Consider the following 140,599-nt stretch of genomic DNA (forward strand, 5'->3'; position numbering starts at 1 on the left):
CTCACAGTGTCTCCCAAGAAATATTTATTTAATTTATAATAAAATTGCTGTTAAAGATGGAGGGTCTTGTCTCTAAGTTCCTCTGTAAAACATTAGGAACAGCTCTAAAAAAAAAAGACGTGAGGACAGTTTTGCCATCCTGTGATACAAAGTCTCAGACTCAAATGTTTAGGGTTCCTTCTGACCAGATAAACGTCACAGGCGTTTTTCAGCCTGAGGCGCCGGGCTCGCACCTTCTCAGGCACTCAGTGATTTTGCTCCATCTGTGAGAAGATGGCTAGCAGCTTGCTTTGAGCAGCTCATCTAGGTACACAGTAGTAAGACTTTACATAATTTACCTGTGTATATAAAAACAAAACAGGCTGGTTACCATGCAAGCCTGACGACCTGAATTCCTGGGACACAAACTAATAATAATAAATTTGTAAATTTTAATTTTTTTAGAAAAGAAACAACGTCTTTTTTTATTTATTTTAAAAATGACAGAATTATCTAAAAGTTATTTTATTCTGGAACAAATAATACGAAGTGGTTGTTTCTGTCCCAAGTGACCTCATGCGGTTTCCATGGTGACAGGTCTATTTCTGTGGAAACAGTTTTTGCCTGGATCTCTGGCAGCCCAAGTTCAATGCCACTTCTATACTTGGTGCCCTGTTTGAATTGTCAGAAATGAGTGATGAGGAGTTTGGAGCAACCATGAAGTATAGTCTGCCAAGGAAAATAGCTCAGAAGCCATCACGTTGGGTAAGGCATTTGCCTTCTGGAAGTTTCCAGACCTCATCTCTAATAGATCAAGAACAACTCTAGAAATAGCTTCAGTTCTGACACACAGGATCCAGCTCTGGCCCAGTCGCCCATTCTGGTCTGCAGAAGCTTGTGCGGCCTCTTCACAGAGCTTGGCTACCCCAGGAGGGAACGAAAAGATGACTTCAGCCCCAACGCCCCCCTCAGGCCCTGGCTCTTCTCCCTCTCCCCAGGTGTCTCCAATGGAAACCTGTTTCATCCTCAAATCGCCTTCCTTCCTTCTCTGTTGTCCCCCTTCTCTGTGACCCCCTACCTCTACCCCTCCCCTTTGCTGGCTGTAGGACAGTCTTGATGATCTCATCTTTGCACTCCTGAAGAAACAAAGTCTCAACTCCAGATCCTTCCGCATACTGCGTGAGTTCAAATCCCAGCTTAGCCACTTAGTGGCCATGGGATCCAGGGGAAGTCCCTTCTTTTTCTGTGTTTGGGACCCAGCTCCACAGAATTGCCACAGGGACCACAACTGCTAAGCCCCCAGGCTACACACACTTGACCCTGCTCCAGACTAGGAGGAAGAGTCGCGATGGGCTGAATGCGCATGCGTGGACAGTTAGCGTGCGTTCTCAGACCTCACCAAGACCCTCAATAAGAACTTCCCAATGATGGTGCAGATAGCATCCTATACCTCCTTGCTCCAGGACCTCACTCCTCTCTCTGATTGCCTTGTCACTCCATCTAAACCACAAAGATGACATCGAAAACACAGAGCATCCCAACCACTCCCTCAAGGACACATTAAATAAAATAGCCATCAATTAGGCAGATGCTGGCACCTGGGATCGGCACCTGGATTTAGGTGCTTTGAGCTGTAAAATCATTTACTTAGCTAACGAATAATCGCAACTATGTAAAAAAAAAAATAATCCAATCAGTGCACATGCAAATGAAGCCACTAGGGAAATACTACCTGGAATTAGTTTGAAAGGATTAAATAAATGCCAGGATTTTCTCCCCATGAACATAGGCAGACTGGCTCCTAAGCTCCTTATGATTTTTTTCCATTGCTCTGCCATGATCAGAAGGCTGGCTGCACAACTCCAAGCAGAGGTTTGAATGTTTTTTTCCATTCTGGGCCTCTCCCTGCCAAGTGGGGAAAGGAATGAATATCCAGCGTCTGTTCCCCTGCCTGCTGGCAGAGTCCCCCGAGGCCGCAGCGTCCTGTCTGGGAAGAGCAGGGACAGCTGCTCACCCTCTACTCTCAGAAGAGGCATCTCTCTCTGCCTTTTCCTTTCTTCTGCAAAGAGACAGGCTTATGGCTTCAAGTCTGCTCTGAAGCTGGACCCCCTCCCCAGGCCTCCCTGTCCCCCAGGAGCAGGCTCCAACTAGCTCTGGCTTTCTAGCCCATCCTCCTCCTTAACCTCTCCTCACCTCAGGACATACCAGAGACGTAGCTGCTGCAGCTCCATACCTATGGATGATTCCAGTCAATGACGGGGTTTTTAGGGATGTGCTCTGCAGGATTTAAAGCAGCTCACCCAGGTGTGAGCCACCATGGCCCACCCAGCCTGCCGCCCGCCACCTCTAACACTAAAACACAAGTGTGACTGACTGCCACCCGCAGCTGTCTGGGATGTCTGTGCTAGGTGCTGGGACAGTGTGGGGAGTAGAAGTGTCCACCCATGGTCCCCACTTGTCCTCCTGCTCTCTAGCTAGTGAGCTGAGTCTCCACTTATCCCTGGGTAGTATTTTAGGGAGCCTCAAAGCTCCTCTTCAGCAGAGAGCAAATGACAGAATGGACTGGGGCCACCCACTCTGTTCAGACCCTTAGGTGAAGAATAATACAATGGTCTAACATTGGACAAAACAGCTGGGGAGGTCTGGGGGGAAATGGGATATCTGTCTTTAAATCACATCTTACCATATTATATCAGCAGTAGCAGGTGAAAGTACTGAGCAAGAGCCACGGAGTCATTCACTCTAAGCCAGGCAGCCACCAGGTGCCCATGCCACTGAGATGCAGGGAAGACCACCTATTCCAGACCCTTCCTGTCTCCTTGCAAACTTCCGCACCTCAGGGACCTGTTCAGTGACAGTGAAAGGTCTCTTGCCATTCAAGCCATCTCACAGCTGCTCCAGAGGACGCTGAGCACCCTCCACAGACAGCAAGCCAGCTTTCCTTTACCTCAGAATTTGATGGCAAATCCTGGGAGACGAGATGCCACCCTCATGGTTGTGTACACCTCATTTAAAAAATAGATAACTTCTAACTCTGACTGACAACTGCAGGACAAACCAGGAAACCATTAGGCACTGAGGAAGGCTTTGTGGACAAAGCGGTCCCTGGACCTAACTTTAGGGGACAATAATATAAGAGGGAAGAACATTTGCAGAGGGGCAGCTTGAAAAAACCCCAATGATGTCGGGGAGCCGGGCAGGGCAGCAGATGTGGAAGGGACAAGAGGGACAAACACTGTGTGGATACTACCCTTGGGCACTGGCCGATGACGGAGATGGATCCTGGGATAGCTCTGTTGTCTAGGGAGCAAGTAGAAAGCAGGCACCGTGATGCTGTGATCAGCTGCAGCCAGGCCTGGCCACGTGCAGCTCAGTCATGTGGCCTAGATGACCCAGGTCACTTTCCCTCCGAGAGAGAGAGAGAGAGAGAGAGAGAGAGAGAGAGAGAGAGAGAGAGAGAGGTGAAAAGACAGGAAAGGACACTGACCTTGGGGAAACCCTGCATCTGGCTGGCAGTTGCTAGCCCCACCCACATCTGTTCCCACCATTTCTGTTCAACATTTTTTCCCAACACTTTTTGGGCTTTGAAAAACACAGTTTACCAAGATAAACCAGTCTCCTAAATCACAGTGAAGAGAGGGAAATAAAGTGTTGAGTGTGGTTGTGAAATCGGGGGCCTCTGGGTATGTTGTTCTGAGGATGCTCACAGTGGCTGGTTCCTGTCGCGCCTCGGTTTTCTGTCGGTCTCTCTAACTTTTTGTCATCTCTCTGGCCGTGCGCCATTCACTATCATCTCTCTGGTTCTCCTGACCATCGTCTGTCCCACTTCCTATCCCCACTGGGGACTCTGAATTACACTCAGCAGGCGGAATCCCCTGTGCTTGGACACTTACAAGTTAAACTCCTTGTTAGCTGTCATGAGAGTTGGGACCTGGACCATAAAGACACCTCCACTCCACTCACAGAGGTGATGGAGGCTTTGAACTCAAACTTACAGGAGTTAAGGCAGGGACTGCTGTCTGCTTAGAAGACAGAGCTATACACAAGCAGGTGTTCCCGAATTACAGAGTAGAGCTAGAACAGTTAGCTAACAAATCTCATGAACTTATATTAGAACCTGTTGGAGGTTCGCAGAAGCCCATGGGCAAGACAGATACTTGAATATACATACTTGACGACCACCTTCATCTCCCAACTATTATGTGAGCACACAACTGCAAAGCACACTTGTTCCACACTAGCCGTTGTCATTTCTGGTAAAGCTAGAACATCCTCTCCCTGTGCTGATGATGAATAAAACATTTTTAATGCGAAGGGTCACATCAACAGAGCCTCTTAGTCGCTTATCCAATCCCAAGTGGTCAGCCCTGAAATTATGTATATACAGGCAATAGTAAATGGATTCGGGAAGTTGTATTTGTGTGTGTGTGTGTGTGTGTGTGTGTGTGTGTGTGTGTGTGTATGTGTGTGTGTGTGTAACAACTGTAACAGTAATAGTAAAAAAAAAAAGGCCATCAATTTGAAAGAGAGAGTAAGAGGGGAATGGGTGATACAGGAATAGAACATGGGAGAGATTGATTGAGGAAAGAGAAGGAAAAAAGGGATAAAATTATATTTTAATTAAAATAAAATATAGAGGGCCTGGAGCTCACTTTTCTTCATGTGGGCTATCTAAATTACAACCCTCCCCTTGGCGTTCCTGACAGCTCTCATTTCGTCCTGACAGCTCTCACCTCCCTTTTGAGGTGATCATCATTGGGCTTACAAATCAAGACAAACTAGGGCTCTCATGCTGCACCTGCTGTCGGGACAGTGCAAGCCCTGCCCCTCCCTCACCTCCCCCACATTCCCCCCCCCCCCAGCTCCTGAGCAAACACTTTTAAGACAGAGGCTCAGAGACAGTTCATGATCAGGGCATGAGTCCAGGAGACTGAGAGAGGCAAGGTTCTCAGAGAGATCAGAGGTGTGAAAAGCCACAAATCACCTCCCTTAGACAGTGACAAAAAACACAGCCTGATTTGGCACTGTTGGGTAGTTAGGGTCTGGGACGTAACCACTGCGGTGAGGTTATTATCATCAAAAGGGGCCTAGGAGCAGCTTGGCTGTGACACTGAGTTGAAGAATACTGTGAGTTAGAAGCATAGCAGATGTTGCCTGTGTATCCCTGTTTGGTTTCAACCAGGAGACACTAGGACATATGGTACTGATAGATGGAATGGAAGAAAGATGCTGAGGATACAGAGAAAGAGATGCTTGCAAGGCCAGTCCTTTCAACGGAGGGAAACAGATACTCTGAGTATGGTAGTGGGAGGATGCTCTGAAGTTGCTGGTAATGGTACCCTAAGACCATATGAAAGGCAAGTCAAAAGGGGTACAAGACAGCGGTCAGGATCTGGGAGGGGACTGAGTCACAAGCAGCACCACGAAATGGTGTCTCATCAGTTTTGGGGTCTGAAGGAGGCCAGCCATCCCACACATCCTTATTCTGAGAGAAGAGCATCATACACTTTTGTCCCACACACTACAGCTCCGACAGGCACCTCCTCGGACCTCCTCTGCGCGGCATGTGGCATGGACGTGGCAGGATCCTAGCGAGGCAGCTCGACAGACGTTGGAACAGAGGAAGGTTGAGCCCGTCCACCCTGACCCACCCCGTTGCAGAAGGAAAGTAAGAATGTGAGCCAGAACTAACTAGCTGGAATTTTTAAAGGACGGCTGTAAATCTCTGCACTGCAGTTTAACAGGACCAAGAAGTTCTGGGCTTATTTGGAATGAGACGAACCTTGACAAGTCGTACTGTGCATGTGGGAGCTGACAGCCGTCAGCCAGTACACTGAGGGAAGCCATTAGGGACTATCCTCCCCCGTGTCTTGCTCACTCCCTAGTGACTCATCCTTAAAGGAAATGTCTTCAACAGCTCCCAGGACACACCATGGGAACTAGCCATCGTCTGTATCTGCAGGGACTTCTGCCCTCACTCACACCGAGTACAGAATGAAAGCCCAGTCCCAGAAGGCCAGCTGGCCCACAGTGGCTAGAAGAGGTCGCCCTGACATCCCTGACTTGGAGGAACATCCTCTGGACATGACACACCCTGTGCACTTGAACGCAGAGATTTCCTCCAGCTCAGCAACATCCTTTTTATCTCAATGCCTTTAAACCCAACAGCAGATACAGGCTCACTAAACACTCGGAGCTGCGTCCCTAAAGCCAGGTGTGGCAGAGCACACCTGACATCCTGCCTGAAGGGTGTGTGGGGGACTTTGTGTTTCTCCTTCCCTGTAGAATGGGCTCGATAAATAACTGCCGTTGTCAACTTCCCTAGATTATCAGGAGGAGGTGACACACTGCATCTGGCTTCGTAGACACAAAATTCTCAGAAAGTCTATGTGGGTCCTAACCATGTCTGCATAACACCTCAGTGGATAGAGTAGTGAATACAGTAGGGTGGAGTTGTGTGTGTGTGTGTGTATGAGTGTGAGTTATGTGAGGGAGATGTATAAGTGTGTGTGTGAGTGTGTGTGAATGTGTGTAAATGAATCTGGGTATGTGTGAGGGTGTATGAGTGTGTGTGAGTGTGTATGTGGGTGAGTGAATATGAGTGTGCGAGTGAATGTGTGCATGAGTATGACTGTATGTGAGTGTATGTGAGTGTGTGAGTGTGTGAGTGAATATGGGTCTGTGTGAGTAACTGTGTCTATGAGTGTGTATACGAGTGAGTGTGGGTGTATGTGAGTGAATGTGTGAGTGTGTGCATGAGTGTGTGTGTGTATGTGTGAGTGAATGTATATGTGAGCGTGCCTGTGTGTAAGTGAGTGTGTTAGTGAGTGAGTGTGAGGTAGCCTCACCCCTATCTGAAGAGCCATTGGCAATTGACAGCTGAGGGAGGGAATTTCCTTCTGGAAGGTGGCCTGATAGGCTACCCACGCTTCAGTGGACGGCCCTACAGCCATGAACATACACTAAGCAAACTATGTGGGCTTAAAAAAAAAACCACCTTGTTTTTGAGACTCATCTCTCACTGGGACCCAGAGTTCAGTAGCCAGAAAGTGCTGGGAATCCTTCCCAGGGCTGGGAAGATTATAAGCATGCTCCACCACACATGCTTTTTTATGTGTCCTGGGGATCAGGTCTTCAGGCTTGCACAGTAAGCAGCTTATCACTGGCCTTTCCCTCCAACCCCACAGCCTCTAATTGTGCCTGTATTAAACAATTTGCCAGGGTGGTTGCTCACTACCAGTCTTTGCAGACACCAGCAAGGGGAATTACGCCAACCCCTTGGTCTGAGAGGAGCTGCAGACACATAGGAGCTGAGGGTTGTCGTAGATGGCTGCAGTGGGCTCATTACTGCGTTCATGTTCCTTCTAATCGGTTTCAATCCAGACACGAGCTACGTGGAGACAGCAGCCTCTCCATTGTGCTCTCGTCTGGGACCTCAGGGCCTCACACAGCATCTTATAGTAATGGTGTAAGTGAAAAATGTTCGCTATGTGAGAAAATCCCTGCTTCTATTGTTTTAAAAGTTTCCTCCCAAATGGAGAACAGTTTTGTGTTTAGATCCCCAAATTATCACTGACTGAAAAAGAAATGGAATTTTACCATCTCCACACAAGAATAATTATTTCAAGTGGAAAAAAAATCAGAATATTCAGAGAATGACCATTGCTGTCTCTACTTAAAATCTAAACAGAAAGTGAATTAGGGACAGTCTGGAGGCAGAGAGCCCCCAACATGCGGCCCATGGTAGCTCAGGCTAGATTCGGGTGTTCAAGAATCCCTGCTTTCGCCTAAGTTAGTTAAATTTCCTTTGCTTAATAAGGGTTCAGTGTACAATGCAACATCATTTCACTTCCCAGAGGAACTGACTCACTGTGAGTCTGAGCAATGGTGGACCAATAAGGCTTTGGCACACGAGAGAGAGAGAGAGAGAGAGAGAGAGAGAGAGAGAGAGAGAGAGAGAGAGAGAGAGAACTGGCAAGAGAGAGCTGCTGGGAGCCCATGACCACAGCCCGGGGCAGAAACACAACCACTTCTGGATGGTAGGGTTTCTCAAAGGCAGGCTGGTTTGGGGGCGAGCCCAAGAAATGCGTTCCAGAGGACTCTGACTTCAGTTTGAAAGTCACTCAGTTAAGACAAAGGAGCCCACCCAAGGGGAAGCAGATCACAAGCTTTAGAAAATCCAGCCACAGCTTAAATGCCACAGGACTTGCTAGCTCTGCAGTTTCCGTCTACTCAGGGGTAGGGGGAGGCTATGGTGACCTTCCCAAAGGCAAGAGTCATTACAGTGTCCTCACTTAATAAGGAAATGACCTTCAGAAGAGCCATTCTTTCCTAAAATAAAACACGGGGCTCTCAGTAACGTACCCTGTACCCCGTTTTTGGCTATCACCCTACATTCTTCTTGTTAACCTACAGCTTTGCATGTAAATCCACACGCACTCCTTGCCTAAAACAGGCTCCATTCAAAACATTTCCTCCTCCCCTCATGTCTCAGCCTGCAAGACGCATGCTCCCTGTTCTCCTCTCAGCTGCTTGGCAACGTCTTATCTCCCTCTCAGGCTCCACTCCCCCTAACCTTCCACCCAAAGTCCCTGCAGACTGTGGAAGCCTGCTATCTCCGTGGTGCTGACCCTCTGCTGTGCAGAGGCATCCGAATGTTCTGGAATGTCTGTTTCTCACTCCACCTCCATCTGAGCTCCAGATGCACGCAATCCCACCACCACCACCACCGGCTCCATGTGGCCCTCTAAGTGGCACCTCAGGCTCAGTCTGCTTGACACACAGTCCATCACCCACCCCACCCTCCGTCCTCACAGCCCCGAGAAGGCCTGCTTCTGCCCTGCAGTGCCATGTTAGCGAAGGCAGCAGTTAGGCAGCTGTCTCTGCTTCCAGACCAAACTCTGAGAATATCTACAGCTGCCTTATTCCCACATGTTGTCACCTTCATTACCTCTCTCTCTCTCTCTCTCTCTCTCTCTCTCTCTCTCTCTCTCTCTCTGTCTCTCTGTATCTCTCTGTGTCTCTCTGTGTCTCTGTCTCTGTCTCTGTCTCTGTCTGTCTTTCTCTGTCTCTCTCTCCTCTCTCTTCCATAGCCACGGCTGTCTCTGCTATGCTCTCTGGCCGTGGAGAGATGAGGATGCAGTCATCCTTGTCCCTGTATCAGTCCATTCTATCCATTACGTCTACCATCCTCAAAAATGAGTATCACATCGTGTCACCCTCCACACGGAGTTCTTTTGTGATGATTGAGTAAATAATCAGAATGAGCTAATAGCGACAAAGCTATAATATATAAACGCAGGTTTTTTGGAGGCAGCTCGGGAGTAGGGAGGGGGAAGGAAGGAGAGAGGGCAGGGAGGTGGGAAAAGGGCAAAGGCGGGGGTGGGGAGGGGCAGTAGAACCCAAATGTCTGGCTTATAAAGTGAGTCTCTGGGAGTGGGGAAGCTCCGCCCCCAGGTAGAGTTCAGGGCATGCCAGCCACGCCCTGCAGCACGACCTAACAAGTGGGTCTCAACCTCACAAGAGACCACAATCTTTAATATGTACATAAAATTCTGTCCCTAATATTGCTTCTCTCAAACAGCTTGAAGTAACCTCAGTTATAAGCATTCTGGGTAACATTTAGAGAGAGAGAGAGAGAGAGAGAGAGAGAGAGAGAGAGAGAGAGAGAGAGAGAGAGAGAGAGAGAGAGAGAGAGAGAGAGAGAGAGAGAGAGAGAGAGAGAGCTGCCCACAGCCATGATAAAACGATTTCTATCCAGTCTTACTTCTTAATACAGAAAAAAAAAAATGCCAGGCAAATATATCAAGGATCTTCATGGCAACAATGGAGAAAACCCATCCCTATCACAACTAGAATTGTTTCTGTGGCCGAGAAAACTTGGTTTTCTTAGATTTATCTATTTATAGGCATCTCGAAAGCAGTATCATAGTGGCTATTACAAATATTTAGCATGTGTACATGCTCTGATAAAAATCCTATTTCAAGAGGCCTTCCCATGCAAGCACAAGCATCTGGATATTATTATGCATTCAAATATGTCTAGATTTCTTTCCATACAGATGAGACCGATCTTAATGTGAGTGTCTACTAAAAGAATTCTGGTTAAGTTCACCACTCGGTACCTACGCTACACACATACACTAAAAAAAAAAAAAACTATTTAGAAATTGTGCATATATTTTGTCACTTGTGTAAAATGCAATTATTACAAATGGAAAACAGTCTAACACAAATTGAATTACATCTGAGAAAGTGACAAGGTGATCTAAAGGACTATTGGAATAAATCATAAGCAAGATGACATCAAAACAATGAAAGACATTAGATGACAGATCCAAGAACCCCAAGATTCCCTGGGAACATCGACGAGGAGAAAAGAGTGACCTCCCTGCCCTTCACATTGCAACTCTTGACAAACTAAGTCCAAGAAGAAAGTTTTGAAGGCACCAGCATGGTACCCCCAGGAAAACAAAGGTAAAGGTTGGCCAGTTTTAGTAAAAGCTGCACACACTGAGTTTAGAGAGAGAGAGGTAGAATGCCGGTCCTTGCAGTTAGCTATTGCCCTCCCTGTTTGACAGAGCTCTGCCTGTGGACAGAGCCTATGGACAAGGGATATGTCCACCCCTACTGAGCCTTCTCTGAAACCCCATGCAGGTCCTCTGTTGCGGACACACTGGACATGCATAGCCTTCTGTGATGAGACGTCTCCAAGCGCTCTGACACACGTTGGGAAGAGCGTGTGCATACTGACCATGATTTCATTTCCGAGTGGAGTCAAGATCCCTTTGTATTGTCTGCTGACCTGGGCTTCAAGGAACAAGCAATAATAACAAGTCTGCAGTACAGAGAGAGTCCACAAAACAGAGTGGCTATTTCAGATTCTTTGGAAAATAACTTCTAGAACCATATAATGTGATAACTTGACCCAGAGGGTTTTCTTGCAGGCTTTTAGGGGAAGTGGGGAGAAATATAAAATAAACATGATATTTTATAATATAAATGTATATGATATAACAATATAAGACATATGTGATATTTTCAATCCCATTTGTGTCCCTACTTAGTTATATCTGAGCAATTGGCTTTGGGACTTTCTTCATTTGAGAAATGACAAAGTTGAAGGTTAAGAATTGGATCTCAGACCACGGTTCCACCTTTCCGTGGTTCCCTGGCCCTGGAGGTGGTACCTTCCTTTTGAGTCTATTCCTTCACTCTCAGGGTGGCAGCTAAAAGTGGTAATACACAGTAAATGCTCAGCACAGTGCCTGACACTTAGCATAATATTATCCTTGTGTTCACACTCACCGCAGCCCTGCTTATCTGATGGCTGCCTCTCCTTGTATGCTTTGTTCTAAGGAACTCTTCAAAGTGCAAGAAACATCACTCTCCCTGACTTTTCATGGTCCATGGGTCATGCTCCTGAAAGGTCTAACAGATGAGTACCAGCTCTGAGCTGGGGACCAGCCCTCCAACGCCATCCAGACCAGAATACCACGGGCTTTCCTGTAGTGGAGTCAGGCTGCTCCTTAGGTGCCTCACTTCTCAGGTGGCCCGCAGGGGCTCAACGGTTAGTGAGCAGGACCCTATGTCCTTCTGGTGTATTTCAAGCAACTGTCCCCTCAAAGAAGCCATTATCCTGCTGACCCACTATGGCCATGTGCACTTCACTTGTAATGGTGTCATAGACTAGATAGAGAATGAGCAGACTTCCTGACAAATGGTCAGGCTAAGCTCATGTGAGACTTTGAGTGACGTGTAATTGTGAACTTGATAAAAACAAGCTGTGGACAGAAATTAATCTCCTGGCCACCGTTTGCCAGCCCCGGTGCCATGTTTTCATTCCTTTTCTATCAGTTTATCAGCGAGGACAAACAAACTCTAGAATGAGTTCAGCTTTGTTAGAGTTACATTAAAACCTAGTCCTGTTTTCAGTCTTCAGGAAGCTGGACCTTCGCAGAGACTTGATCGAAAGAAGAGAGACATTTTACTACAATATGTTTTGAAATGTGTTGTGTTGTATACATAGGCACTTGTGTATGCACACACATACATGTCACACATACACACACCACATACATACACACAACACATATACACACCACACACACACACATATGTATAGGCACAGTCCTCACAAACGCACCCCTCAGACATGTTCACACACACACACAGGCACTCATACACACACTCTTAAACACACCTACATTCATGCTCATTTATACATATTTGTGCATACACACACACACACACACACACACACACACACACACTCACTCACACTCACCCTCACACATTCTCACACATACACTTGTAATCCAGGCGGTCCAGTCAAGGAAAATGTCTGAACCCGTCCCAACTGGTTTCCATAGGAACCTGTGAGAACAACGCCCACGTCCCACACAAGCACTGGGTCTGGCTGAGAGCTTCCTGATTAGGGGACTCTGACTCCCATCAGCCTCTTCTCTCTCCTGTCCCCACCCCCTCCTTGCTCTCTCTGTGGATCCCCAGAGCTCTCAGGCTCCTGAAGATTCCTGGCTGCTCTTCACCCTGATCCCACTTGCATCTTCACCCGAAGGCCTCGGGGATGAAGGTCAGACATCTGTTTTCCATCTTCCCCCACTGTTTAGCTGAAGCCAGGCGGCCCAGATTTCCCACTCATAAATCATTGCTGCTCTGGACTGCGCTGGGCCAAGCAGGGCTGTTTACTCAGCGAATCTCCTTTTATAGAAGAATGGTCCCTCCCTCCTCCTCTTTTCACCCAGGACTGCCATTTTCTAGACCGATCATTTTCTCAACTAACTTTAGGAAAATGAAGAAGAGAATTCATTTAGAGCCGGCCTTTACTTCGACAATTCCAAAGTTATTACACTATAATAAAAGCCAAGGGAACTCAGGTAGTGTTGTGTTCTAGCATGTTCTAGGATACCTGATATTTTAAATCCATTTTTCAGAAGGAGAGTGAGTGAATAGTAAGAACTTCTGGGCGCCAGCTAATGCGAGGTGTGTCTGTCCCCTTCATTCTCACGACAACCCTAACAACTAGGTGCTGTTAGCCTTATTTTACAGATAAGAAAACTGAGATGGGAAAGGCTAAGGAACTTACCTAGCCAGCTAGGCTATGATACTCCTGTAGCAAGAACCTAGCCTGATGTTAGAGTCTGTGCTTTGAAGCCCTGACTCAACTGCCTCGTGGTATCTTCAGCTGTAAAATGTGTTCCATTCCCCAGTTAGTGAAAGAAAAGCAGCGCGCAGCTGCAAGAGATGCTGCGATGATCATTTCCCGTCTCCTCTACACTCCTTATCCCGGCATGTAATCTGTGCTGCCGTGTGATTTACAGCCCACGTCCACGATGCTTTCTACCTCCTCTTATATGGCTCAGAAAAGCCTCCAAGAAGAGCGGGAAAACCAGTTGGAACTCAAACCCAGCTTCTCTACCACCAGCTCTTGCCACCTGCCTGACATGTGCAGGGCGGGGCCTCCCCATCCAAACAGACATCAGCCATACAGCTTTGAAGTCATCTCCCTGAAGGAGGCCTCTCAGGAACTTTGTCCCCAAAGCTGTCTCCACCTCCAGCTGCTGGCCAGAAGCCCCAGTCTGTGACCTGTCCTCCTGACCCACCAGCCACCATCCTCAAACTCAATAAAATTACTAAATGACTCCCAGCGTGTCCAGGGTTTACTAATTTGGCACAGAGGGAGGTGAAGGGGAGGGACGTAAGAGAAATCCTCACATATGGCCTGTCTTGAGGAGGCAGCCACGAGCCAGGTAGTGTGTATGGAAACCACTATATGCCACACATCACAAAACTACCTTCATTTCCCTCACACTTTGTTGATCCATGCAGAGGGTTTGTGTTTATCTTAACAGCCTTACCTTATGGGAGAAATAATATGGCTGTCAAATACGCTGTTACTAAACACTGACCTGTCGCCCAGATGTTTTTGCTATAGTCATCGTGTCAAAGGAAGCCAACTGAAAATGGAAATAAATGAAGGCCAAAGGCACGGGTCTTGCTCTAGTTATTAAACCATATTATTGTTCTCACACTGTTATTGATAGTTAATTAATATGGGAATACACAATGGACATTTTTCATATTTATTCAGAACTAAGTATTGCGTGTTGGGAAGAAAGGATGCCTTAACAAACCTGACTCTGTAGTGGCAGACACCAAGGCGGGAATAAAGTTCTTATCAGTTGTCGGCTGTTGTAGAGAGATAGACTGTTGGGGGCTGGAATGGCACAGCGCAGTGGTTTGAGTTGGTGTTCATGCAAATGCAGGTGGGCGTGGCAGCCTGCCTGTGAGTCCAGCCTCAAAAGATGGAATGGCTGGAAGAAGCTGGCTAGTTAAAATAGTGGTATCAGCGAGCTCTGGGTGTGATTGAGAGATGTTGTCCTAAAAAATGAGGTAGAGGAGAGATCAAGGATGAGTCTCAACACCAACCTTAGACTTCCACGTGCACACATCCCCATGTACCCACACATGTGCAAACATTCATATTCACAGACGCACACCGTACATGCACACATAAAAACAGGCAGCAAAAAAGACTCTTGGGGCACATGAGGGACCAATGTTCTCACCAGATCACATTCCAAAACCATGGGCAGGAGAGGTGGAAGTCTGAAGAAGCCAGCAACTCCAATATCCCAGGGGCTCATTACAAACATGGAGTCTTAAATTTTACACTACAATGAAGATGCAAGCTTTGTTCTCACCCGTCCCAGCAGGCTAGCAGGCCTCCGCTCTGCAAGTTGACTTTGCACCTAGTGTGTTTGGTAGCAAGACCAACAAAAACACGGAATCTTCACATTCACCACAGAGAGACTATTTAAAGTAGAGCACTGGCTTCTCATCTCCCTAGGAAATATCACCCCATTTACTGCCCTAGAGCCCCGTGTCTGTCAGGGCACCCATAAGAAGGAACTTAGCGAATCACACCAAAGTAAGTCAGTTAAGATAAATCCCTGCCCTTTGCATGCATCCACAAAACACAGAAAAATGGCAGTAGTCTTGTGAGGCTGTGATATATACTTCTCTGGTTCCCATCTACACTACTTGGCACATCGCTTCCTCTCCAAGACAAGTCATAAGTGACAATTTCTCTTCTGTCTCAGAAGTGGCCATAATGGAATTATCTGACTTACTACTTTCTGATCATAGAAGCTACTTAGCAAAAAGAAAAGGTCAAACCCACCTCCTACCATCCGCCCCCCACCAATTCTTAGAGCTGAGATAGAAGGTGACAACAGCAGCTCCATGGTATGACCCCTGGGTATGATGAATGGTGTGTGTGTGTATGTGTGTGTGTGTGTGTATAAGTATGTATGTATACATGTATGTATGTATGTAGAGAGCTAGGCAAGTTGGCTCTATACTAGACCATAAAGTTTGCTTCACACCTCTTACCTAGAAATTGCTCTTTGCTATTATACACGCACGCGCGTACACACACACACACACACACACACACACACACACACACACACACACAGAATTTACCTTATTAAACTGAAAGGTATTTAGCCAAACTAGGTGGCAGGGCCAATAAGTTCATCACCTCCCTTTCTTTGGGGTGCTGTGAGAAAACATAAACTCACTCTGGTTAGGGCACCAACCCCAAACCAAAGAACCAGTTCCACCAAGGAGGAGACTGGGGAGCCAATGAGTTGAAACTGGGTTTACTTACAAGAGCACAAGCAATGGGTTGCCAGAGGACAAGCAACTTACAAATGGCTACGTCGTGAAGGAGAAAGAAAGTTCTACCTTTTTCTGCCTAGTAATCATTTATTGCCTCCTTCCTTATCGTCATGGAGGGGCAGGGGGATTTCATAAGCCTTTTCACGAGGTACCTTCTGAGTGCTCTCCCAATCTTGTCATAGTTCTGTGTGGGTATCAGAGCTGCTCCGATTCTGAGAAAGAAATGGCCTGGAGGACAGTGTTTCCCCAGTACAGATTTCCTACAGAAATCACAATAAGGTAGCAGGCATATATGGTCCTGTAGCCTAGTGCAAGGTTTCCTTGCACAAGTAAGGCGAGGGGTGCATTAGGAGGTCCTACAAGGAGGACAGGGAGGATATGCCTTCCTGTAATGAGTAAATGGTACTAGGGAAACTCCCTCATGCAAGTCTCTTTGTTGTTAGCAACTGTCTCTGTTGTGTGACTTGCACCAGATAGGGAACTGATACTTTACGTTCAGTATTTCTAGAAAGCAGACCACAGTATTTCTGTTGAGCATGCACCATAAACTGACTCAGGCAGCTCAAAATATCTAAACTGAGTTAGATTATTTGTTTGCTCGTTTTTAACTAAAAACGAGCAAACATAAAACAAAACAACCCCTCCCCCTCCAAAAAACTAGGTTGGCTTAACAAATAACTTGGTCAGCTAAAATCACCCTGTTTATCACTTTTCAGGTTTGTGAAGCAAGACTCTAAAATGAGCCTGAGTGGATGAAGGTTAAAGTGCTGCCAGGAACTTTCTAGAAGACAGTCTGCCCCTCTGTTTTCTCTTCTCATGGGAACTGCCACGCTCCTGGTTCATAGCCCCAGGCCCAGGTTCAAAGCCAGAAGCGGGGCAGCTCTGACTGCTCTGGTGTCACATCTGCCTTTCTGACTCTGGTCTCTGCCCTCCATCTTCCACTTTAAAAGAAAATGTGTCGAGTGCGTGTGTATCCACCTATGTGTGCACAGACGCGTGTGACCGTGCATGTGCCTGTGTTAGTTAGAAGTCAACTTTGGGTGTCTTCCTCAATTGTTCTCCATCTTCAGTCTGTCACTGAAACTGGAGCTGGCAAACTGGCTAAAATGGCTGGCCCAGAGAACTCCCAGGACCCTCCCAAGCCCACCTCAGTAGGCATGCACCACCAAGGCCAGCTTTTCCACTTGGGCTCTGGGAATCAAATTCATGTCATCACTCTTGCTCGGGAAGCATTTGTCCAGCTAAGCAATCTCCAGACCCCTGCTCATTCACTTTGAAGGACCTTTGTTATTACATTGTGCCCGCTGGATAATTCAAGATAAATTCAACTCCGTTTTCAACCTCATGTCCCTATGCTATGTAACATGACATGTTTGCAGGTCTCTGCCGTCTGAGATACGGCCATCCTTCTGTCTAAAGCACTGAGATCACAAGGCTGACAGGTGCCAGAGTGTAACCAAACAAAGCTAACTTCGGGAGCCACCTACCCCTCCACTCTCCTATCTCTGTCTGGTCACTCAGCATGCTGCTCTTTTGCCCTGTGACTTCTGGGAGATCTCCAGCATCCCTCAGCCCAGGCCTCTGTGTTCTTCAAAGCTCAGTGTGGCTTTCATCTCTGCCTTGGAGTGTTTCCTGAGAAAACTTGGCTGCTGAGCATGAAAGCCATGTGATGGAAACCCCATCTGGAGCCTCCCCTGCCTCATGGTGACAGTCGGGACTAGAATGCGTCTGGCCTGGGGCACACAAGCAAACGCTGGGCCGCCCAGCCCAGTCCCTACCAGTGCGCCATGCACTTTCAACCCTTATGCCTAAAGTGAACAAGGAAGTTCTTTCTCCCCCTGGAAAGTATTGCAAATAGACAGAGGAAATGAGGCACAGGCTTCTTCCTGCATCTTTTCTTTGTCACATGGAACAGCTATGGCTCCTTCATCATACTCCCAGGACACATTCTGGCAGACGCCATACACCTGGCCATAGTGTCTTCAACACGCTTCTGAGCTCGTAAGGCCGTATAGAGTGGCAGCCATATAGGCATGTTCTAATCAGCCTTCTTCCTGGATATCTCACACTCCTGACCAGAGTCAAACCTGCCTGGCTCATTGTAGAGTAAATTAAATCTGAACTGAGTTAGCATCGCAGCCTGCTATTCCCATCCTTTCTCTAATACTGGGAGGTAGATCAGTTGTTTGTATTTATTTATTTATTTATTTATTTATTATTTATTTATTGAGACAGGGTGTTTAATTGGGTTTCTATTGTTCTGATGAAACACCATGAGTGACCAAGAGCAGCTTGGGTAGAAAAGTAGTTGCCTTGTATTTCCAAGTCAGGGCAGGAACTCAAACAGGGCAGGAACATGGAGGCAGGAACTGTGGAGGAACACTATTTACTGGCTTTCTCTCTATGGTTTGCTCAACCTGCTTTCTTATAGCACTCAAAGCCATCAGCGCAGGAGTGGCATAGTCCACAGTGGGCTGGGCCTCCCACATCAATCGCTAAGAAAATGCCTAGGCCCACAGCCAAATCTTATGGAGCCATTTTCTTAATTGAGGTTCCCTCCTCTCAGATGACTCCAGCTTGTTTCAATTTGACATACAATGAGACCAGCATACAAGGTCTCATTTATGTAGCCCTGGCTAACCTGGAACTCCTTATGTAGACCAGACTGGCCTCAACCTCACAGAGATCTCCCTGCCTTGAGCGCTGAGATGGAAGGCATGCACCACCATTCCCAATCATTCATAAGTCAGGGTCCCTTCTATCCCAACTGCTTCACTTTCCTCTTAGCTTTACGGCATCATTAAATGTTGAAAATTCTCACTTCCATGCTTCTGTCCACAGCACTGACCAAAAACACTGACCAGACTAGAGTCAGGAGCAGACTCGAGTCTGCAACCCACAACCAGAACCCCGGCTTAGTGAGTGAGTCAGGGATCCCTATGGTCTCCACTAAGCAGTAAATGATACACGACCTCCACACACAGCTCTCCACTTGGCTGCATCTCACCGTCAAGAACTGTCAGATGCCCTGATGGAGAACAGATGGTGCAAAGAGCAACCACATTCCCAGGGGCATGGCTGCCAAAGGAGGAAGTGAATTCTGTGGGCAGCAGCTCCCAGGCGGGTGAGGCAGGGAGGAGATTTTTCCCGAGATCATCGACTAAGCACAGTGAAGATAGAGATGGCTTCAAAGTAGCCCTGAATTCAAAACAACACCTAGCTCCCTTGCTGCTCCACATACAGAATTGGAAGAGCAGAGTTCTATGATCAGCTCTGTTGTGTATGCCTTCAGGCAGACAGGATCTGACTCAGTTTCCTGTAAGTGTCATGAGTCCCACATCTGTCCTATGTGTCTCTAGCATCAACTGGCCTGCGCTAAAGAGCATGCTCGGTGCTGTGTGTGCAGCAACCATGACACTACCCCAGACGCCTTCCATGACCCCAGCTCCCCTGGCTCAGACACAGCACACACCTGGGAGAAAAGCTTGGGGCAGTTCTAATCAAAATAACTTCCTCAGGTCCAGGGGGAGGCAGAGGGTCGCAGTGTGGGTGGAAACAATCAAAATACGCTGTATACCTGCATAGAAATTTCAATGGATAAAATGTTTTTCATTTTTATCAGTAAATTAACAATGATTTATTTCTTTTTTTGTTTTGTTTTTTTTTTATTAATTTATTTATTCACTTTACATCCTGGTTGTAGCCCCCTCCCTCCTCTCCTCCCAGTCCCACCCTCCCCTCCCCCTCCCTCCTTCCCTATTCCTCAGAAAAGGGGAGCCCCCCTACCCACCCTCCCCAGCTCATCAAATCTCATTGTTCTCTTCCCCTGTGGCCTGCCGAGGCAGTCCTGTCAGGGGGAAGTGATCGAAAAGCAATCAACAGAGTCCATGTCAGAGACAGCCCTTGCTCTCCTTACTACTGGACCCATATGAAGCCTGAGCTGCCCACCGGCCACATCTATTTAGAGGACCTAAGCTCATGGATTGGAAGACTAACATAGTAAAAATGGCCATCTTACCAAAAGCAATCTATAGATTCAATGCAATCACCATCAACACATTTTTTTTTACTGACCTTGAAAGAACAATTCTAAACTTCATATGAAAACAAAACAAAACCCCCAGAATAGCTAAAAATCCAATACAATAATAGCACTTTTGGATATATAGCCATCCCAGACTTCAAGCTACATTATAGAGCAATAGTAATACAAACTGCATGGTACTAGTGTAGAAAGAGAGTGGTTGATCAATGGAAGTTAATCAAAGGCCCAGAAATAAACCCACACACCTATGGACACTTGATTTTTGACAAAGGAGCCAAAACCATACAATGGAAAAACCACAGCTAGTCTAACTGGATGTCTATATGTAGAAAAATGCAAATAGATCCATATTTATCACCCCACATAACACTCAAGTCCAAGTGGATCAAAGACCTCACCATAAAACCAAAACACACTAAATCTATTAGAAGAAAAAGTGAGAAAGAGCCTTAAACTCATTGGCACAGAAGACAACTTCCTGAACAGAACACCAACAGCTCAGGCACTAAGATCAACAATTAATAAGTGGGACCTCATGTAACTGAAAAGCTTCTGTAAGGTAAAGGACATTATCAATAAAATGAAAAGGCAATCTACAGATTAGGAAAAGATCTTCACCAATCCTACATCTGACAAAAAAATTTTTTTAAATGCACCTATCATACACGGTTAGTTTTGAGGTTACTGACAATGCAAATGGGTTACAAATTGTATGTGGCTGATCTTGAGAGAGCACCAGTCCTGTTTTGTTTTAATAGAATAAGTTTCATAATTCACAGCTCAAATTATTTTTAGGAAAGTGCTAAGATTATGGTTCTAGCATTGTGGGGGTTGGAGGGAGGGTTGCAAAGGAAAAAGTTGTCCAGTGATGTTGATAGGATGCCCAGGCCTGAACTCAAAGCTGTGGGATGAGCTGGGGCAGAGTCCCTGGTCTCAAGCACATCTAATGGGGGGACTCTCACACTTGGTCAGTCACACCTGCTAGTCGATGGGGCTCAATGACCACATAGAGAAACAGCACATCGTGCAGTTGTGTTCCATCAGCTTCCTCTGACCACACAGATTGGCTGTTGCATGCGCTCAAAACGTGGTGAAGTGTAAATTCTCCTCTCTGTGTCTTTCTCTCTCTCTCTCTCTCTCTCTCTCTCTCTCTCTCTGTCTGTGTGTGTGTGTGTGTGTGTGTGTGTGTGTGTGTGTGTGTCTGTGTATGTGTGTGTGTGTGTGTGTGTATCTCCATCTGACTGTCTCTCTGTCTCTGTCCCTCCCTCCCTCCCTCCTTCCTTCCCTCCATTTCACGCCTCTCTCTGCATGGATAGCCTTGACAAAGGCAGTCCAAGTCTCTCAGGACTTGGTTCCTCCATCCATGAAGTGGCCTTACCATGCAGCACCCCCACCTCTTTAACAGAGTCTGCACAGTCTTCCCTTTGCGTCCTTTTGATGGCCTGCTAGGAAGTAAAAGGAAATAATGTATGTGAAATTGCCGACCCAATTGCCAAGGGTAGACAACAGGGTTTCCATGTCAAACGCAGCGACAGATACTTTCCTGTAGATGAATCATGACGAGTTTGTGCAAAGCAAGTTCCCACAATGGCTGTGGGATGCTTATGATCTCAGGCTTAGTATTTGTTATGCTTGGGATGCTCTCTCAGTCATAAAGTCCTACGGTTAAAACCTTGTTTAATACATGATTGCTTGGGACTAATAAGTGGAAGCTGTCCAGGGTTCCAGAAATAAAATTCTCAAAATTAAAATATACGATTTAAAGGCAGAGAGCAGCAGAATGGCTCAGCGAGTCAGATGTAATGATCTGAGTTTAATCACCAGGACCTGAGAGGTGGAATGAAAGAATTGATATCTGCAAATTGTCCGGACTTCTAGGCACATGCTGTGGCATGTGCACCCCATCAAACACATCTGTGCTTGGGTACACGTGCACACACACACACACACACACACACACACACACACACACACACACACACACACACAGGGGAGGGAGATGTGGTGAAAACACTTTAAGTACATATGAGTGTTTGCCTGCATATATGTATGTGTACCACACATATGCAGTGTCCAAAGAGGCCAAAGGAGCATATTGGATCCCCTGAAGCTGGTGTTACAGTTATGTGCTGCTATGTGGGTGTCAGGAACAAATCCTGGGTCCTCTGCAAAAGCAGGGGTACTCTTAACCACTGAGCCATCTCTGCAGCTCTAAGCGAGACCACTCACTCTCTTCCTGCTTGATTGTTAAATTCTTGATATGTTAGGCTTATGTCTTTGCCTACACGTATGTCTGTGTACCACTTGCATACCTGGCATCTGTGGAGGGCTGGAGGAAAGCATTGCATCCCCTGGAGCTATAGTTAGAAACAACTGTGAGTCACCCTATGGGTGCGTGAAGTCAAACATGAGCTTCCTGGAAGAGCAGTTAGTGCTCTTAAATACTGAGCCATATCTCTAGCCCTGAGTCACTGGGTCTTAAACTGAAGACATTAAGTAAATGATGTGCACAGCAGTTTCCAGCCCCACTGCCAATGTTTCTAGAACTTTCCATAATAATGCTAAGTGTTGGGTGGTGTGGTGGGGATGTATTTGACTCAGGCAAAAGAGACCCATTCGAACCCACTGAGAGACATCAGAAGGACCAATCCTCTCTGAGGTTGTGTGACAAATGGGGAAGTCATTAATAATAGAAAGTCATTAATAATAGCAAAACTCACCAGAAAAAGTCAAATGGGCTGGGCGGTGGTGGCGCACGCCTGTAATCCCAGCACTCAGGAGGCAGAGGCAGGTGGATCACTGTGAGTTCGAGGCCAGCCTGGTCTACAATTCGACTCCAGGACAGCCAAGGCTACACAGAGAAACCCTGTCTCCAAAACAATAACAAACAAGTCAAATGGATATCAATATTTGTTATTAGCATTTCTTAAAGGTTTTCCTTAAGTGATAAGAACTGTCAAATGAGAGGAGCTTAGTGGCTTGATCAACAGCTTGCAGGCCCCTCCCAGTGGCAGGCCATAGCAGCAGTTCTGGGGAAACAAAACCACAGGATTGACTGCAGTGTGTAGGCACAGAACCAGACCCACTGTGGCTGCTGTTGTCTCCACAGCTCTGAGCTAGTGCCCCTGATGTTTCAGGGGAAGAGGTGTGTCAACTGGGACCCCAGGACCAGTTTTCACTGGAGCCACAGGGAGCAGTCAATCAAGCAACCACTGGCCCTCTAGATGTCATGTGGACAGTTGAGGATGGCTCTTCCTCAGCCCTACTCCAGATTCAACCTCCCTGCAATGAAAAACATCCTGAGTTCACTCGCCTTTACCGCTGTCATTGCCAAATGCTGTTTAAGAGTAAGGTCCATAGGGTTTCACCTCTCCGGGATGGCTTCACAGTGCCTGGCTAGCTAGGGACATTTTAATGAGGTGCTCCCCCACCATCCAAGCTCTTACTACACTGTGTTGTGGTCACTGATTACACGCATTTCCTCACTAGACAAGAGAGACAAAGACCAACAGGCTCCATCTTTCTGTCCACATACTTCTACAGGGCAACAGCTTGTGATGCCTGGCCAGCCTGCTGACCATGTCACCCAGGTAACATCATGTGTCTTAGAAACGCATGTACTTTATGATGACAAGATTTGATGGTTACCAAAAAGGTCACATCCCCATAGCCAGCTGGAGAAGGGTGACCTGGCCTGTAGTTTTACTTCTAGAAGTTTCTTTGTGCTTTTGGTTTATGAAAACTCTTCAGCTTTTGGCTCATATCACAGAACAGTCTTCTGTCTTTTGTGGCTCTGAGTCTAGTGGTGTGCCTAGGATGCCCACTTGTAGCAGGTAAGGTACTGCACATATTCTTCCTTGCTTAACCCACTGGACCTACAAGCAACTTGAAAATCCTCATGATCAATTTACAACACTCCCTGGGCTCTGTCACATATACAGTCTTTATGCAATGATCACATTCAGTGAACTGTCCCCAAGCCACAGTTGCAAAGTTTCCTACCTTCATATACAGCAGACCACGGCTAGAAGCCGTCCTTAGAAATCAATTTTAAGTCAGTGCTTCTAAAACCAGAGTTTGTGAACCAGTGTCCCGAGCCTCATATCTGCCCAGAAGAAATTTCTTTGGCTGTAGTGTGTTAAAATCTTTAAATCTAACTGCCCTACTAGACCTACCCTACTAGACTCAAAAACAGAAGTCCCAATTGTCCCAACCTTCCCCTGATGTTTCTCTTCTGTGAACCTGCTTGGCTATCTACAGCATTGAAGCCTATGGGCCTACCTAATCCAAGCATCCTTGGTGAGTATCACTAGGACCCCAAAGGGCTGAGGGAGGGTGGTCATGGTAACCAGAGGAGCAGGCCTGGCTTCTGAGACTGGTATTTGACTGGTCCATTTTTATTTCACTCTTCCAATGTTGGCATAATCTGGCAGAAGGTGATATCTCCTGGCTCTGGAGTTGAAGGAGACCAGAGCATCGTGTTTGAGGAATTCCAGGAGGAAGACTGAGAGATTCTATGCCCTTGCCTTTTCTCACAACACCAGCAGTTGGCTCTGCCTGGGGGGTGAGTAATAGCGTCTGCCAAACACGGGCATTAGCTGCGCCCCGTTGAGACATCCCTATATCCAGACGATGAAAACCGGCTGCTGCTGAAGTCCACTCTGCTATTTTTAGCCATCCTTACTGCCACGCTGGCAGAAGCTGCTGTTCAATGGCAGGCAAAGGGCTCTCACACGTGCAGGCGGCTGGAATGCAGAAAAACCCCTGGGGTGGGGACAGTGCCTGCTTCCTTAAAAGGCATGAGAAAGGCTGTAGACTGACTTTGAGTTAAGAATATGGACTCCAAATTGTTTAAAAAAAAAAAAACATGGACCCCAGATGCAGATGTGTTTCCTCTCAAGAGTTCCTTAGAACAACAAATTCCTCAGAACCTCCTTATGAACATGTTTATGAGGAAAACAGGATTTTGCTTTAAAATTTCAAGAGGGGCGACAATTAGAAGCCAAAGCTGTAGCTGGGCATGGTGGCGCACATCTGTAATCCCAACACTTGGGGAGGCAGAGGGCTGTGAGTTCGAGGCCAGCCCGGTGAGTCCAGGACTGCCAAGGCTACACAAAGAAACCCTGTCTCAAAAGCCATAGCTGTGATGCATTCTGGCCAAAGGCAGGGCCCCTGGATAAATTTCCTCCAGGCATTTTTTTTTCGAGTCAAAGCGGTGCACACACAAGTACTCACACCAGTGTGCTCATGGACACCCTCAGCCTAATTCTCTTTTCAGAGCCCTGCTAATTCCCAGAGTTTTCCTGGGATTCAGGCTTGATTGACCCAAGAAAATTACAAATCATGGGTTTTTTTGACTTATTAATTTCATTTTGTGTGTTTTGGGGTTTGCCCGCATGTATGTCTGTGCAACATATACATGCCTTGTACCCACCTGAGGCCAGAAGAGGAGGTTGGGTCCTCTGGAACTGGAGTTACAGATGGCTGGGAGCTACCATGTGCTGGGAGCTGAACTCAGGTCCTCTGCAAGAGCAGCAGGTGCTTGGAGCCATCTCTCAAGCCCACCTCTCCCCTGGTCATTTTTTTTCTAATGCCTACCTTACGAAAGACCATGAGACCCTTCTCGGGTATCAGAATGCCAGTTCCTGGCTCCAGCTTTCTCATGACTTTCCATCACATTGGGTTGGAATCTGTCAGTTCCTCCGCATGATTGAAAACTATGTGAAAACTACAACACTGGGCGTGCTCGAAAGCCAGGTTCAGTTCCCAAACTGGATGGGAAACGAGGACCTAGGACCGCAGGACCCAGAACCAAAGCCTGGGGTTACATCACAGATAGGTTCTGGGCTCAGTTGCTCCATCTGACATGAATGTGGTCCCTTCTTTACCAGAAGGCTTTACCGATCCCAAGGGAGAAGGTGTCAGGCACACAGCAGGCTTTGGTGTTTTCTCAGAATGTTTACACCACCAGGGGACCCCTCTCTTTCTTCTAGAGGATAGACAATATACTCTCTCTTCATGTTGACTCTGTCCCTGCTGCCATTTCTATAAGTCCATCCCCATTGTGACTGATCTATGTCATTTGAGCCTCCCTCCTCGGCCCACCTCTGCATTCCCCTGTGTCTGTGGTGAATGTCTCCAGCTATACTGTCTACCTCAGTGCTCTGCATCCCATGCCTCTCCACCCGAGCCCTTTCCTTTACAATGTCGCGCATGTCCTCCGACAAATGGAGAGAGTTAGCATCACCAGGTTAACCACCAACCAAAGAACTGAGAGTAAACCTGCAAACACTTAGCTTCCTGGTCCTCACCACACTGTCCCCGGCTCCCCAGTGGCTCAGTGTGACTGACTCCCAGCTGCTTGCAATGCACCTGTGCTGACCTTCTCATACTGCAGTCTTGCTTCTGACAGTCTGTTTTGTGTGTGTGTGTTTTGTTTTGTTTTGTTCACCCCATATAGTTTGCTGAACAGCTATCTGTGGCCAAATCGGATGAGGGTCTGCTTCAGGTAACCTCTTTTACACAAGGCCTCTCAACTCACTGGACTAACCACAGTAGCTATCAGACACATGGGCTCTAACTTTAGCCTCCAAAAGCAGAAATGCTTTTACTCAGCTATATAGTCACCACCAACTTCCTTTTTGCTGTGCTATTTCTGTTTCCAAGATCTCTGGAAAAAAAATTTTTTTCCAGATACTGGAAATCCATCATCCTCTTAAAAATCAACCATGTGTGGCTAGTTCTCTCTGCAGATGCCCAGATATCTTCCATCAGATGACTGCAGTGGCCATGTGAAGCCTTTCCCAGGCTCCCCTGATTTGAGGCAAGAGCACAAGGTCTGTGGTCCAGGCTGGCGATGACTTCCCAGGTGTCCTTGTCATGGGGCATCCCCTTCTCTGCTCAGCACTCACTATCCATTGCTACAACTGGATTGTACAAGACCTCCTCTCTGGTGCTCTGCTCCATAACAGACGAGTGCCCACAAATAGTTCAGGGAATTAGCAATATGTGAACTGGGGACATGGGGGACCTCGGGAGCTCATGACAGTTCAACCCTTGCACAAAGTTCCAAGCAAATACCACAGATGCCCTAGGAATGCACTGGACCTTAGAGCAGCTACCAGCTCCTGGAAGCAAGAGGGGATGGGCCCGTGGGCAGCACAGAAACTCAAACCAGGAAGGAAACAGAGAAGGAGCAGAAAGAAGAGTGCCCCCCCACCGCTCATTCATCCCCACTCTATCATCCCTGTACCATGTTGTGCCAGCCTTATACCATACACATCCTGCCTGCCCAGCCCACAGCTCACAGCCCAGCACCATGGCCCACCACTCCAGCACTGAGACCCCATGGCTCCTTGGCATAGTCAGACATAGCATCTCTCAGGTTCCTCAGAAAAGCCACTCCCAGCTAAGCGGAATCCTGAAAGTCGGCCTTCCAGGGAGCTGCAGGGGCCAGCTGGTAAAGCTAACCAGGTAAATCTGACATGAAACTACGAAACGACTCTTCCAAACAAGTCACCCTGAGGAATAAATTCCAAATGAATCTCTAGGGTACTAGGATAGTACCTTCCTACAAAAAGGCTTGCATGAGTTAAGACTCCCTTTTAACTGTGTACAGAACTGTAGAGATGAATTGCAAAATAGAAAAGCCTAGAGAGATGTTGAAGGAAAGGCTGAAAGGCATGCTCCGTGCTCAGAGTGGGGTCAGTGCAAACAGTGGAGGGCGACATGTGGGGCTGCAAGAGGTCCTCAGTCCAGGCCACTTTCCCACAAGCCAGGAACACATTTCAGAACAGCCTGCTTCTCCACAGCCTTCTGAAGGAAGCCAGAGAAACGTAGATACCAAATGCCGCAGTGGAAGGGCAGGGAAGGGTAGTGATGCCTTGTCCAAGCATGGAAGGTCCAAGCAGAGCTGGTAAAGTGGGGTGAACTTGGCTCTGGTAGAAGGTCCAGGAGTCTCTGACCTCCACAAGACAGCTGAGGTTGCAGAAGCACAACAGTTGGGATCACTCAGGGACCAGATTCACTAGAACTCTGGGAGAGCTGAAGGGTTGTGATGACTTTGCATGTTATAGCACAGCCGGATGAGCTGGGCTACTCTGACACATTCTGAATAATCATCCGGGCAGCTAAACGAAAGACTTCCACTGCAGAGCATCACCTGTGACGCTGTGTGAGAAGCACCGATGGTCATCCCGGACTCCAGGGCTGCAGATGAAGGCAGCCTGTGTGTGCTGAGGTCACACCTGCTACGAGGACAAGGCCATGGTCTCAGGGCCTTAGCCAACTAGACATCCATTTCTTTACAAAAAGAAAAAGAAAAAAAAAAAGAAAAAGAAAGAAAGAAAAAGAAAAAGAAAGAAATCAATATAGGAGGTGCTTTTTATTGCCAGACGATGATCCAAAGAGACTGAGGGGACACTGGTGTCATGAACATGTCAGCCACAAAGCTCATGTGGTCTAGTAAAGAACAGTCCTTGAGGGCGGAGACCAGCAAGAGGCCAAGGATCAGGAGGAGCCTTGCAGCCCAAATCACACTCTCCCCAGCCCTAGCCAATAGAAACTCCACAAATGTCTTGGTTCTATTTGCTATGTGGGGACTTAGGTCACTCTGCATCTGTTGGGTCAAAATGACCCGAGAAGCCACCATGGGGGTGTTTCATGAAGCGCTTTCCTGAATTTCTGCACAATTACAGCTGTCAATGAGTGTGCAGTCCTGGCATCTTGTGCACCCCTACATGGCTGCCTGGGAATCCTTCGGTGTCCACAGATCCCACCTCAGTTAGCAAAGCCAGCCTTCTTGAACTGCAACAATGAAGCCTCCCCACCCCTTCCATCCCCTGGTTGCCCAGAGCACTCCCAAACCTATCCAGTCTTCTTACTCCTTTGGGGTGCTCAGTCTTGAGTTTCATGGTATCACAAAGTCTAATCATACATTTACTTCTTGTCTGTCCCCCCTTTAATGCCAGTATTTAATACCTTCAGTAATTAATCAAAGCCACCTCCATGAGGCCTACAGTGATGCCCCACAGAGATCTGATGACTCAGTGGTGACGTCACAGCCTAGTGCTGCCACACCCTTTCCCTTTCCATGCAGAGTCCCCACAGTTATCCCTCATCATCCCCACAGCAGCCTGTCACTGTTCATCCTCATGCATATCCGTGGAGGGATCCAGGGCTCAAGCGTTCACTCATTTTATCCTCCAAGCCCAGAACAGCACACAGGGTCAGCACTGTGTCTCTTGAATATACTGCAGCACCTGTCAACTGTCTTTATTGGGCCAAACAACTATTTGGGTTGGGAAGTTCCATACAAACTTCAAAGTCTGGGATGGACAGCCCGCCCCTGACTCTACTTCAGAATGAGCACTAGATGCAAAGCAAGCCTGCCATAGGTACACAAAAGGAGTCAGCTGCTAACCGAGGGAGGCTACTTCCAGGGCTCATGGAGTGTTTTGTGACTAAGTGATTCTCCTAGCAGCCCGCAGCTCTGAGCATCCTTGGGTATAGAAAGAAGATCTACAGTGGTAGTCAGGGTTTCCATCCCATGAGACAACCAGCTCCTAACTGTATAAGAAGAGAAGATGAACAGGATCCTGGAGGCAGAGGCTGATGCAGAGGCCATGGAAGGATGCTGCTTACTTGCTTGCTCGCTACGGCTAGCTCAGCCTGCTTTCTTATAGAACCCAGGACCAACCAACCCACAATGGAGTTGGCCCTCCCCCATCAGCCACTAATTAAGAAAATGCCTTACAGGCTTGCCCACAACCTGATCTTACGGAGGAATTTTTTTTTTAATTGAGGTTTCCCTCTTCTCAGATGACATAGACTTTCCATTCCACTGACTGTGAGGGCTCTTGAAGTGTGCCCCAGAGTTTTGCAATTCCCCTGAAGCCACCCTGATAAGCAGTTGCCGCTTAGACTCAAGATAGAGGTAAACTCAAATCCCCAGCATCTTGGACCATGAAGCCCTTAGTCCTTCCCAACACCATCATTAGTTTCCAGTAGAACTCGCCTTCACCGAAGGCATCCTTCATGTCTACACATGACATCAGCACAGAGCTTAGCTCTTGCCCTTGTTTCTAAAATATCTGCCAGCTCTAAGAACATGGAAATTCCCCTTAAGTATCTGGCAAGTGTTTCAAGAATGGCCCTGGAGGCTAGTGTCTCCCCTACCTTCCCAGGTTCTGTCCACTCCATTGCCCCTCTCCGCTCCATCCTCCCTACAGATCCACTACCAGATCTACCCTCAGTTCAGTCTTATATTAACCATTCTGTTCATGCCAAAGGCTCTATCTGAGTCATCCCATCAGCACCTGGCGGAGTAGAGGCATTCTGTCAAAAACAACAACAACCCACAGCGTCTTCCCCAGTGGAATTCTTGTGTGTGTGTGTGTGTGTGTGTGTGTGTGTGTGTGTGTGTGTCCCCAGAGGCCAGAAGAAAGTGTTAGACTCCACCCCCCCCCCAGACCTAGAGTGACAGTTGTGATCGTCCATGTGCTCTTAACCACTGAGCCATCTCTCTAGACCCAAGAAAGAGATTTCTGAAGGGGGGGGCAGGTGGTAATGGGACAGCAACAGTGAAATATATTTTGTCTCAGATCTTCCAGGGAAGTGATGGGTCAAACAGAACCATCCCATCTCAACTAGTGTTGGGTAGGAACAATATAGTCCCTAGGCAAAAATAAATAAATAAATAAATAAATAAATAAATAAATAAATAAATAAATAAAATCACCATAAAGAGGTCAGAAACTGAGGTTCTGAGGTTAACCCAAAATTAGAGGACATGTGAACATTCTCTTTTGAGCCTCAAAGAGTCGGACGCTCCTCAGCAAGAGTACGATGAGCTTGTTGGGGGGGGGGGGCTGGATCGTCCACAAAATGGCCAACTCCACTGACTTCCTGGAAAACTGCCTCATAGCATTTTCTGTCCTCTCCAGTAAAACCAGAAGCTGGGCCTGAGCCAAAAATCCTTTGCCTTGAGGAAATCCTGACAGTGGGTGCTACAGACACAAAAGGCCAAGAACACCAAACCCATGACACATTCAATATACTTTATTAAAAAGTTTCTTTGTATAAATTTCCTAAAAATTTAAACTTTAAATCCCACCTCCAAGCTCCAAGACAACAACAGTAAAAAATAAAACAAAAACAAAAACAACCCACATTAGAAGAATGCCAAAAAATATTCTCTATTACAACTTTTCTTTGAATTCTTTAATGGAGGCATTTATCCCAACAGTGCGCACAGAGGAAGGGGGTCTGATTCCTTCGAATTATGTCATTTGTCAGAGGATTTAGAAGGAGAAAATTGCTTGATCCAGGGAGTTGGGGCCATGAAAAGGTTAGACTCTTGTTTCTTCATCTAAGCCATGCAACTAGAGGGGACTGGACCAAGCAGAAATGTACAGAGTAGCTGCGACACCGAGACTATGTTCTAGACATCGCGTCTGCCTGGCACAGGCGTAGCGTGAAACTCCAGCGGGAATTTGAATTTATAGGAACGTTCACATAAACACCAGCAGTGGCCAGCTAGTACGCAACAGTCCAAGTATACGGTAGAACTGCCTGGAGACGGAGAGCAGGGTCCACAGACACGTTTAGCACCATATCGACAGGTCATGGGCAGAGGGTTTCCTCCCGAGGTTGAGTGTCAATCAAAGCATAAAAAGGCACCGTGGAGCTTCTATAAACATGAGTTGGAAGTAATTGCCTCCTTTTTCTCCCAGAGGTACGTGTTGCCCGAAGGCCAGGCTTAGGTTCCCGTCAGGCTGTTAACTCTGGTGTGGAAAACATTGAGTGTGGAGAGAGAGAGAGAGAGAGAGAGAGAGAGAGAGAGAGAGAGAGAGAGAGAGAGAGAGAGAGAGAGAGAACGAGGTAAGAGATGGAGAAATTAAGAAAAGAAGAGAGGTCACTAGACATAAAAGACACTGCATTTACCATAACTTGACTCACAGCCTCCAGTCTCTACCCATTCCCACACTGGTTCCGGGGATCTTTGTGGCTTCAAGTTTGAGCTGCCTGAAATTTGAGCTCACCCTGACAGAAGCCCAGGCTTGCCCTCAGGCCTCTGTGCAATGAACCTCTTTCCACTCTGACACTGGGCCCTGTGCCATTACCAATTAAACTGACCAGTCTGATGGAGAGACTAGATAGCCCCAGTGTCAACATTGTTATTTATAGGAAGTAAAAGTATTTCAAATAAGCACCTGAGTGTTTATAATTAGCTTTCTGTTATTGACCATTATTCTGTTTTAATAACCAGGTATGGTGTGACGCTTTTAAAGAGACAAGGATGTGGTAATGTTTCTGGTGTGCTTGGCTCTGTGTTTCCTAACTGCCAAAGATACACGTATACCTTCAGGAGACAAACCAGCCATTCCAATAACTTATTTCATGTGGCTCTTTTTTTTTTTTTTTTGTATTTCTGTAAAATTACAAATTTTATCTCTTTTTTGTGTTTCATTGGCATCTCTTATCTGAAGATATCTTTTGACTTTTGTCAGGTTTCCCACAGTCCACTGTAACTCAAATATCTCTCGGTGGCAAGGCTATTAGCCCAGATCTCTTCTCTTTGATGTGATAGAAAAAAATAAATAAAACACAAGGGAATGCCTACTTACCAGGACTGCACATCTTTTCACATTCTTCCTGTGCCAGGAATCTGTTCTCGTTACCCCCACAACCTCCATACCAGAATCTCTTGCAACCTTTCTCTTCTAGGTCGTAGTACCATAGTAACTTATACTCTTTACAAGTTCCGGAATCACTGGGCATCTTACAAATATCTGTGAGATCAAGAGGAGAAAGGGATGTCATGGGACTAAGCCAACGCCTCAGCCTCCAAAGCCCAGACTAGAGCCTGTGCTCAGAGCTCAGTGCTACGGGAGAGAAGTTCCTGATGGGAAGCTGTCAGCCTGTCCAGGCCTCAGTTTCCTCACTCCTCTAATGACAGTAGTCACTCTCAGCTTTGAGAAGAACAAATAAAACCACACTGAGGATCTCAAATACTAGCCAATAAAATGACTAACTTTTCCCCCATTTCACTCTCCAAGTCATGTGCGCTACGGTATCCAGAAAAGAAAGTGAATTTTCCAGGCCATGGACTTTTCTACTCTTTGGTAAAGTAGCAGGAAATTGTGTTAAAATGTACTCCAAAAGAAAGGCTGTTCATTTCACAAAGAAAGTAGATTGAAATTTTAGGTAGAATGTAAGTGGGCATGTGTGTGTGTGTGTGTGTGTGTGTGTGTGTGTGTGTGTGTGTAATTTTATTATTTATACATGTGCTACATCACTCCTGGAGCTGGAGTCATGGACAGCCTCACACGGGAAATGAGAACTGAACCCTGGACCTCTGCAAGAGCAGCAACCACTTTTAACCTCCAGGCCCTCTCTCCAGGATCCTCAACAGATTTTCCTTATTATAAGTGTGTGTTCACACCTACATGTGTAGCCAAGTATCTCCCTGGCTTCTCACGTAAAACTAGCACAGAGACTACAAATTCCTTACAAGAGCAGGAATGCCCCAAGGCAAGTCTGTGGGAGCAGGAAATTTGTTTTCCTCCAGTTAAAGGAGTCCGTGTTCTGAACGCACACTTCTGCCACAGCCCCTCTGTAAAATAAGGCTAGGTCCCCTAGATGCCGAGAGAGGCAAACTTACAGTTAGAGAACAGCAAGGCTTCTGTTTATAGAACTTTCCGGCAAACACTGGAGCTTGCTGGGAACGCATGTAAAATGTCTTACTCTAAAAGTCTGAAAGTCTAAGCCTTCTTTCAACAAAGGCCCTGGAGCAGATAATCTTCATGTTTGGGGGAGTAGCTACCAGCCTGACACGCAGCTCTCGCTCACAGAGGGCCACTTCCATGTAACGCTGTGCAAACCAGAAAGTGATCGTGTAGTGTTCCCTGGAGCAAAAGCAAGGGGGCTGGGTCAGCAGTGGCCATACTGCAGCTGGAAACATGTTCCTCTGCAGCTCTGCGGCTTTCCAAACACTAATTTGATCACTTTGGGTCCCACGCAGTTGGTGTGCGGATACAAGATCCTGCCAAGCCTACAATGCAGGTGTGACTGCCTGAAGCCAGAACCCCATGACTACAATTGGGGCTTATTTTATTCCCAAAGGATGAAAGGTTTGGAGGTCGAGTTTTTACTTTAGTGTTCAGAGTGATTTTAACTAAGTTTTGGAGCCTTCCTTTCAGTGTTTGTAAGTCAAACACTGGAACTGGTTATCACAAGAGATCAACAGCCTTGAAGACAGCTCATGAGAGTAAGCATTTGTAACTTTTTATCTCAACTTGCAGAGGCTAGCTCTTTGAATTGTTATTGACATAAATTTCCCCTGTTACATCACTTTGTGCCAATCAGTGATAGAAGACAAATGGTAAACAGACAGACAGATACATAGGTAGATAGATAGATAGATAGATACATAGATAGATGGATGGATAGATAGATAGATAGATAGATAGATAGATAGGTAGATGACTGATAATAGAGAAATAGATAATATATTAGATAGAGAGAAAAAGAGAGATGGTACATACATACATATATACATACATGCATGCATATATATATGCATAGACAGTCTATCTATGGTCTTCATGTGGGTCCCCTAACAACGGGAGCAGAGGCCCTCTCTGCCTCTGTTGCCTGCCTTTGGATCAGTTCCCCCTAGCTGGGCTGCCTTGTCTGGCCTCAGTGGGAGAGGATGCACTTAGTCCTGCTGGGACTTGATGTGCCAGGGTGAGTTTGGTACCCATGGTGAGAGCTTCCCTTTCTCTGAGGCTAAGGGGAAGTGAGGAAGGGGGAGGAAGTATGAGGGTGGGACTGAGGGGAGAGGAGGGAGGGGGCTTTGATCGAGCTGTAAAGTTGATTAAATAAGTAATTTAATGGGGAAAAAAAAAACAAAGTCTAGACTCTTGGAATTCAAGTTATGGATAATGTTGTAGGTCTGCCAGCAGAATCAGCCTTCATCTTGAGGCAAGGTCTTAGGGAGGCACAGTCTCCTACCAAAGGGACAGACTTTAGATGGAGGGCAAGGAGTCAGACGCCACTCTCCTTGTGAGGCTCTGTCAAGCAGAAGTAGACATTCACCTGCATGCTTAGGTTCAACGTTTCACGCCCATCAGTGTGAAGGAGACCGACTTTAGACTCGCCTGTAACCAAATGCTCTGTAACCTAGATAGGAACGTGGGTTCCAGTTAAAAAACCCAAACCCAAACCAAAGCCACTCCTCTTTGTCAAACGGTGTTACATGCTTGGGTAGAAAAATCCATCCCTAATTCTGGGAGCAGCAACTCCACGTTTAAAAACATGAACAGCCTGACCCAGATTTGTGTTTAAAGATTATGCTGTTTACACTAACTCAACACTGTTTATACAATCTCATCCTTCTGAGCCACACATAAAGAAACAAAACTATCCCTGAATCTTGCTATCTAGGAGTTCCTCCAAGCCATTGTCTCTCAGTGAAACAAGAATTTGCTGGAAAGTTTGCATTTCCCTTTTGCGTTTTCCATACTCATAGAGGCAAAAGCTAATAAGAGGGATTCGAATGGAGCACACAGCTTTCTGTACCTTGGAATGGAATGAATTCTGGGCCTCTTTCCAAATTGTATCTGGAGTGTGTGTGTGTATGTGCGTGTGTGTGTGTGTGTGTGTGTGCATGTGTGTGTGTGTGTGTGTGTGTGAGTGATAGGAGAGAGGGTTGTGCCACGGTGTGAGTATGTAGGTCAAAGGAAAACATTGTGGAGTTGATTCTCTCCTTCCACGTAGGTTCTAGAGGTCAAGTTCTCAGGCTTACTCCCCAAGTGCTTTTTCCACTGAGCCGTCTCACTGGCCCAGTGACAGGATCTGAAAGGAAAACCCAGCCGCAGAGATGTGGCTTCCTTTCGAGGTCAGTCCTTGTGTTGGGGCATCCTGACCATGTTAGCTTCAGAATATACCAGAATAGACTGTGAGCTGCAAGGTAGAACTGGGCCAAAGGCAAAAGAAACTGATGGCCAGCAGAATCAAGAGGATGGAAACTTAGATGCTCTCCTCCCCCTCCTCCCCTTCCTCCCCCTCCTCCTCCTCCTCCTCCTCCTCCCCCTCCTCCCCCCCTCCTCTTCTGTGTCCTCCTCCTCTCATTCCTCCTCCTCCCTTTCCGCCTCCCCCTCCTCCCTCTCCTCCTTCTCCCACTCCTCCTCCTCCCCTTCCTCCTCCCACTCCTCCTCCTCCCGCTCCTCCTCCTCCCGCTCCTCCTCCCCCCTCCCCCTTCCTCATTGCACCCACCTACTTCAGTTCCCCACTTGGAGTCTACATCCTAGCATTACGTTTCTTCTAAGCTTTGTATACGATCTCTCAGCGGTAGCAATTTCGTCATCACCACCTATATGGATTCCTGCCTCCCTCATTTCCCTAAGTTTCTGCTGAGAAAATTCCCTGGATTTCTGCCAGTCTTTTCACCGGAAAGGCTGGAGGCATTGGAAACCATGTAGTCATTTCCATATTAAATGACCCGTGGTAGCTCTTCCATCCAGCACAGTGACAAAGACAGCTACAAATGCTTCTTATGGATGATGAAGCGCAGAAAGAAGGCATTGTGGGCAAAGAAACACTACCATACCTAAATTATCACCAGCTATGGATATTGAGTTCTCATGTGAGTGATGGCACCATTGGCTGACCAGTCCTAAGTTAAGTACATTGAGCACTGCGGTAGTCGCTTCCTCAAAACTAATGAGCCAGGCCTCCATTCTGCTAAATGAGAGGTGATTTGAGTGAGAATGGCCCCATTGGCTCATCTGTGTGAACATTTGGTCCCTATGCTGCCTAGTTTTGTGACAACTTGATACAAGCTAAATTCATCGGAGATGAGCGAATCTCAATTAAGAAAATGTCTCCATAAGATCAGGCTGTAGGCAAGCCTATAGAGAATTGTTCTTAATTAGTGATTTATGGGGAGGGCCCAGCCCATTATGGGTTCTATGAAAAAACAGGCAGAGCAAGCCATGGGGAGCAAGCCAGTAAGCGGCACTCCTCCACGGCCTCTGCATCTGCTCCTGCCTCCAGGTCCTGTGATGATCAACAGCTATCTAGAAGTGTAAGCCAAATAAAGCCCTTCCCCCCCCCCCAGTTGCTTTGGTCATGGTGTTTCATCACAGCAATAGTGACCCTACCTAAGCCAGTCCCCAGTTGGTAGAACTGTTTGAGAAAGATTCAGAGGTGTGGCCTTGTTGGAGGAGGTGTGTCTCCTGTAGGCTTTGAGATTCTAAAAGCCTCCCGCTATCCCCCAATGAGTTTTCAGTCTCCTGCTTGTGGACCAAGATATGTACTCTCTACTACACCAGCTGCCTGCAGCCTGCTACCTCACTTTACCATCACAGGCCATATTTCCCTGGAACTGTGAGCCCCAGTTAAACTCCTGCTTCTATAAGTTGCCTTGGTCATGGTGTCATATCACAGCGACAGAAAAGTAACTAAAACATAGGGGGAGGGGGGCTACAGGGTCTCAGACTTGTATTGCAAGAACGTAAGTCTTGCCTGTCACTAACAGACACACTCTATGCTCCGGTGGCCAGGAGAGCTGTATACAAGACCAAGCCAGAGTGCGGTACTTCGGTAACTAAGAAAACATCCGAACCCATGTGTTCCGCGAGGTCCGATCTGGTTGTCTCGTCTTTCCTACGCAGCTTCTTAGAGATAATCCAATGCGTGAATGAAACCCTGTTCTTTGCAGCACCACAGACCACAAGTCAAGCCTAGTCTCAACATAAGACATAGAGGAAGTGACTAATGGAGGCATGCATGCCACCCATGGGCTCAGGAGCAGCTCCATTCAGCTTCCTTTGATGGCGGGATGCCAAGCGTGGTTCCTCTGTGTTTAAAACCATGAATATGCATAACGAGATGAAACCCAGAGGCTGAGGGCCCCTTTGGAAGGCTCTCCCATGAAAGTCATGTGACTTAGACAGAAGCAGGTGACCTCAATTTCAAAAGAGTTTGCTGCAATTCTTTTTTGTTTGTTTGTTTGGTTTTTTTGAGACAAGGTTTCTCTGTGTAGCCTTGGCTGTCCTGGATTCATTTTGTAGACCAGGCTGACCTCGAACTCACAGCGATCTGCCTGCCTCTACCTCCCGAGTGCTGGGATTAAAGTCATGTGCCACCATGCCCGGCCAGGTTTGCAATTCTTGAGAGAACACTTTCTGAGGTCCATTAGTGGGTCTACTGTTGACACGACTCACCTGCCTTAGTAAGAAACAATGGTTCTGTGTTCACCATTAGATTGATGGCTGAACTGGACACTGACCGTGCTGACTGAAGAGGTGGAGGCTGAGTTGTCTCTGTAAGGAAAAAAAAAATGCAGGCAACTAATAGTTGACTGAGAAAGTATGAGGGCTGGGGAATGCTAAGCCAGATGCACGCTTGCTTTTCTGGATTGCTCTCTTAGGTAATGGGGTGCTGTTGAAACAGTGGAGATGTCTGCACTCGCTACATATGCTGCAACAAATAGGTTATATCCACCTTTTACAAGTAGATGGAGGGAGTACCCGATCTGGGAGAATGGTGCCGTGGAGTTGGATGGGGCTCTAGACTCCCAAACCTGGGGCTACAGTTAGGAATTCCTTTCTTCAAAAACAGTTCCACCATCTGAACTGTGCTGAGCTAAGGAGATGCTCCACCCACACTCTTGAGCAAAGGGTCAAAGATAAAGGGATGAGGACCCAAAATGACTCAGAACAGAGAGAGAGACACAGTCATAAATAGCTCAGAAGGGGGCGTGGCTATAGTCTCAGCCACTAAGAAGTAAAGTGGGAAGATCATTTGAACCCAAGGGTTCCAGGACATCCTAAGCAGCATAGAGACCCATCTCTTAAAAAAAAGTAATTGGATAAATTAAAGAGAAAAGAAAGGAAACAGCTGGAAGGCCTAAGCAAAGTGCATGAGCCAGCCAAGTACAAGCAGGTAGGGCCAGGGAGGGTCTGGCAGCCTATCGCCCATAGCTTCAGACATCTCATGACTGCTCAGGAAGACTTCTCAAACTCCCCTGGCTCCCTGAGAAGTCACTTCCACTCACTGAGCTTGGAAACATGGACCCCACCATCTTCATCACCAGGATTCAGGCTCCAGTTTCCCCAGGTGCCACCCTGGATGTGATGGGCTAAAGCACAGCAAATCTGCCCACCCTCCCTTAAAGGATCCTAGGAGTCAAGGATGAGGGAACCTTATCTCCCATGCCATTGCTATGTTTTCTATTTCCAGGGTACAACCTAGGTACCCAGGATGCATGGGTTCGACTTCAAAATAGTCTCAGTGTATCATTTTTCTACATCCGGTTTGGTGTGCCATGTAGAAATCAAGAACCAAGTGCTCTCAGGTCAGCTGAATACTCACTTGTACTGAAACTTCCTTGGTAGACGGCTCTGACCTGAGACTGCAGGTAGGAGACCACTACCACGCGGTACATCTGTCCAGCCAGCAAGCCACTGATGACACGGTCAGTGACGGTGAGGTTTTGTCTCAGAACCAAGGACTGGTCATGAGCTGAGGTCACAGTGAGGTCATAAAAATAGGAACTAGAGGGCTCAGGTCGCTCCCAGTGGAGTCTGGCACTGTTCTCGGTGACTTCAGAGACCTGGATTTCTCGAGACATTCTCGCTGAAAAAATCAGAGCAGGATGCAGAGTTTAAAAAAAAAAAAAAAAAAAAAAAGTAAAACTCCTCACAACTGGAGCACACTCTGGAGCCTCAGAGGAGATCTGAAGACATCAGCGGGTGGCTGGCCTGAAGCTTGTCGAGAAAGGGGACGAGTGTCTCATTTACATAAGTCCTATCCTCTAGCCGCACAGTAACAAAAAGCAAGCAAAAACAAACAAACAAACAAACAAACAAAAACTAACAGCTTTCACTTTTCTATCAATAATCACTTGCTAAGAAGATACTTTGAAACGTCAGTTCCAGCATGCCAACAAGAAATGAGGTGTGCAGCACAAAACCAGCCCTAGGCTTTCAAAGGAGGAAAGGCACGCTACCGCAGGCTATGACAAGAACTCAACGCACTGTCAGGAGGTCTCTGCTCTCCCTCTGCTCATAAGGTGAAGATAGTTTCCACTTTTTCACGAGCACATACCTTCTAGGCTCATCTTCTTTTATAGCCTATGACATTCTGTAGAACCTTCCTACATCTTCTTTTAATAAAAGGTAACAGTAATATCCTCCCGGGTCCCATTAACTCACCCACCTCTCACTAATAAAGCCAGGAATGTGCTTTTCTTGGCTCACAATGAGCGTGCTGGTCAGCGTCTGAGGAACGATTGTGTTTCTGAGGTGTAATTTCTCACTTTACTAAACTAACCCCTGATACTGCCACAGGACTCAGTGTGGGGACCCCTTTCTGTGACCACGTCCCTTTGGGAAGGAATGGCATGACTCCCACAGCTCAAGCTTAGATCTTTTCAAGTTTGGTTCCAGAAAAAAAAGAAGAAAAAAGGAAGGAAGGAAGGAAGGAAGGAAGGGAGGGAGGGAGGGAGGGAGGGAGGGAAGGAGAAAGGAAGGGAGGAGAGAAGGCTTAGGGAGGGTGAGAAAAAAAGCACTCTGCTGCCTAAGCCAGACAGAAGCAGCAGCAGGCTTCTCCTCTGTCTCCCACTGCAAGTCAGGAGAACCCAACTCACGGCTCACGTCCCACACACGTCCGAGGGTAGCTGTGGATATGGCCCAACACAAAATCAGAAACTGACATAAATTGTTTCACAACGTGTCTTGTGTAACTCTATTACATGGTTCTCAGGCTTAAACTCTGTAGATGACAATCGTCATGTGGCAATGTCAAAAAAAGTTGGACAGACACCTAACCAACTACCCACGGGTGATGAAGCCGTGGGTCCCAGGGAAGACCCTCCTGCTATGTGGCGGGGCAATTTCTAACTGTGTTCCAAATGCTCATCTTCATACCCACAGATAGTATGGCTTTCATCTCTCATCAAAGATGCCCCTTTCTGCAGTAGAGACAATTACATTGCTCAAAACACAGAGAACACCTGACCACAGGATGCCCAGCCCTAATCGATACATCTAAAATATAACCTCTGCACCTAAGGCTCAAGGAACATCATGGAAGATGGGGAGGAAATGTTATAAGAGCAGAGAACCAGGACAGGGTTCCACGGCAAGGATGCCACACCCAGGGAAGCAGGGCTGGAGTACAGGAAGGAGTCGCCTTCCTCAGGACTCCAGCAGCCTTGGAAGGTTGTAAGAGGGAAAGCTGCTTTGAGATACAGAGAAAAGCCAAGGACAATATGTGCAGTAAACTTCCAACCCCTACCCAGATCTAGCCAAGGGACAGGACGTTCTTCACAGTTGAGTGGAGAGTGGAGTCTGACTTTCACACGAACTCTGGTGCCCCATATTTGACCACGTGCCCTGGATGGGGAGGCCTGGTGGCACTCAGAGGAAGGATAGCAGGCTACCAAGAAAAGACTTGATACCCTATGCGCATATACAGAGGGAGGAGGTCCCTCTCAGTCGTAGTCATAGGGGAAGGGAGTAAGGGGGAAATGGGAGGGAGGAAGGGAGTAAGGGGAAAATGGGAGGGAGGGAGGGGGGGAGGAATGGGAGGATACAAGGGATGGGATAACAATTGAGAGGTAATATGAATAAATTAATAAAATATGTATTTTTTAAAAGATACAGAGAAAAGCAAAAGTGGCATGTGGACAATCCCATGCTGTGGCTAGCATCTTCTAAAATCTATCATCTTGCTATGCCAACCTTGGAGCAGCAGCCTACCCTGCAAACAGGCTTCCAGGGCTATATCCTTAGAGTGGTAAATGTGGGCAGGAAGGATGGGTTCTAAGCAGGATTTCTTACCCATGGGCTTAGTCGTGGCTGGCTTGGTGGCAGTTGATTTGGCCTGGGGCCTGGGGGCCTCTGCCTTGGTAGCAACTGGCCTCGCAGCTGCAGCAAGGGGTCTCGCTGCTGCAGGCTTCGCCGCTGCTGGCTTCGCTGCTGCTGCAGGTCTGACTGTGGCTGTGTTCGCGGCCACAGATTTTGCTGCCACAGGCTTGTTGGCAGAGGTTAGCTTCACAGCAGCTGATTTAGCAAGGACTGGCTGAGCTGGGGCTGACTGAGCATGCATTGGTTGAGCAGGGGTTGAGTGAGCAGCAGCTGCTGGCTTAGCAGCGGCTGGTTGAGCATGGACTGGCTTACCAGGGGCTGGTTTAGCATGAGCTGGCTTAATAGGGTCTGACTTAGCAGGGGCTGGTTTAGCATGAGCTGGCTTAATAGGGTCTGACTTAGCAGGGGCTGGCTGAACATGGACTGGCTGAGCATGGACTGGCTTAGCAGAGCCTGGCTGAGCAGGGGCTAGGTTAGCAGGTGGCAGATTTACAATTGCTGTTGGTTTGGTTGTTGTCGCTGGCTTCATTGTGGTCACAACTTTGGTTGTAAGACTTGAATTAACAATATATGGAGTGTTTCTGTTAAAAAGAAATCAAACATTACCTGTACCCATATTTTTTACATGCTATATGAAATAGAGTCATAACCCTATGATATACAGGAAATTTGCTGTATTAGCAACATGAAGATACTGGTTTCTGTAGACTTTATATATTACATATACAACATTTATTACTTTTAGAATCTACTACTAAGAAAATATTGAACAACATATTAAAGTAGAATTATTAAAAATGATTACATTAATTATAAATAAATCTGATATCCTATTATCAATTGAAAAGAAATTATGGAAAGTTAAGGGAGAATAAATGTTTAACAGTGTTCTCATTTAAACAACTAACTGACTCGTGCACATCAAAATCAAATAAAATCAATATTATTTGCTTGTACCATTATGTAAGGTGGCTCACGCTTGTAATCTTAGTACATGAGAAATATTTGCCATGAGTTTGAGACAAGCCTGAGCTAAAAAGTAAATTCTAGGCCAGTGTGGACTATACAGTAAGACCATGTCTCAAAAAGTCAAAAAGAAAAAAGAGGGAGGGTAGTAGAGGAAGAAGGGGAAAAGGAATGCATAAGGCAACATAGCAGGTCCTCACCTCAGTCCACACTTGCCACACTTAAAATCTAGGCTTTGGGCATATTTGACCCATAAAATGTGATTTAAAGTAACAATGTGCTAGGTTTGGTTCAAGAGAACTTATATTTAATCCTTTTCTCATGAAAATCGTCCTGATAAACTTGTGTACAAGCCCAGGTTAGGCCAGTGGAAAATGAGAAATCATGTGGAGCAGAGATGAATCTTCCCATCTAAGACCAGGCTAGACCAGCCTGTCCATAGCTGAGAAACATATTGTCATGAACATAAAAGAGGATAAGAAAGCCAGGCATGGTGGTGCGCACGCCTTTCGTTAATCCCAGCACTTGGGAAACAGAGGCAGGTGGATCTCTGTGAGTTCAAGGCCAGCCTGGTCTACAAAGTGAGTCCAGGACAGTCAAGGCTATACAGAGGGGAAAAAAGGCCAAGCAAAGGAAAGAAAGAAGGAAAGAAAGACCACCCAGCTGAGCCCAGACAGAAATTTCTAACCCATATGATTTCAGATTATTCTTCTTTTAAGCCTCTAAATTTTGGGTATTACATTATGCAGCAGAAGATAACCAACACACAAAAAAATGTTTATGAACTCACATTATTTTAGGGAAGTCATTTTTCTATATCTCAACAACTCCATCCATGAAGCTAGGGACTGGTTCAAGAGCCTCGACAGCCATTCTAATTACTTACATCTGTTTGTGACCAAACTTCACACCATTCTTCACTGGTTGGTCCCCTTGGAACCAATCACACTGTTTCCTTATATCTGGAGGCAGATAGAATGCATTTTCACCTAGACGGGGGGAAAAATCAACTTCATGTGAATCATATGGAAATTAAAATTAGTGTTGATGAGTTACTTACATAAGTACTTGGGTGATCCAGCTAAATATCACACGCCCTCAGTGTGAGAGAGCAGGCCAAAATAGGTGAAACTCTAAGTATGACAAGTTCCATCAAACTATAACCCAGTTATTTTCAGTCTTCTCTGAATGCTTTGTTGGGCACACTCTTGCTTACTCCTCCAATGACAGAAGCATGGATCCCTGGGTAGAACTGAGGCTCACCTTTACTCCCCATCTTTCCCATAATGCTTTGTAGGATACTCCTTCATAACGTGAATGGTCCTCAGCTTTCTCTTGAGTGATGACTATTCAGCATGGACATGCTTTCTTATATTCCATAGACCTCCCTTGTTTGTTTGATATGTGCCCTGTGCTTATTCACCTTGAGCGGTGCCAGGCCTGAACTGTCCCTAGGGAGCACGCAGTCTCCAGAGATCACAGATACAGAAACAAATGACCCATAAGCCACGTAACTGATGCCCTGAGTCTAGTGTCCGAAGGTAGAACTGTTGAAAATCGGTTTTTAAGACACATGCAGAGCAGCTGCTGAAATAACGGAGGAGGAAATGAGAGGGAAGATACGTTCCACCCAGAGGAGAGCAAATCCCAAATCAATGCAACCCCTTTTAGAAGCTTCCTTCAACACTCCTGACAGGATAGGCTTCTTCATGGCACACCAGCATGCTAGGCCATGCATAGTCAGTATGTGTTTGGCCCATTTGCAACCCTAGTTGTGAACTTTTTGGAACACCACCAGTGCCTTATGGATAGAAAGTACTGGTCAAATGGGCAGAATAGGTAACTGAAGAAGGACAAGGGATGTTGTCTAATGTGTGCCCTGTTGACTCCAGCTCCTAACTCAAGGCACAGGGTAGGCATATGTATATAATATGTACGTGTGTGTGTGTGTGTGTGTGTGTGTGTGTGTGTGTGTGTGTGTGTGTATTTGTTGAATCGATGAACAAGGTCACATCAGCACATAGATGTATTTTTTTCGTGACTCATGATCTGAGAGTATGGGACAGAATAAAGCCACAGCCAGAACACATCACGTGCAGCACAGAACTTACTGCTGAGGAAGGAGGGGAGCAGCCTCCCAAAGCGCAGCAGCGGCTCCTCGTTGAGCTCAGTTGACTTGTCCACAAATTTGAAGAAGACATCACTGGGCTCACTGGCAAAGCTGTACACCTCCTTGACATTCACCTTCCTGCCGATGCCCAGAACCACAAAGAAGTAACCCTTGCACTTGGCCTGCAGGATAGCTCTCTGGGCCTCCTCCAGCTGCTGCCTCTGCATCTCACCGGTCAACATCAGCACCACAATTTTGAGGTCCCGTGGGTTTGGTGCACTTTCAAAGACGTTCTCTATGGTGTATTCAATGGCATTACCCAGGCCCATGGTTCCCTGCAGCTGGGTCATCCTCCTGCTAAGGAAGTCTAACAGCTTTTCCTTAGCACCATAGTCCGTCAGTGAGAATTCCACCTTCACAGGTGGCACACTGGCATTGTCCACAGACTCGTAGGTTGCCTGCTGCACCACAGCCACTCTGGCAAAGTGCTGGGAGGCCTTGGGGTCTGGGCTCAGGTCCAGCTGTCTGACCACGTAGCCTATATACCTCTTCATCTCGTTGAACTGGAACAGAGTGGTAGCCTCTGAGCTGTCCAAGATGAAAGCCAGGTCTATGTCCACATCGCTGCCCGCTGCCCTCCGGTCCCTGAAGGAAGGCCTCCAGTTGCCAAATCCACAGGATGGGTCAATATTGCAAATGTCTAGGGGAAAAAAAGCACAGCAACCCATTACTTTGTGGTCCCTACAACATCCCAACCTTCTGGGAGTCAGGCAGCTGCAATCATCGCAGGAGATGGAACTTCTCTGGGAAGAATAATACACACCTAGAATCTAGGCACTTGGGAGGCTGAGACAGAAGAATTTCCAGCTTGAGGCAGCCTGTTATGCATAGTTAGACTATGCCTCACTGCCATCATTGTGGCCAAATGTCAGCTTTTGTCCCCTCGTTTCACTAGATGAAGCTTGCCAGTGACTTAACGTCTTTGTAGTGCTCCGTGAAACTAAAACACTCTTGTCATTCGCTACTCCTTAAAGAAATATGTTCTAAAAATACTTCTAAGCCAAACATTAAGGCTCTGGATTCCAAGCGAGAACGTCCTTGAGTGGCCTTTACACTAGTAACTATAGAGAGCCTTGAGTCTCAAGTCAACTCAAGCTCTTTAGATGCATCATTGCTCTTCATTAAAATGCCCCCCCCCCATAGTCATACTTCAGTGGCTGTGAGTTCACAGATCCCCATGCCCAGGTGAACAGCTTACCCAAGCAAACATGGCAGGTAAGGACATTCTTCAGGAAGTCTGTGAGATCCCTCCTTGCAGGCAGAACCAGGGCATGCCCCACTGCTGTGTTATTGATCTGGTTTAGGCAAAGGGAGATGTTGGGATGGACACATGCAAGGAGGAGCAAACACACAGTCACAACAGGACAAACTCAATGAGATAAACTTCCCCACAGCACGGCACCTTATTGTTTGGACTCTGGTTGCTTAGATGATTAACTAGATGCTAAGCAAAGTGTCCGGGTCCATCCCTGACAAGCAGTGGGGGGGGAGGGGGGACATCATGGTGGTGGTTTTAGCAACGGCGGCAGCAGCTAACAAAGACTGATCTGTTCCTTCCTTGCTCTCTCCAGTTTAGACAGTGACAAGGCAAACAAGAATATGTGAAAAGGTCCTGCCCATCACAGTAATGGGCATGCAGCATCCATGGAATGAGTAGCTGCTGTGACCACAGCAGAGAATTCCTTTCTGATTTCTGGAACTGCATGTGCTTCTGGGTCACTCAGCTCACAGCAAGTAAGACGAACAAAAAATGTTCCCTCACAGGAACTCGTGGCCAGAAGCCCAGATGTAATGCTGAACTCCAAACCCAGTGTTTGACTCCCAAACAGGCTGCAGTATTTATGGCAAAATAAAGACAGAGGGACAGTGGCACTGATTGAACCATAGCTTTGCTGACAGAAAGTGGTGAGCCCAACTGGCAAGACTCAGAGTCTAGATCACCCATCCTTACCTCACAGGAGAGAAACATAAGACACAGACAGGGATCGCATGCCATAGCTGTAAGGCAGGGGGCAATGGGGACTAAGGACAGCTAATTCTGGCCAAGGGCTCCTGTCTTTTGTATCTATTGTCCATGTGTCTTGGCTGATGTCATTTAAAATGGCCCTGGGTAAACATTACTGGGCAGTCACAACGAAACGCACAAGTGAGATCAGTATGCGTCCTCTCTGGGTAGGCTGTCTTGGGGCCCTAGCTAAGGAAAAGGATGCATAGGGATGGGGCTCCTGAGGCCAGGCATATTTTGAAGACCTCACTGAGAGGCCGTGGGTGCCCATGACCAGCTCTGGGAGAGTCTACTCCAGAACAGAGTCAGGTGAGCTGTATCCAGTACATGGGCCTCAGAGTCTAGTGTCCCAGCATGCCCCTCCATACTTGAGGCCTCACTAACCATAAGATCCTCTTACCCATAAGGTGGCAATGGAAGTAAAACAGTTAGCAATGTGTTATAGGAATGCCCAGGACTGGGTCATATGAAACTCAAATCAAGTCACTTGGTGAGGAGCTAGAACTCTCCCACTCCACTGAGACACAGAATCCACCCACACCAATAGCCTCTACTTGACCAAGAAGAACACAGAGCCTTGCTACCTGACCAGAACTACCAGCATGTATGGCCGAACTTGGAGGAATAAGTGAGAGACACTAGCATGTTGGCCCAGATGCTGAGACAATAGGCTGCCCTACACCAGAGGTCTCAATCGTCTCAGCCCCACGAGAGCCTTTCAGAAGCCAAAAGACACAGAATCTTCATGGAGACAACATGGCATTCCCTAGAGCTTTCTCAAATAAGAGAGGAAGGAGGGTACCAAGGCACAAAGCACAGACCTGCAAGGCATTGATGAGCTGTCGGTCCTCTTGGCTTGTAAGAAACAAAGGCGTGATCCCTGCATCCGAAAGCTTGAGCACAGCCTCTCGGAGCTGCGGGGATGCTCTTGTGGGCTTGTTGCTGAAGAAAATGGCCACTTTCCTCACCAGGAACCCATTCCTCACACGTTTAAATGTATTCCTGGCCACGAATGACATTGCGGTCTCCAGGCTCTGCTGCTTAGATGTCAAGGCCACTTGGAGATTGTGAATACTGTCCAAGAGGGCAGACTTCTTCTTGGCATCAGCGAACCGGATCTCTGTGGTCACCTCATTGTTATAGGTGACCACAGCCACTCGGGCACCCCTCGGACAGTTACTCTCAGCGATGGTCAGATCACCCACAATGCTCAGGATCACATCTCGCATCCGGTTGAAGGTGTCCTGAGTGACTCCTTCAGAGGTGTCCAGAGCAAAGGCAAGTTCTGTTGGGAAGACAGGGCACTCCAGGGGCCCTGTGGAAAATGGGGTTTCAGAGATAAGCTCTACTCACCGCCCATGAGCCTTCTCTCCTCCGGAGAATACGAAATCGCCATTACTCACCATAGCAACAAGCTATAAAGGAAACAGAGAAGAAGAGATGAAAGCCGGGTCTGTCTAGTAAGAATGGCGAGTATAAAAACATGATGCACCACAGGCGACAGAAGGGTGACTACTTACGGCATTTGTCTTTGATGCTTTGGATGAGGGCGCATTGCTGTGAAGGGAAACCGAAGTGTTAGGAAGAGCAGGTAACAGGCACATAGGACAACAGTTCTCTCTGAGGGTACTACTTACATCAACGGAGTCGCCTCGGTTGCCCTTGTGACCCTGTAAAACCAAGCAAGGAAAAGTCTGAGAGAGGAAGCAGATGTGTGTGGTGTGGCCTTGGAAGAGAAAGCGGTTGAGGGAAGAGAGGGTGGGCACAATCAAATCATGATACGTATACGTGTGGAAATGTCAGAGTGAACCCCAATAGCCTCTACCATGAATGTGGGTTAAGAAGCGTAATAAAGAGAAAAATAAAAACAGAAGGCTATTCTTGAGCCATAGGATCATGATGAGACATGATAGACACCACATGGCCTTGAGCCTCCACTGCCCCTCCATCTAGATTTGATCCCACCGCTTAACAGAAGACACTTTTGAAGACAGAATGTTCTCCCTAGGAAGTGAGATGGCTTTGAAGAAGCGCCATTCCGCATGCCTAGAAGCTTGTTTGTCTATATAACTCATGAATTTAACCACAATCCTTTGGGCCCCTCTCGACTGCTCTTGGCAATAAGCACAGCTTCTCCTGAGAACACAACTTCTTGTAGAAAGCTTGTTATGGACAGCCTGGCCCCTGAGGAAGCCAAGATAAGGAATCACACTGTCCCCTCCATGTCAAAATACCTTGTCTCAGCAGGATTCTGTCCCTGTTGGCTCCAGTAACAGACTCCTGCCTCCTGACCTTTGTGTTTTGATTTGTTATCCTGATGGTCAGGCTTTGTGGGCTACCTGGCTATCTCTCCCTGAAGTTTCTCTAGGCTACTAACCTGAAATAACTGTTGCAGCACACCCCATTAATTGTCCCACTCCTCCATTTTGCTCCCATCACCTCCACAGCCCAGCCTTCTTCCCTTGCCTTTAAGCAACCCAACCCCTCAAATTTTCCTTCTAGGGGTAGTTGGCCAACTCCTGAATTATCCTGTCCATTCTTTCTCGAACCTCATGCACTTCAGTAGAGGGGCAAACCAAATAAGGAAACAGTGGTGTCCGTTCCAAAGATCCTTTCTAGGCCCCGGGGAAAGCGTGACCAATGGGTTTTGAACAATGAGTCAGTGGCTCCCTTGGGAATTTTATAATCAAAGGAAGGGCTCCCCAAACCCAGATTTGGTCTAGTTGTGCAACTTCTACAAGAAACAAGTAAATGTACTACAACTTGCTCTCTTTCTTTCTCAATAAACCTATAGTAATCAATTATAAATGTAAATATTATATTTCATGGGTCACATATAAATATGGCCTATAAAACATTTATAGCTCAGTAGTAGAGGGCTTGCCTGATATGAATGGGGTCTTAGGTTCAATTCCTAGTACCATAAAAAAAACCATGCTATTTGTTTTCTTGGTTATGGTTCTAGGGACAAAATCTAGGATCTTGCTTATGGCAGGCACACGCTCTGCGCTGACCTACATTCCCAGTGCCCAGAAAACATTTTTCAAAGTATATTATTTCAAATCTCAAGTGTGCTTTTCTCCATTGCAATATCAGAAGGATGGTTACTAAGAGGCAGTTTAATAAACAGATAGTGCAGATGCAGGAGACATGTTTGAGGCAAAAAGATGATTGAAGTTTTCAGAGGTCAGAGGTACATCACCCATTGCAGTTCCCTCCACCAGGTGAAGTGTTAGCAACCGGATGGATACTTACAGATGGCCCGGGGTAGCCAGGGTCTCCCTTCTGTCCAACAATCCCCGGAAGTCCTGAATTTCCCTAGAGGGGGTAGAAGATGGGACATTCTTAGCTCCTATAGGTGGAATGGTAGGAGGAAGAATCCATCCCAACCTTCTCCATAACCATGAGAAGTCTCTGACTACAATAGGGCTCGACTGTCTCCAAAATTCAGGGGTAATGATAAATGACCCCCAAAGACCTTCTTTGAGTTTCCACCCTGCACGCTCTGGCAGGCTCAGGCAAGGCAGATGATTGTCCCAAACCATCACTAAAATTCCTCTGAGTGTCCGAGGGAACTCGCAGTTGCCAATCAGTTAGACTGGCTCATGGGCACCACGAGCCCACTGTTTGAACATGATCTAGATTGATTGTCTTTACCGATGAAATTAACAGGGTAATTATTGTTACTAACTACACTTTGGGCTAAAAACAACTATCAGTCACATATATCACAGTTAGAGTAAGAGGGTTCTCATTAACTGGAGAACGAGGAACTCATAGCCCAGCCATGGCTCGCCTGGGATGCTATAGGCTCCTATGCCACCTGTATCCCCTCATTAGGCCCTGCTCCCTCACATCTGGATAGATGTGGCAAGGAGCAACTACAAAGACTGACACCATCCAGCCTGGGACCTAAGGCTCCCTGGCACCAGGAAGGGGTAACACGTGGGCTTGTGGCTTTTGCGGCATGCTGAGGAAAGGACTGTCAGGCCCTCCCCGCTGAAGGAGGCCAGTGCAGAACAGAGCTACAACCGTCTGGGAGGACACTGGTTTGAAACTTGAAATCACCTTCTACTATGTGGGCTGTCGCTGCCAATCAAGTGGAGAAAGAAGAGGATGGTTTTGAAAAGGCTCAACATCCCATCACTTTGCCATGAGTCTGCTCATTGCCAGCTGCAACAAGGAGTAGGCAAACTTACCCTTCGGCCTCTGATGCCTTTGGGTCCTGGTGGTCCATCTGCCCCTGGCTCACCAGGGGTACCCTGGGAAGAGAGCCAAGAAGTGACACATCAAGGTCTACAACAGAAGGTCCTGCTGGGAGGGGGCCTGAGACAGGACCCCAGCAAAGCATCAGGACCACACTTCCCAAATAGTTAAGAGGTTCACATCTACAAGTGACTCCAGTACATAGTGCCATTTGCAAAGAGCCTGGGTTTACTTCTTCACTGGCATTACTGCCAAGTGGGTTATGGCATCTACAGGTCCCAGATTCTTCCACTGTCCACATAACCTCAAGCACTATGGGCAATAAGCACTGCCAACTCCATCCATACAGGAGGGAGCATCTTAGGCTTTGCCAGTGTGGCCCTGTCATAAGTGGCTGACCTAAGAGTAAAGCTGAGATGTTCTGACTTCAGCTCATGGCAAGGCCTGGGCTTATCTCCAAGCCATGCTAATGCTCCATCACTTGGGGCACTCACCTTTGGTCCTGGGTACCCAGGGAAGCCTCTTTCTCCCTGTAAAAGACAATAAACACTTCAGTATAGGGTACCAACTTAAAGCCATCTAAAATCGACTTTAATACAAGACGGCAGAAGCTGTCCTTGGTAACTCTCAACCATGAGGACTTCTCGAAACCTTGACAGATACGTACTTTTTTGCCTATACGTCCTTCACTGCCAATCCCATCTCTCCCATCATCTCCCTAAGAGGAACAGAGAGAGTGTTACTGTGAGCCATCGCATCAGGCATCTCGCAGCCATCGCACCACACTATCCCAAGTGCACGAGTGTAGAGATGCTCAGGTCCATGTGAGTCTCCCTCAGAACAGGAATGGAGACCTTGACCTCTCAGACATCCTGGGTCTTCTGTGTGCGCTTAGGTCTTACTCTCCAGTCCCCAAGCCCTAATCTGCCACCCATTCCAGACAGCCCTCCTCCAAACACTGGGGCTCTGTGTCCCCAAGCCCCTGCCCACCATTATGTGGGGCATACAGAGTGAACACTTTGAACTGTTCCATGACAAAAGGAACGTGTTGGAAAGACATATCAGTATTTTAAAGTGGAGATCACAATCTGGTGTCACAGAGTCTTCAGGAAGAATGATTACCTTCAGGAAAACTCAAGCAGGGAGCTGCAAGCCTCTTTAGGTCCCTGCTTTCTGCCCCTGTCATCACAGTCAGTGAGCCCCAGGGAAGTACTGGGTGGCCTTACCGTCTCACCACGGGGTCCACGGTTCCCAATGCCTCCCTTCGGCCCTGGCTCTCCTGGCTCACCCTATACAGGGGAAACAACGATGACACACTGAGTGGAGGCCAGCTCATGGGGACCTAAGCCCCACAACTGCTGTGCTGATGTTGGAGGGAGTGATGTCCAAGGTGGCACGGGGGAGGGTTGTGGTCTCATACTTCACCTTTTAGGGTTTCCATGAGATCAGGTTTTAATTGTAATAAGCCCAGCAGAGAAGATAAGACAAGTGCCACATGCTGTCTCATACATGAAGTGTAAAGGTTGATGTCATGATAGAGTGGCGACCCATGATCAGTAGGGGATAGATGGGTGGGGAGGCAGAGCATAAATGCATAACAGGTACCAGCATGCAGTTTAGGCAAGGGGAGAATGTTCTAGTGGGCACTATGAGATGACTGTAGCTTACACCAACTTGTTAAATATTTCAACCAGAAGAGAGAGTTTCAAGGACCCCCGAGACAAAAGAAACGCCCATTTCTCTGACCTTATTATTATATGTATGTATGAAAGTTTCACGTTATGCCTTATTAAAAAGGTACTGTTACATACGTATTTTTAAAATGCTAAATGCAAGGACTGGTGAAATGGCTCAAGAAGTAAAGATGCCCAAGCCTGAGTTCAAGCCCTGAATCCTGTGTGGTGGAACAAGAGAACCAAATCCCACCAAATTATCCAATGACTTTTCCAAACCCAGTGTGGCATGTACACAACACACACAGAATAGGTAGGTAGGTAGGTAGGTAGGTAGGTAGGTAGGTAGATAGATAGATAGATAAGTAGATAGATAGATAGATAGATAGATAGATAGATAGATAGATATGCATATATACATATATAGATTTTTTTAACTTTTTAAAATTTCATATATATATATATATATATATCATGGTCTCCCTGTGTAGACTAGGCTAGCCTCAAATTTACAGTAATTCTCCTGCTCCAGGTTCCTACCAATTTCTGAGATTACAGGCATGAGTTACCTCAAGAGACTGTGCATCTACCTCTATTTAGTTCTGGCTGTCCTGGAACTCACAGTGCAGACCATGCTTGTCTCAAATTTGTAGAGATTCGCCTGCCTCTGCCTCCTGAATGCTAGAATTAAAGGCTTGCCCTGCCACTAATTGTAATATTCATGTGTGGACAGTGGAGAAAATCAGGGTGGGTGTTGTGTTTGTGACATCGACACACAGGAGAAGAGGCAGCGGAAGGGGCAGGCTGCAGGGAGGTGGCAGCATCTGGTTCGGCAAAGCTCTATGTTCTCCAAACAAACCTTCCTCCCTAGTGGACCGGTTCTGCCACGTTCTCCAGGAGCCCCAGCAGTACCCCCGCTGCCCTGTAAGGCAAGGAGAAGGGCACAAATGAAGCATCAACTGTCCAGACCAAGAGTCCTGACTGTCCCCCATCAGGGGTCACGGGTGACCTGTCTCACCCACAAGTTTCAAGCACTCAATAACACTTAGTGCTACCCACTCAAGCCCACAGGGTCACAGAGGGACCCCTGCAGACGCCACACTGTCAGCCACTCCTGCACCAGCTCCATCAGCCCCCACACACACTCAGATGCCTACCCGAGGTCCAGGAATTCCTTGTTCCCCAATCAGGCCTGGTGGACCAATGGGACCAGGTGGGCCCTGTGGAGTAAAAGGCCATGTCACAGGTGAATGCTGTTGAGCTGGGCCTATGAAATCCATTTTCAGGAACCAAAGAGTTACTAAGAACTCAAATGCCAAGCAACCAATGAATGGAAAAACTATTCTCCATCCATGTGCTGTAATATTACTCAGCCACTGAAAGGAATAAAACTATGGCATGTGCTATAACGTGTCTGGAGTTCAGAAAAACTACACTAAGTGAAAAAAGCCAAACATTAAGATCCACCCATCGAGTGATTCCATTTATATGAAATGTTCAGAATAGGTGAATCCATGAAAACAGGAATTCCAGTGTTGGCCAGAGGCGGAGGGTATCAGGGTTGGGGTGTTCCAGGGGTGGGGGTCAGTAAAGGTGATGGGCAACAGGGATTAGCGGCAACTGGGGTGGGGGAATAGGACGTGGAGGTCAATAAGGGTTGAAGGTGACAGGAGTTAGGGTGACAGGTGTGGGGATCTATGAGGGTAAGGGGACATGGGTGAGAAATAACAAAGTTAGAGGGCAACAAGTGGGGGTTGATGGGGTGGGGGCCACAAAGGTAGAGAGCCATTGAGGGTGACCACAATGCCTCCCTTGGAGTTAATAAAATGTGTTCAAATTACTACACAATAGGGTGAGTGCTCTAAACTGTAGGGTTGTCACCAAGGACAGGACCTGTGTTGTGTGGCCATCACCTTAGTTTAAAACAAAGGGACAAGGGTCTGGGAAATATTAACAAGGCATGGGGCATGCCAGGATACTGACCTGTGAGCCTCTGGTACCTTGCTCTCCCTCGAAGCCTGGCTGGCCAGGACCACCCCTGTTGCCCTTGGAGACAAGACAAGTAGGTAAAGGAAACCTGTTCTCTGCTCTGGACTAGGGAAAGGGTATGGACGGTGGCCATGAGGGCAAAAACCTTTCATGTGGCAGCAGCCATTTCTCTGTGCCTGCACAAATGGTTACTTGCCTGTTCCACCGGATATCTTTGATAAATAAGAATGTTTTGGACTGAATTCTCCAGCACAGGCATGAAGGCCAGACTCATGGACATTCCTGGCAGAGGGCTGCCCAGAACTCCACCCATGGGCCTTTCCCCTTCCTTTCACCCACTCTGGAAACCATAGGAAACACCTTCTATCATAGAAGAGACTGAGTTTAAAAGGAAGATGGAGAACAAATCAGGGGTTCTGTACGCTGTTGGCCAAGGACACTATCAGAATCCCCCCAGGGCTGACTGTGTCCAGGAGTCTCCTGGAAGTCTGAGTGAGACAAGAGACACGCCATTCCAGTCCGGTGTCTCACCTTAGCTCCTGGAGGTCCCCTCCGTCCGAAGCCACCCTGTGGAAGAAGGCACATGACTTTGAGGGGGAGGTGGATACACTTCCTTGCAGCGCAAACACCATGCCAGAAAGTAGCCCTGTGCCTCCTCAGAGGCTAGTAAGCTCACCCCCAGCCCCAAACCCCAACCCCCAACCTCAACCCCCAGCACCCCCGGCAGGTTCGGCTTCTGTGCCTGCGCCATGCTTGCTAGTCACTCCAGTGAAAGTCTGGGAATGACTTCTGACCAGCCAAGGAAAATAATGGCTCCTGGCTGCAGAATCCCAGCCAGTTCCCAGAGCAGAAGCGGGACCGTGAACCTGCCCAGCGCTCCCACGCAGCAGAACTGAGATGCTCTGCTGTGGTGCAGGGAGACCTGGGTTCTCAACCCTCCTGGCCAAGTACAACAAGGGCAACCCCAGTGCACGCATGTGAACCTGGAAGTTGGGCTCACATCTTGGCAGCTTCTTCCTGGATGTTCCAGAGGTGAGCCTTAGTTTTGTTTTGTTTTTTTTTTTTTTTTTTTAAAAAACAATGTGGGCTCGCTGCAGACGGGCCCAGGGATTTCCACCTCAGGACTGACGTAGTGGGGAGTTGGGGGAGGGGTTCTGTGGGTGTGCTAGGCTGTCTCTGCAAGGCCAGGGCCTTGGTCAACCTAGGTGTCACATTCTTCACCCCCAGGGGAATCAGCCCAGCAATTAGCAGTAGCCACTCTAAAGTCACCATAGTGCTGGCCTCCTTCCTGGGGTCAGTGTGACTGTGAGAGCTGCTCTTGTCGTACATACAGTGGCAATCCAGCACTGCTCCTCCCCCCAAGGAACAAATTATTCCATCAGACTTGGTGCCTCGTTGCTCCCTGGCAGCCTACAGAGGCCAGCAGAGGCAGCTAAGGAGAGCCCTAACACTGTGGAGCACATATTAGTCTATGTTTGGCATAGCAGGGTCCTCAGGGAAGGGACAAAAGGCCTCTCTCTGTTGGTCCTCACCCTGAGGCAAATTTACTGCATTCCATCTCCTGCCACTAGTGAGCCTCCTAAATTGAGACTTAATGGGGGGCCCTGATTCCAACAGGAGTTTCTGCCTCGTGCACGGCAGTGAGCGTGTCATGACCATGCCCACCACTGGACTTCCGGTCATCTCCTAAAACCGTTTAAAGAGCTGAATTACAAAAGCTTATAATTCTCCCTGTGGCTCAACCACATCAACCCGTCACCACACTCACGAGTGCTGGGGGGAAAGCTCAGGTTCACAAGCACGTGCGGTAAGCATTTGGCCAACTGAGCTGGCTCTCCAGTCTAATGTGTGAAGCCCCACACCTCAAGAACTCCCTGTGGTTGTCAGTTGCTGAGCCCAGCTATGCTGGAGACCCTGTCCTGAGCTGTTTTATCCAGCCATCGTCCCCTCCCCTCCCCCCGCCACACCATCTTTCCTGCTCTGTTGAGACCCAACCTAGGCACCCACTAACTTCCTGAACTCCACTGCAGATTGTGACCTCCTGGTTGCTTCTTCTTCTTCTGCCAGAATTCCTCTTCTCCTAGGTACCAGCACCCTGCTCTCTGCTCGCCTGGGCCCTGGCAGCTTTCAAGTAGCATCATAAAGGGTTATTGCCTTCACCTTGGCTTCTGCACTCCTTCAGTGAATGAGTGTGCCCTGAGCTATTCTGTGACACACATTCCTGAAATGTGTTGAAAAAAATAAACAATATGCTAGACCGCACTGCGCCTAGTTTCCTTATGTGAGTGACCGCACTGCGCCTAGTTTCCTTATGTGAGTGGTGCAAATGAACAACTATTCAAGCAACAGGTATCTGCTTCTTCAGCCTTCACCCCCTCATCTCCTCATCAGCCAGAATTAGCATTTCTGTTCAGAAGTTTTAGCTACTTAATGGGTAACAGTTAACCAAATACTTGAAAACAGAAAAGACTTTAAAAAAAAAGTGTTTAGTGTTTTCCATGAAAGGAAAAGACAAAGGATCAATGGAAGGAAAAGCGGTGGGTGACACAAGAGACTAAGAATGAAAACTTTCTATAAGCAACACATTGGGTGTAAAGATGCCCATCTTGCCTTCCACCATCCTCCATGGGAAAACAAGCATGAAAGCCCTTGCTAGCTACCTATGCCGTGTTCTGGGGCCTCCCCGAAGCCTCCAGAACTGTGAACCTAGTAAACAATCTAAGGGCACAGCAACATTAAGTCAAAAGCAAAACCCTACTCATTTTCAATGAATAGAAATTGTCTTGGTTTTAGAACTATGTCTATACAGCATAAGGCAGACAGATGGATGCAGGAATGGCTCTATATCCTACCCCACCGCGCCACCCCCCTCCCCCATGGCAGAGCTCCAGGTGTGTACCGATCACCTGGCAGAGCTCAGCATCCCAAGGTACTTACATCCTTCCCAGGGTCTCCTGGCCTTCCTGAGATGCCATCTCTACCTGGAAGACCCTGATGTGGGGGAAAGGGGAAACTAACATGAGACTCTCACCTGCAAAGAACATTAAACCCCAGAATGTGTTGTGGGAGACCTGGGGGAGGGGGTCTATTCCCAGAGGAGGGTCTGTCTACAGGAGGACAGAGCTCCAGGCACTCTTGGGAAGCACCAGGCTTCAAGAATCACCCCTTCAAGACTTTGGCTTCACCAGAGCTCTCTGCACACAGCTGCAAGGCATGAGAGCTGCCTGGAAACAGCCCTGGTACCCAGTCCAGCACAGGCTTCCCTCCCAGGCACACAGTGCGAGGCTTGGGGGGATAGTTCTGCTGGTCTCACAGCCTCTGCAGTTAATGAGAGCTGTAGCTGGCAAGGTATGAATGATGTGAGAATCAGTTTTCTTCCCTGAGCTTGGAAGATCTCTGAGTATGGATCACTGTACCATGGGGCCGATGTCACCCGTCTCTCCTTTGGGTCCTCTCTGTTGGCTGTCCCGTCCTGAGTCACCCTGAAAACAACAGGGGTTGGGGAATGAATCCCATATGAGTGAAGGCATGGCCATTAGAATTCTCAGCAACAGTCTTCAAGCCATGCTCTGTCCACGTGACACCCACAGCCTAACCATGGCCCCAGCGGAGTGGCACAAGTCCCTCCCTACTGAGGACACTCAGCCTCACATGCCATCCTCTACCACAGAGGTAGGTGACCTTCAGAGCAGGCCATGTCAGTAGTGGTCCTTTACTTAAAGGGGTTACAAAGCCATGAACCAGATAGCTGCACAGGGTTGTTTTCTAAGGCAAATGCTGTGTCCAGAGGTCATTTCAAGAAGACCCTAGGACACAGCAGCTACCAAGTTACTTGTAAATGCCTGCTGTACTGGAAACAAAATATCTCCAGTGACCCCCCAAATTGAAAGTAAAAGATTAATCTCATGTTTTTATCAGCAGGTTTTAAAGCAATTTCAAAATGTGAGCAACTCATGTCTTCTTCTCCCATAAGCCTCCTCCCTGTGAAATCTGGAACAAAGAACTCTCTCTTACCGGGTCACCTCGAATCCCAACATCTCCTCTCTCTCCTTTGTCTCCTTTGGGTCCTTTGTCACCCTAAGTCAATCACACAGTGGGCGTTTAAAATTAGACATTTCTGATGGGATTTTCTGACAAGTACTTTAGCAAGCATTTGAGATTTATGACATGATGCCCCACGAGATACATGCAGATGTGGGATGGTTGCTATGGTGAAGGAAATGATTGTTTCTATTGTCCCATTCAAATGCTTTTCTGTCTAGAATCTCTAATACATAGATGTTTATTATCCACAACCCTCGGGCTGTACCTTAGACCTCTATATCACTCATCAAAATGACACTTCCTCTTTTTTAAGGCTCATCAGAATACCTGTTGCCATTTTCCCACTTAGCGTGAAGCTGAAAAAAAATCACTTCTTTACCAAGATTTCTTTGTAAGTGTGTATATGTGTCTATCTGTGTGTGTGGTCCTGAGTGCCGTATTTGCAGAGGATGGAGTGGCGGGGGGGGGGCACCATATCCCCTGGAGGAAGAGTTAGGAGGCATTATGTAACTTACATCCAACCTGAGGGCTAGGAGCTGAACTGGGGTTCTCTGTAACACTAATATATGGTTTTAACCACTGAGCCATATCCCCAGTTCCCAAATCATGTCAAAATATTGCCCACAAATGCTTCCTGGAGATCCGCTCAGTGCCAGGCATTGGGCATTCCTTTATAACAGAACAGACTCAGTCTGATCCTGTGAGACGTGCTTTCCAACAAGGAAATGGCATAGAAGGTGTTACAGCTGCGAGGAGACGCCACTCACACTCTACCAGGAAACCCGTGGAAAGCATCCTAGCTGGGCCCTGGAGAAGGTGCTGTGCACCCCACCCCAGAACAGTGAGAAGAGAGCACACCTACCCTTCTTCCAGGGCTCCCTTTTTCTCCCGATGAACCAGGCAACCCCTTGTCTCCCTGTAAAGATGGTAAGAGTGGGTCATGCCATGTGACGACAGCTCCAACGAGCTGCTGGTGGCGGGGACCTCAGGAATAGGGGCAGTTAGGACTTGGGACATAAAGTCACTTACATCTTCCCCATCCAGGCCATCCAAGCCGATCTCTCCCAATTCGCCCTGAGAGGAAGGAGGCACAATGAGCAGGACAAGCTATCTCAGCAAGGGGAAATAAACGTATCGGGGGAGTTTTCATTATAACAAACATTAGTACCTTCTCTCCTGGGAATCCTCGAGAACCCTGGAAGGTAAGGGGACAGAGGAAATGTGAGTGACACAGGGCTGCTTCTGGACAGAAGCCAAGGGACATCCCTCCACCTGTGTCTGAACAGCCCTGGGTCTGAGGAGTCTATACTAAACATGCATTCTGGCTTGCTTCCTCTCTCACCACCAAGAGGGATGCTGTAAAGTAATTTTGCCTGAAGGTGAACATCTGAGTGGCCTTTCTTTTTGGAAAGATGGGGTAACTCCAAAGACAGAAGGCCAGCTTTCAAACCTGCACTATACTAGCCCTTCCCTGCCACCCCTCCTCGGACCCTTCCCTGCCACCCCTGCTCTCCTCCATGTCAGCAAGCCGCTGACCCTGGCATCTTACGCCTTCATTCCTGCACTCTTCCTTCCCCTGCTCCTCCCAGGGCCCAGCCAGCCTGTTGCCCCTCATGACTGGCTCCTGGCTACTCAATATTTCCACAGGAAGTTACTTCCCCACTAAAGCTCCCTTCCAGCCATAGCCTATGCTCTGGACTCCTGACCCACCAATGCTGAGCTGCCTTCAGTTAGAGACCCTAGCTACTGGGGGCACTGAGAATGGAGAAAGCCCAGCCGGCTACCCTCCCTCCCCAAGGCACAAGAAGTTGTATGCTCCCTGAATGCTCTGTCCTGACTCTTCTACACCCCCCAAATCCATACGGTACCTTGACTCCTCTCTGGCCTGGGCAGCCCTGGAAACCTTGTGTGCCATTCACGCCAGGTGGACCTCGCTCACCCTGTAAAGAAAACAAAGGCATGTTGCAAGCCGGAGTACCTTGTCCTGTCCATCTCAGAGAATTGCCATACAGCACACAGAGGGTGTCTCTGTAACCAGGCTACATGTGCCAACATAGTCAGTCCCCCAGCTCCTGGCTGAGCAAGAACTCAAAGCTTCAGGGGCAGGGGTGTAGGCTCCGGGATGGTTGCAGCACCCAGCAAGGAAAATGGCTAAGTGCTTTAGAAAATCACTTTCCTCCTGATGAGAAAGCCCCTGGCCATCAGACAGGTTACAACCCCCGCTATTCAGTCCCCACATGGGAAGGGACAAAAGCCAGTAAAACCTTGAGGGACAGAGAAGCTTCTACTTACGGGTCCACCCTCGTCACCCGGGTAGCCTCGGTAGCCATCTTCCCCGGAGATACCCTGAAAAGAAGCACATGAGTTCCCATGTCACTTGCGTCCTGCATAAAGCATCTCAGGGTCCCTTCCACTCGGTGGAGCTGTGCTGACACTCAGCATGGCAGGAGGTGTTGCCCAGAGCTTCTCCCACTCGCTCTCTATACAGGGATGATTCCTTCCATTTGGGATATCTCAGGCTCTTTCTTTTCCAAGATACCTGGTACTCATTCCTTCAAGGCAAACGCTAAGGGTCCCACTGGCCCACATCGCGAGTCTGCCAGTGGGTACGCACGGATTTTCCACAGGTTTATGAAATTATAAACCCAGATGTCAAAGAGCAGATTGTCCCATCCAGTGGGAGAGAGGGATGTGGCAGGTGCTTGAACCATCTCCATCACCAGCTACACACGCCATGCAGACACCAGTCTGAGAGCAATACCTTAGAGGCCAGCATTGGTAATATGGCCAGCGTCTTCCTCCCTCTCTCATGTCCATCCACAGTATTGGAGAAGTCACCCAGCCAAGCAGTGTCACAGCATGAAGTCTAGCCTGGGGTGTGAAGACTACAACTGCCTTACCTTTGGCCCGATGCTGCCAATGGGCCCTCTATCCCCCCTCTCTCCAGAGCACTTGCACGGAACCCCACAGCAAGCTTTCTCCGCAATGTTGTCCTGTCAAAGAAAAAAGTAAATAAATATCAAGGGGAGAAAACAGAAAATACCAGAGTGCTGGTATCAGTCCTGATCTGCCCCATGTGAGATGAAGCCACCTAATGCCACTCCCTCTAAGGCTGGCTGCAGCTGAGGACTCAGCTCTCAGCATAGGGTGGGAAGTTACTGGTGGAAGAGAAAAGAGCAGCTGACTATAATCATTCTTATCCACAGTGTCCTAGACTAGGTTCAGCTTCCAGAAGTTTCCAATACAAACATTCAAGGTTGGATTTTCAGGATAACCTCTGTGGTGATGTGAATAGGTTTGGTCCCCGGAGTCTCATGTGTTTGAATGCTTGGCCATATGGAGTGGCACTACTAGGAGGTGTGGCCTTGTCACAGTAGGTGGTGTAGCCTTGTTGGAGGAAGTGTGCCATTTTGGGGGTGGGCTTTGAGGTTTCCTAGGCTCAATCTATACCCAATAGCACAGTCTCCTCCCTGCTGCCTGTAGATCAAGATGTAGAACTCTTAGCTCTTTCTCCAACACCATGTCTGCCTTCATGCTGCCATGTTTCCCACTATGATGATAATGGGCTAAACTTCTGAACCTGTAAGCGAGCCCCAATTAAATGTTCCCCTTTACAAGAGTTGCCTTAGTCATGGTATCTCTTCACATCAATGAAACTCTAACGATTAATATAACCTCCATATGTCCAAAACTCAAATATAAAATCTAACCAACACATTGAAGCTGCCTGAGATTGAAGAAACTCATGGCCTTCCTTCCTCTGAGCCATCATCAGAATCATGGAAATCTGTACTTGCCTGGAGGAGTCCCTGGAGCAGCCATGGGTGGGCGGCATGTGGGGCTCTGGGGTCTGAGCCATGGCCTCCACAATCTGGGTCACTAGTCACCTTTGCATCCCTCGCTCACCTAGCCCCGGGGGCCTTACATACCCTAAGCACATTGCCACCCACAGAACTATCTCTGATCATGTGCACTCTCTGGAAATGAGTGTAAGACTGAGACCTTTAGAGCAATCTCTAGTCTATTCCCAGAGTCCCTACTGAGAGGTGGAGTCCGTTGTTGATGCAAATGCATAGGAATTTATTGAGCCGACTCGATGGGGTCTGCCAAGCTCTTTCGAGTTGGAGACCCTGAGAAGCAGAGGCATGGGCCTTTTATAGGTTTTAGACAAAGAAATGAGTTTTACAGTATGTGATTGGTTGAAGCAGTCACAGGGGCACTAGGAACTTTTTTAGTTGGGAGGGGTAAGTATATTCCTGGGAAAGTGGAAATTTTAAACACAAGCTATAACACAAACTTGCTGTCCTTGGGACAAGCTGGACTTTCCAAACTGATAAGATTTACAGATGTTGGCCTTAATGGGGGTCCTTAAGGGAGGACTGGGTAGGCCAGCTTTTACATTTTCCCAGACTTTGGCCTTAATGGGGGTCCTTAAGGAAAAGGGCCTGGTTCCTTCAATGAGCTTCCTATAGCCTTCATTTTTCTCCTCAGTTCCAGGCTGAGCCTGCTTCTACCCACTGAAAGAAGTGGAGAGGAAGAAGTGGCAACGCTGGCCCCTCCCACTTTTACAGTATTAGCCACTGGGGATCACTAACCATGCCCCCTTACCCCACTCCCCATCCCAAGAGGCAACTGCTCTCACTGAGAGAAACCCAAAAGCATTTCTCTACCCAGGAGTGGCCTTGGTCTCTCTTTCAGGGCATATTCTTGATTCCATCATGAAAAAAAAAAAAGGCAGATATTACATCCAGGACTCATACTGCAATAAGCAGGCCACAAGTGAATCAAATGATAGAACCATTCACTCCTCTCAGACACCAGGCCACCAAGACATCGGCCTTTGCTGTCTTGAGAGGCAAATATCTAAGACTGTGTCTGTGTGCACGTGTGTGTGTGTGTGTGTGTGTGTGTGTGTGTATGTGTGTGTGTGCGTGCACGTGTGCGCATGGGCGCAGCAACAAAGACTCACGAGCTGCTCTGCTAGTTCATAATCTAAGTCGAGCAAGTTGAGTCTCAGGGGCCTGTCGTACATGAAGCCTCGCCCGAACTCCAGCTTCATCAGCTGATCCATGTTTGCCACGCGTTCAAGGCCCACCAGGATCAGGGATTGGACACCTGGGAGAAAAGAATCGTTTAATACACCTTGCCTGGGCATTAGAGCACTGGGTTTCATTTCCCTGACTCTGTTACCAGATTTTTTGGGGTTTTATTGTTATTGTTGTTGTTGTTCAATTAATATTTATTTATTTTGGGAGGGACGATACAAGTGCCACATACACATGTGGCAGTCAGAGGACTACTTTCAGGAATCAGTTTCTCCTTCTACCCTGTGGGTCCCTGGAAACAAAACTCAGGTTAACTGGCTAGGAGGTGGTTGTCTAAATTTACCCACTGAGCTATCTCTCTAAACCATCTTGTTCTTGTGTGTGTGTGTGTGTGTGTGTGTGTGTGTGTGTGTGTGTGTGTGTGTGTTCCTGGGAATTAAACCACCAAACTGGCAACAGGAAGTATGCATGATATACATATGTTCTACAACTGATATAGATCCCCAGCTCTCGCTCTCTCTCTCTCTCTCTCTCTCTCTCTCTCTCTCTCTCTCTCTCTCCCTCTCATCTCCTCTCCTCTCCTCTCCCACCCCCTCTGTACTTTTAAAGAAAATTTCACAGTAAAATTTTTGCTATAATCCACACATGTTTAATGAAACCAGTTTGCTTCTTGGAAGAGTTGGTATACTGAGCTCTTCCGAGCGATTGAAGTGACACATGTGAGGTATATGACCTCTGACCCCGCAGACCCAGGAGGGTAGCCAGCGTTTGCTGTTTTGTGGGTTCTTCTTTCTTCCATCCTTCACCACTCCTTTTCTTCCACCCTTTCAACCCCCTAACACTAGGTAACAGAGAAAAAAGGATAGAGAGGAAAAGAAAGAGATCCCTGACCAAGTTAGGGCCAGAAAGGGGGTGACATTACTGTTAGCCTACTTCCTGGTGATTAGGGGTGTCACGTTCCTTGGGGCAAGTTTGATCTTTATCTTCAGGATATCTAATTTCTTCTTGTTGTTGTTTCTTCTTTACACGTGACTATGTAACAAACCATGACCACCAACAACCAACAACCTACCAACAATTAACCAACAAGTGGCCCTGAACGGCCACCAACCACCAACCATGGCTCTCAGGGCCTTAGCATGTACATACTCTCTGAAAAGTTCCCAGAATTCCAATCGCCGTACAACTGTACAAACTAACTGCAGCTGGCAAACATCACACCTCTGCTCGAGCACGAGGCAAATCACAGTCAGCTGCTGCGAAGCAGCCCCATAGGCCCCATGCCTGGGATTAAAATGAAAACATAAACATGTTCTTATAATATCTCTCTGTTTTTAAAAGAAACCAAAAATTCCAAAACTGTCACTACACAGGGAGTGTGCCATGGGGAGAACTGAAGTATTATTAGTGAAACTAAAATCAGGTCACAGCAGTGTCCTTGCCACTGTGTGTGGAAGAATAAGCTAAAAACTAGAGTGTACTTAGGTGGGTCTGGGGAGATGGGACAAATGGTTCAAAGGACCCTGATTCGGTTCCTAGCACCCACAATGGGTGGCTCACAACTGTCTGTAATTTTAGTTCCAAGGAATCCAGTGCCCTTCTCTTACCTCTGTGGGCATCTGCATATACTTCACACACACACACACACACACACACACACACACACACACACATACATACACATATGCACACACAAGCACACACAAAAAACCTTTATTTAAAGACAATGTGATGTGCTTGGATAGCTCTGCTTCCTTAACTTCTAAATCAGTGGTTCTCAACCTTCCTTTAACACAGCTCGTCATGGTGTGGTGACTCCCCCAACCACAAAATTATTTTCATTGCTACCTCATAACTCTTATTTTACTACTGTTATGAATTGCAATGTAGATATCTGATATGCAGGGTATCTGATACGCCACCCCTGTGAAAGGGTCCTCAGTCCCTCAAAGGGATCGCGGCCCACAGGTTGAGAGCCACTGTTCTAGAGTCTTGGCCATTGGCAACCACTTGAGAGTCAGCACTGGGGCATTCCAAAGCTCACTGACGGAGCAATGCTGCTCATGCAGCCATTGGTAAGACTGCTTGATAAGTGCTTGTGTGGTTTATTTTATATTAGTTATGTGCGTATGAATTTGAGTGATTAGTGTTGGCTGTGTTACATTAACTTAGTGGTCCAAATACTAAATAACTGCAAACTGATTGTATGATGACTTTCTACTCAGGTGGATGTCCCTCTAGGTGAAGGTGTCTTTGAAGCTGGTCCAGCAGGGCTAGGACATGACACCAAAGCTGTCCCTGACTCAGAAGTAGCCTTAGTACCCTTATATTACAGGCCAAGCGGGGGTGAAGGGTCAGGGTGCCAGGACAAGAGCCTCTGGCTGCCCACACTCCATGACTCCATTGACAGACTTCGCTCAGCAATGTGGCCAGGCTGCCTTGGGCATGGGAGTTTGGACGGGGGAGGTTTACTTCTCACACCAAGGAAGCCTGGCACCTACCTTTTTGCCGGAGTTCCTCAGATGCTCTGTGTAGGTCATCCAGGTCTCCGTCCACTCCATCCGTGAAGTGAATGACTACCTGTAAGCAACGAAGGTGTCAAGGCTCACCCTTACTGCCAGGGAGCATCACAGACAATCAGAAGGGAACTGAGGGGTCCTGCTGAGTTCATGTGCCTCATCTACAGTTGGAGAGACTGGAGGCCAAGGTCAAGGCACTGTGCTGTCTATGTGTAACACACAGGAATATGCATCCGCGTTTGATTTATCTTTAAAAACTATAAGCAACAATGACAATAAACGTAGCTTATTGTATTCTTGTACATACTAGTGAGATACAATTCCTAGAAATTTGTGTGTATGTGTGTGCGTGCGCATACATGCGTGTGTTGAAATTCTGATTTCTGGGTACCTTAGGCTATGACTGCACTTTCAGGCAGGAGCTTAAAGAAGTAACTAGGCTGAGTAAGATGGCTGGGTGACCCCTAATCTAGTCTGACTGGTGACCTCCTGGGAGAAGATGACTGTGCCATGAGCAGCCAGAGGGATGACCATGTGAGGACCCACGGAGAAAGCTGGCATTTACAACTCAAGTAGAGGGGAGTCAGGGCAAAGCAGCCTTGCCCAGGTCTTAGCATAGGCCTTCTAGGCTCCAGCACAATGAGGAAGAAATTCCTGTGGTTTAAGGCACTGTGCCTGTAGTGTTTTGTTTGGCATCCTTAGAGAAGAAATACAGCATGCATGGGTGCATATATGACGTGTGTGTGTGTGTGTGTGTGTGTGTGTGTGTGTGTGTGTGTATGTTATATTTCAGTATGTGGTAAGTGTGGTAAGCATTATGTGTTTATGTGGCATGGAGGTGTGTGTATGTGTGCATGATATGTGTTTGTGTGTGTATGTGTTTGTGCATAGTGGTGATGGTATATGTTTTATATATGTACAGTGTGGTGTGATGTGTGTATGTGTGTGTGTATGTTATATGTATGTGTGGTATGGAAGTGTGTGCATGTGTGTATGATGTGGGTTTATGTGTGTGTATGTGTGTATGTGCATTGTGGTGAGTGTGTATGATTTGTATCTGTTCAGTGTGGTGTGTGGGGGGGTATGATATGTGTATGTGTGTGTGTGTTGTGTGTGTTGCAGTGTGGTGAGTGTGCATATATTATGTGTATGTGTGGTGTGGAGGTGTGTGTGTGTGTGTATGATGTGGGTTTGTGTGTGTGCATTGTGGTGACTGTATATGTTTTTTATCTGTGCAGTTGTGTGTGTGTGTGGTGTGATGTATGTATGCATGTGTGTTATGTGTATTGTGTGGTGAGTGTATATGTTTTGTATCTGTGCAGTGTGGTGAGTGTGTTATGTGTGGTGTGGAGGTGTATGTATATATGTGTGTATGACGTATATGTGCACGTTGAGAATACAGACAAACAGCAAATCTTATTTAACAGGACTATAATTACAAATGAATCCATCACAAATCCAACTCTCCCCCATTGCATTACTAATTTCTAGGATATTGGGGGTCCCAGGGGAAGCTAGCACGAGGAAGAAGACGCATGAAACTATGATCAGTCTGTAAGAAAGTGACTCTCCACACAGGTGCTAACAACGACACTGTCCCACCCACCGTGACACACGCCAATCACACAGGGCAGGCCTCACGAAGCTAGAAGAGCTCGGAGCACTGCACACGGAGCATTGCACACGGAGCACTGCACACGGAGCCGAGGGCCCTGTCCTGCTCACCTTCACGCTGTCCGGCGACGACTGCTTGAATTTGTTCTGATACAGCCTCAGCGTGTCAGCTGTGAGGATGTACGGGTGCTGGCTGCGCATGTTGCGAAACTTCTCGAACAGCTCTGGCTGATACTCGGCAAAGTCGAAGGCCTCCACTGGCCCAGAGGGTGTGTTGGCCATCACCGACACCTGCACGGTGGGCAGCTGGCTGCCGCTGCAGCTGATCCTCTGCATCTGACTGATTCTAGTCAGGATGTCGTCCATCTTGGACTCCAGGCCCTTCTGACTCACAAACACGTTCTGATCTCGGGATCCATCAAACCCCAGAATGACTTCCAGATTGCAGGCTGCAGGGGAGAGATGCAGGTCAAGAGCAAACTGATGTCCTCCAAGTGTGAGCCCAGAGAAACAAATAGACCAGACTCCCTCCTGCTGCCCGGAACCAAAGCTGGGGGTGGTTTGAATATGTGTTTGCTCTTTAGTGGGGTAGTTACTTGGGCACACTAATATACATTTGGTATTTAAGTGTATCTTGAGTTGGGTTTTGTTGTTGTTGTTGTCATTTGTTTGTTTGTTTTGAGATGGGGTTTCTTTGTGTATCCCTGGATATCTTGGAACTAGCTCCATAGACCAGGCTAGCCTCCAACACAGAAATCCACCTGCCTCCCAAGTGCTGGGATTAAAGGCGTGCGCCACCATCTCCCAGCTCACGTTGGCATTTTAAATTCAAAGGACTTCAGAACACAAATGCCCCAACCCAGGCAACCAATCCAATAAATCCATAACTGCAGTTGCGAGTCACACCTACAAGCCCAGCACCAGCCTATCCAGGAGTTTCCTGAGTTCAGGGTCAGTCTAGGCTCTGAAGCAGACTATGTTTCAAAAAAACAAACAAACATGTTTTTAAAGATAAATGAGTCTAAACTATCTGGAGAATCAAATAGTGGGAGAAAAAGTAAAGCTTGTAAGACTTTGACTCTTATCCTAGGAGAACCTTCTAGAACAGCACATAGGTGAGCACTGAAGACATGAAAAGTGTCCAAAGCAGCCAGGCACCAGAGGAACCCACAAGCAGCACTAAGAATCAGCAGGAAGTGTGAAGCTGTGCACACACCCATTACCTTTGGAAACATCCGTCACTCCAGGACAGAGAGTTTCATGCATGGCATCATGCAGAGTCTCTAGAACTGTCTCACTCAGTTCAGACAGCTCCTGTACGCTGCCCACCCGGAAGGCTGTGGCACTGTTGGATGCTATCTTCCCCACCTCCTCAGAGTCGATGTTCCTCACACCAACAGCAAACACTTTGACGCCTTTCTGGGTGAGGGCCAGGCTCACACCCTGAGCGTCCTCCACCGACTTTCCTCCTGTGATCACGAAGGCGATCTGAGGGACCCGCTCATCCAGGCGGCTGCCAGCGCTCGGCACGAAGTGATTCAGCCGCAGGTGCTCGATGCCCACCTTGGTGTTGGCGTGTCTCCCTCCTTTATAGACCACTTTGTTGATGGCATCAATAATCTGCCTTTTGGTAGAATAGTCCTTTAGGAAGAACTCATCCGTGGGGTCTGAGTTGTACTGGACCAGCCCCACTCTGATGGAGTCACCATCTTCGTACACCGTGTCCACTATTTCAGCTACAAAACGGAGCACTTCTTGGAAGCTGTCCCTCCTGAAGTTGATGGAACCATCCAGCAGGAACACAATGTCTGCCTTCTTCTTCTCTACAAGTGAACACAAGGAAGATGGAGCATTCAGGCCTCTAAACTAAGACCACAAACACACACAACGCACATCAAGATACCTAACATTTCCACTCCTTCGTTTGTGAAGAGCCCTCACTCTACGCCCTGCCCCTCTAGCTCCATCCTGCAGGCAGTATGCTAAAAACTAGAAGATAAATGACAAGTCACCTACATAAGGGGAGAGGAGGCCTAAGAACTCGGCAAACAAGGCCCAGCTACCTGACTGAATGGACCAGTGCTGGAAGTTCAACAGGTACTCATGTGCTCCGTAGGCTGCCATCTCGGGTGTTTCTGGAAATGCTTCTGATGCTTATCTTTTAGGTCAAAAGTAAAAGATATCTTCAGGCAGGAGTGAGGAGAGATGACTTAGGGGCAGAACAAGGAGGGGATGGAGGAGACCCAGTACAACGTGAGAAGGAGACGCCTCAGGGCTTCAGAACGACAGCAGTATGAGGAGGCCACTCCCTTGTTCTAGTCAACTAATCAAGATTAGACCAACAGGGGGAGAGTGGAGACCATGTGAGGAATGCAGGATGCGCCCACCCAGATCAGAAGAGGCAGCCAAAGAGCAAACAGGGACTGTGGATCCTTCAGAAAAACCAGCCCTGCTTGAGGGCACTGAGTGAATGGCCATCACCCAAAGGAGGAGCAAGGCAAGGGGAGGGATCTGGAGGGATGGGGTCAGAGTATCCTATGCAATGTAGGACAATCCTGGGGACCGTATCGGTCCAAAGAAGGAAGCATACCTAGACCACAATACGTAACCCACCATGACTCCAAAGCCATGTCTAGTGGGACACAGACAGGCTGAATCCAGCCAATGAATATAATACCCTAAGACAGCCACATCATCAAGCTTTCAGTGGCCCTACAGTTAACCCCAGTAAAGTTGAAGGACTGATGGCCGTATGCTTTGGGAGACATGTTTCCCTCTACAATTTCAAATGAACTCTTCCCCCGCCCCGCCGACCACCACCAATATTTAATTTCTAATATCTGTAGCCGCAACCCTGAGAGGAAAAAAGTATTGCAAAGAAAGCTAGTTAAAGCAGTTGACATGCCATTCTTCAAACATGCATCATACCTGGCCGTGGAGGAAAAGTTAAGTCCACGCTGGGAGGCTGAGGAGTAGCCCCAGAAGGGCCAAATGAAAGCATGACCCTCTCTTCTATGTTGGGCAGCTCTCGGAATTCCCGGACCGTGAAGACCAGTCTGGGGTCATTGGTGATGGCTTGCAAGTCTATCCGATCGACGTTTCGGTCTCCTATCCCTAACCTCATGATCCCTGATGAGCTTATGACTTGGGCATGTCTAGTCACATCATCCTGGGACTTCCCACCGAGGACTAAGACCAGGTGCTGAGGGACCCCATCTTCTATCCGGCTCCCGGCCGACTTCACAAAGAGGTTTCTTGCCACAAACTCCAGGGCTTTGCCAGTGTTGAGAGGAGACCCTCCTTTGAACCTCAGACGTCGTATGGCCTCAAGCACAAGGTTCTGTGTCTTGTGGGTCTTCAGGTAGAACTCGGGGAAGACATCGTTGCTGAACTGCACGACCCCAATCCTCACTTTACTGGGGCCGATGTTGAGTCTGCGAACAATCCTGCTGATAAAGTCTCGAATATGAGCGATGCCATCAGGCCTGACGGCATCGGAGCTATCAATCAGAAATACGATGTCGGCAGCATCACTTTCAATCACTGCAGACAAAGAGGAAGAGTGGAGTTGAGTTCCTGTACAACCCTGCTCTGACTTTCCCACTACTTCAGCTTCTGGTACTCCTGTTTGTGACACCCATTGCGACCCAACACTGAAGTTAAATTCCAACATATGTGTTGGGCTTTTGAAGCTTAGTCATTAAAAGTCAGGTTTCCTAGGTTGGTGGTGTTTGCCAGCATATTTGACGATCTGAGTCCAAATCTCAGATCCCACAGAAGAAGGAGAGAACTCACTCTTGAAAGTTGTCCTCTTGGGGGGGGGGGGGTAGAGAGATGGCTCAGCAGTTAGGAGCACTGACTGCTCTTCCAGAGGACCTGGGTTCAATTTCCAGCACCCACATGACAGCTCACAACTGTCTGTAGCTTCAAGATCAGACACCTTCACACAGACATATGTGAAGGCAAAACATAAATGCACATAAAATAAATAAATTACTTTTTAAAAAGTTGTCCTCTGACTGCATACACACACACACACACACACACACACACACACACACACACACACATAAACACACACACGTTTTTTAAACAAAAATTTGAAAATTGAAAATGCAGGTAATAACTACTTCTTCAAATATTTTAAGTCATCTAAAACTTTCTCTAAGTCAGCTTTATTTTGGTGTCAGACTACTGGACTGGATTACTACTAATTTAAAGCCTATAGGGAGTGTTGAGAAATTAATCCTATGTTACCATAGCAACAGAATCATGAATTCTAGGCAGGAACCACTAAAGAGACTGGAATCACTAGAGTCAACATCTTTGTCTTATGGCGGGGGGGAGGGTGCTGAAGTCCACTGTCTTTACTTATCTTGGCTTTCACCACTAAGAGGAATCCCATGTGGTTCCCAGCATTTGTTGCTTCCCCACATACATTCATGGGACAAGGATTCCCACAGCAGTGCTGTATGACAAGGATCATGTTAACTGTCCCCAAATATTGACTTTCTTATAGTCCTTGAATCCTGTTAAATTACATATTTTTATTTTATTTTTTTGAGACAGAGTTTCTCTGTATAGCCTTGGCTGTTCTGGAACTCACTCTGTAGACCAGGCTGGCCTCAAACTCATGGAGATCTGCCTGCCTCTGCCTTCTAAGTGCTGGAATTAAAGGTGTGTGCCACCATTGCCGGCAAAAATTTCTTGGGGGGGCACAGTAAGTATATTTTAATGACTCTATAGCACTTATTAAGTTTTGTCTTTTTACTATTATTTCCTCTTTGCTCCACATGACTTGCTTTTTAACTCATGGAAAGCTTCATACTGGGAAGTTTTACTTCATTCTGGGTCATTTTCTTTTTAATTGCACAAAATTAACAGCAGACTGTTACATTAGGTCTATAAGAAACAGAAGTAATTTCGTGTCTAGGCTTGGGTCCCATGCCAATGTTAGTTCATTATTAATATGCAAATATTCCAAAATACAAATAAATCCAAATTCTGGTCCCAGCATTTTGAAAAAGATATTCAGCTTGTATAAAATTAACCAGAATATCTTGGGAAAGACGAGCCACATTCTCCTAGTGGAATTCCAGATGCCTCTCAGAACACCCTTTAGCTAAACTAACACATTGCCTCTCAGTGAACTTTGACCTGGTTTTTGCCTCAATTCCGAGCTTTTACAGTGCAATATGGCAAAGTGAAGTGTTAAGCTGGTTATGAAATAAAGCCACTCACTCACTAAGAAAGAGGAAAACTGGGCAACTGGCCTTGGGGTCTCCTGCTGAACACAAGCCCCCTAGAAGCTCAGCATCCTGCAGATTCTGGCCATGATGAGACAAGATAAAGATGAAATCCTTCCTCCGACTATGTCTAAATACAAATAGGAGCACTATCTACACCCAAGGATGGCCCATAGCCCAATTCCGGTGTGTGGGATTGGCAGCTACAGCTTTCCAGGCTTTCCCAAGGCCCTCCTCCTTCTAGGCAAGACTGATGACAGTGAGCACCTACAGAATTACCTCAGACTTCTGTGCAACCCCAGGTCCAGGCCCAAGTGTCCCCTGCCTTGAGCCTTTCACAAAATTCTCTACCATAAGCACAGACCCTATATGTCCTTCAGCACCAGCCCCCAACTCCCTGTGCCACACCGACAGATAAAAAACACCTTGTAACAGTGTGTCCCTGTGATCTTAGGCTACTAGGAAAGACTTTCTGAAAGCACAGGAGGACCCCCTCCATTTTAATTCCCTTATGGGCTGGTTGGTTTTTGACACAAACCAGAATCACTCTGGTAAGAGGGAAGCTCAGGTGGGGAATCATTTCCATCTGACTGGCCTGTGAGCAGGTCTGTAGGAGTGTTTTCTCTGTTAATGACCAATGTGGGACGGCCCAGTCCACTGTGGGCGGTTCCACACCTAGGCAATTTGTTCTAGGTGGTATAAGAAAGCAAGATGAGCAAGTCACGGAGAGTAAGCCAATAAGCAGCACTCCTCCTTGACACCTGCCTCTGCTCCTGCTTGAGTTCCTACCCTGACTTCTCTCAATGATTGACTGTGATCGGGACATATAAGCCAAATAAAAATAAACCGCTTCCTCTTAAGGTGCTTTTTGGTCATGGTGTTTATCACAGACATAGAAGGAAAAAAACTATGGCACCTTATTACAGGTGGCTTTGGAGCCTGATATGTTTTATAACAAATATACTGCAAGAGATTACACCAAATTTTCTTTTTCCATCCTCTGTCACCAGACCCATGGGTTGACTCCTTAACTCCCTATTACAGAGTGCTAAAGCACAGTCCGTGGTGTGTCAATCTGGAGTCCTTCAAATAAGCACCCAGAAGTGTTATATCTGGATTGTATGAAAGATTTGTTGAGAAACTTTGATATAGTCCTCCATAGTGACTAAATCAGTTTACACTCCCACCAGCCATACACAAGGATGCCTTTTTGTCCATATCCTCAACAGCATTTGTTGTTATTCACCTTTTTAATGGCCACTTGGGCTGGGATCAGATGGAATCTCAAGAATCTGTGGCTTACAAACACAATGAAAATTTATTTATTTATTTATTTGGTTGGTTGGTTGGTTGGTCGGTCTGTGTAGCCTTGGCTGTCCTGAACTCACTTTGTAGACCAGGATGGCCTCAAATTCACAGAGATCTGCCTGCCTCTGCCTCCCCGAGTGCTGGGACTAAAGGCATGTGTCACCGTACTCAGTTTACAGTGGATTTTTTTTTCAGCAATAAAGAACAAAGTTACATTGTTTTCAAGTAAATGGATGCACCCTGAGATAATATTGCGTGAATTAGGCCAATCTCAGGAGTGCTATTACTATGATTTTTTTCCTCATTTTTGTTTTCTAGATTTTATAAAGATTCATAAAACCATAGAGGTACACGTGACATGCAAGTAGAAATTAAATCATTTAGGGCAGCATTTCTCAACCTGTGAGTCATGACTCACTTAGGGGATCGAACGACTCTTTCACAAAAGTTACCTAAGACTATTAGAAAATGCAAATGTTTGCATCATTATTATTCATAACAGTAGCAAAATTATAGTTATGAAGTAGTAATGGAAATAATTTTAAATGGGGGGGGGGTCACCACAACACGAGGAACTGTATTAAAGGGTCATGGCATTAGGCATTAGGAAGGCTGAGAACCACTGGTCTAGGAAAACAAAGAAGAGGGAGTAAAAAAAAAGGGGGGGGAGGGGAGAGTAAATAGGGTGTCTGTGTGTGTGCTCAGCCTACAATATTTACTAGTGTGAAAACTTTAGTTGAGAAAAAAATATGCTAAGACAGCAAGCAGCCCTGCCTCCAGGGCTCTTACCTGAAGGCGGATAGCGAGTGCTGGCCAGGATCTGCTGGATCTGCTGGGAGGTTAGCGTGGTGATGGGCGACAGCAGTTTCTGCTCCAGTCTGGGCAGCTCCCTGAAGGTGCTCACGGAGAACACATACTCAGGACTCAGGGAGATCTTCACCAGCTCCTCCTGGTCTGTGTGCCTCGCTATGGCGAGAGGGGCCACGCCAAACTGCTTGAGTTCCACCGCCGACTCACCCACCTCGTCATCAGACCTCCCCGATAAAATGAGGACCAGGAACTGTGGGACGCCCTCTTCTATGCGGCTCCCCAGCGGCCTCTGGAAGACGTTCTTCAGCACGTATTCCAGGGCCTCTCCGATGTAGACCTGCCTCCCGCCTTTGGGCCGCAGGCGGCGCACGGCGTTCTGCACTTCGTCCTTGCTGAAGTGGGCGTTTAGAGGAAACTCCACCTTGGAGTCGTCACTGAATTGGATGACTGCCACCCGGGTGGTGTCAAAGCCGATGTCCAGGTACTCAACCAGCCTCTCAATCAGGGTGCGGATGTGCTGGAACTCGGGGCTAGCATTTTGGGACCCATCGATGAGAAAGACCACGTCCTTCTTGCTGCCAACACCTGTGAGGCAGATAGAAAGGACCATGACTTTCAGCTTCAAGGATGCCAGACTTCAAGCTCCCTTGAGTCGCTTCCTAGTCTGCCATTGGATCTGTGCCCTGTAGCCAAGGGATCCCATTACCGGGCCAACGAGCAAGTTCCTGTGTGTTTCCACATCTGAGTGTCAGACAAAAGAGGAACCAGCAAGAGGCATGGAGGGGTGAGCCAGAGGGAAGCAGGAACCACAGAGCTGTACCTTCACCAAGGTGAGAATGGTATTTTAGGAAGGAGGCATCAACTGTGGCAAGATCTGCCCACTGGCCCAGGACCAGTGCTGGGAGGCAGCCACTGGTTCTGCCAGCTGGGGCACTGGGACAAGAGCACTTTCTGAGGAAGAGTGAGGGTGAGCAACGGATGGGTGTGGCTCGGAGCAGACAGGACAGACTCAGCGCAGCGCTCCTGTCAGTGTAAGCACCGATGGAGGGCGGTGGGGCCCTGAGAGAGATGGGCTCAGCAATGCACATTTACCATGAGAGGATCCAGTACAGCAGAGAATGGAGCAGGGATGATGAAGCAGGGCAAACAAGACGTGAAGAGGATGAACTGAGCAGATGCAAAGAGAAGGGGAGAAGAAGGAGGGACAGGCTAGCCCAGAAAAAAAAAATCACTCTGAGGTGTGAAAGCATCACTGGGAGGGACCAATGGGAGCTTCGAAACATTCTCTTCCCTTCGTAACTTCTCTAGGAAGTGGGATTCAAGGTCTGCAGCTGAGAGCGAGGCTTGAGGAAAAAAGGGTGGAGGGAGCTAGACGGGCAGAAAGGGAGAGTTTACCAAGTGGCCACTCTGATGTGTGGGAGCGCGAGTGGAACAGGAACCAGGCACTATGGGAGTGTTGGTGTGGAGTGTGAGAGCACGCACATACCACACACTCACATCCACGTACAGGAGCCTTAAGGTCTTGAGGTACATCAAAAAAGACACTCCTGGGCTTGGAAATGGCTGTTCCTCTACTAGGTCAGAGAGAGACAGACAGACAGACAGACAAACAGAGACAGAGAGACAGAGACAGAGACAGACAGACACAGAGAGAAAGACAGATACAGAGAGACAGAGACAGAGACAGACAGACACAGAGAGAAAGACAGATACAGAGAGACAGAGAGAGAGACTTTCCCCAAATGTATGTGAACATCTTAAAACACCCATGTAAGTGCACAGAGCACACTGCTTTCTCCTTACCCTCCACTCCCTGGTCCCTCACTTTCCTCTCTCCACACCATGAAAACACTGAACATCTCTCTCCTTTGACCCTGTGACCACCCTGCCTGAATACCCAGGAAGTACAATCCCTGAGCCAACACACACAGAGCATGAGCTCACCTCTTTCCTAAAGTTGCCACAGCTCAGACCTTGTTCAGGCTTACTGCGCAGAGAACAGGAAGGCCTCCCCACAGGTGAGACACTGCTCAGCCCCAAACGAACATCACACATTAGTGCTATAGATACAAATATCTCAGAGACCCTGCCCCTCTCAGCAGAGCAGAGCACCTGCGGTCAGGCTCCTCCTGATGGCAGAAGGCTACTGCTTGCAGGTGCCACTTAGGTTGGGCACTCAGCAAGGGTCCCCCTCAGGCTCCTCTGTAGAGCCTAGATCTATGTCATGGCCATGCCCTTTTGGATGCTTTAATTTGACCACAAACATGAACCTTAGCTTCACTATTTGATGTCCACCCCTGCCACCACCACCACCACCCCAAAAAAGAAGCTCCTAGTTTAAAACACAACTCTATATGGCAAAGGAAACAAGACTGAGAATGCTTTGAAGCATGCAGTCCAAGGAAGTAGCTAAAGTTATTATGGGAAAGAAAAACTTAAAGACTCCACCCCAACCACTCACCTGCACTTGGTGAGGGCAGAAAAACAGGTTTCAATGTGCTCAACTCCTCACGGTTAAGCTGGATCACCCTCTCAGAGATGAGCTGCTGGACCGTCCCGAGCTCCCGGAAGGTGGGGATGGCCAAGGCGAAGTCCGGGATGAAGGAGATGGTCTGCATCTCAGAGATGTCAGCATTCCCGATGCCGATGCCAATGGGCACAGCCCCGCCCTGCTTCAGGACCACCGAGGGGCCTCTCACGTCATCTCCGGATCGCTCTGCCGTGAGCACAATCAGGAGCTGAGGCACACCATCTGCAATCCTGCTCCCAGTGGATCTGGTCAGGATATTCCTCAACACAAAGTCCAGTGCCGCCCCTGTGTTGGGGATTGGGCCACCCAGCAGCGTCAACTTGCGGATGGCACTGATGACACCCTGCTGGTCCATGTGGGAATTCAGGTAGAACTCGGGCCTGGTCCTGTCACTGTACTGCACCAGGGCCACACGAACCCGGTCAGGACCTACATCCAGGCTCTCCACTACTCTCTGTACAAACTCCTTTAGCTGGGAGAAGCCACTCCGGACACCCTCAGAACCATCGATCAGAAACACCACATCTTTTTCACCTACAGTTGGAAAAAAGCACCTGGTGACTCACACAGGACTGGACACAACAGCTTTATAGCACTGTACTGGATGGCATGCAGCTCCCGAGAAAGGTCCAGCCCAGATCTTTCTGTCTGTAATGATGACTTTGAAGAGATGGTTAAATGACATGTTAGGGGATGAAGAGTGTCTTGTATCCCCCAAATAGGCACAACATCATAACAGGAAGGGAGGACCAGGAGGGAGGATGGAGAGGAGGCCATGAGCCAGAGAATTCAAATGAAAAAGGAAAGAAATGGGTTCTCTCCCAGGCCCTCCAGCTAGAAGGCAGCCTGCCCCCCTGGCACATTGGCATCAGCTCAGGTAGGATGGCTTCTGACACCTGACCTAAAAAATTGTTGGGAAGGAATTCCTTTTGTTGCAAGCCATGATGTATGTGGTAAAGCACTGAGGCAGCAACAGGAGATGAACATGCCAGTAAAGGAGCACATCTTGATTTAACTTTCTTGAATTTAAACAGATTTGCAAGGCCAGGTGTGGTGGCCTTTACGCCAGGTCTTAAGAGACAGAGGCAGGAGGATCTCTGAATCTGAGGCTAACCTGCGTTGCAGAGCAAGTCTCAGACCAGCTAGGCTTATGTAGTGAGACCCTGTCTCAAGCAACTAGCTGATGACCGTGAAAAGTAAACTCAAGAAAGTAACTGGGAACAGGAAATAGTGGAGCCAGCAGAGCCAAGAATTTCGCAGCTGTGAAAACTTCAAGAGTTTGCTACAAGGCACAAGAGAATCAGTGGAAGGGACGAATGTAACTCATATGTCAGGGTGACCTCCCCAAATTAACCTTGAGAGAATCTTTTTATCAGAAAAGAGCTTCTGGGGTCTCAGTTTTCAATGAATGATCATATATGATCATATATGTTATTGAACATATACATATATATCATGGGAATGTGTGTGTGTGTGTGTGTGTGTGTGTGTGTGTGTGTGTGTGTGTGTACTCATTTTATCACCAAATGAAGAATGGTTAAATACCAACTTAAGGGAGCGTAAATTCAGTCAGAAATTTTAATGCCGCCGTAATGATGGAATTGAATTCATTTGCCTTCTCTGATGTCTTTAGTTTTTAATGAATATAAATGAAGGACTACATCAGTGATGGCCATTAAAACCCATCACTTGATACTTGATGTCAAGATGAAGGCTGTTTGGCTATAACATAGCCATGGTATACGGCTTCATTATCAGACAGGAGTGTGTGTGTGTGTGTGTGTGTGTGTGTGTGTGTGTGTGTGTGTGTGTGTGTGTGTTTGAGATGGGGTTTCTCTGTACAGCACTGGCTGTCCTGGACTCACTTTTTAGATCAAGTTGGTCTCGAATTCATAGAGATCCACCTGCCTCTGCCTTCTAAGTGCTGACATTAAAGGCATCCGCCACCGCACCAGGAATTTCTTAAAGACATAAACTATTGATTTCTAAACCCCTATAATGCATCTTATTATCAAATATTCTAGTGCCTTTAAAAGATATTCACCCGTATCTTTCCAAGACACAAGTTAGAAAAATCAAAGAGAAACCATTTGTGTTATTTTGCTCCAATGGAAACGACCTGTAATTTCCAGGCTCTGAAAGCCCTGGGAGGGATTCAGCTAAGAACCTAGAGCCAGCAGCCTCTGTTAAAGTGATTAACCTAGAGATCGACCCATGGGGCTACTGGGAGAGCCCATACTGCTGAGCCATACCTGACACAGGCCCCGCACTCTGTGCTGCTTTCAGAAGGCTCACAATCTGTGCCTGGAGGTCCCCAATCTTGGGGAGGGACTCTGCAGCCAGAATGAATGCGGGGGCTGGTACAATCTGCTCCAGCTCATCAGGATCGGCATTCTTGGCTTGAAAGATGAACGGTATCACTCCTCGCTGCTTCAGGGAGCTTGCTGGCCCGGCCACAGCATCTGTGGACCTGCCAGCAACCAGCAGCACCAGGAACTGCTGTACGTTATCCTCGATGCGGCTGCCAGCCGACCTCACAAAGATGTTCCTCAGTGCGTAGTCCAGGGCATAGCCCAGGTTGAGGGCTTTGCCTGTCTTTATCTTCATCCTTTTCACGAGGTTAAGGATCTCAGCCTTATTCTGGTGTTCATTGAAGCGGGACTCCAGCCTGACATCATCACTGAACTGAGCTATCGCTACCCGGGTGCCATCCGGCTTCACATCCAGTTCCTCAACGATCTTGTAGAGAAAGTCTCGGACAGCGGGGAACTGGCCCATGACATTGGCTGAGCCGTCAAAGAGGAAGAGAATGTCCCTCTTGCTCTCTACAAGGAAAGCAGATGGACACAGTAAGCCAAGAGACCCCGACACTGAGTAGGCTCTGCCTAGCACTGCCAAGTGATATGGGAGTTCACCGCGTTCATCTGATGTCACTGTACAAACAAAGGAGGAGAAGCAAGCCCCTGCCATGGCCTCTGCTGTCCCAGGGCAGCACAGATGTGCAAAGGAATAGCATCAGGCTGCCTATTCTACCAGCCCACCACCAGCTACTCTTGACAAAGCAAGCTGCTGGAAAGCCTTTCTGTCCTGGTCTTGCAGCAGGTTAGACTACCGAGAAGAGACGGTGTTTTCACGTTGTTAGAAATAAAACCATCAAGCCAGGCGTGCTGGCGTACACCTTTAATCCTAGCACTGAGGAGGCAGAGGCAGGTGCCCTGTGAGTTCGAGGCCAGCCTGATCTACAAAGCAAGTCTAAGACAGCCAAGGCTACACAGAGAAACCCTGTCTTGAAACACCAAAGAAAAGAAAAGAAATAAAACCATCAAAATGGTTCCTTTCTCTGCCTCTGTTGAAAACTGACCTCTATCTCTTATGACAGAGACCAGCTACAGACTAACTTCCTATGGATACCTGGGTTGACATGGATCTGTTCAAACTCAATCATGTTTCTTTAAAGTCAAGAGTTATGACTCAAAAGATTACCTGTTGATGCTTTGGTGCAGGGGTGGGAGATAGGGGTGGGTCCAAACCCCTGCTAACATTTCCAATTTACCAAAACTGGACTACACACACACACACACACACACACACACACACACACACACACACACACATAGATAACAACAACGGGATGCCACCTCGTACCATGTAAATATCATCGCCAACCATTCTGGGAACTACTTCAGTGAGGCAGCCACTGGCTCAGGCTTGTTAGCCCTCTGAGCGAAGGCCGCAAACTGGTAGGTCTCACTGAGGGACATAATAATCTGCCACAACAGTGACACAGACTCCTTGCTGCATGATGAGGCTTTTTAAGCATGGCAAATGTAGAATGTCACACAAAGGAGGGGTTCAAATTTTGAAGGGTGCCAAAGTGTAATCATATAATAGAGTCGATCAGTCTTTCTCTCTGTCTCCTTCCCTTCTTTTTTTCCTTCCCTCCCTCATCCTTTTTCTTCCCCCCTTTCCCCTACTTCCTCATAGACTTTCACTCTAGAATGTTCACCCTGTTCAGCCTCTAAATGAGTGTGAGACAACACGAACAGGGCATAGCTGAATGTTCTAGACTTAGAGGCTAAATTTGATGGTACAGTGTCTTCAACCAGTCCAACCCAAACGAACCCGCCATCCCTCCATACATCACAGGGTTGCACTGAGCACTGTTGCCAGGGAGACATCCAAAGAAGGGGAGGGGCGGGAGGGTTACCTGGCTGGGTTAGTGGAACCTCCTGCACACCTCCACTAACGTATGTGGTTAAGGGCTGAATCAGCTGTTGAGGCAAAGTTGGCAGGGAGCTGAAATCATCCATAAGGTACACCAGGCTTGGATTAAAAGCAATATGTTCTAACTCAGCCTTATCCGCCCGGTTGGCCCCCACACAGAAGGTCAGCACGCCTGAGCGCACCAGGGCATTGGCAGCTTGCAAATAGGAGTCCTCAGAAGGCCCGGCCAAGAGCAGAAGCAGCAGCTGAGGCACACGTTCCCGGGTCCTGCTGCCGCCTGCCTCCGTGAAGTGATTGGCATGCACATAGCTCAAGGCGGAGCCTGTGTTCAGGCCGGAGCCCCCCTTGAGCTGTAAGCGCCTCAGGTGAGCCAGCAGCTCTGACTTGGTCTGGTAAGTGTCTAGGGAGAACTCCGTGACCGGAGTATCACTAAATTGCACTAAGCCAACACGGATATTGTCACTTCCAACATCAAGGCTGTTAACTAGGTTGGTTACAAAGTCACGCACATAAGGAAAATTGTTTTTTCCAACGTTGTCGGATCCATCCAGAAGGAAGATGATATCCCGTTTGTTTATGTGAACTGCAGTAAAGCACAGAAGACACAGTGAGACACGCCCCTGTGAGGGCTTCCCATGTGTGGCCCCCATGGGGCACACATGGCACACTCAGGACACGGAGGAAGTCAACGTGGCACAGCATGCCATCTGGTAAAATATGGCGAGCAGCTGCATATTTTCCCCTTGTGGTGGCTGGAGCTGGTGAAGCACACTGATAGCCAAGTGTACGAAGCCGAGATTGCCCACAGGCAGACAAAGCGCTAGAGTTAGAATGTGTACAACCAACAAAACCACCAGAATCCTGAGACACAGTGTTCCCTCCCTGGAACTGAACTCCACAATGGCACTGTCCTTTCTGTGTCACTCGTCTCCAGACCTCCGGTCACAGGATGGTCACCTATGCCAGCTAGGTCCTCTGGGACTCACCTGAGTGCACATAGAGGGCTCTTTCTACCCAATGCTCAAGAAACATCACCCACATGGACCTGCCAATCAAAGTATGTGGTCCTCCAGCTGGCATCTTTATCCCCCTGCCACTCTCTACCGTCATTTTGGTTGTGGCCAATAAGATACCCAGGAGAGATCCTCCGCGGAGGTGTGGCACGATCACAGACGTGATGGTTAGTATGGATGTCAACTTGACAGATTTTTAAGTCACATAGGAGACAGATTTTTGTGTTTGTCTGTAAGGGGGTTTCTGAGCCAGGGGCTATTGAGATAGGAAGATCTACCCTAAATGAACATGCCATCATTCTGTGGGCTGGGGCCCTGGGCAGAGGAAAAAGGAGACAGCCCAGCTGAGGACCCACATCCATCTGTCTCTCTTTCTCTCTGCTTCCTGACTGTGAACATGACCAGCAACCTCAAGCCCCTGCTGCCATGCCTCCCCCACCACCATAGGCAGCGCCCTCAAACTGCTAGCCGGAATCAACTTTCCTTTACTACCTCATTTTTGTGATGAATTTTGTCACAGGTATTGGAGAAGTTTGGTGACAGCATAATACACATTCTATCCTGTGTTTGGCCAAAATTACTTACTTGAAAAAAAAATTATTTGTGGTTCCCATATCTAGGGATTCAAACAAGACTCAAAATATTTGGGGAAAAATATATTTGTACTGAATATAACCGTGCCAGTTGTCAGTACTTCCTGTATAAGCAGCTATAATGCTAGCATCGCATTTGCTACTGTGCATATAGGAGGATATATGCATGGGTTACACTTGAGCACTGCCCTAGCTTAAGCAAGGAACTTGAGCATCTGTGGATTTCTGTAACCATGGATGGTGGAAATTGACCCATCCCCTGTGGATACTGAAGGGCACATTTAGAACATACTCGCCCCTCCCCGCCCCCAATGCCTCATTGTAATTCAGACTAGCTGGATCCTATGTTCATCCATCAAATTTAACCTTGGCTAAAACAGTGTGGATTCAGGAGACACAAACACACACAGAGAGAGGGGGGGTGGGGAGAATGGATTTGAGGACTCTGAAGACGAGATGGTCTGAGGAGCAAGCAGGCACGCATGCAGTAGGTTCATGCACTGTACAGGACAGTTCTTCAGTGTGAGGTCTGTGAGAAGGGTGAGCTGGATCCCAGGATATTCATCTTCTCTTCATTGAGGACAGAGGTTTGTGTTTACCCAGTTCACAGGCTGGGAGCTTCAGTGGCTCTGGGAATGGCTCTGCACTGTCAATCACATTAAGTGAGGGAGCTGAAGGACCGTGGGTTTGATCTTCACATCCATCTGTTGGTTTGCTGCCCTACTGAATAGAATCCCGGACACAGAGAGAAAAGAGGGGCTAAGAGCTGAGTGTGGTACACTGTCTCTGAGTAGAGATACTGTCAGCGCCAAGGAAAGTCCTTGACTGAGGGGAGGTTTCTGAAAGGGTCCCTAATGAAAGCAGAAGGCATGTCAGTCAGGAGAACAGGGAGTCACTTCTGTGGCCAGAAGCTGTACAGGCAGGTGGCCCTGTGATGCTACAGTTTAAAATCATATGCACTTACAGCATGATATTTTCCAACTCTACAGTCTCAACCTTGCAGGAAGATTAAACCTGCGATAAACACCTCGCTGTGGCTGTTCCCACCACGAAGCCCCCTCCTGCATGAGCAGACCCCACATCTACCATACCTTCTGTGGTTCCGGTGAGGGTCCTGAGGGGTGCCAGCAGACTGGGTAGCATGCTTTGGAGAGGAGCAGGGCGGAACTCGGCGGGAACAAAGACCAGGGAGGAGTCGAAAGCGATCTCTTTCAGCTCATCCTCATCAGAGGCCCTGCTGCCGATGGCGAAGGCCATGATGCTGCCTCGCTTCAGCTCCTGGGCTGGCTGGCTGACCTCATCAAGGGACTTACCACCTGTGATCAGCACCAGGAGTTTAGGGACCCCCTCAGCAGCCCTATGGCCGGCTGCGCTGGTGAACAGGTTGTTTCGAACAAAGTCCAAAGCAGAGCCCGTGTACAGGGCTGAGCCTTCCAGGGCCCTCATCTTCCTCACAGCAGTTATGGCATCCTTTTTGTTGGCATGGGTATTTAAATAGAATTCAGGCTTGACAGTGTCTGCGTACTGAGCCACGGACACCTGAACCAGGTCCCGTCCAATTTCCAACCTCTGGATGACTCTGGCAACGAAGTCTCGGATGGCATTGAAGTTGGGTTGCCCCAGGCTTGAGGAACCATCCACCAGGAAGACTATGTCCCTCTTGTTGACTTCCACGACTGTAGATAGCAAGAAGAAAAGGTGACTAGAATGGCCTCAGTAGTGTTCAATGGTGACACCGTAAAGCCCACTGTGTGCAGGTCGCTCTTCCTTGCTCTGGCCAATGTCCCAATGAGTGATGGCTCCCTTCCAACCCTAACTACCTGTAATATGTTTAAGAGATAGCGCCACAGAAGAAAGTTTCTTTTTACCTTCCCACGCCACCACTAAAGAGGCAATTGGATCTTGATTGCTACATAGTTTAAATGAGTAGAGCTCAGGTCTGCTCAGAAAGCTCTTTGAGCCACTAACCTGGTTTCAAATCCATACACTGCCAAATGCAAAATCTGAAACAGAATGAATGGGCCCCATTTTGGGGGGAGGGGTTCTATATTACGTGGCTTCCCTTGGGTGAGCAAAAGCCAATGCTTGATGGCTTATCGTAAATCTTGGCATAGGAAACTAGTGTCCACCCTACTGAAGACAACCATAGCTTTCTGCTTCACAGCCCTGAGTGGAAACGGATGCCAGGGTGACTTAGGCAAACCACAAAAGCAAGCATGGCCAGATCACCACTGGCAGTGGCTGTGACTTCGCCCAGCCACTGCCTCCGAACATGTACAACCTGTCCAAAGGGTAGGAACAAGGCCTCCAGCTGACTCAATGCCTATTCCAGTGTCTCAGGCTGCTCCTCCACTATAAAGATGCCAGATGAGCTGAGCTGGGGCGGGAGGGCATGGGGGTGTTTACAAGAAAGCACCTGTGTATCCCTGGTACCAGACAGCTGGTGTGATAACTGATTGTTCTACCCCCAGCAGAAGAAAGAAGGTTGTAAATAAAGGCAGGGAAGGGCTCCCTAAGAACTAGAGACACCTTTCATGATATATTCTAAAACGTAGCTCATTCTTAGCCACAGGGACAAGAGACTAGGGATGTGGTATTGGGGTCACTGGCACTGTCCTAGGGAATGGCTTTCATGGGCCTGAGCATCCTCTAACACTCTTTGCACCAAAGGGAGACAAATCTGAGTTCTGCCAGGAGGGAGGTGTTTACGCAGAGCACTTTTAGTACAGGTTCCTAGTGCTCTGCTGGTGCAACTGTGTATGGAGGACCACCCACCTTTCCTCCCTAGGCCACAAGCATGCATCTGACCATCCATTCATGGATCGCTTTCCTCCTTCAATTAGAACATGCAGTCTTTTGGGGGTTGCAACTTTGATTGTAAAACAAAAAAAAAAAGTTTTTGCAGGCAAACCTAGTGCATGTGTATATAGAAGACGTCTCACACCTTATGTCACTGGGAATGATGTGCACGCAATCGTGCATACATATATGTTGCACATGTAAGGGTCCACATCTATAGAGGTATGTTTAGTACACCTCTCTCACACAGCAGACTGATACAACAAATAGCCATGAGGTGGCCACCGGAGAAGTGCCATGCCCCTTTACAAGCACATCTCCAGGCTTTAACCTGATAATAGCCACACCTACCAGCTCCCAAGTTTAAGCATCTCACCATATATTCCCCTAGTGGCCCATGGGAAGGACCGATGTCCACGCGTGGGGCACATGGAAACTATAGAGCATGGACTCAGACTTGTGGATTCTACAGTGTGCCTTGGGGTCCCCAGATTCCATGACACAAGTCCTCTTTGATAACGGAAGAGGTGACTTGGTTTGGTTTATGTTTGAAGTTCTGGCAGCTGCTAACTGGGAAACATCTGGAATGGGGCTGGGGCAACTAAAATAAGCACTGAACACCAGTCCCAAGCCACTCAAAGAACAATGGAATTCCCACGTTTGCTATGTGCTTCTGACACTGGCTGACTAGCCCTTTCAGGATCATGTCCCTTCTCTGGGCTTCTGTTTCTGTGAGATGGAGGGGCTGCCTTCTGGACCATCCCATTCCCAAATATTTAACCTCAGGATTCTCTGGCTTCCTGTCTGGGATCCACCTCAAGGATGCACCAACATTCCCTTTCTCCCGGCTTGACTGGGCCATCCTTTCTCTTTGAGGACTCATTGTCTCTTAGGATGTTACCTTGAAGGTCCTGCTAATCTCAGCTGTAAATGATCCCCTTCAGCCTTCACTCCTGTGAATGATGACAGGGCATCCCAGGATCCCTTCTCCCTGAGAATCTTGGGAGTTGGGAAACCGTATCCTCATTCTTCCCATTAATATCGCCAAGCAAATCCTCTCAAGTCGCCACCCCGTCCCCTTTCTAGGAAGCACCTTCTCATCTGCCTTTCTCCTATTTCCTGTCCTTGGCTCTTCAGTTTGTCCTCTCATCTCTCAGTCTTCTAAATGGCTTAGGAACCTTCATGTGAATCCCCCAGGACTGCAATGAATGAGTCCTCCCACCCACCGCACCCCTGCTTCTAGGGTCACACTTTTTGATCTGATAGTCACTAGGATCACACCTTATGATCTTATGGCCACTGGGGTCACACCTTATGATCTTATGGCCACTGGGGTCACACTTTATGATCTTATGGCCACTGGGGTCACACCTTATGATCTTATGGTCACTGGGGTCACATCTTATGATCTTATGGCCACTGGGGTCACACTTTATGATCTTATGGCCACTGGGGTCACACCTTATGATCTTATGGCCACTGGGGTCACACCTTATGATCTTATGGTCACTAGGATCACACCTTATGATCTTATGGTCACTGAGGTCACATCTTATGATCTTATGGTCACTGGAGTCACACCTTATGATCCTATGGCCACTGGGGTCACACCTTATGATCTTATGGTCACTAGGATCACACCTTATGATCTTATGGTCACTAGGGTCACATCTTATGATCTTATGGTCACTAGGATCACACCTTATGATCTTATGGTCACTAGGGTCACACCTTATGATCTTATGGCCACTGGGGTCACACCCTATGATCTTATGGCCACTGGGGTCACACCTTATGATCTTATGGTCACTGAGGTCACACCTTATGATCTTATGGTCACTGGAGTCACACCTTATGATCTTATGGTCACTAGGGTCACACCCTATGATCTTATGGCCACTGGGGTCACACCTTATGATCTTATGGTCACTGAGGTCACATCTTATGATCTTATGGTCACTGGAGTCACACCTTATGATCCTATGGCCACTGGGGTCACACCTTATGATCTTATGGTCACTAGAGTCACACCTTATGATCTTATGGACACCACAGATCATACACACATCTGAAACCCTCACATCTTGCCGCCTGTCCAGCCCCTTCCCTTTCAGAGAACTGACACTCTCACTTCTTCATCTGCCGAGTTCTCAAATTTGACCTTCAATCCTTCCTCTCCCTCAGTCAACCCTTCTCGGCCTCACAACTCTCACCCTGTGCCTATCCTCATGGGCTCTCTGATTCACCAGCCCTCACTTCCCACAACTCCACACCTTCCTAGCAAAACCTCCACAGTGCTCTTTCCTTCTCTCTTTGTGTTCCTGAGAAAACAGCACAACTGGGAAGCCTACCTTCTACATCTGAGACCTCAGAGCACACATGAAGACAGCACCAGCATGACACAATGGGATGCTCCCAGGAATCTGGTTTCTCCATTCTCCAAAAGGGCAACCTCGGGACTCTGCTCTCTGCTCAGTTCCCCTTCACTGCCATAGGAGGACTGACCTCCCACTTACAACTGTAGTAGCCGCCAACTCTCCCTCCCCTAAGTCAGTTGCTTCTCAAGGCTCTGCCTGTCAAATAAGCCTGGACTCTAGCTCTTCATCCCCTGTACTCCAGCTGGGCTGTCATCTGTCTGTCAGTTCAGGGAGGGGATCACACTTCTTGTCACAAAGCCACCCTGTCTGCTGTTCCCTCTACCTGGAGTACCCTTCCCTCTGCTTTTCCTTTGCTCTGCTAATTTCTGTCCTACAGCTTTGCAGACCGTTCTATTAAGTTCCTTGCCCCCCCCCCCACCCTACCCGTCACAGCCACATTTGGTGGCCTTGTAGCTTGTCACGTTGGAGAAATGTGTTGCTGTTTGGTCATTAGCTCACATGTGACAGACCCAACAACTACCTCTCTCTGTTTCTCCACCCTGTGTCTCTAGCGCTTGGTGTAGTGACCAGCACATATCAAACAGTCAAGGATGTCTACTAAATATGTATGAGTTCATCACTGAGAGTAACAGTGACTTCTGTGAGGAAGGAGCTAAAATACTAGTTAATGACAGCACACCACCCATTTTAATACAAGAAGTCAAACCTTCTCTTGAAGCAAAAATGTCTTCATCCATCCCCCAAAAAAATGTTTACAGGAATTTAAGAAATCAGAGGCCAGAGATGTTGTATGATCTGGCCAGGATTACAAAAGACCTGGGACTGGAGCCAGATCTTCCAAAGGCAGTCACAGTACTTAATCTGTTTCTAAAACATAGAGTAATGGTTGGCTTCTGGTATACACAGGCTCAAAGAAGCATCACTGGGTTGCAAATTTCCTCTTCATTGTTTCTTTAATCACCAGGGCCACACCAAGGCAGTCTGATGAATATCTGCGGCTCAAACTACAGCCTGCCAGGCCTCAGACCTCGAGCACCCTTCCTTCAATGTTTCATTTCAGAGCATCCAGCTCAGGCTGCTGGCCTCCCCTCCTGCATCCTGTCCCCATCAAAATAGGAAGAGCAAATAAGAAAGCCAAATGGGTACAACAAGCTGCAGCCAGACTGGCCTCTGAGCCTGGTGTTCCTGGAGCTTCTCACATACGGTTAGCTCTGGTGCTGAAATCAGGTGAAGATGTTGTGACCCTGAACTTTCTTTCTTTCTTTCTTTCTTTCTTTCTTTCTTTTTTTTTTTTTTTTTTTTTTTTTTTTTTTTTTTTTTTTGGTATTTTGAGACAGGGTTTCTCTGTGTAGCCTTGGCTAGCCTAGATTCGCTTTGTAGATCAGGCTGGCCTCAAACTCACAGAGATTTGCCTACCTCTGCCTCCCTGAGTGCTGGGATCGCAGACATGCGCCACGGCACCCAGCTGGCCCTGAGCTTTCTGTCACAACTGCTGCTATCACCAGAGCTCTGTCTTACATTTACCTGAAGGAAGCTGTCCTAATGCCAGCTGAACCTCACAGTGAGGAAGCGTGCTCAGGTTTCTTTCACTGCTGTGCTATGACTAGAGCAGCCAGTTAGCAAAGGTCAGGGAAGCAGAGGTAGGCTCCACACATGAGCCAATGAGGAAGTTTAAAGTGTTTGACCATGACTTTAAAGTGTTCTACTGTTAATTTCATACAACGGCATGCCCGCTGAAACACTTCCGTTTTAGAGCCACGGTTACTCCCTTTGCTAAGAATACCCACTCAGAAATCCCAGAAATAAAAAATGGATAAAAGCTCCTATGACCACAGCTACTTCACAGGTCAAGTCGCTTTCTTCACAAAGCCAGCAAACAGAGCTAGACAGACAAGTAGTTCCGCTCGGGAAAAGTAGAATCACAGGCCGCAAATGCTAGCCCAAGTCTCTGGGAGCCTCATTCATGTACTTGCTCAAGCCCGGACTCCGTTGAAGACGATGAGGGACAGGGTCTTCCATCCCAACGTGGAGGCAGCACCAGGAAGTGAGCTGGACGTTTACGGATAATGAAGCCTTCCTTAGTGACTGTGTCACCCACTTTCTAGATGCTTCCATTGCCTGCCCGTGGTCATGAAACTGACACTGTCTGTGGTGAAATCTCAGGCCAATAGACTTCCTGGTGTCCCCCCCCCCCCCATGTTTTAGTGTATATCTCTCAGGTGACGTTGGTTGGGCTCGCATTCTTTAAATGTCTCTAGTTGACTGCTGAAGGCCTTCCATTTGAGTATAGATACTAAATCTGCCACTTAGAACAAACTGTTCTATAAATACCCCTGTTCAGCAAGTGCTCCGCTAAGCGTGTCCTTCAGAACGTCCCTCCTGTGTCCACCATGCTGAGACAGGAGCAGACACTGCTTCCCTTGGCTGCTTTCGGGAATACATTTTTGAGAGTACTTGCAGCACACTGACAGTACCTTCACCCTGGAGAGTTGTGATAAATCCCTCAAGCCTATTTCAAGACAACTGGGCAGTGGATAGATAATACATTGATGCCTAATAGCTCAGAGCAGTGGGTTTATTACGTTGACCCAAAGACCACACTGTCCTTACAACCCATGTTCTAAGAGAACTTTTCATTCATTCATTCATTCATTCATTCATTCATTCATTCATCTTTAGGTTTTTCTGAACAATGCAGTGACCATACACAGGCCATACAGAAGCCAGCACATCACAGACTGACTGACTGGCTCTGGGTACTTACAGGTTCTCCCAAGGTGAATCATTCCAGTGCCCACCTTCCTTTTTTGACACAACACAACCCCCCAATCCTGTAAAGATGGCAAAAAAAAGGGGCATACATACCTTGTGTGACAATAGCTGGAGGTTGTAAGACAATGTGCCTTTGGGCCACACGACTCAGGTATGGCAGTATTTGTTCCTGGAGGTCCCCAAAGCTACGGAATTCCGGGACAGTAAACACAAAGCTGTCATCGGTAGCTATGTGCTGGAGCTCTGCCCTGGAGGCAGCCTGCGCTCCGAGGCCAAACGAGAACACGCTAGCCTGCTTCACAGCTACCACCCCATCTCGAATCTCATCACCTGAAGGCCCAGCACTTATGAGGACCAGCACCTGGGGGACCCCTTCCTCCACACGGCTGCCACCTGCCCGCGTGAAGTGATTCTCCACCACATAGTCAAGGGCCAGGCCTATATTGGCCAACTCCCCCCCTTCAAAGCTGAGCCTTTTCACAGCATCCAGAACCGTAGCCTTGGAGGGGTAGGTGTTCAAGGAGAACATGGTTCTGGGCTCATCGCTATACTGGACCACCCCCACTTGGATCTGCTGATTTCCAACTGGGAGTCTCTCAAGGACATTTACAAGGAAGTCTCGAATGACAGCAAAATGGGCACTTCCGGTGTTGTTTGATCCGTCAATAAGGAAAATAATGTCAGCTGAGTCTTGTGCTTTAAAAGAAAGAAATGCAAAAAAAAAAAAAAAGTGAAAGCATTAGAACAAGTGACCACATGCATCACCCCGGCTTTCCGACGTGTTTCCTTGGAAACCAATAAGAAACACGAAACATGGACAAACAAAACACAATGTTGATAAAGGAGTATGGAGTCTCTTTTAGTTCTTCATTCTGAGTGGATAAGAGGCAATTTCTTAGGAATCGTGGTTGAAATAGGGGCATTTATAGCAAATTTTCCCCCCTTGATACTGTCACGGTTAAATTTCAAAACATCGTACTCCAAGGGAGAAATCAATATTGTGGGTTTTTCTTCTGAATTTGGAAGGAAACGTAATTGCATCTGGTTACAGGATACCATATCGCAGGAGAAATGGCTAGGTTGACACAAACCAAAATGTTATTTCTAATATGTTCTCACTTCTCCAGATTCCTCGAGTAATTATAAAAATTTTGATGCAGATGCATACACAGCTCAGAAAACAAAAGCCCAGGTTCAGGGCCTGGGACTGAGAGTTCCAGAAGGTTATGTGATTCCTTGGATAACTGTTGTTCGTTTTGCTTCTTGAAAAACCAAAATGGATGACTCCACACACATCCGGGACTCAAAGCCCAGACACAGTTAAGGTCTTAATTTTAAAAATCCCTTGACATGGGCTGGATCTCTCAGGTGAGTGGCGGTGTGGAGTCCAAGGGTGGGGCTGGGGTCAAAGCTACTTGCTTTGCGTTGCCTCTGTATTCAGTCAAATAATGAAGAACGATGTTAAGCAGAATGACATGAAGACAGTCATGACATGATTATCCAACCTCATTTTATGACGTCCTAGTGGACCGCCTAGCAGAACTGAGATTAGCTGAGAGACCCGCAGCCGGTCAGCACAGTCTTCACTGGAGGACATAAAAATGTCTGCTAAAGACTTTTTCTCCCAGTGATGTCAGGTCAGGGGGAGCAATCAGTGAGTCTACAAGCCAAGACAGGGGAGTCCGAAGGCTCAACCTGCTTAAATCAAGCTGCTCTATACTAGAAGAAAGGTAAAAAAAAAAACACCTTAGTAAATGTCTTAGTGACTTTAGGGTCTCCTGGGGACAAGAAGGGCCTGTGTGAGTATGAATATTCATTCTCTGGGGCTCTGGAGCATAATTATTGCACTGTAATGTTAAAAAAAAAAAAGACCATTCATTCAGATTTTTGAGTGCCAGCGAGTGTTTTATATTTAAATTTAGTTTTCCCTTGTGCCAGAAAAAAAAAAATACGTTTATGTTCTCACTGGGGGAAAACACACAAAGCTCATCTCATAAAAATGGAGGGTTTTTTTTCTCTCAGGCAGTGTTCTCCTGAGAGCTGAAGGAGGGAGTCCCAAGTTTCAGCACAGGCACCTTCCCTGTGTACTTAAAGGTCCCTGACAAGCCCTTCAGGGGTTTAATCCTGAGCACAGGGGGAGGTAGTGACTTGGAATGTTGCTCCACACGGGGAGGTCAATCACTTTGCTACAGTGACTGAGATCTTGTGTGTTACTAACTAGCTGCCATACAAAAATCAGCATAAGATCAGACCCTTGGTTTGAGCGCAAACGTGTTTATCAGTCTTCAGCCAAAATACGTGGATTCTGAAGGATCGTAGGAGGATGAAGAGCCAGGGAGTGTGAGTTACACAGACCACAAAAACAGCTCTCGCTGTCGCATGGAGTGTGTCAATAAAAATGCCTCCACACTCCCAGATCTAAGCCAGTGACCTCAAAGGACACAGAAGGGCCTGTCCCTTACTCATCACAACTAGACCTTTTCTAAAGGTTAATTATGATCAAGTTGGACAATAAAAAAGGTCTTCAGTCACAGCATAGCATGATTCTGTCTTTGTTGCTTCCACCTCTGCTACTCCACACTCTTGGTAGCAATTTCTAATGGCATGCCACAGAGAACTCTCTGGGTGGCAGAGCGGGCTGGACATCATCAGCAGTAGGTCATAAAATGTTGGATAATTTGTCATCACTGAGTCAAAACCGTGATCCTATTACACACACAATAATGGAACACACAGAGCATGCTGTGTTAGCCGCGAGAGCCAAAGCCTCCCAGAGACCCAGGAGTCCCAGGTTCTGGTGTGCAGCAAGGCGCACCAACGGCCAACACCAATTCCAAGAGAAATCGGATCTGCCTGAAAGTGTAACATGTGGGAGCTGTCTGGTCGTCTGCTTCACATCTCGTGTGCTGTGCCCTCTGTGGCACTTTCTATGGAAAATGTTCAAGGTGTTCAAGGCCGAGCCCTAAGGTGCCCAGGAAAACTCATGCCCCTATTTCCTGTGCAAAACACACATTTTGGAGAAAATGTATGCTGAGCTCCTCAGAATCACCTTCACCTTTTATTTTAGAATGAAGATCTCACTTCTCTGCCGCACCCACTTTTAAAGGGATGTTTTTAAAAATACAACCAGTACTAGTAAGCAGGGCAGAGTCTGTTCAGAATGATGATCCTTAAAGCTTTGTGTGTGTGTGTGTGTGTGTGTGTGTGTGTGTGTGTGTGTGTGTGTGTGTCTGTATCTATGTGTATGTCTGTGTGTGTGTCTGTGTATCTGTGTCTGTGTGTATGTCTGTGTGTGTGTGTGTATCTATGTGTATGTCTGTGTGTGTGTCTGTGTATCTGTGTCTGTGTGTATGTCTGTGTGTGTGTGTGTGTATCTATGTGTATGTCTGTGTGTGTGTGTGTCTGTGTATCTGTGTCTCTGTGTGTGTGTGTGTGTGCGCACACGCGCGCACGCATGTGGATGTGTGCATGCTCCTGCTTTAGCGTCAAGAACAGTCAACAGGGAGTATCTAAGGTCCATGCAGTAACCTTAGTCAGACCAGCGGCGTGCCTTTTCCAGAGCACTATGCAGGGCTCACGGCTGTAAGCCTGCCTCCTCATTCACTTATGCTAGTCTTGCAATGGAACACACAGTGATATGAAGGAATTGCAGAGTGCTGTTAATCAGAGAAGATGACAGACGACTACTCCACCCTGGTGCTGCCAGTGACTTAGACACAGAAGACAGAGATGCTCTCTTGGCATAAAAACAAAGGTTTTGGGTGTATAGAAATACGCACTTGGTAGACTCTTTTCTCTCGCTGTGGCCATTTCAGTTTGTATCGTTTCTATAATCTATCCATATCCATTAGTTTACCAAGGCATTAACTTCACAAATAGCCATGTTTTTAAACCCTTCTGAAAAGGGTGGATCAGAGATGCTTGGTGGACACAGACAGCTACCTCGGGTGCCCTCTTGTTCTTCCCTCGGAAACTGGAGCTGATGCAGGGGGATCTCTAGAACACACATTTGTTTCCTGGCACTTGCAGCACAATTCCAGAAGAGAGGCTCCCTCCCTGGAAGCAGGGAACCCCAGTAGTACAGATAAGTAGACCAGGCTGTTGCATCCTTGGCATTTGGTAGACCTTGGTGACCCCAATCCTACCAAGGCTGAGATCACGGGGAGCCACGGGAGAAGCCATGGGATGAACAGCCTTCAGAAACTCCTTAGGATGCGCCACTCCCAGAGCCTTTATACACCAGGTCTTGCCAGCCCTCGTCAGTGGGCTGCTTTCTGCTGACATCCACCCCCTCTCTCTCCACCTGCCGCTTTCTAAATCTCTGTGATGAAAACCTGGCTGCCATGATTTCCTTATAGCTGCTCATGGATCTGATTACAATAGTAAAGGCTCTGTGCTCTGCTCTGTCTACCTTCCCTAGGTACCCACAGGCCCCTTAAAGCATTTCACTAATGCCTCAACATCTCTTCTGTTCTTCACCCCACTCCTCAGTGAAGGAGACTGACTTAACCACATGCCTTACCTCCAGCCTTCTGCCTCAGCCATCCTCTTGGAGGAGGAGAAAAGCTGCCCCATGAACCTTGCCTCCTCTACCACTTCCTCTGGGCTGTCCATGCCTCCCGAGTCCCAGCTGCAGATCGCTCTTTCTCTAGTCAAGAACCAGCCATCGTCCATACTGCCTAGCCTCTCCCTGTGGCTTCAGGCACGCAGTGAGCAACCGGCAGCCACAGTGCATATTACGTCTGAAGAGACTTTCTTGTCTGTGTGGATGATGAGCATCAACCTCTCGGCTCTCCAGCCTCTCACCTGGAGGCCCTCTTTAGTGCTTCTGTGTCTGACTAAGCCGCCTTCCAGTCTCCTTGGCAACCCCTCTAGTTCCCCAACCCCACAATCCCAAAAGCTCTCTTCCTGCACACTGTGAACCCCTGACAGGCACTCAACTGGCCCGGGGACAGCACTCACGCTTAGACTCTCAGACTCCTCCCCCAGCATCTCACTCCCTTCCCCACCCTGCCAGGGCTCCATGGGAGGGTGTGGGGTGGTTCTAGCAACCCCTACTCTACATTTCCTCTTCTTGCAATTCCCTCTTTCAAAACTCCCAACCTGGGAGTTCTTTCGATTCTGAACATACCTGAGGAGTTTGAAGAAAGCTGGGAGGGCCCACTGGTGGAGGTGTCCCCTGACCCTGGCTGGCAAGCTCTGCTTTTTGGTGGGCATTGCTGCAAGTCATCAAGTCATTCCCTAAGGACTGTGGGAGTCCCTATCATATCGCTGCATTCGTTGTTCCAGACAGCTCCCATTCCGATGCTCCCCTCCTCCAGCCGTGCCTACTCCGCCCAGCTTCTCTCCGCCCCACCCCAGAAACCTAAGGATGCAGAGTCTTTCTCTCGTGGAGGACACATGAGTCTCTCCCAACATGCTCCCCTACTCCCCACCCACTGCCCCAGGAACTCCCTCCTTCCCACTTGTTTCAGCGTCTTGTGTTCTAGCACGGGGTGCCCCACCCCCACCCATGGCTAATGAGGAAGGTCAGGCCTGGCTACTAGACAAGATGGCGGCTGAGCGGTAGAATTTACATTCGTGTCACATTCCCTCCTTCTCAGTCTTTTGGGCACTTATCAACGGAAGGAAAACCAATAGGCTTGATGGACAGATGTAGCGACTCTCCAGTCTTGGGGTCTTCCTGTCTCATGGTGTGATGTTAATGTACCATGTGACAGCCACCTGCTGTTGTATATTCCAGGGGTTACCATGAGTAGGGCATTTAGAGTAGAAATTAGAATTAAAGAAGTCTCAGTAGTTATAGTCACAGGGCACAGAAGGCACAATAGTTAGGACCCCAGGCAGGGACACCATGGCTCAACACTGGCTGCTTCCCTACCCTCTAGCATTCAGTTTCTTTTAAAAAAAGAAAAAAAAACCTTGGACCACATCACAGATCAGACTCTGTGTCCCAAGATTCGGTCAAGTCTTTAAAATAAGTTCCTCCAAGCAGAATAGAAGAGCATCCCACCGTTTACCAGACACAAACATGGGTTTTCTCTCCTCATCCAGCCCTGGGCTTCCTGGTGCTCTCTGTTCCTAGGGGGATGCCCGCCCATCCAAGGAAGGCTTTCTTCCTAAGGAAGTAAACTAATTCTGGGGTCATATAAGAATGTGGGTCTTAAAGTTCAAATGTTGGCTGTTTCAGAAACCTTCTCTCGGGTACAGGCAGAGGCTGCGTTTGAAGGAGACTGAAGAAGCGTAGTCACGCCTTTGTTTTTAAGTTTGAGAACATCTCTTCCCTAAGTCCCCAGCATCTCTTACGCACTATGGTGCTTCAGGCTAATATTTGCTAAGCTCGCAGCCACAGAGCAGCAGAGCAGGGAGCAGCCTGGCAGTGAAGACATTACCTGTGATGTCTTTAAGGCTTTCCATGTCCCCAGCCCTCTCTGGATTCACAGAAGAGCGTATACAGGACACTAAATTCCCTACTATGTCGTGCAGTGAGGTAACGTTCTCTAGGTTGAAAACATGCATACTGAGCGGGTCACTCGCTATTTCCCTTAAGGCTGTTTCGTCTGCATCCTCAACTCCAACTGCAAACACGTTAACGTCCGCAGACTTAAGTTCCGCTGAGGGCAGAGCGAAGCCGTCCTCCGATTGTCCGTCAGTTAATACTACGATAACCTGAGGGACTCCGTCAGCAGCCCGGCTTCCAGAGGCCTCCGTGAGGTGGCTGTGAATTATGTATTCTAATCCTTTTCCAGTTTGATTGCTTCCCCCAATGTAAGACATGTTCAAAATATGAGAAAGGACTTCTTGTTTAGTGTGGTACGTATTTAACAGGAACTCGGTATGTGGGTTTCCGTTGAGCCGGACCAGAGCAAAATGGAAATCATTGTCTCCCACAGCTAAAGACTCTACAACATCAGACAGAAACTCTTGAACAAGCAGGAAACGGTCCTTCCCAGCACTCCAAGAGGAATCCACTAGAAACACTATGTCAGCAGCCGCACCATTTTTGACATCTTCAAAAAAAGACATTGGTTCAGGTTTTTCTACTGACTCAGACAATAACCTCTTGCCAATGCAGCTCTTCCTAAATAAGCTGCTGATATCAAATAAGTCCCACCCCGGGTGCAAGGAGGACAGGTAGGAGGACTTACCTGTGGAGCAGGGCCAAGAAAGAGGCCCCCTCCCCTGCTATACCCAGCAATCGCCCAAGTTCCATGCTGAGTAGGCCCCAAGTCAGGGGCCAGCAGAATATTCCAGAATAGGAGAAACAAGCCTGGGTGACTCAGAGCTGAGGCATGACTGTTTATGACAACTTGACCCGACCCCCACCCCATATCCACCAGACCAGACCAAAAGGATCCTTTGTCATCAGTAAACAACTATCATTAGCAACTCGCTTTTGAGTGTCGGGTAGAAAATGACCTCAACAGGGATATAAGGAGCCCACTGGTGCTTGGTGAGCTCACCCCCAACCCACCAGGCTTTGAGAAACTAGCAAGAAATGTATAATGTAACAGGAAGCTTTACATGTGGAAAAAACATGGATATTTAGAGAGAGAAGTCTTGTTTCTCTTGGATTTTTGAACGTGACGAAGAGCTCTCAAACCAGTTACTACATGTTTCCAGAGCAAAGCAGCCTGGCTATACTCTGAGCAGTATTGTGCTTGGTCAAACATGACCAGTTTCCCCTCAAGTACAGGAACGCTGGGGCCAGGCCAGTGGAGGCCCTGGGACAGAACTTCAGAAGCTGCAGCCACGCTACCTCGGAAACTCTACTTACCTGGGGTCTACATGAAAGACCCTAAGCCTTGCTGCTCTCCCACTGAGGCAGGCTAATGTCCCCTCTATCTAAGGAACCCAGACTTGTAGAGAGGCCTGTTGAAGGCCCAGTGGCCTGGGCAATGACAGACCCAGTGAAGGGCTTCTGGTTCCAACATAGGAAGCTTATCTTGTTGCCTTAAAACTCCGAGAGCAAATTCTCAATACAGCTAGCATGGCCTGCTTCTTAAAGTTGATTAGGGAAACATCTTCTTTAAAGATACAATGGTTCCATGTGGGCTGTTTTTGTTTGCTTGCTTGCTTTTTTCTTGTTTTAAGGAAAGAATTTTTATCACAATTATCAGTGCCAGGGATGTGGGAAAGTCTCCTAGATGTTGAGCCTCAGGCATAGAGACTCTGCTCAGACCCAGTGTGAGGATAATTCTGTTCCCAAGCAACTTGGGGGTTTGAAGCTTGGGTTTTATCAGGGAAAAGATCACCTTGCCTTGGAAACAGTATCTGAAAGGCCTGCGAAATCCGTCCACGCACTACCCTGACTCTCAACAGATCCAGGCCCTGTGTCAAGATCTGGTGGCTTGGTCTAGACTCAAACAATGCTTGGTTGTTGCTGTTGTTGTTGTTGTTGTTTTAACAAAATTAAACCTTACCTGATTGCTGTTGGGCATGAGTCATGGCCAGGCTTGAGAGGAGGAGGCTAAAGATGGCCACGAGGGGCAAATGCCGGTGTTTCCTCATTTTGAATGTCTAAGCACCAAGTATGAACCTAAAAGAAAAGACAGGGCAAACAGAATGGTCAGGTTTTAGCTCCCATACTGCAAAATTTTCCAAAATCTTTTTTTTTTCATGTGTTTTTTAGACTTCTAGACAGGCTTTGTGTGTGATTAGTGTTTGAACCAGCACCAAGTGGATAGATGAAAAATAAGCAGGCAGGCAGGCAGGGAGACACAGACAGACACATTACATGTCACATAATGACATTCAGTTGGCAAAACCCCTGTAAGCAGTAGTGGTCCCTCAAGGCTTATTACCTAGCAATATTACAATTGTACCCAATACAATTCTCAATGAGTCTCCACTTCTAAGTGACATATGACTACAACACACACACACACACACACACACACACACACACACACACACACACTTGCCTTGTGGTGCAGGCCTATAGTCTTGGCTACTACAGACTGAAGTAGAAAGATTACACATTTACAAATACAAGGACCGTCTGATCTATAGAACGAGTTCAAGGCCAACCTGAACAAGTCACTGAGACCCTTGTCAAAATAAAAAGTGACAAGGGAGTTGGAGCTATAGCTTGGCTAGAAAACATTTGTCTAATGAGTGGGAGGCCCTTGGTTCAGTCCTGTCTTCTACAAACAAGTTGGATGTCAAGAAGGGGAGATTAAAAAACAAAAGGCGGTAGATGGAGTTCTTACCAAGGGACCACAGACCTATTATTTATTTTATTATATATGTGTGTGTGCCTGAGTCTGTGTGTGTGTGTGTGTGTGTGTGTGTGTGTGTGTGTGTGTGTAAGTGTATATGTGTACCATGTGCATGCAGGAGCCCCTGGAAGGCAGTGAAGTTACAGATAGTTGTGAGCCCTGTGTAGGTTCTGGGAATGGAAGCCTCATCCTCTGCAGGAGCAGTGATTGCTCTTAGCCATGCAGCCATTTCTCCAGCCCCAGGACCACATACTCCTGCAAATAACAAGACACAGATCTCCCTGTGGTGGGGAAGCTCGCTTACTAACTGGACGTTTTTTGGGTTTGTTTGGTTTTTTTTTTTTTTTTTTTTAGGTTGAGGACAACTTTATTAGAGCTTGAGAGAAGACAACAACAACAGAGCTTGCAAGCTGTGAATCTCAGCAGATGCCAGGAGAAGGAAAATGAAGACGAGGAAAAGAGAAAGCCATACTGTTTGCAGTGGCCATGGCCAAGCATCCACCTGGCAAGAGGAGCTGGGGCTTAGCCCTTGGCTAGTATCCAAAAAGGGGACCCAGGCAAGTTTAAAAAAAAAACAATAAAGTGTTATCCCTTTCTGAATCCAAACTGAGAAGAGCAGGTCAGGGTTTCAGTGTTCTCTATACTACAGTGCTCTCTTTGCTGCAAGCCTCTGCACTGAGCTGAGAGGCTTCTGGGAAGGGAACATGCACAACCTCATTATAAACCCTGCCCTGCCCCCATCTCTGGCTGCCATTCCCAAACACAGTGTGGAAGGTGTAGTTCTATTTTCTACCTTCAGAGGGATCCCAGCACAATCTGAAACATTCTTTCCTCATTCCAGTTACTATGTAATGAGCTAAGTGGGTACCCTCTTAAGAAAAGTAGTGTCAACTGACCCTGTAGGCGGGAATCTCTTACTCCAATGACTGCGTACATCAACCACACACAGGAACTATATGACTAAATTTTTTCCAAATTGAGGCAGGCAGCAATTTGAAGACAGCATGCTCCCAAGAGAGAGTAAAGGGCTCACCTGCATAGAGGGCACCAGGCGCAGAGGGAGCACCCCTTTCTTGACCGGGGTTGGGGGTGGGGCAGGGGGGGATAGGCTCTGCCTAGCTGAAGGCAGTGAGGTCTTTGTCCAACTCTGCCTTTTCCTCCCTTGCTTAGCCAGAGCTCTCCCTGCCATGTGCCAACCTCCAATCTCATCGTCATCGAACCAGCCCAAGGAGATTCAGTTTGCATGATGATGAAGCCGGAGCTGAGGGCAGAGTGCCAATGTTGCAGGGGATAGTGTGGTGCACTGTGTATTCAGATGCTGGTTGCAGTGCCCCGAGATCTGGTAGCAGTCCGGATGTGGATACTGCCATAATAGTTGATCAGTGTTGTGTAAACGTTGCTCCCCAATTATCCCTGATTGGGTAATAAAGAAGCTGAGAGCCTATAGCTGAGTGAGAGATGACAGAGAGGCTGGACCTCAGTTCCCAGTTGAGGAGTCTCAGGCAGGGACCATGAAGGAGAGAGAAGAAGGAAGAAGAGGGAGGGAAAGGATGTAGCCAGGAGGACTGACCTGATGGAGCAGAAGCAGCCCAGGTGGGAGTAACAGGGCAAGTAACTCAGGGCATAGGGCTGGGTGTAGCCAGAATGGCTTAGAGGGTTAGAAGAGATGACTCTGCCCAGCTCTCGTGCTTTAAAGCTTGTTGAATAAACCTAATAGGTCTACATATCAATTTGGGAGCAAGAACAGGTGATAAGAAAAGCCCCAAACTATACCATGTATTTCAACAATTGGGGTCCCACCACACAAAATGTTAAGTAGCCCATGTCATCAGGCCTGCCAACCCCTCCTCTTCCTCAACAATAAATCAACTTGCGGAGGGGGGACAGAATGGAGTCTTCCTCAAGACTCCTCCCCAGAGCTGCTTGGGTGTTCCCATGCAGTGAGCTCTCCTTACCCACTCGCCCCCCCTTCCCTATGACCTGAGGCACTGATTCCTGACATTGGAGACCCATGGCCTTTGATGGTGGGACTCAGCCATGTGAGCTAATGAGAAGGCTGGAAGGTGCAGGTGACCAAGGGGAGGTCTTCACAGAGGTCCCAGGGGAGGGATCAAAGCCAATAATGCCATGAATATTGGTTCAGATTCTCACTTGTTTTTCTTTTGTACCGAGTTTGAAAACACGTTGATACTGGGACCCATCTAAAGCAGTCAGCCTGTGGCTAAAGGGGAAAGTCCGTCTGGTTTAAGAAACTGAAAATCATTTAACCTAGGGATATTGGGCTTAACTTCATAATTTATGTTTCACTATTAGGGTTTTGTGGGGGGATTTTTGTTTGTTTATTTGTTTGTTTTGGGTTTGGGCTGGTTTGAGTTGGCTTTTTTTGTTTTTTGTTTTTTGTTTGGTTTGGTTTAGTTTTTTGTTTTGCTTTTTTTTTTCTTGTTGTTGGTGGTAGTGGGGTTATTTTTGTGTTTGGTTTGGTTTGGTTTGGTAGACAGGGTTTCTCTGTGTAGCCTTGGCTGTCTTGGACTCACTTTGTAGACCAGGCTGGCCTCAAACTCGCAGTGATCCACCTGCCTCTACCTCCCGAGTACTGGGATTAAAGGCATGCACCAGCAGGGCCAGCTCTCACTATTAGGGTTTTAATTGGCAAAAGAAATTCTTCTAGTGAATTAAAACTCTACCTAAATACACTTCATATCAACATGAGTGATATTCCAGGGCCTCTATACCCATCTCCTCTCTCTCTCTCTCTCTCTCTCTCTCTCTCTCTCTATCTATCTATCTATCTATCTATCTCTATCTCTATCTCTCTGGCCTTCAAGTACATGTCAAATTTTTAAATCTGTTTTTATCTTATTATATAAAAACTCCAAATAATTGTAAATTGTTTCTATATGCCCTGTCTCAGGGATGGTCTGAGTCTGCATATGTCGGGAAGTAAGAAAGGAAGGCAGAGTGAGTGGTTAGCGCAAAAGCCTCCGTCATTGTACAGTTAGAAGAAGATTCTGGGAGACCTGGAAGGTGTGAGGGCAGGAGCATACCAGAAATGGAAGAACCTGGAATAATCAGTTAAGTTTCCAGAAATGCACAGCCTACCAAGACCACATCAAAAACAATAAAACCTCCAAGCTGACATAGCTACTGTGGAATTTGAGTCCGCAGCCAAACCCTCTTGAAAGCAATGCTTGGGAGGGGGTGCCTGCACTGGGAAACCCCATTAAATTCTAAAGAATTAACCCAAGTTCTGCCCAAGCCCTCCCCCAGAAACACTGAGGAAGAAGCAACACTTCCAGGCTCATTTCATATAGCCAGGCTTATATCTTGAAACAAGAATAAGAAAAGATACTTCCAGAAAAGAAAACTACTGTCAATATTCCTGACAAATAATGATGCAAACGCACTCAGCCAAATTCTAGAAAGCCAAACTCAAAAGCAGCTTAAAATGAAGACACTCCATTACCAAGTGGGATTGTTCCTGGAATGCAAAGATGGTGCAAAACATGAGAGAGGGGGATAGATGGGAGACATCCCATAATCATCTGTTAATACAGAGAAGTCACTTGACAAACTTTAACACATTGTCATGATATAGATAAATAAAATAAACCAATCAACACACTAGGACTTGAAGGAAACCACTGCACAATAAGGATAATATCCAAAACCCCTCAGCAAGCATCCCAGTCAATAAGAAAAATAAATTTAAATGTGCCTGTTTTGGGGCGGGGGCATGCTCAGAGATGGAGCGCTTGCTTGACGCATGGGAGATCCGAGATTCCATCTCCACACAACAAAAAGGACATGGCTGAAAATGGAGAGCTTTTCTGAATATGACTGTGCCTTCTCCCTCCCTTCTTTTTAAGAGAAAATAAAAAGTCCAATTAGACAAGAAAGGGAAACTAAATGCATTCGAATTGAAAGGGGAAAAGTTAAGCCATTTTTACATGTGCAGTGAAAACTGGTGTCCACAAGCAAAGGACAGAAGCTGGACCATGACCTCAGGCCACATTCAAAAATCAACTAAAAATGTATGAAAGAGCTAGCTGGAGAACTGGAGAGCTGGCTCAGTCCGTTAAAGCTCATGCCACCAAGCCTGACAACCCAGATGTGACCCCTGGAACCCACATGGTGGAAGGAAGGAACTAACCCTTTCAAGTTGTCGTCTGACCTACACACACACACACACACACACACACACACACACACACACGCACGCACGCACACACACACCAACAGCAAAAGAAACAAGTGCATGACTCCCTCACATGAGATACCTCATGTAACCAGACTCTGAAGGGAAGGGAAGACTCTTCCCTGCTCAGTGGCTACAAGATCAAAAACATCTAGAGATCTGTGGTACAAGGCACATACAGCTAATGCTGTTGCACGGTGTACCTAAACACAGTTAAGACGTACACTTTCAATGTTGGCAACAACAAAATGAGTAAACAAATGAGAAAAATAAGGCAATAAATATGACGTCCAGTTTTTGTTTATTTATTTGCTTACTTACTCGGGGTCGGGGGGTAGGGGGAACACAGGTGTGCCACAAGCGTGCATGTCGGAGAACAACACGGCGGAGTTGGTTCTCTCATTCCAACATGTGGGTCCTGGGAATCAAACTGAGGTTATCAAACTGGGTGGCAAGTCCTCTCACCTGCTCCACTGCCCATTTTTAAAAGCATGGATGATGATGATGCACCCCTAAAATCAGTTATTAGTTAACAAACGATATAAATATGGAAGATCTTAGAGGGTCATAGACTTTGAGGCTGAAGGTGGAAACAACTTATGTGTCTGTGTCCCAGTGTTCAAATAACACCATGGTTGCTTCTGGTTGTACCTAACACCTGGCAAGGAAGGAAAGCATGTAGCAACAAATTGATGAGGTTTGGGTGGGGGGAATGGTGTGAGTTTTACGAAAGTAAGAATCTGGTGTGGGGGCCTGGAGAGATAGCTCAGAAGTTAAGAGCACTGACTGCTCTTCCAAAGGTCCTGAGTTCAATTCCCAGCAACTACATAGTGGTTCACAACCATCTATAATGAGATCTAATGCCTTATTCTGGTGTGCAGGTATATATACAGGCAGAGCACTGTGTAATAATAAAATAAATCTCAAAAAAAATAATAATCTGGTGTGAGACTTCACACCTGTTACAAGGGTTACATCTCCCCTGACTGGTTCCTTAGCATGGCGCAGACTCTGGCTAAGGCTAAACTTTGTCCATCTGAACCTGACCTTCCTCTCGCAGGCTCTGCTCTGTCCTGTGGCCCATCCCTGTCAGCTTCTCATCAAACACAAAGCGTGCATTTTCCCAAATGACATGGTCCCATGGCCCCAAAATTGCCACTAGGAGACTCACGGCAGAAGATGCTGTGGCCAACCATTTGGTGATGGAGCTTTGCTAGGAATGAGGAGAAGGTAAAACAGGTGCCAAATTCCAGAGGTGGGGATTAAGAGAGAAAAGAGCAAAGTGGATGCTTAGAACACCTGCAGCTCATCCAGGAATTTGTCCTTGAGCCTCCAACCTGGGGCCAAGGCCAGGCTTAGAGAGGAATGGGACACAGCACGGGCTGGGGTATGCCATGCCCAAACATAAAACCGTAATCAAGAGACTCTGTTCCCAGACCCATCAGGGTTTGGATTTCCAAGCAAAGTCCATAGTGAGTATCAACTGTGACTCAAAACCAGTCCTGTGCCGCATTTTTCAGGAACTGAGCTCAGCTGCCACCAAACTGCCTGTAAATACAACTTCATCTTGTCAACATGTCAACATGTCAACACTGAGAAGGAGGCACGGTTCTATAACGGCTTCCGGGAAAGCTGTCCACACATTTCTCTCTGAAATGAAGTCAGATTGTGGCGACACTACAAATGCCCAGTCCCATTTTCTTGGCTTTACACGGTCAACGCCTGTTTGACACAGAAACTCACAAGTCCAAAGAGCAATCAGCAGCGTTCAGTGCTGTGGCTCCACAGGGTGCCCAAGTCTTGATGCAGCCTCAGTGGCTGTAGTGGGGTACTGCCCACAGCCCAGTGTATAACCCACTGCTGACTGGCTGGTCTCCTTCTCTCTATGCCACTGCCTCAGCTCTGTCTCTTCACTCTATAGAACACTGCCAATCCCATGTTTCACCCTAGAAACCTTCTAGACATTTCTACCCCTCTAGATCATTCTATGATGTGCACTCAAGGACAACACAAAAGGACACTGCACAGGCTGTTCTTTAGTTGGTAATCGGACATTTGATGGAGAATCTGCGTCCTTCTGGATCCTCTCCAGGAATATCGTCTGTTCTTCCAGAGTCACTAATGGCTTTGCACTTAACCTAGAGCAGTATTTTAAAGTTGGATCGACATGTGCAAAAGCCTGTAACTCTCCCACAACTGAGCACAAAACTGCACCGCTAAAAGTGCTACGACCCAGGGGCAAGGTCCATTCTTTTGTGACTCTAAATTCCGCTGTGCCACTGCCTGCCACCACCTTCCATCAAAGTTTTAAGCATCGTGACTTCAATTAAAAGATGTCCATGCAGATCTTCTAGCAATCCAGTTCAAGTATTTGAAATATTTAATTAATGCAGGAAACGGGTGACTTTAAGTAGCAGTGTGTGTGTGTGTGTGTGTGTGTGTGTGTGTGTGTGTGTGCTTCCAGGAATCCTATCTCTGCCTCCCAGAGCCAAGGTGACAGGTGTGCCCAGCCACACCTAGCTTTTTATTCTAGTTTTGGGTAAAGCTTCGTCTTCAAGCTTGCAAAGCAAGGACTTAACTAGCTGAGCCATCGCCTCTTCCTTCAAGTAGCATTTTGTGGGAGAGTTTGGATCCAAGGATTTCCTAGCACCTTGCTATGAGGCAGTAGGCTGTGGGATGCATGGAAGGAAAGGTAGGGCCTGAGGAGAGGCCTGTCTGACCACTGTTGAGTCTGAGTTGAGGACAGGAAATGCTGCGATGCTTCTGCAAACCACATGGACAGAGAGGTCAGTGTGGGTGAGTCATGCGGAGTAGTTTGGCTAATGAGCCCCCTACACAGGGGACTCCTTTGAATCCATTAATTCTGCCATGTGGCAGTCACATAATGAGTCACCCTGGAGCAACTCCTAGCCTTCGGTGCTCCCTAAGATCTAAGTGGCAATGCTATAACTCTGTAAAGATTTTTTGAAGCCACCAGCTAATTGGGCTTCTCTAAGGAAATGGCACTCATGTTATGTAAACGACCTGAGCCAAGATGTTCATTTTCTCAGCATTCATCTCGGAAGAAGAGCTCCCTAGGTACCAGTGGCTCAGCGGGACAAAATAAACACAGCCCAAATACGAGTTATTTTTCTCAGACTCCATCCAGGTGTTGAGGGAGAGGTGAGGATAGGAGCATCCCCTTCTGCTCTGAGAAGCAGGTCAGGAGCTGAGGGCCTGGGTCGATGTGCCAGTGAGGGTTTACTAGTGATCCCCAGGTGTGAGGTGTGAGGTTGAAAAGAGATTGTCTCCATGGTTCACTGACAGGAAATCAAGACACTAGGATGTAAGGCACCTCACAGTAGAATTAGCAGTAAATGAAAACATTCATAAATATTCAGCCTCAGGCTCGGAGCCCCTACGTCGTGTGCCTCCTCAGGATGATGGCAGAAGCACTCGTGGGAAAGGCAGCTTTCATCTCCGTCTCACTAACCTAGATGTCAAACACCATCTTCCCAGATGATGGCCTGGGCTGTCCATCTTAATGAAGAGGACTAGAGATAGCCACGCCCCCTTATTCTCCCACCACCTTCCTCATCAGGGAGGAGAGAGAAGTACGCACTGGGCAGAAGACCGAGCCACTGGTTTCTGTCTTAGAGGCAGGATTTCTCACCTCCTTCCAGATGAGCAAAGGTGATTTGCAAACGCCACATAGACAAAATAAGATAGGGTTAGCATCCAGACTCAAGCCCACGGCTCCCAGGAAGGGATGGAGCCCAGGAAATGGTGCGGGCCAGGCAGGCTTTGGCAGGGACCTCCAGGAAACTCCCTGGGTGGGGGAAAGACAGACATCCTTGGTGTTGGTGAATGTCTGGCTCTGTTCTCGCACTAGGAAAACATAAAAGTCAGACTTGGCCACTTGGGACCCTAGTGCTGGGCGGGGTGGGCTGTCCTTTGTCACAGACTCTGTGCCCTCAAGGCGACAGACTCAAAAACCCAAGTACATTATTAACCGTGTCCTAGGCTTGCTGCTTAGCACGTCTATGCCCTGTATTTCACTGACTCTTTCTCGCAACGTTGAGGTGTCTCGTCTGTGTGGTTGCTGCCCACTTGAAGTTCCAGGAGACTCCTTTCATTGTCAAAGTCTGTATTGCACAGACTTTCCCAGGCCATTTTGCAACTCTGTGAAATTAGTTTCATTAAGCGTCCTCAAAAGCGTTTTCATTTCCCATGTCTGGGAATCTTTTTTTAAGAAACACACACACACACACACACACACACACACACACACACACACACATGCACACAAGGAAACAATTTTGAAACAAAGACTTAAATGCATCCAGAACTCCGATTTTGAAGTCTTTCATTTGATTTGTCTCCAGGCACAGCTTTAAAAAAAAAAAAAACCAGGCCACTCTCCTATGGCGTTCTGGGGCCTCTATTAACACCTCACTGTCCTGCTTAAACTGGGGCCAGAGCCATCACCAAAAGCCACAGCAAGAGCCTATGTACACCCACCTCCTATCCCCCCCCCCCCACTAAGGAATGAAATCTCAAATTTTAGCACGGTTAGGGTGCTTACTAATTTTGCCTTTACCGCCCTCTTTTCCAGACTTTCAAGAGTCAAAGTGGGGGCTGGAGGGGTAGCTCAGCAGTTAAAAGGGTGCCCTGTTCTTGTAGAGGACCCAAGTTCTGTTCCCCCCACCCATATCATGCAGCTCAGGAAGAGGCCTGAAATTCTAGGTCCTGAGAGAGATCCAATACCCTCTGCTGGTGTCTGTGGGTCATGTGCACTAAAATAATTAAAAATCTTTTTAGGATTAACTAATCTAATTTAAGATTTTTCATTTTAAGATTAGTAATCAGTTAATCTTATTAATTAAAATCTCTCTCTTTTAGGTGTGCGTGCGTGCGTGCGTGCGTGCGTGTGTGTGTGTTCTGAAACAGGGTTTCTCTATGAAACCCTGACTGTCCTGGAACTTGCTCGTCAGACTCTGAGACCTGCTTGCATTGGGCTACTGGCATGCACTACCATGGTGCATGTGGTACTGCTAGTTAGTGACTCAAAGTAAGAACAACTCGGGTTCTGTGCATGCTAAGTAAGCATTTTACTAACTGAACTGCATGTATCCCTGGCTTCTAAATGCTGTGTGTGTGTGTGTGTGTGTGTGTGTGTGTGTGTGTGTGTGTGTGTGTGTTTCTTTGCTTGGTTGGTTTGGGGGATTGTTTTTTTTTTTTGAGACAGAGTTTCTCTGTGTATCCTTAGCTGTCCTGGACCTCGCTCTGTAGACCAGTCTGGCCTCAATCTCAGAGATCCACCTGCCTCTGTCTCTCTGAGTGCTGGGCTTAAAGATGTGTGCCAGCATCACTGGCCATAAAAAGGAATCTTTAAGAATTGACGTGTCGGGCTGGAGAGATGGCTCAGTGGTTAAGAGCACTGGCTGCTCATCCAGAGGTCCTGAGTTCAATTCCCAGCAACCAAATGTTGGTTCACAACTATCTAGAACAGAATCTGATGCCTTTTTCTGGCACGCAGGTGTACATGCAGAGCATTTGTACATAAAGTATAAATAAATAAAATTTAAAAAAAATAAGAATCGACTTGTCTGGTTCTCTCCTTTTCCCTCACATTTCCCTCTTTCCTTCATTGCAAAGATCCTATGGAGAGACCTAAGAGACGAAGATAGCACTGTTTAACACAACTTTGCAGAAATCTTCAAAGGTGAATGATTTGGAACACACACACGCACTCAAGAAAAAATGTAGTCTTTCATTTGCTTTACAAGTATGGCCTTGCATTTCTGTTCTGTGACAATGCTCAACAATAGCCATTTGAATCTGCGTCTTTTCCTGCGGCTGCAAATTCTTTCACCATTTCTGATTGTATCTAAGCACGCATGAGCAAACACCCTCCTTCTCACCTGCCAGCACTGGGGAGAATTGTGTCCTCCTAGTGGGACCTAGATGCTCAGCAGCCATCGTAGGGTGCTACCAAGAGGTGACCAAGAGAGGGTGTGGCCACCTCTAACAGCTAGCCCTCTGAGGAGAAGACTGGCAGCCCCCCCAGACACATGCTAAGTCCCTCAGAGGTTACCTCATTTCCTTGTCTGGAAGCAGCACTTGGGAGGCGGAGGGAAGAACTTCAAGAGTTCGAGGCCAGCTAGCTACATAGGGAGTTTGAGGCCATCCTGAGGCTACAGGAGTCCCTGTCACTAAAAGAGGAGGCAGGAGCAAACTCCAGATTAATTGTCCAGATCTTTAGAAATGGACTTTAAAATATATTCCTGAAGTCCAAGGAAATAGCCATGAAGTGAAAAGAGGCCACCATGACACATAAAAGGCATTCTAAGATCTGAACTGCATGGCGTCCAGATGAGACCCTGCACCGTTAATCCAGCTAATTATAACCGTTAGGCAGAGACTGGCTGGGGCTTAACATTCGTGGAGAGGGCCTGCTCCAAAATGCTTCACAAGCAATTATACAAGCAGCCACTCCTTTCCAACCCACTACACAGGCCGCAGTTGGATCGAGCTCGCAGCACGTCCCACGTTTATCCCATTTCTTCCTTTCTTGGCAAGGAACTTGAGTTCCACCAGCCTCTCTGAAAACCATGTGTGCCACCGCAGATTTATGAGAGCTAGTAGGCTTGGCATTCTCATAGCCTAAGGAAAAGTTAAGCTTTTGCTTGCTTTCAAGGGCAAGAGGAAAACCATCTTTAAGTAGACAGAGACCTTGGATCAGTTTTTCTCCCTCTACTGGTCACCTCCCTCCCCAGGAGTTACTAATTAGGAGTATAACAAGTTAAGTTGTGTGAACCGGCAGGGAGGGACCCCTGGACCACTGTGGTGCATCTGCATCCACTGGGTCTGGCTGAGCAGGGCTCTGACAGCCCACATCCCCTGCAAGGCCATAGGTGGGTTTAAGCCGAGCTGGTTCTAGATGCCAGTGTTGGCTGCTGACTCAACTAGAGAAGATTCCAGAAGTGAAAAAGCCAGCTTCCTGGAATAGTTTCCCCTGAGACCTGAGTCATCTCCAGCTGCTGGTCAATTCTGAAATTAAAGTGACCCGTGAGCTCTTCCTTCTAGCGGGACGATTCCCAAAGTGCTGGGGCTGCAGAAACTGGGGGTACAGCGCACACCAGGGGAGTCTACAGGGACGGAGAGGCTTTCCCTGGCCACTTCCACCTCACCAACACCTCCCAATATACCATGCTTTATTATTCAACATTAAGGAGTAGAGAGGATGGGGCCAGGCTAGGCACAGCTAGACCTTCCAAGTGCCGTGCCTCTGGATGGTGGCTTCACAACCTGTACTGCATTTGTCACATTTCTCAACTTCTTCAAATGTTCAGATTTTTTTTTTTTGAGACAGTTTCATGTGGGTAGCCCAGCCTGGCCTAAAACTCACTTTGTAGCCAAGACCAGCCTTGAATTTCTGTTCCTTCTGCCTCTACCTTCCAAATGCTGGGATTATAACATGCATCAGCACTTCGAGATTATGGGGTGCTGGGAACCAAGTACTCTCCTTACTGAGCTAGATCCCAGACCCCCCCAAAGTTCTGAAAGCAGTGGAGATTCCTTGGCCACACCAACTCCAAAGAAAAACCTGGAAGACACAAAATGCCTTTCTTCCCACAGCGCTTCTTGAGACGACTGTACCCCCATCCTATCTCCACGCCTGGGTCTGGGTGTGTGCTTGGTGGAATCCGTCAGACAGGTGCAGAGCACTGGGTTGGGGGGAGAGGGAGGGGCTGGCCTTATGACTCCTCCTAACACTGTGGCCACATACCAGCAGTTAGCCTCTCTGAGTAACACGTGCCACGTTCCCAAAGGGTATGATGAAAGCATTCGCCAAGATGACGTTCTTTTAATATCTCAATCTCCAAACTGAAGTCATGGTTTTGCCAAGCAGAAGAGCCGAGCCGGCGTCTTCTATGCATTTGTTCCCTCCCCTGATTTTGGAAGCTTAGCAGCCTGAAGCACGGTGTGCCTGATTGACAAGTAAGCCCGACAGCACATTGTGGGGCAACCAGCAGAAGGTAATGGTGCTCTGAGACAGAATGCAGTGCCTTGGGTCCTCTCAGATAAATTATAAGTCAGAGTCACCAATGTATTTCAATCAAGAAATATTTTTAAGGTGGGATGTTTGTGTGAATTTCTTTCAAATATTGCTTGGGTGGTGGGGAGAGTAGCAAAGGGCGGGTTATGCACACTGTAAGAGCTACTGAGCCAGCAGATTTTAATCCCTCTTTCAGTGTTGAAATAAGAGATTATGCAGTGTGTATACAGGCATGCTTTTTGGTGCTCTCTGTGGAAGCTTTCGTGATTTAAATTCAGGCCACACGAGTTTCCTTTCAATTTTCCCAATTGCCCCAGGTGCTCTGGACACAAAAAACATGGAGAGCATGCTGTACGAAAGTGGAACTCGATTTCCATATGCTCATACACAAGCAAGGAAGACAAATGGAATTTCAAATACATGCCCACCATAGAGACTGTTCTGAAGCCGCTGTAGGCCTGTCCTAACTGCCACCCACAAGCTGGGGTGTTTCAGGAGCCCTGAAACCCCACCCTGGAAACACCAGGAACTTGGATTTTCCTGGCGCACAGCAGGATACACCGCCCTCTAGAGACAAGAGACCAGAAAACAGTCCCAGAAGCAGCTATGCGCTCACTCAAACTTGCTTTCCCAAAACCGACCTGTGCGACTGGCAAGCGTTAAAAAGCAACAATTTTGAAAGCTAACATAACTAATTCCTAAAGAAGGCCTCTCTTTTTAAAAGCCAGGACCTAGTGTGTGTTCCCCAGCGACAACATGATCTAGATGGCAGTGGCTTTTATTGAGCGATATCTCTTGGTGTTTCCACCGCGAGCAGCACAAAGGAGCTTTATCTAGAAGTGGGAGAACTGAGAGAACCCATCCTCATTGACTTAAACATCATGTTACAGGACCTGAAACAGGACTGAATAGACAGCTCGGCAGTTAAGAGCGCTCACCGCTCTGTCAGAGGACCTGAGTTGAGTTCCCAACACCCATGTCAGGGTGCCCTCAACTGTCTGCAAGCCCAGCTCCAGAGGGAGCCAAACACCTCTGGCCACTCAGACACGGGGCACTCAGATTCATACCCACACAAGGGCACACACATGCACATGATTCGAAATAATAAAAATAAATATTAACATTTTCAGCATTTTGTGGGTTGGTTTTTTTTTCCCCTAAACTGAGCTACTAACAGGATTTTTAAATGTCAGATCACTCCTCAAGTCATCAACTATTTATGTAGTGGTCGTGTGTTTTTACTGCCTGCCTGCCACAGCCAGGACACCGTGTGCAGATCCTGCCTGTAGGTCAGTGTAGGAAAGCCTCCTCAGTACACAGTGTCTCACTCAGCCCTGGACATCACCAGCCACCCTTCCCCAAAGACACCAAATTCACAGCTTCTTCCACAAAAGAAGTGACAGCAATTTCTTTTTTCTTTTTTTTTTTTTTCTTTTTGCTAACGTTGTTAGCATGCCTGCAAGAACATCTCATGCAACCAAATTGGCAACTCACTAATGAATTTTAAATCCTAAATGTGGAATTTCACAGAAAAGCAGGCGGGGACGCAGACAGCTGCTCTATTTTGGCCACGCTTTCTCCAAGTCACCAAACGTCTGGAAAGAGCACATGAGCCCTGGGTGGTAAACGCCTCCACCCACTCCCAAGGAGGGAGGTGGTCTCAGGAGGAGACTGTGGCCTTGAGCATTATTGGGCTCTGTGGGCTCCACTCTAAAACTAAGGTCAGAGTTCACAGCCCCCAGAGCTGGCTGAACAGAGGAAAGTCTCCTAATTTATGGCCAGTGATAGGTCATGCTGTACTGTAGGAAATCACAAAATGCACTTCCTGTGTTAGCGCAGGGTAAAGCAAAGTGTGGGAGACACAGATGCTTCTTATTCTGAGCCTTGCTTATCTTGCCTCAGATACGTTCCTAGGATCCCAGGCTGGAGGGTCTTCACCCAAATGGAGTGTGGTATAAGGTATATTCTTAGGCCAACCTAAGATACACTCTTAGGCCAACAGATACCTCAGCCACCCCGGGAGGAAGGTACTGCAGCCACACCCTCTAACTCCCAGACTGGAAAAATCCAGGAGAGCCACTCTGTCACCCACCCTGTCCATCTTCCCCACCCAATGTCAACTGAATGGCTTCCCACTGCTGGGAGTGGAGAAAAGAGAAGAGTTCACTTTGTGGCAGCAGGGAGTTCTGCCTGATCAGAGACGCCCACTCCCTCATGCTCAGCAGAACACAGCAGAATGGAGCAAACTTCAGGCTGTCACTGTGAGCGCCCCACTGCCCTCGAGCTGGCCCAGAGTGTAAGACCGGAAGCCGCTCACAGCACCATGCCATCCTCCCTTCTTTGTCTGGGAGTTGTGTATCCTTGTGAAGACTAAGCCCAACTTCCCTACTGCTTTGAATAGAATGTCACCAGAGGGTTGTCCCCTCTGAGGGGATCAATCTATTAGCCCACCCTATATATAGGTACAAACTCATCTAGTGTCCCCCTTAATGCTGGCTCATCAGCCCCATGGCTCCAGCCATGGGAAAGGATGCTGCTGGAAGCCCAGCTACTCAGGTGGCCCTGGCAAGCAATTCAGCATCTCAGAGCCTCTCCCTCCTCACCCATAAAGCCAAGGATGACAGCACTGGAACCTTCCAGCCCAGCAAAGGAGTCAAAAACACCCGTAATATCAGCTACAGCAACCAGCTGGTTCTACATCGTTCTAGGAAGAACAATGTAATTTTTATTTTAAGGGCTTTCCTACATTTCAGCTGCTTGCTGTATTTAGAATAGTATCCCTCTGGGAATCTGGGGACCAACCTCAGGTACCCTGAGTGTCTTCGAAGCTCTAAGACTCTGAGGCTTTCATCTGCAAGCAGCTATGGGTCAGGAGAGAGAAATGGCCTCCTCTGGGGTGTAGTGTACCCACTCATGCTCATAACTGAGGTTTTTTTTTTCTTGAGGTCTATACCAGTCCCTAAGTTGGCCTGGTATAGGCCCTTTTGCAAACTTCATTTTCCTTTACCCACTCTCCAGTACTCCAGTGAACCCTTTTCAATGACCCCACCCTTCCATTGATCCCATTAGTAGCTTGAAATAGGTCCCCTAACAGGCTGGCAGCCATCCACGAACACTTTCCATCCTCAGAGAGAGAAGACCTGAACCCCACCCAGTATCCTCATGGCCAGAGAATAGCCCCTGGGCCTCCCAGTTTGGCACAGGCCTCCCATCTGCACAGCCCAGGCCAGCGCAGCCCTGAGCCTTGCCTTGCCTTGCCTACCGAGAAAGATGCCCTAGTATCAATATCCCTCCTCCTTTCCTCCTGAAGTTCCCTTGAGCACCCCCAAGGACAGATCCTGCACCAGTGACTTCAGATTCCTGAAAAGATGAAGACGCCTTGCTGGTCATGGCTGAGGAGCTCTGGCCCAGCCTTGAGCCTGGCACCAGTATCTCTCCAAACTCAGAAGACAGCCGTTTGCCTGACCAGCCTCTCCACACTCATGAGTATGCCCCTGTCCATGACCCTTGGAGAACCCAGAGAGATCTCAAGGAGATCTCAGGGGTCTACCCCACAGGTTGCCCTATGCTCCCATCAAACAAAGCAGTTGGCCTGGGGAAGAAGAGACAACTTTCCACAAGGCAGAAGGCAGACAGCACTGCAGTCCGGGGGTGCACAGGACACAGGCAGGGACACACAGGACGCTCCCAGCAGCACAATCCTAGACACAGTTGGGCAGCCTTCGGCGGGCTAAAGAAGCCCTGGGGCCACAAAGGAAAGAAAAAGCAGCAGACTCTTCCAGAAACCTAAAATATATACCGAAAACTGGCCGACAGGATGACTGTAAAACTCACTAACTTTCACCTCAGGTTGAAGTGTTTTCTTCATGCCACAGAAGGTAGGGAAAAGACACACTTACCCTGAGCAAACCTGAAAACGCGTGTCTCTGGGCTTCCAGACTCAATCACGCTTCACCAGGATGCATATTTTTCCTCTCTCGCTGAGTCTCCTTTTCTTCCTACAACCCTTCCCAAGCAAGGAAAGGGGGCCCTAGGATCGGAGGACGCAGTCTCCCCTTGCAGTCTTTGCTGGGAGGCAGGAGCCTGGAGAACTGAGCAGCCCTTGGTGAAAGACTGAACTCCAAACTGGACAGGGTCCAGGGGTACAGTCAGGGCTTTCCTCCTGCTCCTCCTCTCCCTCCCACCTCCCTCTCCCTCCTCCCCTGCCTTCTTCTCCTCCTCCTTCTCCTTCCTTCCTCCAGACCCCTCTTCTCCCCTCCCTGCTGTAGGACGGACCCAAACTGTAAATGAAAACCAGACCCCGGGCTCTGTTGCTTCTGGCCTCTTCTGCAGGCTGATGTCACCTATGAATGCCGTCTTTGCCCTACAAGCATTTAGCTGGACTGCTGCAAACTCCAACTCTAAGAGGGAAAAAAGAAAGAAAGAAAGAAAGAAAGAAAGAGAGAAAGAAAGAAAGAGAGAGAGAGAGAAATTGACCATGAGCTAGAAGGAATTATAATGTTCAATCATTGGTTACTGAAATAAAAATAAAGTGTGGTAAAGGTGAGAATCTGAAGGGCTGGGGAGACAGCTTAGCCCAGTGGTTCTCAGCCTTCCTAATGCTGTGACCCCTTAATATAGCCGCTCATGTTGTGGTGACCCCCAATCATGAAATTATTTTTTTGCTATCCTTCATAACTGCAATTTTGCAACTGTTATGAATCGTAATGTAAGTATCTGATATGTGACACCCTCCCCAAAGGGGTCACAACCCGTAGGTTAAGAACCACAGGAGCCAGTATAATACTTGATGCTTGAACATGAGAATTTGAGTCCTGCCCACCCCCCAAAACATGATTTTTAAGCCAGTGTGGTGGCCCAGGCTTGTCATTCCATCACTGGGGAGGCAGAGACAGCAGATCCCTGGGTCTCACTAGCCAGAAAGTCTAACCAGATCATCAAGTTCCAAGTAAAATCAGAGAGACCTTGTCTCAAAGAAAGAAAGAGAGGGAGAGAGAGAGAGAGAGAGAGAGAGAGAGAGAGAGAGAGAGAGAGAAAGGGAAGGAAGGAAAAGAAAAGGGAAAAGATGAAGGGCTTGAGAGATGGGTCAGTGGTTAAAAGCACTGGCTGCTCTTGCAGAGGACCCAGGTTCAGTTCCCAGCGCCAACATGGCAGCTAGCAACCATCCAGTTCCAGGGGATCTGGCACCCCCTTCTGACCTCCATGGGCACCAGACACGTGGTACACAGACATACAAGCAGGTAAAACACGCATACACATAAAATAAAGATAAATTAAATTTAAACCCACTTCAATAGCATAATAATAATAATAATTAATAATAATAATAAATTGAGCACTTCTTCCCATCACCTTTTGGGCCAGGCCTCTGGCAGGAAGAAGAATGAGTTTTGGAATTGTCTCCGTGGGTATCCATGGTTTTCCACCACCATCTGAAAGGAAAACAGGAAGTGCAACCTCCCCCCTCCACCCTCACCACACCCTCCCGCTTCTTCTTGAAGTTTCAGAACTGAGACCTCGCTTAATAATCTCTCTTTTCAAATATCAAACCCAGCAATTAGCGTCGTCTCCTTGGCTTGCCGCTAACCAGAGCTCTGTTTGCCAGCGCAAAAGGCTGGAGAGGGCGAGTTCTATACATAAAGATCCTGATTGTGAGGCTCTGTCTCCCTCTGGGACCCACACTGGGGTGGGGGTGGGGGTGGTTATCTGGCCTGGACTCCTAAAAAAACCTCTCTGGTAGGAGCATGGCTTCCTACAGAACTCTGGACCTTTCAAGTCACTTTAAAGTGCAAATCTACACATCTCGTGAAAATCTCAAATACTTCCCCAACCTGAAGCCCCTTCAAATAACACACACTGGGACGAGAGGTGCCCATGCACGCGCGCGCACACACACACACACACACACACACACACACACACACACACACACACTCTGGTCAATCTCCACCTTACTCCCTTAAGACAGGTCTCTCACAGAACTTGGGGCTCGGCTGTCAGCCGCCAAGCCCCAGCAGTCCTATCTCTAGTCCACCCCAGCACTGAGGCTACAGGTGCACACACACTTGGCCACACATAGCGTCTTAAGTGGGGGCTGGGGATTCAAACCTAGGACCTCATGCTTGCATAGCAAATCCTCTCACCCGCTCCGGCATCTCTCCGTACCCTATGATAATGTAAGTAACAGGAAATTACGCTCCTGTTTCCGCAGGCGAGTAAAGCCGCATCCCAAGAGGACAAGTGGCATTGTTATGACCCCCCCCCCCCCGCTGCCCACTGTTAGTAGCAGAACTTTTGGGTCAGAGGCCCAGCTTTGGATACCCTCACGGCTTCTCACCACCCAGCCATCTGGTGGCCCACGTGAAAAGTTAGAAATCACAAAACATTGGGAGATGATCTGAAGAGCGTATTTTACTAAGAGATCCCGTCATGGCCATGTGCAGACAAATGAAGTCATTAACTCCTTCTACATGCTGCCTCCTTCCAGGATGGGGGGGAAAAGTGAAGCAGCACCCAGGAAAAGAATGCTTAAGCCTGCAGCTGCAGCTCCGTGGCTTCCTGATGCTCTGAAAAGTGGCCGCTCCCCTGCTGACAAGGGACTCACTTGCTGGGTGTTGGGTAAGCAGTGGAGATGGGGATCTAACTTGAGGGGCTCCTCACCCACTTCCTTTAAGTGAAAACTGGAGCAGAGGCTCTAGGTGTGGACCCACACTTCCCACGTGACATGGGAAGATAGGGTTCTCTGCTCACACCCCAGTCCTCTCTCCATCCTGTAGCCATGCATCCTAGTCCCACTAAGCCCTAACACACTTCCTGTCTTTCTCTTGGCTGCAGTGCAAGATCAACACTAGGGAAAACTACGTGCCCGTGCCTCATCCTCACTGCAGATAGACAAGGTTTAATGACAACTCTATGCCGCAAGCTGAGGTCAACCGAACCAGCACTTTGCACAAGACCCCACGTGTGGTTCTCTCTGCCGAGTTCAAATGCGACTGTTCTTTTTCCAAATAGCTGCTCACTCATTATTACAAACGAGTCTCGTTTAAGTGGCAAGGGTGCTAAGCCAGCTATAACCAGGAGTAAAGAAGCAACGGCCTCTGCTCAGCAAGGCCGTTAAATTCTTTATTATGTAATGGTGGCCATGATGTAGACCCTTACATGTGACTGTGAACCTTCTGGAACCTGGTGGCATCCCACGGTAAAGCTCCCTTGTACTGGCAAGAAGATCCCAGCCTTATGTCTTTCTCATCCGACAACCAGTATTTAGGATCCTACTAAGGGTTAGCAGACCCATCTCCCAGGCTCCCTTGCGCTCAGGAGCTAGATGAGGGTTATTTGCACATCAGAGGCAATACTGATCACCGTGCTGTGTGGAAGGTAGAGCTGAGGCACCGGGGATTGCGCTGGTTGGCCTTGTTTTCACAGGTCAGCATCATTTAGAAGATGCTGTGGGGGCCCTTCCCAGTGTCCCTCAAAGCAAAAGCAGTGACTCCTGGGTCACGCCCACTTTCTGGGGCTGCGCATTCTAAAGGTACCATGGGTGTGTAGTAGACACAGTGCCTAATCTCTCCTCCTGAGTCTTGATCCGCTGATCACCAGAACCTGGCAAGGGTTATGGCTCCCTCACTGAATTCACCATATACAGCAGTGGTGGTGGGACAGGCTTTCTGGCCACCACTTTCCATTTCATAGGGCTCTGTCTTTCCTTGGCTTCTCTGATCTGAGTGTCTGTCTGTGTCCTTTCAAAATTCATGTGGTGTACTTCTGACTCCCTGGGCACTTTTATGTATACCATGAGCCTCTTGTCAGCCTTTAGATGCTAATTATAGCTGAATTACACCTGAGAGGCTGAGAACATGGTAGTCGCTCAGTGCTTGAGGCTGGGTGCGCAAGCAGTCAGAGCCATCCCACAATGCCTGTCTCTCACCGATTAACTGACAACTAGCTGTTTCTCAGTCCATGACACTGGGTACCTCAGCAGTCCCGGTCTGGTGTTGGGAGCTAGGAAGGTTTCCAGAGAGCCACTGAGACCTTGGGAAATGGTTCTGCTCTCAGCGAAGGACTCAGTGGCAGCAACAGGACAGATCGGCTCTACAGCAGGAGGGAGGCGAAGCAAGCACGAGTGACATGTCTTCCATCTACCGTCCCCACCATCTGGACTGACATCAGAAGGTGCCCCTGACAATCAGAGTGGCCTTTCCCACATCCACAACAAAGTCTAGACACTTCTTCATGCAAGGCTCCCTAGTCAAGGGACTCTAGTTGGTGGCAAGTTGACATTAGAGCCGACTGTCATAAGGCCTCTGAGAGGCGTAGAACATGAGAGTGGAGCCCTCATTCAAAATTCTCTGGGCCAGGAAGCAGGCCTCAGCAAACTCAAGGCTCTTGGTGATTTGCTCTTGGGCTTCTGTGCCCCAGAACTGTGGAAGTAGAAACTTTGCTGCCATCAGCAGTGAATTCATGGTATTTTACTCAACATCCTCAATGGACTGCAACCTGACAAAGTCAGCTGCTGTCCCATGAGAGGGTCACACAACAAGCAAACCTAGGAGTCACTGGGAGCTTCCAACAGCCGCAGTCCAACGGTCATCAAGGGAGCAGGACAGCCACCATGACAGATTCCCTAAACCTACTACAGGAGCCATAGAAAGACCCTAAGCTCAGAAAGACATGAGTGTCAGGCAGCATCTAGATGCCAAGCCACGGTAACCCAAGTAGGGGACCAAGCAAAGCCACACCCAAACTCCTGGCCAGGGTACCAATGCATGTACTGTGAGGCAGCACGTTATACAGCCATGGATGACTAATGCAGGGCCGAGCCTGGCTCCTTTAGGATGGCCCAAATCCGGACCAGCTTATGTGGGCACAACCCTCCAGGCCATAGCCTTGAGCCAGACAACCTCCAATCATGACTCACACTCCAGACTCCCATAGAACCCTTCACCCCACCCTCCACATCCTGGACCCCCAATGGGACCCACCCAGCCCATGTACTAGACTCCCATGGGTTGCCCTCAACAACACCCTAAGCCCCTAGGATCTCTCAGTCCACATTCTGACCTTCCATGGATCACCACAGCCCTATATGATCCCTCCCTCGCCCACACACTAGCCATCCCCTGGCTCCTGACAAGAGTCCCTCAGGAATGCACTGACCTCCCTGGGATCTCCTCACCACACACTGGCTTCCTGTCCTGCCCTATGACCTCCTTTGCCCATCCTCATGAGGTGGGCACCCTGCCTCAGCAGTCACTTGTACAGGGCACCCTGATTCAAGGACATGTGGGCATAGATGCATCATCTTGGAGAAGCAAAAACTCCACCCTCTGGGTGTTAAGAGACAGTGACAGGCTGTGGGAGCCAGGCTCACCATTTTATCCTTTCCTTGACTTCTGGGACATGGCAGAAGTCGTGATGACTTTGGGAACATCCAAAGTCCACATTCCAGCACCCAGCAGCTGCTAGAGGCTACTGCTCTTCACCCCCTCAGCCCCGGTCCCCAAATGTGTGGTTTTATTCCTAAATGCAACCTTGGAGCAAGCTTGTTTTCAATGTTCTGAAATGGAGCAGAGGCTAGCGCTGGCTTTCTGGAAGTACCACTGCAGGGCTGGCTCCTCTGAGCCTCCCTACCAACTCCAGGCATGAGCCAAAATGATGCTCAATGTCTCCTTCCTACCAGGAACCAGGTGGGGCAGATGAGTAACATCCACTCCTAAGGGTCTTCTGGCCCTTTCCAGTCTCTGCTACCCCTCCCCCACTGCCAACCTCTCCCTACTCCCATGTTCTAGCATTTGGCCCCAGACTCTGCTCTGCCAACCTCTCCCTACTCCTGTGTTCTAGCATTTGGCCCCAGACTCTGCTCTGCCACACAAGCAAAACTGCTCTAAGCAATGCTGAGCAGAGCGATCAAATGGCCCCTCCCTTCAACCCGCTGAAACACAGAAGGTGTGAAGGAAGCCTTGCTGACATCAGTCAACAGTCTCTGCAGGGTCTGTGTCTCCGGCAGCTCTTTTCCTCCAGCTCCTTTAACCAGAAGCCCTCTTCCTGCAGACCCTCCCAGGGCTACCTCCACCGGGAGATCCAGGATGGGTACGTCCCACCCAGAGTCTCCTTGGGTTTCCACCTTGCACACAGCTGTGTGCTGGTGCTGTGTGCTGTGCTTCCTGGAGCTGTCTGTCTGCTGCCCTCTGGAGGAAGCTAAGCAGAGAGCAAAGAGTACGTAGGGGACAGAATGAACAGATTCTGGTTCCAGATGTTAATGACAGGCCTGATCCCGAGTTTGCTCTAACCCCCTTCCATCTCAAGTCTGCCTTGAGTTACAGCAACAACAACAACATATTCATTTTCTACGGCAACTCAAGCTAGCCTCCTGACACAGCCAGTAACGTCCTCCACAATGCACTCATAAAACCGCTTCAAAGAGGACAAATTACAAAACGTGTCCTGGGCCACCAGGTCAGTGAGGCCCACACAAGAATTCCCTCTATAACTCCTTCTACAAGTGTTCCCCGAAACATTCTTCTCGGCAAAAGAGGCAGAGGTTTTTATCACTGGCATGACAGCCCAAAAAGTAAACCAAATGCCAGTGGTCTCCCCACAGCACCAGGCCAAGACAGGTAAAGACCCAGAGCCTATCAGTCAGACTTTGTTTCTGTGACAAAAATCCCTAAGAAAATCAACTTCAAGGAGAAGGTACTTGGGAGTCAATTCTAGAAGTGGCAGGCCATGGCCAGCTGGCTGCATTGTTGCTACACTAAGGCTGAAGGACACTGGGGGGAGGGGAGGGCAGGGAGGAGGGAGAGCAGTTCCCTTGGTCACCTCATGGTAGCCTGAAAGCAGAGTAAGATCAATAAGAAAAAAAACCGTGGAGGGGTATGTCTCTGTGTGGGACTCACTTCTTCCAACAATTCCCCCACCGTCCAGATTCTGCTATCCCCCCCCCCAAATAGTCTACTAAATTATAAACCCATCGATGGGTTAATCTACGGATGAAAGTAGGGCCCTGATGGTCCCGCTCACTTCCAGAGCCCCCTCTGACACCTCCCTCACAAAGCCTTCAATACATGAGCCCATTGGAAGGACCCAGCATCTCCCAGTGATAGCATGGTGCTACAATTTATCTTTGACCTGAAGACTGTGGGAAACTCTTTCTGAGAAAATACATTTTTTTCAAAGAAAAAAAAATTACAGGAAGCCCTACATTTGTCTTGAATGAGTAACTTTGGGGGGCACTTTAACTCCTCCTCCAGGGGGATGAAATAATGGTGTGGGCCAGAAGCAGCACGTCAGCCCTGAGCTGGCACTAGAAAAATCTTGCAAGATCACCCAGTTAAAATTATAACAGTCTTCCTAGAAGTCTCTGAGGCATTAAACCAGGTCCAGCTGATTAATTTTAAGGATGTCACAAGCCCGAATGTGAGAGGAGCCAAGAAACTTTCTGCAGTTGATGGGAATTCAAAGATTTTAGCAAAGAAATGTTTGCTTTTATAATTATAGGATGACATGAAAATTCCAATTTGACCCTTTGCTTTTTCTTTTTTTAACTTCAGTTTGAAATGTAAATTTCCATTTGCAAAATGTAGGTGGGTCCGGTCTCTCTTTAGTAACCTCAGGGTTGAAGTTTTCTTTTGTGCTCAGTCAGACATCTCCTCATCCTAGTTTCACTGTCATCTCAGCCCCCGCCACTTATCAATAAATGAGCTCTGACCACCTCTGTGTGGAGACCAAGGACAAGAAGGTGAGGCCTGGACACATCTCCTGGAGACCTCCCTCCACAGCCTACCTTGGTGTTACTCGAAGGGCACCCAGAAAGTTCCAACACCCCTGCTGGCAATGCAAGAAATAGGCATAGCATTTTCATCTTGGAGAAACGAGGGCTTTGTAAGTTGTGACCTTAGACTTGGCAACTAGAAATTGCATTTGTAAAGACAGAGAGCAGATTTCTCGAGTGTCTCAGTTAGGGTTTTTATTCCTACAACAAACTGCCATGACCAAAGCAAGTTGGGGAGGAAAAGGTTAATTCAGCTTAGACTTCCATATCACGGTTCATCATTGAAAAAGGTCAGGACAGGAACTCAAACAGGGCAGGAACTTGGAGGCAGGAGCTGATGCAGAAGCCATGGAGGGGTGCTGCTTACCGGCTTGCTCCCCATGGCTTGCTCAACCTGCATTCTTATAGAACCAAGCACCACCTGCCCAGGGATGGTACCACCCACAATGGGATGGGCCCTCCTTTACCAATCACTAATTAAGAAAATGCCCTACAGGCATTAATTGATGTTCTCTGTTCTCAGATAACATTAGTCTGTGTCAAGTTGCCATAGAACTGTGGAGAGCCCTCAGGAATAAAAAGTTTGGGGTATTCATTTTTTCAAAACTGAGCTGCGGCTAAACAGACAAAGATTTGTTGTTGGAGGTCTGTGCACAGAGGAAGGATAGAAGGAAGAAGAAGGAAAGGGGGAGGGGAAAGAAAAAAGGAAGGGAATGAGAGAAAAAGATTAAGGGTCAGGCCTAGTGGCATACACCTTAAATCCCAGCACTCTATGAGAAGGTGGATTTCTGTGAGTTCAAGGCCAGCCTGGTCTGCATAATGAAGCCAGCCAGTGCTACATAGTGATGCCCTGACTCAAAAATAAATAAATGAATGTGGAGGGAAGTTAATATAGAAAGGAAAGCCTTTCTGTTGAGTAATAGTGAATAGTCACAGGGATCAAAGAAAAGATACTGTTCTGGAGAGCTGGCCCAGCAGTTCAGAGCACAGATTGCTCTTTCCGAGGACCTGAGTCCAGCTCCTAGCATTTACGCCAGGCAGCTCACAACTTCCTGTAACTCAGGCTCCTAGGGATCCAATGCTTCTAGCCTCCAAGGGCACTTGCACCTACCCATACACAGTTCCTCTCCTCTCCCTTCCTCTCCCCTCCCCTCCCCTCCCTCCCCTCCCTTCCTTTCCACTCCTCTCCTCTCCCCTACTCTCCCCTCCCCTCTCCTCTCTCCTCTCTCCTCTCTCTCCCAGCTGATGCCATAAGCTAAGATTTGCTCTGTATCACAGTGCTCTATGCACTACTGCACCCAAAATAACGGAGCCATGAGGCCATGGGCTATAACCTCTGGAAACCTGAGCCAAAACGAACCTCTCCTCGATGTTAAGATCCAGAACAGACTTCTGCTGAGGCCCTGGTACCTGCAGCAGCCCCTGCCCTCTTACAGGTACCAACGGGCACCCTGTTGAGAGCACTGTGTGAGCTTCTAGCTAGCAGGGTTCCAGGTGCCCAAGGGAATTGTGTTTGCCCTGCTCCAAACCCCTTTCCCTGCCTTCTGGAAGGAAGGCCTGACTCCAGGCTCCAACGGAGGCTCTTTCCCACTTCCTCCCAGAAGGGACCCTGATTTAGCTCTCCTCAGAAGTCCTGCCATGTTTTCTCCATCTTTCTGTCTGTCTGCCCATGGAATTAATAAGTCTTCTAATAAACTATAGCCAATGATCCATCTCAGTGTCTGAAGAGACTCTAGCCAGCCTGAGTGTGACAAATATGGCTCTGGCAGGCCTTGCCCCTCTCCCGCATTCCCTCTGCCTTGCTAAAATCCATTAGATTACATTCCTATAGCTAGTCACCAAGGTCCATTTCCTTATTGTCCACTTCCTCCTCCTAAGGCTGACTACCAAGGTCCAGCTTTCAAAGTGTTGAAGTCCAGCAATCAAAAGCCCCCTAATTAACATGCCCAATCAAAATTAAATATGTCATCTTAACACAGGGCTTCCCCTGCTGCCTTTATAAACCAAACCGCCATTTTGTCTATGGGCCAAGTCCATCTCCTCTCTATCCAGAAGTAGACCTTTGTCCCCCCTCACCCCGTCCCCCACCTCTGGGACAAATACCCCTGCCCTCTCTCCCTTGCTCCCTTCCTCAGAGTCCCCCTTGTTTTTATCTCCTGTCTTTGTCTCTTATTCCCTAACCTCTGTCCATGTGGGGCAAATAAATCTCCTTTGTGCTGAGAACTTGGTCCTGGGGGTCCTGAGCCCCACACCAATCACTTCATAGACTTTTCACTTTGAATTTTAAAGTTGGTTTTCTCAAGTCTCTGGTCACAGAAACTAGAGATAATGCTGGGGGGGGTTGTACGAAAGACCATGGATCAGAATGCACACCGGGCCCTCTCCCGACTCACTCTGTGAAAAAGGAGACAATGGAGCAATGCCTCTGAATGCCTGGGGAGGATTTGAATTCTGTGTTCGTCCAACCATTCATCAAATGTAAAGGCAGAAGACAGACATTGTTAGAGAAGTCCTCAAAAAATTATTGTCCATCCCTTTTGCCAGAAGCCCACTAAAGGGTGTGCTCTAGCATGCTGAGAGGGGAACCAGGGAAGGGGAGAGAAGTTGGGCCTGGGAGAGATGCAGGAAAACAGCTTCCAGGCAGACTCAAGAAAGCCCTATGTAAGAGGCCCAAGGTCAGGTCACTGCGCTAGGATCAGAAAACCAGGGCAGGGCTCTAAAGGAGGCCAGGAAGCTGGGGAAACAGGAGAAAGTGTTTGGGGGATCAACATGGATTCATAGACAGGTGTTAAAACCCATGGTGGGGTCACAGTTAACTCTCTGAGGCGCATGTGCTGAAGAGTTACCTAGCTATCGTGACACACCTGTGAGGGAGGGCAGCGTGGCTGACTTAGACAGAGGTGATTTGGTGTCCAGAGAAGGATGGCTGAGGCTTAGAGGAACAGACAGCGGGGGCCAGAACCAAAGCATCTTCCAGGACAGATGACAGCGTCTGAAGGAAGTTTGGTAGGTTTGGCTTATTAAAAAGAAAGAGAGGAGGTCTGGGGAAAACATATCCTTCTTAAAAGGAGGAAAAACAAAGTCAGAATGCAAATCCAATAGCTTAGCTCCCCTTTGATACCGTTTTCAAATTTCACCAAGATGATTAAAGGGTAGAAAATTGGGAATGGGTTTCCTAGCAACAGCATTAAGTGTGTTGGTCTCAAAGTACTACTTTTCAATTTGAAGCAATAGACTTTTCGGCTTAAAGTTTAAAACTTTCATGCCTAATATGATACACAATGGCCTTTTCCTTCTCCTTACCATTTGCAAAGGCAAGAGAAGGGAAGAGAGAAAGCCTAACACGATCTCGAAACACACAGCCCCCTTCACAGCATCCTCAGAGGGTGACCGTGGACAAGGGCCATGGTGTGGTTTACTGTTTATCTAGGCCTTTGTTTCCAGAAGTCACCCTGTCAGATGCCAAAGCAATGAGGGCCTTTTAATATTCCTCATCAATTCTTACCCTGAGTCTACTATTATTAAAAGATAGACTATGTTTTCTCAAACTAACTCCCAGTCTCCATACAAAATGATATGCAAACCTCAACTCTGGTGGCTTGTGGGAATTTCTGCAGGTTGCTTTGGGTGAGTGCTTCACGGAATATGCAACCAGGGAGGTGGGTGCTGCAGGCTAGCCAGCTGTGGTATTAGGAGGCGCTATTATCAGAAGGTGATCATGTGTAAAGCCCTTGAAAGGAGTTTTTGATGCTTCAGAAACCAAGAACTTACTGAAGGAAGGTCCCCACAGTGTTCAAATGTCAGACCAGGTCATGTACCATGTAGCCCCCACTGTTGCAGGATATTTGACCCCGAGACTGTGAACTGTAAAAACTTGTTTCTTGTTTGGTGTGGTTCAGCCCTAACACACACCTTTAACCCAAGAACTTTTGGGTTATTATAAACAGGTGATGAAGGTGTGGTTCAGCCCTAGCTCACACCTTTACTCCAAGAGCTTTCTGTACACAGGTTTACTAAAGTTAACCCTCAGTCAAGAGGCAGAGCAAGAAACCACTGACAGAGATTAAGTAGAAAAGAGGGGCTTTGAGTTGAAAGGTATTTAACACAGCCCAGAGAAGAACAGAGAACTTCTTGGCCTTTTCCTCCTGGGCTGTCAGCTGAGCTAATAAGCTTTTGGCCTTTAACTTTTTCCTCTGGGACAGCAGCCAAGTAAGGAGGTCAGTTGGGTGCTTTCTCTGCCTCTCTGAGCTAGCCAGTTTTTACCCCAACATCTGGCTCCTGAGTCTTCATTGGTAAAAATCAAACATACTGGGTTTTCATTCTTTATAAGAATGCCCTGCCACTCAGGAGTCAAGTCAGGTGAGTCAAAGTCACTATTGACTATGTATGAAGTTCCAGGCCCTGCCCCCATCTTTAAAAAAATGAGAAAAAGAAATATGGGGACTGAGGATATAGGTCAGTGATGGAACCCTTCTGTTAGAACCATCTCTTCTCAGATAGGAATATGGCAGCCTCAAGACCTTTATGTCTCAGGAGGTGAACAGCACCGATTCATGGCTCACCTTTGCGCTCCAGTCCTCACAGCGGAGCTTTGCACTCCAGTCCTCACTTGAGAGGCCATGCCAGCTGGCCTTCCACCAACCCTGCTGTCAGAACGACTGTTCTAGAGGCCTTTCGTGATATGGACGGGACCGTCACTCACAAGGACTCCAACAAGGCCACACCTCCTAATCCTTCTAATCCTTTTAAGCAGTTCCATTCCCTGGTGGATAAACATCCAAATATTTGAGTTTATAGGGACCATTCTTATTCAAACCACTACCACGGTATGTACATGATCCACCAAACAGATATACATGATGGACCAAGCAAATGCGTGTGGTCAGCCAAGCAGATATACATGGTCAACGGAGCAGATTTAGCTGGCAAACCTAGCCAATGTGCATGCTCAATCAAGCAGGTGTACTGGTCAACCAAGCAGATGTTCATGGTCAGCCAAGCAGATATGCATGATCAATACAGTGGATGTTGTCAGGTGGCAAGGAAGGCCTGCTCAGCCACTCAGCCTACCATTTGGTCTAATAAGCGCCTGTGTCTTGTGCCACTCAAAGCTGGATTCAGCCACAGAATCAAATGACATGATCCTTGAAGTCTCCCAAGAGAGTATCAAGCACAAAGCCTTCTCATTACAGATGAGAAAAATGGGGGTAAGAAAAGATCAGGGCTGGACCCAATCTGGAAGTCCTCTGGAAGCTCCAGGGCTTTCTTTTTTCTTTTTTCTTTTTTCTTTTTTTCTTTATTAATTTATTCTTGTTACATCTCAATGGTTATCCCATCCCTTGTATCTTCCCATTCTTCCCTCCCTCCTCTTTTCCCCTTATTCCCCTCCCCTATGACTGTTCCTGAGGGGGATTTCCTCCCCCTGTATATGCTCATAGGGTATCAAGTCTCCTCTTGGTAACCTGCTGTCCTTTCTCTGAGTGCCACCAGGTCTCCCCCTCCAGGGGACATGGTCAAAGGTGAGGCACCAGAGTATGTGAGAAACTCATATCCCACTCTCCACTCTACTGTGGAGAGTGTTCTGTCCATTGGCTAGATCTGGGTAGGTTCTGATCTTTTTCTGTGGCTTTCATTGTGGCATATCACAGTCTTGGCATTAACTACTGTTCTAGATTCACCTCTGCTGCTGTGATAAAACACCCTGACACAAAGCAATTAGGGGATGAAAAGCTTTATTTAGCTTATAGTTCTAGGTTATAGCTCATCGCTGAGAGAAATGAAGGTGGGAACTTGAGAGCAGGCCTGCTTGCTATCCTACTCAGCCATTAACTCTGACAAAGGAAACTACTTAACAGCCAAAGAAGCATAGTAGGAACCGTGGAAGGTGCTACCTACTGGTTGACAGAGCGGCCTATGCTTTCTGATGGAGTTCAGGAGCACTTGCCTAGGGAATGGCACCACCCATGGAGGGCTGGAACCTCTTATTTCAATTAACAATAAAGACAGCCCTCCACAGACATGTCCTCAGACCAGTCTGATCCAAGCAATTCCTCAACCGAGACTTTCTTCTTGAGTGGTTACAGGTTATGTCCTAACATTTAAAATTAAATAGCACAAACAGAAACTTCCAGAAAGAACATAGACTCTTCCTCTTCTCTGCCTCTTTCCCACCTTTCCCAACTTAGCTCTTTGTTAGAAGAACACAAGAGTGAGACTTCTTTGTGAAGCAAATCAACCCTTTTGTCATCTTCGTCATCTAAGTGACTCTGGGTCACACCATATCCAGTCTCTAGTTTATATACCAAGAGCTGAACATTTTTCATTTGACTTTGGCTTTCAAGAAATTCTTTAGAATCAGAAGCCCCCAAAATAGTAAAGATCTGTGGTTCAGGGTTGAAAGGAAATTTTTTTCCTTTCTCTAGTGCCAAATTAGTCTATCCTAGCTTGGTGAGAATGTTTCTTGGAGGATATTAAACAGACCTGATAAACTTTGGGAGATACTGATGCCTTTAATCTGTCTATATTCCAGGAGGGGACACCCAAAGCAAGCTTGTCCCCATGGCACCCCTAGAGTCTGTCTCCCTGGGCCACTACCTCTGCTTTGCTCCTGCTCCACATCCCTCGGCATCCACGCAAACTGGATGTCTGAACTTCTGTTGTCAGCCCAAGCTTGTCTCATGGGAGTAAGCCCCAAATATCTGAAATTTAGGTCTACATAATGAAAAGAGCTGACTTCTTTGTATAAATTGACAAGCTGACTTAAAATTCAGAAGGATACAAGAGACGCTGAGTATCTTGAAAAAGAGAAATGAAGATGGGAGGGGGATCAGTCTTCATGACTTCAAAGGTTACTATAAAGAAAAAAACATCAAGACCATGTAGGTTTTATATTGTAATAGATGAAGCCTAAGAGAGTCCTAAAAATAGATTTCAAAAATAGCCCTTATGTCCATGCTCAGTTTATAGATGGCCCTTATGTCCATGTTTAACAAAGTTGCCCAACAAGACAGTTCCAAGGTGAAAAACACCCTTTTCCCCCAATTATTAGTGTTGAGATAACTTGATAGCCACATCAAATACATACATACATACATACATACATACATACATACATACATACATCAACAAAATTAGATCTCTGACTCACACCAGATACAAAAATTAATTCGTAATGAGCCCAAGCCCTACATACAAAAGCTAAAACTATAAGATTCTGAGGACAAAGAAACCCACAGTTCTAAGTTTTCACAGCCTTGGATTAGCCAGTGTGACTTACATGTCACACATACACACTGAAGACAAAAACAAAAGTATAAACTGGACTTTAGCAGAATTCAAAGCTAGTATTCTTCAAAAGACATTTTCAAAAAAAAAAATGAAGAAACCTTAGAAAGAGACGCCACAAATGAAGTGCATGTATATGATAAGGAATTTGAAGAAAAAATACAATCAAGAAGTCTTACAACTCAGTAGCAAAAATACAACCCAATTTAAGAAGTGTGAAATGTACCTGAATAGGCATTACCCCAAAGAAGATATGCAGATGGGTGATGGGTGCACAAGAGATGGTGATGCTGTGGGCAGGCATCAGGGTAGCATAGCAACTCCTAGTGAGATGCAACTTCACATGCACTACATTGACTAAGATGCTAGTCACTGATGAGAGTATGGAGAAAGCGTAACCCTGTGGTGGGAATAGAACACAGTGCAGACACTTCCAAAACTAGCCCAGCAGCTCTTCAAACAACTAAGCTAGTTAACTAGGTTTCAGTAATCCCTTTCCTACACACCCAAGAGATGTGGATATATATATGGTTTTGTGTGTGTCCAGAGGCTTGCACACAAATGCTAATAGCAGCAGTGTTAAAACAGCCAAAAGGTGGAAGCAACATAAATGTCCATCAGACAGTGAGCAAAGGTACAGCAAGATAGATCAGCAAGTAAAAGTGCTTGTGGCCAGTGCTGACAACAACCTGAGTTCAATCTCAGGAACTTACATGGTACAGAGAGAGAACCCATGGGTTGTCCTCTGATCTCCACACAAAGGCCATGAAAAGTGTGTGTACACACTATCTTAGTTTCATTCCTGTTGCTGTGATAAAACACTGGTCAAAAGCAACTTGGGGGAGGAAAGCGTTTATCTGGTTTATCCTTCTGGGTCGCAGTCCATCTCTAAGGGAAATCAGGGCAGGAACTCAAGGCAGGAATCTGAAAGGGAACTATAGAAGAACACTTACCAGCTCATGCCTCGCTACCTTTCCTTGACATCCCTAGATTACCTCTTTAGGGAATTCTCTCTTTAGGTGCTTCCCACAGTGGGCTGGCCTCGCCACATCAATTAATAATCAGGACAATCCTCCACAGACAACCTGACAAAGATAATTCCTGGGTAGAGATTCCTTTTTCAGTTGTTTCTAGGCTGCGATAAATTGACATGTAACACTATCTAGGACACAAACACCTGTGCTTGCATCCACACACATGTACAATATGAATATAAAAAGTTTCCGTGATAACTGCATAAACAAGATTTGACAACTATAGAATATAATATTGACCATCTATAAGAAAAAGGATGCTACAGCTTGGGTGGACATTGAACATCTCATGCTAAGCAAGCCAGTAAGCATTATTCCTCCATGGCCTCTGCTTTAGCTCCTGCCTCCAGGTTCCTGCTTTTAGTTCCTGTCCTGAATTGTTTCAATAATAAACTATGATATGGAAGTATTACCAAATAAACCATTTCCTCCCCAACCTCCCATTAAAAAACCCCATTCTAAGTTAAAGAATCCAAGAATAAAAGGGTCACACAGTATAAGATGCACACACTGTCTGAGAAGGTAAATCTATAGGGACAAACAAATGCATGGACACATAGTACTCGGGGGCAGGGAGATGAAACAAGCTGAGAGGTGATAAGAGGAGAGGAGAAGAGGAGAGAGGAGGGGAGGGGAGGGGAGGGGAAAGGAGGGGAAAGGAAGGGAAGGGAGGGGATGAGATGAGACAAGAAGAGAGGACACAGGTCATATGCATCAACCAAGCACGAAGCAGATACAAGACAGTCACATGACTGCCCAGGAGGGGCCTTGAATGCGACACTGCTCTCTCAGTGATAAACCATGGGATCTTGAATTGGCCACCCACTCCTGAGCTCCCTTAGTGGTAAAATGAGAACAACATCCATCTTTCTGGTTTCACAGGGTTACCGTGGAGACCAATAGAGAGGAGTAAGAAGAAATGTGTTATGGCAGGCATAACTTATACGGAGCTTTGAGATACCAGGGCCACTCATGATGTTTTCAGCCTAGAACACTTCCCACAATTGCCTCCTTGGCACCTTGGACAAGGTGAGTTCCTCTTGCCAGGGGCAATGTCAGGTCCAGGTGAAGCCACTCTATGAAGTGTCATGAGACGTTGCAACCCTAAATAGGATATGATCCCCACCCCTTTGTCAACCTCTGTCACTACTAAACAGAACTAGAGAGGTGAGCCCCCGTGGGAGGAAATGGTGACAGATGAAAATGGTTCTGGGGAGAGGAAAAGCAGGCATGAGGACTCCTTACAGAAGCTGTCCTGAGACAGGGAACCGTCAGCAGCTGTGTGGGTGGATGATGACATAGCAATGAGTAACTGGGGACAGCCAGGCTCACATCCCACCCTCCCACTGTGGCCACAGACAGGGAGTGGCTAGATCCCTGAGTGGGGGTCAGTGAGGCATGCCCAACAGCCATTCATAGGACCTGGCACAAGAGTGTCCTGTTCCAGCTGCCACCTCAGCCCTCCCTCACACAAAGCAAATGAGATGCTCACTAGAGCCGTTACTGAGGGCTGTCACTGATTCATGGTTTATAAGCACCGGTGAAGGGCTTTTTCCATTGGCTGCAGGTCATGGATGGCCAAGAAGCTGTAAACAGAAACTGTCACCATGGGTGACCCTCCCCCCACCTCAGTGTTTCCTCAACTCACCTCTCCAGCCATGGGCAGGGCCACTGGGAACCCAAAAATTACCCTGTCTCTTCTCACCTGCACAGTTTGCATCTTGAGTTAGTACTTGGAAGATGCACAAGGCATGTGTCAAATCTGCTGCCAGGATTTTGGGAGAGTAAGTGAACTGAAGGCCTATTTCCTAGAGACACTGAGATGGATCAAGTAAGGATGTCTGTCTTCCCCGGTGAGATTGCCAGACCATTAGCCTGGTTGTATCATTGCTTCATTCATTCATATAACCAGGAAAGAGCAAGCTCCTACATGCTAGCTCCTGTCAGGAATGAAGGATGCAAGTCACAATCAAATGTACATGGTTTTCGGTGGTAAGGAAAGGCTTCCAGATTCTCCGGATGTCCTTTGTACTCTTTGTCACCTTCACTCTCCCAAGCAAAGGAATCCCTCTGGGTATCTTGTATACAGATGCCTGGTGTCCATGCCCTCATGACTACCAGTCAAGGTTCTGTAGCCCAGAAGAATCTCAGTTGAAGGACTATCCTGACTAAGCTTAGAGCTGTTGGGTCTGGCATGTGTTCCAGCTCTCCACTGTGGTTAAGACTAAGAGTTTGTGCAGCCATGCCACTGTCTTGCACCACCCCCTATGTTCTTCTTTCAGGCCAAAAGGACGCATCTCTCAGAAGCCTCAACTACTGCTGGGGAAGCCCATGTGAGCATCTTTCAGAAATCCATCCTTGAGCTATGGAGCCACCTCCTCAGAAAGGAGCCCAGCACCAAAGACTGGCTGAGATGGAGTGCGGGGCATCTCAACATGTGCTCGAGATCTGCTGAGCTGCACCCACCATGAACCCCTTCCATACTCCCTTCCCTCTTCTGTGCCCCTTCCTCCTTACCAGTGGCTCCCACGGGATCAGCCATTTGCAGGAGAGCCAGCTATTGACTCTGCTTCCAGGGAGCCAGACCAAAGACAAAGTGAGCCAGGTCTGAACCAAATCTCAGCTGCACAAATTGCCTGGCCTGCATGGGTTGTCTGGATAGGTAGTCCAGTAATCTGTACCACCAGCAAAGCAGTAGCACTCCAGTGATCTGTACCATCAGGAGCACTTGCCTGGAAGTGTGTCCTGCAGACAGACTGAGTATAGTACCACAGTGAAGTGGTTGGCCCCTCAGAAGTATCTAAGGATGCTATTCATTCCTCAAGACAGTGATGAGCAGATAGTTATCTCTGAGCTACTACCAGACTGGACCTCACGAAACAAGGGTCTGTATCTTCTAGGCTCTTCCAAATGGCCACACCTCAACCCTTTAGGACCTACAGGATGCCATCTTCGCCAGCTAAGATGGAGCAGGGCGAAGGGTGGCCTGCTTTCCTCCAGGATCCCAGGATTCCTATCCAAGTCTCCTGAGGTCAGCTGAGCCTACTGTCATGCTGCAGGGTGGTACTGCCACCCTCAGGAAAGCGATGTTTCAGACCTCCTGCCCATGGCATCCCAGAAGGAGTGGCGTGTGACTCTGATTCTTGGAGCCCCCCTGAAGTATGGCTATTTCTGAAGTGCCCCTTGGAGGTGGGGTACATACATGTCTCTCCCCACATTCTGAACCCCATCTCTGTGTCAAAGAGCAGCAAAGGGCTCTATCAGCACCCCCTGTGCTTTTAGCATCATCCAGGCCAGCCTGCAAAACATACCTAACAGAGACCATTTTCTACAGACTGTTGCTCCAGACTAGACTCTTGCCTGACTTTCAAGAGCAATTACCCCTCCTAATTCTAAGTGCCTCTCTCCGTGCCTCCAGCTATTTTCCAGCAGATCGCTCTTCCTGACTTACTCTAATCACTGTAGAGATAGGGTGCATACATGTATCAAGGAGTCTCTAATCATTTTAGAAAAAAAAGATTATGAATTATATATTAATTGGTTGGCTTTTTAATTAAATACAGCATGTCGATTCTGTAAATTGGGATTCCTGGATTGAAGGGGTGTCTGCAAATCTAATGGACTGATTAGAACGTCAGCGGCGTGGAGAGGTTGGAATGCTGCAGGCCCAGAACCTAGTTGCTATTTACCCTGAGCCGCCTTGTGCCCCTTGCTCACCTCTGTATCAGACCAAACATCTGATAAACTTAGATACATTTGGAATGTATTAACTTATCAAAGCCCGATTCTCCACCAACCAAAGAGCTAAGGGGGTCATCGGACCACATCGGAAGCCTCTAGCTGAGGGCTCGCCACTGTGCTGTGACCGACTGCCTAGTTAATGTTTCCACCAAAAAGCCCCTTGGTTTGTGACTTTCTTTGTTCTGTTACTGTAAAAGCTTCCTGAAACTTCCTCCATAATGGAACGTGGTATTTGGGGTAACAGAAATCCATGTTCCCAGGCCACTCTCACTTAAATTTGACTCTAGAATAAACCCCGTTCTCTTTGAGGTGAGAGCTATGTCTTTGGGCTCTCAGACGCCAATTCTGAGCAGTCTGTATTGGGAAGTTCTCTCTGAGGGGAGATGAGGAAGGTATCTTGTAGCTCCCTGGAACTCTGGGAGTCTTAAGACATATAGACAAGGTACAAGGTTCTATAGCTCAGAGATGCTCATGTCCTTCCTCCCTCCCTCATAGCATCATCATCTGACTCACCAGGGGGCCAAGAGGGTCAGTAGCTTTTCTTCTCATCCTTAATGGGTCCACATGACAGCTAAACCTGCCACTCCAGCCATACACACTTTCCAGGTATGTGTGGGAATACGTATGCACATATATAGGATATATAGGTATAGATATCCTATAGATAGGCAACTCTGAGGTTCCTCCTTCCTGGTCCTACTTCTCTCCATAAGTCTCTCCTTCATCATCAGGTAAGGTAAAGCTGGAAGCATCAAGTTTCCAACTGGAACATCCTAATACCCTGCAGGGTGCCAGCCTAGATAGCCAAAAATCCAGCATTGCTAGAGAAGCCACAGACCAGACTTCAGTGTAAAATACAACTTTCGGATGTTACAGAAAGTATTCTTTGAAACAACCACGCCCTGCAGGTCTCTAGTTGTGACCTTCCCCAGAGAAAGCAGACAGCTGGAGTCTGGAAAGTGGAAGGCAGGCCTGCGTCTCACCTGTTCACCAGCAAGGAAGAGGGAGCCAACCGAGGACTCGCGGATCCCTCCCAGTCCCAGGCTTCTGACCTCTCTACTTCTACTCCCTGCCCCAAAAATATCCAGACTTACATTATTTTTTAGCTCCCTTTGGTGCCATTTTATTATAATATTAACTAAATTATAAATGGGTCTGTTCAAATGAGAGTCCAGTGAGTGAAACTTTTGCCAGCTACCAGATTTCTGACTGTTTTCCATTGACCCATATATTAAAATAGCAGAGGCCTTTGGTCTCTGGAGGGTTTTAGACAAGTCAGGATCCAGGAGAAGTGACGCTCCCGTTGTGGAATTTCACTAGGCAACCGAATCCAAACAGAACATGCTAGTCCTTCTGAGGACAAATGCAATCCTTCTGGCCTCTTCTCCCTCTTTTCTGTATCCAGTTTCTTTTCTGTTTTATTTGTAACATTACCTTTGAGTGTCCTGTATATTTTTATCACTTTAATTTAACTAGCACCTACCCCCCCCCCCTTACAATGGTCCCTTCTAAATCACCACATTGTCTAAACTTATCTCGACGGCCTCTTCTTTAGAATATGACCGTCCCATCTCAAAAGGCTCACCTGAGACAGGCAATGAAGCCCTGCTTTCTTAGCAGTGATTGGATGTTCTTGGGATGGTTGAGGGGTCAGTTTTAGCAGGAGATCAGGAAGGATAACTGGTCAACCTCAGAAGAATCCCAATCCAAGTGGAAAGAATGACCAGTGTCAAGGTCCAGTGGAGGGTCTGAGAATTGGGAGTGTGGTTTGAGCCCTAGTAAAGACCATAAACTGAGGTTGTAGACATGGATCCACCAGAAGCTTCTTGATCACTGTACCCATTCTCCACTACCCAGAACACAAACACAGACGTTGCCCAACTCACAACTAAGTCAGGACCCCTAACACACCTTCACTCAAAAACAGCAAGCGTGGAAAATGCATTTAGTACTCTAACCTATTGAATATGTTCCATTAGCCACACAGCCCACAGCAGACATCATTTATACCCACTGTGGTCACCGTATTAACTGAACTGTGCTCACTGCCATTGCTTAGAAACACCAGAGGATCAGACCACATATCGTTAGCCCATGGAAAAAGGTCGAGAGCAGAGTCTGAGGTTCCGTTTCTATTGAGTCTGTGTTATGTTTGTATGATTCATCATACAGGAAAAAGTCATAAATTAGGGAATCAGAAATTGGGAGCCTTTGAGTAGCAAGTGTCCCATCTGCAGAGCCATCTTAGCGCCCCTGACCTCTGCCTTTCAATTGAATATAAATTATGAACTGCCTCGTCCTTCTTGAAGTTTATTGTCCCTCATTTCAGTGTCATTAAATGTCTGCAAACATCTGGCTTCAGAGAATTCATCTCATAGGTATTTGGGTAGGAAAAAAGTATGTGCCAGGAGTACATAGATTGTGGGGAGCCACATGGTGGCCCTAAAAGATTATGTTCTGTGAATCACAGAATATGGCCTTATTTGGTAGTAAATAGAATAGAAGTAAGACAATGAAGAATTTTGAGACAAGAATTGTCTTGGATTATCTGACTCCTAAAAATAATAAATAACGTCCTCATAAGAAATCAAAGCACTGAGCTAGAGAGATGGCTCGGTGGTTAAGAGCACTGACTGCTCTTCCAGAGAACCCAGGTTCAATTCCCAGCACCCACATGGCAGCTCTCACAACTGTCTGTAACTTCAAGATACCCTCACACAGACATATATGCAGGCAAAACACCAATGCACATAAAATAAAAACAAATAATTATTTTTACAAAGAAAGAAAGAAAGAAATCAAAACATTATCCAGCTGGAGAGATGTCCCAGCAGTTAAGGGTGCTTACCATCCTTGAAGAGAAGGCAGCTGGTCATATTGCCCCCACAATTAGGAAGTAAGGGAGATGGATATTTACGCTCAGCCTACTTCCTCCTTCGTATTCAGTTCAAGACCCCAGAGTGTAGAATCGTACCCTTTACATTTTAGGTGGGTCCTTCCTAGTCTAGAAGCTACCTCACACACATGTGGAGAGATTTGCTTCTCGGGTGAATCCCATGAGACAGCTGGGCTTAGCCTTTTTTAGGTTGTGAGAAGCCATCAGTCTGGATGACAGTACTGATTCTCCAGGTGAGCTTCCTGGGCCCTCAATCATTTCCAATGCACAGGCTGCCAGGCCTACATGCTGTCACCAACCAAACAGTGGATCATGAGTAGACTGAGGCCCCTGTCTCCTTTGAGCTCATCCCAGGTTGCTCAGTCCTCTCTGAGCCCCAACACCACAGGACGCAGCACACTTGGGGTAGGAAAAGAAAGACTCTGCTCATTTGGACTTCGGGGCCTGACGGGAGCCCAATAAACCTCTTCCAAGTAGGAAGGTACACTGGATGGTTTTGTGTGTCAACAAGCTAGAGTCACCAGAGAGATAGAAGCCTCAGTTAGAAAGATGCCTGCCTTCGTGAGATGCAGCTGTACGGCATTTTCTCAATTAGTGATCAGTGGGGGGAGGGTTCAGCCTATGGTGGGTGGGGCCATCCCTGGGCTGGTGTCCTGGGCTCTATAAGAAAGCAGGCTGAGGATGGACAGCTCGGGCTTCATGTGTGTCCTCTATTAATGGGAGCGGGGGGGGGGCGCTGTCTCTGACATGGACCTTGTTCTCAGCTTTTTTATCATTTCCCCTTGTGGGACTGCCTGGCCAGGCCACAGGGAAAGAGGACATGCTTATTCCTGATTGGACTTGATGAGTAGGGTGGATAGGAAGGGGAGGAGAGGGAGAGGAGGAAGAGGGGAGGGAGGGAAGGGA

At 47.6% G+C, this 140,599-nt stretch overlaps 2 protein-coding genes across 3 annotated transcripts; both read right to left on the reverse strand.

Annotated features, from left to right (window-relative positions):
• Positions 1-30,769: 30,769 nt before the first annotated feature.
• Positions 30,770-117,152, reverse strand: COL6A3 (collagen type VI alpha 3 chain). Of its 2 annotated transcripts, XM_084780961.1 has the most exons (44): positions 116,868-117,151; positions 99,935-100,050; positions 97,904-98,521; positions 91,605-92,207; positions 84,654-85,238; positions 81,940-82,539; positions 79,985-80,557; positions 77,664-78,266; positions 75,182-75,787; positions 70,767-71,381; positions 69,062-69,661; positions 67,950-68,287; positions 66,207-66,285; positions 63,630-63,775; positions 61,561-61,653; positions 60,953-61,006; positions 60,529-60,600; positions 59,829-59,855; positions 59,690-59,734; positions 59,523-59,576; positions 58,631-58,693; positions 58,033-58,098; positions 57,554-57,607; positions 55,148-55,183; positions 54,611-54,673; positions 53,785-53,847; positions 53,487-53,549; positions 52,181-52,243; positions 51,622-51,672; positions 51,449-51,484; positions 50,948-51,010; positions 50,004-50,066; positions 48,386-48,418; positions 48,269-48,305; positions 48,152-48,163; positions 47,570-48,063; positions 45,942-46,038; positions 44,685-45,383; positions 43,460-43,562; positions 41,581-42,188; positions 39,110-39,373; positions 37,960-38,058; positions 32,356-32,520; positions 30,770-31,512 (listed from the first exon to the last, which is right to left on the reverse strand). In XM_084780961.1, exons 2-44 carry the CDS (start codon positions 100,020-100,022, stop codon positions 31,499-31,501), a joined length of 9,708 nt encoding a protein of 3,235 aa, XP_084637087.1. In that variant the 5' UTR covers positions 100,023-100,050; positions 116,868-117,151; the 3' UTR covers positions 30,770-31,498. The 2 variants fall into 2 exon arrangements, with proteins under 2 accessions (XP_084637087.1, XP_084637086.1); XM_084780960.1 differs by lacking the exons at positions 30,770-31,512; positions 32,356-32,520; positions 37,960-38,058; ... (6 more) ...; positions 91,605-92,207; positions 97,904-98,521 and having other exon boundaries at positions 48,129-48,163; positions 116,868-117,152.
• On the reverse strand, positions 85,298-91,563 carry LOC311596984 (uncharacterized protein). The gene is made up of 2 exons (XM_084780962.1): positions 90,093-91,563; positions 85,298-90,000 (listed from the first exon to the last, which is right to left on the reverse strand). Exon 2 carries the CDS (start codon positions 88,419-88,421, stop codon positions 87,495-87,497), a length of 927 nt encoding a protein of 308 aa, XP_084637088.1. The 5' UTR covers positions 88,422-90,000; positions 90,093-91,563; the 3' UTR covers positions 85,298-87,494.
• Positions 117,153-140,599: the final 23,447 nt, after the last annotated feature.

The sequence above is a fragment of the Acomys minous genome (assembly GCF_964271855.1).
Source record: "Acomys minous genome assembly, chromosome: 4".
In the NCBI taxonomy this organism is placed as follows: Eukaryota; Metazoa; Chordata; class Mammalia; order Rodentia; family Muridae; genus Acomys; species Acomys minous.

Coding starts and splice junctions, on each gene's coding strand:
- COL6A3 (XM_084780961.1), bottom strand. CDS start 100,022: ATGAGGAAACACCGGCATTTGCCCCTCGTGGCCATCTTTAGCCTCCTC. Junction 58,099..58,630: donor TTGGGATTCGAGGTGACCCG/GTAAGAGAGAGT, acceptor TGTTGTTTTCAG/GGTGACTCAGGACGGGACAG. Junction 39,374..41,580: donor AGCCACGACTAAGCCCATGG/GTAAGAAATCCT, acceptor TGATTTTTTCAG/CGAGAATGTCTCGAGAAATC.
- LOC311596984 (XM_084780962.1), bottom strand. CDS start 88,421: ATGATCTGTGGTGTCCATAAGATCATAAGGTGTGACTCTAGTGACCAT.